Below are 124864 nucleotides of genomic sequence, written 5' to 3' on the forward strand. Positions count from 1 at the left end.
CACAATATCGAACGTCCACAATACGCATTTGAAAGCTTGTTCAGCTGGCATTTCCGCATTATATGACTATAAAATGGCGTCGGTGCGCGTGGTATCATCAACAAAATCAAGTTACCATCTTCTGCATCATGAAATACACACACTGCGATTGTATTTGATGCATAAAAGATGTGCAAGAGGCGCCATTTGACACATATTCAATGCGGAAGAGCCAACTCAACGAGCTTGCGCATGCGTATTTTTGACGTTCGATATTTCGGACCACATTACCGGTTGCGAAAATTAATAAACAGGGCTCACCTTCCATATCGACGGCCATCAATTTGGCAATATAACCTGGTCGCCTAAAATGAAGATAAAAATTTTATTAGTTAATTTAAGATGATTACTCGTCAGTTATTGCCCATATGAGGTACATAATGTCGCCTTGCTGTACAGCCCTGCTCAACAGACTGCCTGAGCGTATCACTGACTGTTTTTAAAATAATAATCGGTAAAGGTTAAAAAATCACCCTGTTGAAATGCTCTAAATTAATAAAAAAGACATAATACAGCACATTACAAGCCTATGCTCGTAATCTTCTTCACTCTGCTCTGTACGTTTGCGAACTGGAAATATTTTCAAAGCCCAATTTTAAAAGTATTATACTTTCTGAAAATTTTACTCTTATTTATTTACAGTAATGGGCATTCCCGTTTAAAACATACTTATATCCTGCCATTTGTCTGGAAAGAAGAGCTGGACGACAAAATGACATTCTCATTGGTATTCATTCAATTTTTTATTATCCCAAAAGTTTGCTATCTTTCTTTTCAGGTTTTCATCACAAATGAAACCATCTCATGTTGTAAATAATATCATTCTAGGCATTCCTCCACTTTCACTTGGACTGTTATTTATACCAATCAGAAACACAAGATTGCTAATATAAACATCAATCTGCCAGTCACTGGCAACTACTATTATAAATGTTTAATATAGTACTATGTAACAAAAAGTTGCCATGCAAAACATCTTGAAGTTAAAATGGCCGATGACTGTATTTTCCAGACCGCCAATCTTTCTTTGATAACATTGTTTTGTACAGTAATAACATGTGTATAGCAGGTGTTTCAGGGAAGGTGATCACTAATTTTTTTTAAATAGGGTTCTTAAGGCAAAGTTTAACTTATTCCGGCATAGTAATACCAGTGCTGGCGAACGTCTAAAAACAGGCGAATCCTATTAACTAGTAAAGTGATTAACTATATTCGAACTTTTTAACTATTACCGATAGACACCTGATTATAATTAGAGAATTGTAGCCGGTCTTTAGTAATAGCCATATCAGTTTTTAAAATTTCGAAAACGCGATTACCCTCGCCTCTGTGGCTCGATGAAATTTGGCGGCATCGTGGCAAAATGCATGCGCATTCGGAAAGCATGCATGCAGATCAACGTCTCGACTGCACGTAACTAGTCAAAATAGGCATATTTTGCGAGCCACAGCGCCGAAGGTATATCGTGTTTTCGAAATTCTAAAAACTGATATGGACATTACTAACAGCCGGCTAGAAATTTTTTAATTCCAATCAGGTGCCTATCGGTAATATTTAAAAACTAACTATTAGAATTTAGTTAACCCCTTTACTAGATAACATGATTCGCCTGTCTTTGACGTCCGCCAACAATGGTATTACTATGCCGCAAAAAGCTTCTCTTTGCCTCAAAAACCTTATTTTTAAAAATTAGTGATCACCTTCCCTGGAACACCTGGGCGGCTCGCACACACTAATCTTTTCGTGGTCTAACATTTTTCGGTTTTCAGAAAAGGAAAGGCGCCTAGCTCGTTCACGTTGACGATGGACGCCTCAAGCGCACCACAAACGACGACTAAAACATTGAGTTAACAAGCGTTTAGCCGGCGTTCGTATTGCGCTTGAGGTGTCCTCCACAGACAAAGTGAACCAGCTATGTGCCTTTCCTTTCCTCAAAACTGGGAGATGTTTTAGACCGTGAGCAAATAAGGTTAGACTGGGAATAAGACTGTTTTATTTGCTTCGTGCAAGCCGGCCCTGGTATGAAGTGTGTGTGTGTGTGTGTGTGTGTGTGTGTGTGTGTGTGTGTGTGTGTGTGTGTGTGTGTGTGTGTGTGTGTGTGTGTGTGTGTGTGTGTGTGTGTGTGTGTGTGTGTGTGTGTGTGTGTGTGTGTGTGTGTGTGTGTGTGTGTGTGTGTGTGTGTGTGTGTGTGTGTGTGTGTGTGTGTGTGTGTGTGTGTGTGTGTGTGTGTGTGTGTGTGTGTGTGTGTGTGTGTGTGTGTGCGTGTGTGTGTGTGTGTGTGTGTGTGTGTGTGTGTGTGTGCGTGTGTGTGTGTGTGTGTGTGTGTGTGCGTGTGTGTGTGTGTGTGTGTGTGTGTGTGTGTGTGTGTGTGTGTGTTTATGGCCAGGAAATTCGCTCACCTTCACCAGCTCTATTAGTAACGAGGTGACGATAGGTCCTCTGCAGGTGGCGGCGCTGATGCAATGGCCGGAGCCAACGTTTTTAGATTAGGTCAGTTGGAAAACTTTCACACAATACTTTCTGCAATTTTTAAAAATAAGCTCTCTCAGTTAGAGGAGCGCTTTTTTCGTCATTGCATTGTCAGCGGTGTAATACATCATAGCACACTAGAACGTGCTAATTAGCCGACAGGGCATCCAATACTGAGTAGTTAACTTTTTAACCATTACTGTTAAGTTCCTTAGTAATTGAGAGGCGTCTAGCCGACCGTAAGTAATATCAATATCAGGTTTAGAATTTCTATAACGCACTTACCCTCGGTGCTATGGCCCAATTGCGACGAGTTACGTGCACTGGAGGGGTTGCTATGCCTACAAGCATCTCGTAAGGTCAAGTGTTTTGGCGCGATGTAGCCAAAATATGTTCTAAATACCTCAAAACAGATATGGATATTGCGATGGTGTGCACGCCTGTCATCAATAAGGAGGCCAACAGAAATTGTTAAGAAGTTAAATACTCACTATTAGTGAACCAGCCTTCTAATTAGCATGTCAACTGCTTTCTGATGCTGCACCACTGACAATGCTATGCCAAAAAAAAAACTGCTCTTCCAACTCAAAAAGCCTCTTTTCAAAAATTCCTGAACATCTTAGGTTAAACGTTCAAACTCTCCTTCTCATGAACGGTGGAAGGCTGTTGTTCATGACCTGAAAATACTTACCGAATTCACTGCACTCCTTTTTTACTCTCGTGGCTACTTCACTCTGATAGTCCACCGGTTCTGTTGTCACTACCGAGCTTAAATAGACGTATTCCCTAACCACTGCCAATACTTCGTTGTGAGCTAGCAGCTGTGTTTTGTTCCCCAAGACTGTCTAATTTTTTTTCAGAATAATTCTAAGTCTCCCCATTTTACTTGTCCTTTCTTGCTTGTCAAACGTGCTCCGCAATTTCCACCCCGCTCCCACCTCGGTTAATTAGCGCGGCAATATCTTCGTCAGATCGGAGTTTACAAAGGTGTTATCCATTAGCTTGTGGCCTACAGCTTTTTCCAATTCAAACCCGCAAAATGCCCTTTCTAAATACGCTGTGAATAGCACGCACGCCACTTACTTTACTTGACTGAACCCTGCTGGAGCCGGGCGTTAAGAATACCGGTAAGGTGGCAGCAGAATCGAAACTGGCTTACGACTTGCCCCACCGCGCCACAGATGCCGCGGCGGCGAGCGATAATCTCGGAGCCCCCGTTTGCGCACTCGCATTCCCTTCCTCAACACTAGGCGCCGCACCGATCGCGGCTAGCTCGTTTCGCTATCGTGTTCACATCGAGCGTCGTTGTTGCGTTTGTTTGACCCGGAATTCACGTTAACTGGTTCAGTTCTCAGCTCCCAGCTCTACGAGGCTGCAGTACAACGCGACCACCTCAATGACGCTGTCACAAGCGTGGCGCACACGATGGGGATGTTTTCGCACCCGCGGCAAATCTTAGAAGCAAGAGAAAGTGATCAAGCCTGCGTCACATCTGTGGTGCGGGCTCAATTTCTGGGGAGCACTAAGCCGCCGGTGACTGGGACTTGAAGCAGCTGCCCGTACTTGGACTCATTTCGTGAGGTTGACACGCCAAAATGAAAGTGCACCCTCTTCCACGGCATCTTGCACTAATATGAACTACTGCGGCCTTCTTCAGTTGCGAAGTAAGCATAGTAAGTTTTTCGCTCCCATTCTTGGCAGATTCAGGCGAAAATCATCCGAGAAACTAGGCGAACCTGAAGCTGAACACGAAGCCGAGCATAGTGGCAAACATGAGGCCGAACTTTCTAAACCTCTCTGTCGGAATGGTATTCGGGTTACCGCCAGCACGTGGGTCACATCGCTCGGCAGCCGCGGCGGAGGTTCACCACGCGTGCCAACAGGAGGATGAGAGAAGTCTGCGCTGTCAACAATAAGTTTATGCCTGCTAGAGTCCTTCAATTCTTCTGGTTCGTTAAACTCCGCCGCATGTTTCATATAGGCACAGAAGCGGCCGCTAAGTGGAGCCACATACCGTCTAAGGGTTTGAGTTACTCTATAGGTACTTACATAGTAACTCTGCTAAGGGCATGGAAGAGGAGTCAGCACTGGCTTTTTGAGGCAAAAGTATAAGCTAAAACTTTAAATACCGTTTTCGAGACTGATTGATATCTACTAGAAAGAACTCGCGAAAAAAAGACGCAGCACCAGAGTAAACACATGCACTCACACATTCACCGGGTAGCAGCAACGCGGCGATGCCCTCGTAGCTTGCATGAAGCCGCCAAGGAATGATCCGACTGGAGGCAAAGCTGGCGCAACCAGCCCTGCAGGTGTCTGACTTGGCGATACAGCTCCTACTTCAAAATCTTGCAGGTGCAGAAATGCACCAATTTCGAGCAGAAATGCAGACCTCACCTTTTAATGACTGACCACATGAAGAATATTAAAGGTTTCGATAAGACAACTTGTTGGGCGAGTTGATTCCTGAAGTCCAACACTACGGCACAATTGACTCGGCCAGTGAAGAGGACACAACACCGTGCTGTGCTGTGTCCGCTTCACTTGTCCCTTCAATTGCGATAAAGTCATGAAATATTAAGAGACAGTTTTTGTTCTCCCTGCTGATGTGTTCTGCAAACATTGCAGTCAATGGTGGCTGTAAAAATCCTAATTACATTTTTTAAGCCACTCGACTGCACTGTCGGTTTTCTTAATTGAAAACCACAAAAAAAAAGGTTTCGTAGCTTAACAAGCTTTCAGCTTGGAGGTCATTTTTTGTATTAAGTCTCCCCCGACCTTCATGGGCATGCTACAAGTATTTTTTTAGTCTTCATGCTGAGGTATGCGCGTGTGCGTACTGTTATAACTCGCTTGTATCCCACCAATGGCACCAGTTGTTATAAGCCAGGATGCAGTATCCCACCGATGGCGCCAGTTGTTACAGGCCAGGTAGAGTGACCAGTTGTTGTGATGCAGGGTAGAGTTGTTGGGCCGGAGAAGGGACTAAGAAGGATGGAAGCTTGACATTTGGGAACAAAAACGCAAACAGGTTTACTGGCACTTTGAAGAAACTTATTTGCATAATTTAGGAAAGAGCAAACAGTCAAATGTTATAAGTTCATAGCGTCGAGCGACTGGATGAGCCTTGTCGTCATGACCCAGAGCGTTCGTTCTCACTTAGGACTTCTGTATAATACTGAGGCTCCGCCCCTTCACAAGGCGGGGGCCAGTTGAACACGAGGCACAGATCGGAAGAGCGACACAGCACATAGCACGCGGAGGCACTCGTTGCAGAGTCCACGCGTGGGAACTGGCGAGGAGGAAATGCTAGTCCGCAGCTCTTTCGCACTGTGGTGCCACATTACCGCAAGCTTCACGTGCCCATCTAAAACACCGGTGCGGTGCCCTGGCTACAACTTCGGCGTGCTCGCTCTGGTCGGGATGGCCGTTGTCAGTCACGGTTAACTACTGGAAGTCACCGTTCCCTTCTTCCCCCGTCGGTCGCGTCTTGCGAGGAACTGCAGACAAAGGGAAGGTCATTTCCCCCACTCCCTCCAGAAGAGCGTGGGAAAGATTCCGCAAGCAGGTTCTCGGCACATCCTTTTTTTTTCGCGGAGTCCTCATGGGGTAAAACGACCTATCAATATTCCGGCTACCTGATCATCCGTATCGATGGAATCTTCGCTTTTTTCGTCTTCGGCTGGTGTGCATCCCGTTCATAACAATACTAAACTGACCTCATTGATTTCTTTTCCTCATAAGAACTTGCTTGTAATGAAACATCCGTGCGAATTCGGTAAGCTTGGAGTTTACACATTTTGATCACTATATAAATGTCCATTTAATTGGAATGCTTTCACTCAAGGTTGCAACAACTTAAATGTGGCAACGAGTTCCCATTGGCTTTGAGCAGAAGTGCAACTTTCCAAACTGCATTCAAGTTTGGCAGTTTGGAATGTGGGAGCGTACGACCGGCAGACCGATGGTACGCATTGAGTTCGTCGCGCTTTAGAAAAATTAGGAGGACACTTTGGAAGTTCTAAAGTGTGTTCGGCGAAAGCCTGTGGCCACTCCACTGCCTATTTCCATGAGTTAGTTTGCGCATGGCGCCCACAGTCGAATGGCCACTGCAATGAAACGTCTGGCGAAGGAGCGCCGACGCAGCGGGTACTCGCTCTGCCTGCCGGTACAGGCGCCGTCACTGTTGCTATGCGCAGCTGCGCATGCGCTTCGGCGCCGCCACCTGTCGCCGAGGGGCGAGGAGGGTGGGCGCTGGTGCGGGGGAGGGTCACAGCTAGCTGGCACACTTCCAGGCTTTGGATGTAACGGACGGACGGACGGACGGACGGACGGATGGATGGATGGATGGATGGATGGACGGACGGACGGACGGACGGACGGACGGACGGACGGACGGACGGACGGATGGTTGGATGGATGGATGGATGGATGGATGGATGGATGGATGGATGGATGGATGGATGGATGGATGGATGGATGGATGGATGGATGGATGGATGGATGGATGGATGGATGGATGGATGGATGAATGGATGGATACGGCTGAACCCTTTAAATCGGACGGTGGCTCAAGTCACCTAGCCATGACATGAAATTTTACTCTTCTCTTGATTTTAGCCACCAATCAGATAACCTTCGCTTGGTTACTTCTACCCGCTTGAAATCTACTTTCCCTTCACAGTCCTTAAACCCCAATGCCTGGGATAAATCAGCCCCGCTGCTTTCCACTGTAGGGTGAAGCCCTTTACAGAAAAGTATCAAGTGTTCAGCCGTTTCCTCCTCCCCTCCGCACACAACGCACAACGTGCCTATCTCGTGGTACCTGACTCTATATGTCTTAGTCTGCAAAACTCCCGTCATTGCCTCAAACAAGAAAGAGATTCCCCTACAATTATCATAGATATTTTCTTTGGCAGTTTCCTGCTACAGAATATTGTATGTTTCCAGTGCTGATTTAGTCAGCATCCCTGTTTTCCACCAAGCTCTCTCTGTTTCTTTAACCTTTTTTTTTACAGATAATTGCTGATTTGCCGCTCTACTGCTGTCCAAATATTTGCTTGTCAATTTTCTAGTTCGCTTTCTCCATTTTGTATCACCATTCCTTATATACAGGTATCTGAAAACTTTCCTAGCCCACTGCTTTTCCCCCACTTTTCTCAATCGCTCCTCAAATCCTATCTTACTGCTAGCTTCTCTGCTCTCGAACGACGCCCATCCCATATCACCCTGTACCCCCTGATTTGGTGTATTGCCATGTGCTCCCAAAGCTAGCCTCCCTACGCCAAGTTAATTTCTAACCTTGCTTGAACATCTGGTCTCATGCACAGGACCGCATTACCGAAAGTCAGGCTAGGAACCATCACCCCTTTCCAGATCCCTCTTACCACTTCATACCTATTTTAATTCCACAGTGCCCTATTTTTCATGGCAGCTGCATTCCTACTAGCTTTATTCATTACATATTTTTCATGCTCTGTCAGATACTCAGCACCGTTATTTATCCACACCCCAAGATATTTGTACTCATCAACTGCTGCTACTGTGAACTCCTGTATTTTATGCTCGCCGACCTCATCATTAAATATCTTGACTGCAGATTTTTCCTTACTAAACGTGAAACCTAATCTATCTCCCTCTGTACCACATATGCCTATCAACTTCTGTAAATCTTCCTTGTTGTCTGCCAATAGCACTATATCATCGGCGTATATTAGTCCTGGTAATGACTGTCTAATCAATTCCCCTTGCTTGAAAAAAGAAAGGTTGAAGCCTAGTCCGCTCCTCTCTAGCTTGGTCTCCAACCATTGCTGGTACAACATGAACAACAAAGGAGACAGAGGACATCCTTGCCTAAGCCCCCGCTGTATCTCTACAGGCTCTGATACATTTTTCCCCATTTTATAAATTATGAACACTCTGGTACCGTTATATATATATATATATATATATATATATATATATATATATATATATATATATATATATATATATATATATATATATATATATATATATATATATATATATATATATATATATATATATATATAGAAAGATAAACGTATTTGGTTGCTAGAGGCAAAAATTCAAAGTTGAAAACGCTTCATTTAGCCATAGATTTATTTTGAGTCGACGTTTCGGACAGAGCCTGTCCTTTCTCAAGACTGCGGTTACAGGGGTCTTCTTCCTCTTCTTAAGGAGTTGGCACTGGCACACATGTACGACACATGAACAAAAGAAACAAACGGAGGCAAAGAATTTTATAGTCGGGTACAACTTTAGAAGACAGGAGAGGCCCCGCCCAGATGAGCGAAGCGCAGCAGCCAATTGCCTCCGCGACTAAAGAAATAGTCCCGCTCAAAAAATTGTGACTGCTTCTAAAACGCGTATTTCTCTGTATAAATAAGATTTGTGTATCTTGATGAAACGTTTAGAAAACTATCATGATGCAAATGCTTCAGCACACGCCGGATCGCGAGAGAAAAATAACTCCGTGCCTTCTACAACGCTGTGCGTCGTCTGCTACGGAGCGAGATCGACGGCACCGGGCGTGTAATTACAAAACAGTCTGACTCAATAGCATAGAATTCATATGTACATTTTGTGTGTTTTCACAAGCCTATTTTTTTAATGTGTGAGGCTTATATTTCAATTGCTACTTGTTTCTTTTTTTTGCGGTTGCGAACCTACAATCTCGTGAGTTCACGCACGTTCGCACACGGCATTCCGTACCTCTTTTCCGCCATGGAGCCCAGCGAGGTGACATCGGAACGCGAGCCTTTGTTGCCGAACGAGCCTTGTGTCGCATCGATGATCACACCACCAAGGAGCCTCGGCAAGAGCAAGAGCGGCCGCATCCTGAACAGCGATTCACGCAACATGATCTTCCACTGCTACACGTTTTGGTGTAACAGGGAGCCTGAACACAGCGTAGAGGAGACGAGCAAGTTTGTCGCTGACATGCTCGGTTTCAGCGAAAGGACTGTGTTCAGGGTGAGGAAGGAAGTTAAAGCTTCGCATTTTTCGGGTGGAAAACTGACGACGCCGTCCCGAAAGCGCCCACGCAATGCGAAGAGAAGACGCAGCGCGAAGTTTGACAGCTTCACGTTGTGCGCGCTGAGGTCATGTGTGCACGATTTCTTTCGCCGCAACGAGATACCGACGGTCGAGAAGATCACTACCGAGTTCTCGGAACGTATGGAACTCCCATCACTAAGGCGGTGGACTGTGCGTCGCCTGCTTGCCGAGATCGGCTTCAAGCACGAAAAGAGAAGCCGCAACTCGCTGCTTATAGACCGGGATGACATCACCGATTGGCAGAATCGCTACCTCCGTGACGTGGAGCGCTACCGAGCGGAAGGCCGAAAGATCTTCTACCTGGACGAGACAAGGGTGACGGCAGGACACACTCGGTCGATCGTGTGGACAGACACCGTGGTGCAGAAGCGCGGACGCCTATTCGCTCGAGCAAATGGCCTAACGACGGGTCTAAAACAACCTTCTGGGAAAGGTCAGCGCCTGATCGTCGCGCACATCGGCAGCGAGGATGGCTTCGTCGACGGCTGCTTGGATATATTCCGAGGCCAAAAGACAGGCGACTACCACGAGGAAATGGACGGCAATCGCTTTGAGGGCTGGTTTAATGGCGTTCTGCAGAAGTTGCCAGCTGGTAGCGTCATTGTTTTAGACAATGCACCTTACCATAGCCGGCGAGAAGAGAAATTGCCAACGACGGCCTGGAAGAAGGAGAAGATACAGGAGTGGCTCACAAGCAAGAAGATCACCTACGCTGAAAGGATGATAAAGAAGCAGCTGCTTGAGCTGGTGGCATCTGTAAAGTCACGCTTTCTGAGCTACATCGTAGACAATGCAGCTGTAAGCGCCGGTTGCATTGTACTCAGGCTCCCGCCGTACCACTGCGAATTTAATCCCATTGAGCTTGTTTGGGCCAAGGTCAAAAATGGCATCGCTGCGGACAACAGAGACTTCAAGCTGTCCACGGTCGACGCCATCTTGAGGGAGAAAATCAAGCACGTAGCGGCGGAAGACTGGGCGAAGAGCGTTCAGCACGTGATGGACTTGGAGGCAAAGTTCAGACTTGACACGTCTGGGAGTGAGCACATTCAACCTATCATCATCCAGCTGGGTGAAGATGACACTGAAGAAAGCGACTCCGACTGCGAGCTGTCTGGCATTGAGCCACTCGACGAAGCATAACGGCTTCTTTTAACGAAAGAACAGCCTTTATTAGGGCTACCAAAATTTTTCCTGTTGGTTCGCAACAGACAACCATCCATTCCGTGACCTCTGAAATAAATAAGCAGTTCCATTTATGGCGTATTCCTTATAATAGAGGCTCAATTCTGGTAAGCAACGTCCAGCACACTTTGTGCTCGATTTAAGAAGTGGCATAGAAACATGTTCAAATGCTGGTATATCTGAATTGAAACACAACTGTTAACTCTGATTATCTTTGGCGGGCTCAAAATGCTCATTCAGGCAGCCACCATCTAGTTTGACGGGCCCATGTTGAAATAACAGTATTCAAGGCACGCTCTGTTAGCAGTCTGCACTGGAAATCGCTGTCATGTCATAGCCAGTGCTGCTGCGATACCAGTAGTCAACACGAAACTGACAGCCACTGTTAGCAGCTTGCACGCCAAAGCACATTCATGTGGTTGCATTGTTTATTTTGGTTATCTGGCTCACACAAGTAATGAGAATAAGAGAATAAATATAAAGCATCATTAGCTGATTGAGGCTCAAAATGCTCATTCAGGCAGCCATCGTCGAGTTTGACGGGCCCCATGTTGAAATAACAGTAGTCAGAGCACGCTTTATGGCTCTGTTAGCAGTATGCACTGGAAATCGCAGTCATGTCATAGCCAGTGCTGCTGCGATACCAGTAGTCAACACGAAACTGACAGCCTGTGTTAGCAGCTTGCACGCCAAAGCACATTCATGTGGTTGCATTGTTTATTTTGGTTATCGGGCTCACACAAGTAATGAGAATAAGAGAATAAATATAAAGCATCATTAGCTTCTAGAGGCCCAAAATGCTCATTCAGGCAGCCATCGTCGAGTTTGACGGGCCCCATGTTGAAATAACAGTAGTCAGAGCACGCTTTATGGCTCTGTTAGCAGTATGCACTGAAAATCGCAGTCATGTCATAGCCAGTGCAGCTGCGATACCAGTAGTCAACACGAAACTGACAGCCACTGTTAGCAGCTTGCACACCAAAGCACATTCATGTGGTTGCATTGTTTATTTTAGTTGTCTGGTTCACACAAGTAATGAGAATAAGAGAATAAATATAAAACATCATTAGCCTATTGTGGCCCAAAATGCTCATTCAGGCAGCCATCGTCGAGTTTCTCGAGCCCCATGTTGAAATAACAGTAGTCAGAGCACGCTTTATGGCTCTGTTAGCAGTATGCACTGAAAAGCGCAGCCTTGTCATAGCCAATTTTTAATTTATTTATCTGACTCTGGCATTAACGCGAATGCAAGCACAATTATTAACGTGAATAACTTTGCTAGCATTTTTTTGTCATATTTACGTACCGGAAAAATGCTCAGCAAGGCTGAACGTGTTTTAGTGAGTCACTTTGTTCATTACAAGCCGTAGGCAAAATGACGGCCAGATTCAGACAGTGATATTGGTGAGGTAATAAATGGTGAAAGCTGAAAAAGCTCTCACAGCACTGCTTTGCTGGACTCCATTCACTAGAAAACTGCATTTGTAATGATGAAAGCGTCAAGACAGGAAATGATAATCCACTGCACAATGTTATGTGTACCCCCACATGTGACGGGCAGCGAAACCATCTATTTATTAAGACTGAATGCAACAACATCGCAAGATGCTGTTGCACAATATGGCACCCTTTCATGTGCACTCCTGGCGAGCTGCCGTATGCACTGATGCATAAACGCATTAACAGGGGTAAGGGACGAAGTTATTGCGCAAGCCACGTGATGCTTTTAACATTTTGTATCGGTCAATGTTTCTGTCGTCACAGCTGATAGAAGTTTCTTTAGTGCAAGTTGGTTAATCACGTTGCGACAACAGCACAAGAAGCAAGGTCAGAATAGTAGGAGAAAACACAGCAAGATGGCAGACTGAGGAGGCAAGGTAGACAACAATGTAAGGATTCAATGACATCGAAGAGGCCAGCCCTGCTATTCACAGGACTTGGTGCTTTGAATGAGACGAGTTAATGAAATTGTAAAGGAAGAGGTGGATGCAGCATGCTTACAAGAACAAACACAAAAATAAAAGGACACAAATAGGAATAATAAACACATACACGCACAGAAGCACTCACATATTCACACACATGCACACAAACGCGAGCGCGAAAACTAAGCTCTAAAATGCAAAAAAAGGTGAAAATAACAAATATAAACAAACACGCAAGAAAACATGCACGCACATTTAATGCAGACGCGAGTAGAGGTATTAGGAGTAAGTTCACAAGCAGCTGGGCATATTTTGGCGTACTTTTATTTGATGTACATAATGCTCTGTTGCCTTCACTGTCTTTGAATTGTTTTAGTAGCAACATATCATAACAATCGAAAAGCAGCGCAAAGCTGTGTTGTGGGAAAGCAAGTCCAGCGTTGGCAGCACAACTAATGTGCGATTGTGTCACAGCAGGCATTCTACAGCTGGCGCGTGCAGTGAGTGAAGAATTCTAAGCCATACAGAGACGCGAATTCATGCCAAGCTCCCTTGTAAAGGCACCAGTGTATCGGTCATAATTTTATATTAGTACTAAGGCTGACATTAAGGAAACAAACACTGCTCCCACACGCCTGGCCGTTAATAATCCAATCACATTCGCTTAAGCATCGCGTGTTAGTCACTGATTGTTAGCACTGGTGGAAAGTGATCAATTGACGGTGCTACACAACACTCGAACGACGCCCTGCTAGACGCTCGGCTATCTTATCATACTGCTGCCAACGATCGATCGTTTGCGCGCTGAGCTGGCAGCAACAAATCTTTGCGTTGGAGGTTGCTTCCGCAAATCTTTTCGGTTGAGGAGCTCGTAGGTTCGTTTCATCCGCGCACGCTTTTCTCATTTATCCTGAGAATGGATTTGCTCCATCACTTCGCCACGTCCGACGTGAAACGCAGGGGCACAGTACACTAACACACCCGCCGCTCACAGTAGGTACCAGACTTTGGCAAATTCTCCTCGTCGTAACTTCACTTAGGAGCAAAACAAAACACCACAGAACAAACACGCACGATGTTTGTTTGCAGCGGTGTGCCATTGCGGGATCCTGTTTCCAGACGAAGCGCAGCGCAGTCGCCGATGTTCGCTGTAACCTTTTTTCGTCGCTTCAAGGCTCAGAACAAACGCACGCGGCACAAGTTGTGCATCGTAAACTTGCAATAATATTTCCGACATGACAGACGCCCACAAACAATTCGAATTCAAGCCTGGACTCCATGTACGCGAAAACTCACGCGAACGCGAAGGCGACGGCGGCAAGCGACGAGCGACGCCGTCGCGCGAAGCAAAATGCATGTGTCGCTTGCCGTGTCGCTCGGACCTGCACCCACAGAAAATTTCGCTCCTCGCCCGGAAGTCCCCCACGCGACTGGCCAACCAGAGCCCCCCAAAGCCGTTTCCGGTTTGTCTACGGTTTCTCACGGGTACATCTCACGAAACCCGCTCGTCGTCTTGGTCATCGCCACCGTAGAGAAAATATTTGGTTTTGTAGCTGAGAGGCAGACCCGCATGATTTAAATAATTAAAACAATCTACTTGTTGGGTGCGGAGGGCTAACAGCATTTGGAGCGGGCTACGCGAGCGGGCGTACTGCAGGGAGAGATGCGTGTCGAGCCGCGGGTACCGGTGCTCGATCCACCGTGCCGCTGCGCTCCAACTGTGCAGAAACACTCGCGGCGCGCATTCTCACTGGTAAATTATAGTTTGCTCACTTACAATCAAACTGCGGTGACAGTTTATGGGAGTGTTTTTACTAAGCCGGAGTGCACAGGCACCGAACGAAAGCACACCTCCCCCGTGAACCCGTGATGTGACTTCGTCTCCGCAAGCACGCCTTTGGCTATCTTCACTGCCGCTACACCGCTGCCGTAGAGGAAATATTCCTTTGGCCCTGACTGTGAGGCACACTCACAAAATTTTAAGAGAGAGAACAGGTTACGGGCGTGTTTCTAAGCTTGAGTGCGCAAAACACGGAGTCCGCTGCGCACGTCGCGGGTTCGCGTCGCCTGCCGCCTTCGCTTGCATGGAGGTTGCCCACAAGCGACGGAGTGAACGCCAGCCGTCGCCGCCGCTGTCGCCTTCGCGTTCGCGTGAGTTCTCGCGTACATGTAGCCCAGGCTTAACTCTGACGAAGGGAGACGCACACAGCTGACGCGACTCGGCCCAGTTCGAAGCGAGGGCGGCCATGTTAGGCATGTTCTCCGTCGGCGGGGTCACCGGCCGTCCGGCTCATGACGTCACCTGAAGTGCGCGCCTATTGGCGGAGGCTCGTGTGCATCCGCCTTTGAGGGGCAAATGCCGCTGCCTTCTTAAGTTGTACCCGACTATAGAAAAGATAATGTTCAACACCCTAGCAAGGGAACAACAGTTCACAATTGGCAGCGAGAGCCTAGAAAGTGTGCCGGAATACGTCTACTTAGGGCAGGTAGTGACAGCTGATCCGGATCATGAGAGGGAGATAACTAGAAGGATAAGAATGGGGTGGAGCGCATATGGCAAATTCTCGCAGATCATAAGTGGCAGTTTACCAATTTCCCTCAAGAGGAAAGTGTACAACAGCATAATCTTACCGGTACTCACCTACGGGGCAGAAACGTGGAGGCTAACGAAAAGAGTTCAGCTTAAGTTAAGGACAACGCAGCGAGCCATGGAAAGAAAAATGATAGGTGTAACGTTAAGAGATCGGAAGCGGGCAGAGTGGGTGAGGGAACAAACACGGGTTAATGACATCCTAGTCGAAATCAAGAGAAAGAAATGGGCTTGGGCTGGGCATGTAATGCGAAGGCAAGATAACCGCTGGTCCTTAAGGGTAACGGAGTGGATTCCAAGAGAAAGTAAGCGTAGCAGGGGGCGGCAGAAGGTTAGGTGGGCGGATGAGATTAAGAAGTTTGCAGGCAAAGGGTGGATGCAGCTGGCAAAGGATAGGGTTAATTGGAGAGACTTGAGAGAGGCCTTTGCCCTGCAGTGGGTGTAGTAAGGCTGATGATGATGATGATGATGATGATGATGATGATGATGATGATGATGATAGAAAAGATACAGATAGAAAGGGAAAAAAGGGGAACAAATAAAAAAGAACAACGTGCTGTCCCCCGCCGCCCACCCCGCAGCCGCGGGGAGCCGACCCCGGACGAGGAAAAAAAAAAGAAAACACGGAGCGGGAGGGGATAATGGCTACCCATCAAGGCAACAGAGCGGCGGCATGTAAGGTGCACAGGAACAGACGGTGGCGGGATCGCCCTACACACAAAAGTTAAAGACGCGTGCACTCGCGTGCCCCGACCATAAAGTGTAAACAAATAAACAGAATAAAATGCAGACAGGGCCGGAGCTTCCGTCATCTGGAACCACTTCGGCAGCCAGAGCCAAGGCCGAATCAGCGGCGCCGTGAGCTTAACTAGACACACGTGCACTGTGCATGAAAACACCCAGACACACAACAGTAAAACATCCGAGCTCATGCCAGTGTCGTGTGGCGGCTAAATGACAATGGCGGGAGCATTTAAGCGAGTAAGGTGTACAGAAACAGACGGTGGCGGAATTGTCCAACATACAAAAATTAGAGATGCGTGCACTCGCGTGCCCTGGCCAGAAAAAGTAAACAAATAAACAGAATAAACTGCAGACAGGACAGGAGACTTCCGTCATCTGGAACCATTTCGGCAGCCCGAGTCAAGGTAGAATCAGCGGCGCCGTGAGCTTAACTACACACACGTGCACTGGGCCTGAAATTACCCACAAAAGAAAAAAAAAGTGGAAAAACAACCGAGTTCGGGCAAGTGTCGTGTGGGAGGTAAATGTGAATGGCGTGAGCACTTCGGCAAGGGTTCTTCAATTGCACCCCGTCGGCAAGGTAATCGAACTGGGAAGATAGGGGCGGGATGGGGTAGGGAATGAAGAAATTTGTGTGAGCTTGAAAAAGATGTCCCTGGCAAGAAACGACCGAGGTATGTCAAGCTGGCTCTCGTAATGTCAGCAACGGCCCTGCAAGGGGCGGATGGAGGACAATACACCTGGACTTTCATTAATGCCGTGAGGAATTGTTTCAAATTGTTTCAACTCGCGTTGTTCTCTTTCCCGGGTGTTGTGGAACCCACCCTGTAAGACTGTTAACTTAATTGCATCAAATGGGTGGTTTCGCTCATTAATGTGTTTTGACAAGGGAAGGTTGGGTAGGGATAAGATTTGCGCGCGGTGGTTATTGAAGCGAATTCGTAGAGGGTTGACGGTCCGTCCAATGTACTGCATACTGCACACACTGCATTCTAGGAGGTATATTACGTTGCAGGAATCACAACCAAAGTTGCCATTAATTTCCCATTTGAAGCCTGAAGCTGTGCTTACTGCACAGCTTGATGTTTGTATGTGTTTGCAGACCTAGCATCTACTTTTTCCACAGGGCCGGCACCCCAAAACCGGCTGGTTATTTGTTTTTGAGTGTACTAGAATATTTTAATGTTTTTTGGTCGTCTGTAGGCCACGTGAGGGGGAGCAGTGAAAATTTTGGTGAGGCGCTCACTTTGTTCGAGGATGTTGAAATGTTTTCTGAGGATTTTGTTTACGTTAGGCGGGTTACTGGTGAAGGTAAGTACGAGATTTGCCCGGTGGTCTGTTTCCTCGTTGTAGCGACATCCCTCCAGTATTTGCTCTCGGTTGAGTTTAAGGCCTTTTCAGTGGTATCGTCGACAATGGCGGGGGGGGGGGGGGGGGGTATCGTTGCTTAATGAGGACTTCTCGCATGCGTTTGGAATTTTTTACGAAGTCCTTGTCTTGGGAACATATTCTTTTAAATCGATGTGCCTGGGAGTATGGGATGCTTGTTTTAGAGTGACGAGGATGGCAGCTTTGGAAGTGTAGGTATTGTTGGCGGTCCGTCGGTTTTCTATATACACCGGTGGTAAGTGAGCCTTTGTTTACGGAAATCTCAACATCTAGAAAGTTAATTGTGGTGTTGGAGTACGTGTAAGTGAAATTTGGATTCAATACTATGCATGAAGATATTGGCGTAGGTGGGTGCCATCCTTGTACCCATGGCTGTGCCATTAATTTGCAAATAGTGTTCATTGTTAAATTCGAAGTTGTTATATGCGAGTACGAGGGGTTTCCTCCTTTCTGTTTTGTTCATACGCTTCGATCAGAGATTTAATGCCATCGGAATGAGGAATGTTTGTGTAGAGAGAGACTACATCTATTGTTGCCAGGAAGGCTCCTTCCGGGAGTTTGAGACCTGCTATTGCGCGAAGGAAATGGTTTGTGTCGCGTATGTATGATGCGTGTGTTGTTGGAATATGTCTAATTAGTGTGTCAATGTAACTGGAAATTGGTTCTGTAATCGTGCCGATGCCGGATACTATAGGGCGGCCAGGATTATTCTTTTTGTGGATTTTCGGTAACATGTAGAATCGGCCCGGCGACGGGTGTGGTGCGGTGAGGGCTTTAGATAACCGTAGGGATATGTCCCCATTCTTCGCAAGTTGACCCAGGGTCTCCGCTACAAAATGTTGGTATTTCGCAGTTGGGTCTGCTTCAAGACGTTGCTAGAAACTAATGTTAGAGAGTTGTCTCAAGCCTTCTTCAGTGTATTTTTCGCTGTCCATGACAACTATACCACCTCCCTTATCCGCTGGCTTTACGATTATATCTGTCCTTCTGCTCAGAGCCTTCAATGCATCCCATTCGTTTTTAGACAAGTTCTGCCTCCCTGGAGTGTGGTCCATGTAGGCGTAAATAATGTCTTTCTGGACGGCGTTAATGTACATGTCCAAGTGTTTGTCCCTTATTATATTAGGAGTCCAGTGGTGGTTAGTAACGACGAGTTCTCTGCTATCCGCGGTAACCCGCGCCCAATCGAAGAAGTATTCCCGGAGTCGCAACATTCGTGCAAAGTTGTCCAAATCTTTTAACACCGAGAATTCACTGTATTTACCGGTGGTAGGGCAGAATGTAAGGCCTCGAGAAAGGATGGATCCGTTAAGGGCCTGGTTGGTAAATATATATATATATATATATATATATATATATATATATATATATATATATATATATATATATATATATATATATATATATATATATATATATATTAAACAGATTAATTACTCCATCTTCCACATCCAATGTGCCCACTATGTCCCACAGATACTCTTGAATAACGTTGTCGTAGGCTGCCTTAACATCCAGAAATGCTAGCCATAAGGGCCTGTGTTCCTTTTCAGCAATCTCTATACACTGCGTCAATGAAAACAGATTGTCCTCCAACCTCCTTTGTTTCCGGAACCCATTTTGTAGCTCCCCTAGCACTCCCTCGTTCTCCACCCAAGCCTGCAATCTGTCCTTTATAATCTGCATCACCACCCTATACACCACAGATGTCACTGTTATGGGACGGTAGTTACTTACGTCAGCTTTGCCCCCCTTTCCCTTATATATCATGTTCATTCTACTTAATCGCCATTCATCGGGGACTTTCCCATCCACTATCATTTTATTCACTACCTGCATTAATGTTTGCTTGGATTTTGGTCCTAGCTTCTTTATAAACATAATCGGAATACCATCTGGTCCTGTTGACGTGCCACTAGGAACCTTCTCTGCCCTTTCCCACTCGCTTTGCTCAAGTGAAGCTATTGCAGTAACCGGACTACCCTCCTTTGATAAATTATGTGCAACATTTCTTTCTTTATATTTTTCTGTCATCCTTGTTCCTATGTGTTTTATCGCTTGATCCCCTTCTAGTCGAATACCCTGATCTGTAACAATAAACCTTTGTTCTAGCCTAGTCTTATTACTTATTGCATTTAGATGCTTCCAGAATTTTTGAGCTGCTTTTCTATCCTTTTCATTTACTTTGACATCCTTTGGGCACCCTTTCTTCTAATTTTCTTATTAATCAAATAGGATGCTTCCCTTCTAGACTTCATGAAGGTATCCCATTTTCTGTCTACTTCAACTTCTGGTTCCCCCCTGTTCTTGGAATGTCTGTGTTCCCTGGACGCTTCCTGACGTTTCTCTATCACCCTCTTGACCTCCTCATCCCACCAACTCTTGAGTTTGCGTCTTTTTCCTTTTAGCTTTACTCCCACCTTAGCTAGCTCTAGCTCCGGTAATCGAGTTAATTTGGTATAAGTCCAAAAGGCGCAGCTTCAAAAGGCGCCGCGTCATCTGGTGTGGGAATTTCATCAAAATCTTCATCTTCTGGCAGCATTTCAAATTATAGGTTGTCTCCTGATGCCCGCTTTTCCTCGCACATGCATTTTTGCTGCGCAGCTTGCATGTTGTCATGGCTCCTGCAAGTAAATCAGATTGTCACACAGCTGTGTACAGAATCTTTGTTCTGGATGTACTGAAATGACTAAAACTGTGACCGAAAGGCAAAAAAAAAGTTGGAAACAATGCTTCGGCTGTCACATGACAGATCCGTTAGCAAAGGGGCAGTACGTAAACGACAGCACACTAGCTGAGCATGTGACGTGAGGTGCACAAATGGAACTGGGTCATCAATGCGGTCCCACTACAACTGTTTAAATTTTTCCCTGCATTTTTCCACCTCAGCTATCTTCACGATTGTTCTACCACACTTATGGGCGCTTACCGGCGCGGTTCCAATATGTCTTGCATAAATTTCATACGTTCGATATATGGCCACCTTGACTGTGCTGCCCCACAGAAGCCGCTCCGCGTAGAATCCTTCAGTTATTTTATATTTAAGGCGGAAGCCTTTCTCGCCGCATCAGTGTGCGCAAGACATGTCCGCAGGAAACGTGTACAAGGAGTCCGTTCCACCTGTCACTCAAAAAAGAGCCCAATGGATTAGCAGTCCATCGCCTTAACCACTCGGTCACCTCGTCCGCCATAAGGAAGGCGTTTTAGAAGGCATAAGTAGTAACTTAAAACGAGATATAGCGAACACATCAGATATAACGAAGGTTTAGTATGTCGTAACTTGAAACCGGATATAAAGAAGGCGTAGCAGGTCGTAACATGAAACCAAAACTAATTCGAGAAGCGTGAGGCAATCGTGTTGAGCTAAGAGCTCAACAGAACGACACAAATGCTTTCGCCTTGATCCACGTGAGGTGATTTAAGCGCTCCCCTGAATTTTTTGTCTGTACGTACTTTCAGGTTCGCCACCTTGTCTGAAATACATTTATTGTGGTTGCCAAATAAAGAAACAAGATACAAAGTTTAGGGCAAAGTAATTTTGGAGCCCGTACGGAGTTTAAATTATGAGGGCTTGAAAATGAAAAAAAAAATGCCTAAAATTTCAAAATTGAAATCAGAAACAACAAATTATAATGCTGATATGAAGCCTTCATGTACGGTGCGCACAGCTTTCTGCATTGGTGATATGTGCACGCTGGCATGTTAAACAATTTTTGCACAGCGTTACCATTTACACCTATTGTGATAGCTGCCGACGGGCGCAGATGCACCCGTGCAGCCAACACACACCTGCACCCTTCCCGGCTGGATAAAGTTAATCGCAGTGATCTGCAGTCTTGGTCAAAAAACCTCAGGCCGCTGTGAATGGGCCAGGACGGCTGCGCTCGTTATCACGGCGCCGCAACCGCCGAAGCGCGCCGGTGGTGGCTGCGGTGGTAGGATAAAGAGGGCGAGGAAAGCGTGCCCCTCTCTCTCTGGCGTCCCTTGATAACGAAACCCGTGAAAAGCTAGTGCAGCGTTCTACCATAGAGAAACATACTTCCGTAAAGAGCGACACTCGGGCCGTTTCGCGGCCGAGCAAACAAGGATCTGACCACCCGCCAGGCGGCCTATGTTTGCTTCCACTCTACTACAAAGGCCGACAGCTTATCACACGTCCACCGGGTTTCATCCAAGCGTTGTATTTCCATATAGAACTTGGTGCTGCGCCGGTAATGTGCCGCCGGTTACGCCCACCTCACCGCGCTTTTCATCTCGTCGCCTCATTTTTCCGGTAAGTTGTTTCCTTTTGCCTGCAGGATTAATTTTGATGTTTCTTGAGCTAAGAACATTGTAGCAAGTGGTTTGTTATGCTGCGTGAACGTATATTGCACGTGTAGAATATAATATGCCATGAGCCATCCGTTTGTTCTTGTACTGTCGTTTTCCGGAAGAGCATGTGAATTACTTTGAAAGCGTAATTTTCCGAAAGTCACTTGCGACACATTAGATTTAAAGCACAGAATTTATCGATGGCTCACCCGTATCGTAAAGCAAACCTTTTAAATGGCGTGGGTCGAACACTGAATGCACATTTGATATCGACCGTGTGAAAATAACTTTGTCACACGGGAAGCGGGCAGTTTTGATCGTGATCGGTCAAATACTAATCGGGCCTCAATATCCGCCGATCGTGTTTGAGCCGCGTTTAGAAATAGTTGACTGCCATCGGAGCATCGAAATCAAGCTGCCTGATTGTGTTTGAGCCGCGATCGGGAGTAGTTGACTGTCATCGGAGCATCGCAGTCGAGCTGCCCGATTGCGTTCAAAACCTACTATGTGGTTTTTAGGTGTCATATAGTGCTAGGAAACGAACAGCAAAAGAGAGAACTCTAAAATATAAACAAGAAAGGTTGTTTTAGACTGCAGTACAACAAATGCTAATACGTTTTATTCAGGCATAATTTCTCGTATCTGTGTCAATACCACCGACATGTGTTTCAGAGAATTTCCGCTGATCGCCATTGATAGGTGTGCTTTTTAGCGATAATACCAAATTGAAATATTTTTTTGTCTAGAATAAGTAATATACAAGGAATTTTTTTCGCCAACTTTGCCCATTTTATTGTGTGTTTCGAACCTACTTAGTGTCATCTGTTGCGCTAGGGCTGTTCTTATTCCCGATCCTTGGACCGCTATATCAGCGATCATTTTCCATCGCGATTGAAAGTCGGATACCGGTCGAATGCTCGATCACAATCGAAAGTGCCCACGGGAAGGGGTATAAGAAAATCGGTGCGGATACTGCTATCTACGCAATCATTACGACAGTGTGCGATCACAGTCAAGTGAAAGTTTATCACTGGTCTGTAGCGCATATAGGTACGGTCTGGAAGAAAATCATTGACAACAGTCACTGCTTTATAGACAAAAAAAAACAGTTTACGTGAGCTCGCTTCCGCGAGGAGTTGAAACTAGTTAGACAGAATTTTTCATGAACAATATGTTAACATGCTTGCCTGCAAACATATTATAACTGTCATCAGGGAGTTTATTTTTCTTTACGATCATGTTTTTCTGCGATATATCTCTTTGCCGTTCGACGAATGCAACAATATTTACAGTCTGTACACAAGCCCACCCTACTATGCCACGGAGCGGATGAAATTACGGGAGCTAATGCTGCGTTTCATGGTGCGGGAACAACTGGCGAAGAAAAAGGAAGCCGGGGACGAAGCTCTTATTCATTCCTCGTGACAGCAGGTGATTGACGCCTTTTCTGTGTACTTTAAGGAAAATATAGAACAGTGCTGCCAATCTCTTTTTAGAACCAGCTACTATGCGCATGTTTTTTTCTAGTCAGCCAGTGAAGGGAATAATCGCAGGTTATACTGCTTCATAATTATTTCAGGTTGAAGGCTTGGATCGAGTGTGCCATGAGGGGCGGCCTGTTAGAAAAGTTGACGACCCAGCTGTACGCCACGTACCACATCTGCGGGGACCATTTCACCACCGATGACTTCATGGACACTGGGATGACTTCGCTGAAGAAGGCAGCTATTCCTGCTGTTCAGCCTACAGGATGCTTGGATTGTCAGCTCGCTAAAGGTGGGTTTTTTTGCATGGTGTCTACACCTTGACCAAAAAAATCGTAATAATCGCCTTTTACGAAGAGTGCAAGCTTACTATTGTGATACTGTGATTCAGTGAATGTGTTGTGCTTGTATTTCTGAACAGCCTATGAACCTACCGCTCAAAGCTGCTGATGTGCAGGAATCGAGCGTGCTATATACGCGCCTTTTTAACCCCTTACTTGTGTCTAGCTGTTCACAACTCCTGGTGTGTTGTTCGCACGGGCGATGTTTTAGATGACAAACCCGCAGAGCGTATGCGCAATACATTTTTTTTCTTCGAGACATTTTGCCATCGGCTTTACCATAACTTCTTTCTTGCTGCTCTTTGCACAATGATGTCTTTTATAAAATGTGTGACATCCAGTATTTTTTCCCTGTACAGTGTGAAGCCACTTCCTTCTATGTATGCAACTGAAAGAGGCGGCTCAATGGCGGCAAAAAAATTAAAGTAAGAACAGCTCTCATTGCATTATTCCAACCCGCATGAACTAATTCAGCTTGCGTAGGTTCTTCCAGAAGCTTGTTGGTAATTCCAGTAAAAGTCTGCGATCCGAGCGCTTATTACGTCCATATGTATGGCATGCTTAGAAATGAAATATTAAAACAAGCTTGTGCTCCACTTAGACGATGTAGTTGAATATTTTAATAGCCAAAGGTAATTCAGAATCGACAGCATTTGAAACCGAAACTGAAAGAGCTGAAGCGCATACCTAAAATCTCGGAGGACGAAATTAGCGGTCTGACCAACCGCCCGGGGCGCTGGCGGCAGTGTAGTATCTCGGCCGCAGGGCCCTACAGGAGTGTCCGCTCTTTAAGTAAGTATGTTTCTCTATGTTCTTACTCTCTACTGCGTGTGTCTTACCGCCGCCTCCCTATAGCGCTTCGTGCAAGCAACTGCGGTGGCCAGGGCGAAGCTGCCTGGTGTCCTTCCAACACGCTGTGGCATATAAAATTACCAAATCTCAGATTCTTGATTATTGTATTTTCGTCCTACACATTCAGAGGCCCAAGCCTTGCCATATTCCTGATATTTTGCGCATTTGGTTGAGTCGACCGATAAGGTTTCATATTTTCAACGTGTTGCGTTTTGTAGTGGAGGCACAAGATTAAAATGTAACCTTGACACGCCTCAGCGCATCAATGTGTGGTACCAAGTCTCAATGCGGTATGTGGGTCATTTACTCACAGTTCTTTGGAAACACGATAAGAAGCCGCAGTTTCGACTACGGGGGTCTCCCTTCGGAAGGGGCACGTAGCAACCGTTCTAATGCACAATGTTTCAAATACATCTTTGAGCACACTTCCCCCACTCTATATTGGCGCTCCCTGCGGTTTCCACATTAAACTGTATAAAACTTTTGGCAATAAGAGGATGTTCGCGCCTTCCCTGTCCATCCGATAAAGTGACGACCACTCTCTCCCACTTTGGGAAGTGCCCACTGTATGGCCTCTTTCAAAGACGTGCAGAATACTGACTGATTCCCGTTAGTGCCCCCTTCCATGCACACATGATCCAGGCGCAACTGGGCCATGCGCTCATTGGCGCCATCGTAACCTTATTACCCGTAATTTGCAATCGAATAAAGCAGACCACAGCTACGAGATGACCTTCTTGTGATAATCGAGGTCACCTTGATGATGACGTGATGATTACGTCAAGGAGATAATAAACGCATCCCTTCCTTTTTCATCCTGATCTTTACAAAACAAGTGTATCAACGTAGACGAGCCGTTGTGAATGAGCTCAGATTTCAAAAAACATGAGAACAAAAAAAATCGCCCCGGTTTTCGGTGGTATAGAGCGTTGCATAAACCTTCACGGCTGCTCAAAAATTGCTCCAGTGCCGGGCAGCTTCGCCCTGGCCACCGCATGTACTTGCGCAAAGCGCTGTAGCGCGGCTGCCGTAAGACAAGCACGCATTACGCAGAACGAAAGCCGCAGTTTTTTTTCACAGGCACTGTTATCAAGGGATGCCCGAGATTGAAGGGCATGTTATCCTCGCTCCCGCAATCCTCAGAGCAAGAGAGCGGCGGTGCGCACCGGCGATGGCAGCGCCGCAATAGCGGAACGCAGCCGCTCGTGGCCCATTCACAGCGGCCTAAGGCTTTTTGACCAAGACTGCACCTATTGGAGCATGCGAAAAGTACCAATGCGTGGCTACCGCCTGGCAGTATCAGTCTAGGGTGACGCTATTTATTTATTTACTTACCCTCAGGGCCGAAGCATTACAAAGAGGAGTGGGTAAAAAATAAAAAAAACATGAACAGAATTAGTACAGTGTCACCACGTTATGTAATCACTAACGACATTCTTAAACAGTTCGGCGTCTGTAATAGAGGCGATGGAAGTGGGAAGGTGGTTACATTCCTTAGGTGTCCTGGAGATGAAAGACGCGAAATGTCGGTTCGTGCGACTGCTGGGCACGTCAACGTTGAACTGGTGGTCGCTGCGTGACGAGATATATGGTGGCGGCACAACTAGCGAATCACTGAGATGAGGGTTAGAATGGTAGCTTTTGTGAAAAAGACATATACGCGCAATTGTACGAGAAATCGAGAGATGCGGCAAATTTAGATCTGACTTCATTTGAGTTACACTTGCAGTTCGATGATAGAAAAAATCAAACGAACCGCCTGATTTTGGATTGGTTCGATCTTCCCGTGTCGCGACTTAAGGTGAGGGTCCCACACTCGTGACGCGCATTCGAGTTTAGGCCTGACCAGCGTTTTGTACAGTAGAAGTTTCAGGTTAGTGGGCGCCACAGAAAAATTACGTTGTAAGTAACCGAGCGTGCGATTAGCGCTGCTTCTTATGTAGCCCACTTGAGTTTGGCAGGAGAGGGTACTGCAGATATGCGCCCCAAGGTATTTTTAAGAACAAACCTGGGTGAATGGAGTATCATTAAGCAAATAGTCAGAAAAGACCTCATTAAAACCATGCCAGGAAATTGTCATGAATTTTCATTTAGTGATTTTAAGCTTCATTAGCCAACTGTCACACCAAGAAGAAATCTGATTAAGGTAGGACTGGAGGGTAAAGCGCTCTTCGGAGCTTGTAGCTTGGCGGTAAATAATTCAGTCATCAGGAAAAAGCTTCATGGAAGAAGATATGCTATAAGGTAAATCGTTAATGTAGATAAGAAAGAGCAACGGGCCTAGCACCGATCCCTGTGGAACGCCAGAGGCTACACCGCAAAGGATGCGAGCTATGGCCGTTAGCGGTTACACATTGTGTGCGTTTAGACAAGAAGCACTCAATCCATTTTAAAACATTCGGGTCAAGCTTAAACTTACTTAGTTTCAAAAGTATTAGTCTGTGACAGATACTGTCGAACGCCTTGGCGAAACCAATGAAAATGCAGTCTGTAATAATTCAAGAATCAAGGGCCGAAAACCAATCGTTTGTGAAGGTTAAGAGCTGAGTTTCACATGAGTAGTGCTTTCGAAAACCGCTTTGTTGGACACTGAGAAAAGAGTTAGCTGCAAGGAAAGTTGTAATATGTTTATAAATAAGGTGCTCTAGTAGTTTGCAAGAGATGCTTGCTAATGAAATTTGTCTATAATAGGTAAGGGAATGAACGTCACCAGGTTTGAAAACAGCAACCGCCTTCCCCCCTTGCCAGTCATCAGGAAGTTCACCACATTCCAAGGACAGCGAAAAAATTTGGATAACAATGTCGAAGAATATGCTTTAGAGTATTTCAAAAACTTTGATCTTATTTCATTAGCGCCCAGTGAAGAAGAGAGTTTAATGCCATGCATTAGTTTCCATATTCCAGTCCAATCTATGATGACAGGATCCATAGATGGGAAGGGTGGAGGAACATTTTTCAAAAGGCGATGGAAATGCCTCGTTTAACGAAGTATAACAGCTTTCTCTGGGGACAACAGTTTTGTCAGAAGCGAGTAATTCCATCTGTTTTCTTTCATCCCCGCGAGCAACATTCCAAAACAACATTCCAAGCATTGACGGCAGCGCTCATTTGAAAAATGTGCGCTTTGCTGTTGAAACTGCGTTAACGTAAGCCGCTGCCGCGCGTGCCGCGCGATGATAGACATCTCGCCTATCTTCGCGCATAGATAACTTGACTATCTAGAAGATAATTTTTTTTGTTCAGTAAACGCTTTAGTGATGACATAAACCAAAGTACATACATTAGAGCCGTTTTTGATGGTGGGGGTGGGTTGTGACATAGGTTACATGGTTGTGACATAGGTTGGTATGACGTCACCTTATATCTTTGTCACGTGACTTGGTATGACAGCATATACATCGTTGTCACGTGACTTGGTATGGCGTCATATTGCATCGTTGTCACGTGACTTGGTATGGCGTCACATTACACCGTTGTCACGTGGCTTGGCATGACATCATATTACATCGCTGTCCCTTGACTTGGTATGACGTGATATCACATCCATCACGTGACATGGTGCCAGCTTCTGCAGACATATTTTGTGGACAAATGACCTTGAACTAAGCTTTCTATAGCTTGCGCATTAATAAATTATGTACTTACCTTCTTGTAAGGGGATTCGTTTAATATATTAAAATGAATAATGGTGTGATCACTCATGCCAGGCAGAAGTAAAAGCGAGTGAAGGTCAGGAACACTAGCGCTAGACTGAGTAATGCGCGTTGGATTGTGGACTAGTTGACAACGGTTGAAGTCGGAGCATGTGTCAAGAAAGAGATGCATTCTGCGGAGCCACCATTTGCAAGTGGAAGTTGCGCGTCTAAAGTAATGTTGGGGAAGTTAAAATCTCCTAGGACGAATATGGGTGATGAGTAAAACCTGGTGTGCAATTTATTTATAACATTGTGCAAGTCTGAAGAAAAACCATTAGATGAATTTGTAGGGCGATAACGTGGGACGAAAATATCATCTTTGTAATTCATGCGAATGTTCACACAAACAGTTTGGCAGCAGTGCGTGCGGTTTTCACAACACTCATCCAAGTTCTTCCTCGTGCAGGTGCGGAGCGCATACTTTCTTCGGCACGATCCGTTGGCTTCTGCGAGGGTACAAGCTGCGCTGGGAAAGGCGTCTGACAAGCTAAAGCGTCGAGTACGACGAGCGTCGTTGCACCGTTATCCTCTGGGATCAGCTGGTGAACGTCGACGCTGCCGCGCCTGCGCCGTGTCCTACCAGGCCACAGACCGCGCCTACATATAGGGGCCGCTTTCGCGCGCTCTCCTCAGTTTGGCAGCAGTGCGTGCGGTTTTCACAACACTCATCCAAGTTCTTCCTCGTGCAGGTGAGGACCGTTTTCCTCATTTTTATTACCTTACCGTTGTTGCGCGCACTGCTGCCAAAGAACCGTCCTAGTGTTTTCAATCAGTTATTTATCATGTCAAACGTGAAGGAGCTTAGTAAGACGCTTGAGGATTTCAAACGGGAAATTCGTGCTGAACTTCGCTCCTTCAAACAGAGTGTAGAATATTGTAGTGAATCTTGTGACAGTGTCAACACACTCTCCGCAGAAATAAAGGCGCTACGTGAGGAACTTGCCAAAACACACAACTGCAACCAAGAACTCGCTGGAGAAAATCAGAAACTGCACATGCGAGTCACAGAATTGTAACAGTACTCACGGGCCAATAACCTTGAAATCAAGGGTGTGCCTGATAGCGGAGACGTGTTTGACACTGTGCAGAACATCTGTGAAAAAGTAGGGGAGCCCGTAACTCAGGAAGATGTTGACATTTGCCACAGAGTACCAACCAACAAGTCTGATGTAAAGAACATTGTCGTACGCTTTGCGCGACGTGACAAGCGAAATGCTGTATTAGCTAAAGCCAGGAAGGCCCGTTATTTCAGTCAAGACATTCGTTTCCAAACCGATGATTCTGTATTTGTCATTGAACATCTGACTACGCAAGTCAAACAGCTTCTGGGAGCAGCAGTAGCACAGAAACGAAAGGCAGGATGGAAATTTGTTTGGACACAGGGCGGAAAAATTTGTGCTAGGAAAACAGAATCATCAGACATGATAAGAATCGCCTGCCAAGAAGAGTTGAACAAAATTCAATAGTAGGACCTGCAATGCTTTTCCAAACTCACTGTCGCACTAACAGCGATATGGCTACCGCACCAGAGTGTAAATACTATGAACTGCACAATTTCAACAAAGCATTTAAAATACCGTCTCACTACTTCAGGGCATTTCACCTAAATGCTCGAAGCATTAAAAATGAAATGCACGATCTACGCATGTTCTTCGATTACTTATCGGATAAATTTGATGCTATATTATTCACAGAATCCTGGTTTTCTGCAACTGATAGCCCACCGACAATACAAGATTATATTTGTCACGGCATCGTGCGGCCCGCAAACCGAGGCGATGGAATTGCTATGTATATCAAAGCCTCAATTACATGTGAAGTTGTGAACAAATTAACATGCATTGCACCCAGTGTTGAATGCCTTGTGGTATGGTTGAAAAATATTCTTATAGCAGCTGTCTATAGGCTCCATTAGGATACAAGTCCCAATTTTTTGAATTCATGGAGACTTTGCTGTCAAGCCTCCATTCAATGCGAGGAGCCTTCTTGGTTATGGGTAATGGGAATATCAATATGCTCGGTGAAGATTCATCTTCTGAGCACCTGGAAACCATTCTGCGAACTTTCACTTGTTCAAATACAATTTCCTTGCCCACCCGTGTCACCGATACCAGTGCCACACTTCTAGATATCTGCATTACAAATGTACCTTGTGACCAGTGCTTATCAGGTGTGCTTTCCCTTGATATCAGTGACCACCTCCCGGTTTTTACATGTCTGCCGACAACGGTTGTCAAACAGAAAGTCACTTATACCTCTACTTATCGTGACATAAGCTCTACTTCACTCGAGAAATTTTACACCGTGATAGAAAATATTCACTGGGAAAGTATCTATGCCGAACGCGATCCTAGTCAAGCGTATCGTCTCTTCCTCAGCAAATTTAAGGCCTGCTATGAGAAACATTTTCCCTTGGTACACAATTCTAACCGAACGAAACAAATACGCAAGCCTTGGATTACGACCACCTTGCATAAGAGAATAAAAGTAAAAAACAAAATGTAAAACGCTTTCCACCAATCACGTGATACTGTTCCACTAAAACAATTCAAGGCATTTCGTATCAAATTAAATGCCGATTTAAGGAAGGCAAAAATGTACTACTATCAGTGTCTGTTTGCTGAAATATACAACAACCCAAGAACGCTATGGCAAGAAATCAATAATTTATCCAATAAACTTAAAGCTAAGTGTCTTCTTCATATTGCAGCTTTTGCTGATGGGAAGACTGATATAGCGGCGTTAGATGCAATGAATGAGTTCATTTCTAACGTCGGTGAATACATTTCTCCCAACAGAGGCTGTGCTAATTCGTTTTCAATACTTCGCCCAAGGCTTGAGAATTCAGTTATATTTTCCCCAGTTACTTCCCAAGAAGTCATCATCTTCATTGACAGAATTCGAAAGAATGTCGCTACTGGACTAGGTGGCCTGAGCAGTGTCCCTATTAAACATGTAGCAACGATTATAGCTATACCACTCGCATTTATAATCAATCAAATTATTGAAACAGGTATCTTTCCTTCTGACCTTAAACAAGCGCGTATAACCCCGGTCCACAAAGGGGGAAGTGTTATTTATATATCAAACTATCACCCAATATCTGTTTTGCCCATATTTTCTAAGGTTTTTGAGAATGTTATTAACGCTCAACTTAAAAATTTCCTCACTAAATATCATGCTATCAGCGATTCGCAGTACGGCTTCCAGAAAGGAAAATCAGTTGAAATTGCCTTATTACAAATCAAAGATGAAATACTTAAGAATATTGATAACAAACAATTAACTGTAGGCTTATTCATTGACCTCAGGAAAGTATTTGACTGTGTAAACCATAATATATTACTCTCAAAGTTGCAAGATTATGGCATACGTGGCGTTGCCCTTTATCTTATAAAAAGTTACCTCTCAGACAGGAAACAGTGTGCAAAAGTTGGTGACCTCACGTCTTCGATTACAACGGTAAAACATAGTGTACCTCAGGGGTCGATCCTGGGACCTTTGTTGTTCATTATGTATATCAATTATATGTGCAATTTGCCTCTTTCTCCGAAACTGGTCATGTACGCTGATGACTCAAATATTTTTTTCTCCGCACAAACCGTAACTCAGTTGAACACTGTCATAAATAGTTATTTGATCAAACTTGAAGAGTGGTTGCATAAAAATAGATTAACCTTGAATGTTAAAAAGACTAAATATATCATTTTCAAGCCACATAACAAAGCCTGTGACACTGAGCTAGTTCTAAATTTTCAAGGTACCGCTTTGCAGCGTGTGACATCAGAAAAATTTTTAGGCGTATGGTTCGAAGAAACCATGTCGTGGAATACGCATGTTAGCAAGATGGCGATAGAATTAAGCAAAACAGTTGGCTGTCTCTATAAGCTGAGAGAACTACTTCCAGTGAGGCTCAAAAAGCCATATATTTTGCTAATTTCTACTCTCGCCTTTCACACTGCATTTTAGTTTGGGGAGTTACAACCATCCATAATTACAATAAACTGGAGCGACTACAAAAAAAAAGGTGTTAAGAAATTCTCGAGAACTTTTATGGAGACCCAAGCCAGCTATCCACTGATCTCTTGTTTACTAAACATAATATGCTTAAAGCAACTAAATTATATGATTACAAACTGTCTGTATATATGCATAAACATAACCTTCCAAATAATGCACACCCTCCCTTGCATGCTTACAGCTTACGTAAGGAACTAAAACCAGTGCCGCGTACACGTACAAATTATGGCAGGTTCACTCTTGACTACCGCATACCATCACTGTATAATAAACTAAAACCCACATTGACTTTACTACCCCGCTTACCAGATTTAGACATGAATTACCAATTTTTTAATGAGGAAATGAGTATTACTGTGATCCAAATTAATGGCACTGACCAATAAGAACTGAAACCACTACTCGACCGACGGGCAACTGGTTGGTTTTTAATCGATTAACTCTTGTTTGCATCATAATGTGCTAGCGTGTATTGGCTTTTTGTTTTAATGTATTGAAATGAAATGCATTATATTGAAATATTACTTTACAACTCTTCACGAAGTGTAAACACTGCATTTGCTATTTGTATAAGCTTCATGTTCATATTCATTTTTGACATCTGCTGTATGTACAATTATTAAGAAGTGTAAACACTGCATTTGCTCTAGGTACGAGCTTCATGTTCATTTATCTTTTTGACTGTGCTGTGAAGTCCACTGCGTGATGCTGCCTGTAGGCCCCCAGGGCCCAGTCAAGCTATCTCTGACAACTTTTTCCCTGGGGGACCCCAAACTTGTAGATTGGAAACAAAGTGGATTTGGAAATTTAGTGGGGGCAAGAACAGAAACATTGAAAGAAACCAAGCCGTCAGCGACTGCTATTGAACGCCCCTTCCACATCGCGTCCCCCATCACATCTGTAGAATTGCTGTTTTCGCACGCAATAAAAATTCAATAAGGAAGGGCGTTAGGCATGGAGACACGATCTCGCCAATGCTATTCACCGCCTGTTTACAGGAGGAATTTCGAGGCCTGAATTGGGAACAGTTGGGAATAAGAGTAAATGAAGAATACCTGAATAATTTGCGATTCGCTGATGACAGTGCTTGCTGGGTCACTCAGAGGAGGAACTGCAAAGCATGATCAATGAGTTAGACGGGCAGAGACGGACGGTGAGTCTGAAATTTTACATGCAGAAAACCAAATTAATTTCAACCGTCTCGCATCGAAATAGCCGTTCACAATTGGTAGCGAGGTGCTGGATGTGGCAAGGGAATACATCTAATAAGGGCAGGTAGTGACCGCTGACCCTGATCATGAGAGCGAAATGACTAGAAAAAGAATGGGGTGGAGTGCATATGGCAGGTTCTCTCAAATCATGAATGGCAGTTTACCAATATCCCTCAAGAGAAAAGTATACAACAGCTGTATCTTACCGGTACTTACCTATGGGGTAGAAACGTGAAGCTTAACGTTAAGGGCAACGCAGCGCGCTATGGAAAGAAAATGTATAGATGTAACGTTAAGAGACCGGCTACTGGCAGAGTGGGTGAGGGAACAAACGCTGGTTAATGACATCCCAGTCGACATCAAGAGGCAGAAATGGGCTTGGGCAGGGCATGTATTGAGAAGGCAAGGTAACCGCTGTTCTTTAAGGGTAATGGAGTGGATTCCAACAGAAGGCAAGCGTGGCAGGGGGCGTTAGAAAGATAGGTGGGTGGATGAGATTACGAAGTTTTCAGGCATAGGGTGGGCGCAGCTGACAAAGGACCGGGTTAATTGGAGAGACATGGAAGAGGCATTTGCCCTGTAGTGGGCGTAGTCAGGCTAATTTTGATGAAAATGTAATATAATACATTTCATTAGAAAACCAGTCTGTAGTCCGGAATGGTCATTCTTCTTAGTATTCTCTGGTTACGCCCAGTATGCCCCTAGGCTAGATTTTTGGTTTGCTTTTGTTTTGTTGCAGCGTTCGCTGTATTAGCCTAGTTCCCCTGGTTCGGCGTTGTCAATGTCGTTATCCTGTCCGCATGCTGCATTTCGAAACAAAAATATCGATAACTATGGTGTTTATAGTTGCTCATACCAGTATAGCATGTCATACATATACTGTGCGATACACTGGTATCCCCTCCTCGTCCCCCGCGCCAGCGGCGACCGTGACTTAAGGCGCGCTCACATTAGCGGGAAAACGCGCAACGCAGGGCGTTTTCCGCGTGCCGCTTCCCGCCCAAGCCGGTTTTTCTCCCGCGGACAGCCTGCTGTGCCGTCCCGCAGAGCGATGGGTTCGGTACCTATTTTTCCCGTGCCGGTGACGAGAACAGAATGGGCGCCGACCGTGAACCGTGACGTCGGTCCCAGTTCAGTGACCCCGTCGGCGGAGGCGGAGGCTGCGCGCGTCCGGCCGGCCGGCCGGCCGGGCACTCGGCGGCTGCTTTGCCAGGGCGACGGGAGGGGAGCTAGCAGACGATCAAGACGACGACGCGAGAAAAGGGTGCGCTTTCCAGTCTTCTCTAGTGTCACGTGACTATCCCCTTCTCTTTCTGCTCGTTCCGGTCCTCCCTCATGCCTCCTCTCTCCACATTCCAAGACAACCGCAGCGAGAAAACGCGCGCAGTGTGAGCGTCATTCTGAGGAGCTGCGAGGCAGCGTCGACGTTGACGCTGTGCCGGTGCGGGAAGCTTCCCGCTAGTGTGAGCGCGCCTTTACACGGGCGCGCTGGCCACCAGGAATGTGGAGAGAAGGCACCCCCGCGACTCTGCTCATTTCCGCCCCAGCACTGACGTGACGTCACGGCAGCGCGCTGCCTTCTGCGGAGAGGGTAGCACGCCTAAGCTTGACGGTAACGATTTGCTGCCAGGGAGGCAATGCCCGAAGGGATAAAAGGGGGGATCGCGCGGCGGGAAGGGACTCTCGCTGCCGGACCTTACCTAAAGGCGCGCTCACACTAGCGGGAAGCTTCCCGCACCGGCACAGCGTCAACGTCGACGCTGCCTCGCAGCTCCTCAGAATGACGCTCACACTGCGCGCGTTTTCTCGCTGCGGTTGTCTTGGAATGTGGAGAGAGGAGGCATGAGGGAGGACCCGAACGAGCAGAAAGAGAAGGGGATAATCACGTGACACTAGAGAAGACTGGAAAGCGCACCCTTTTCTCGCGTCGTCGTCTTGATCGTCTGCTAGCTCCCCTCCCGTCGCCCTGGCAAAGCAGCCGCCGAGTGCCCGGCCGGCCGGCCGGACGCGCGCAGCCTCCGCCTCCGCCGACGGGGTCACTGAACTGGGGCCGACGTCACGGTTCACGGTCGGCGCCCATTGGCTGTTCTCGTCAGCGGCACGGGAAAAATAGGTACCGAACCCATCGCTCTGCGGGACGGCACAGCAGGCTGTCCGCGGGAGAAAAACCGGCTTGTGCGGGAAGCGGCACGCGGAAAACGTCCTGCGTTGCGCCCCACGGACCCCTTCCGCTGCCCGCCGGCCCCCGAACACCAACGCAGACGACGTCAACGACCTGGTGAGCTGCTCAACACCTATTTTACGGATAGAACATTCTTCCGCAGTGTGCTTTACCTCGCGTTAGGATAATAAACTATTTCCTAGCGTGCCCTGCCGTTGCCTATTTCGTCCGAACCTGCCGTGGCTGCGACTCTGCGCCACGGGTTGGGGAAACGTGTTGCGTACTCGAATAACGCCTGCGTGTAGCTTGCATGGAAGCTCGCCTTCCCGGCCGGCTGGACGCAGAATGACCCCATAACTACAAAGATGTACCTAAATGCCAGTCTACTCAGGCACGGCCACGTTATATATACCACCCTACGGCCACTCTACCCTTGACTGTACCCACTGCCGAAGGCCACCTTGGTTAACCGAATTAGAAGCGGACGCACTGAATCAGACCGTGATAAAGAGTACACTTATCCTCTGCTAAGAATGCGGCCAATCATTCATAGGCTGCAGCGTCTATCTGTGACTGATATTGATTCTAAGGAAAGCGCAGAAGAAACAGACAAAGAAGGCTCATGAAAACAGTGGGACCGGCGCCTTCAGCTATGAACATAACCGAATGTTGACTTCTCTCATGATGATTCTGAAAAGCAAGAATATTAAAACTTATACAAGAACTACGTTTCATAACACACTGACTGCAGTATCTTTTTACAAATCTATTGAAGGGTTTTATCCGTCCCCCCATTTCCTCAAAGGAATGCACAAACCTCCACAAAAATTTTAATGAGCTATTTTCAGCTGAGCCAACTTGCCTAAACCAAAGTACTACTTGTGTATATTTGTGTTGGTTCAACAGCAGTTCAGTGGTAGTGGCAAACGAGTTAAGGGCACAAGGTAGGTCCTATGACTGCGATGTAATTTAGATAGTATTTCGGACCAGTCTTCACGTGATATGCTAGATTTAAAGCCGCCACATTGGTGTCATCTTAGTCAGCTCTCTGTTATCTCTTCACTGGACTATAATTATTGTTTAGTAGAAATTTTTTACTTTGTTACTTTTTACTGGATGCTCCAAATTTTCAGGCCATTATGGGCAATGTCCTGGGTAATCAAATTCTCTCTATTTTCATAATTTTAGTTCAGTAGACTCTCCCTTTTGTTTGTTAGGTACTTGGCAAAAATAATGTTTCTAGTACTTGGGGTTCCTCAGCAAACGGGTAGATGGTTGCAAAAAATGATGTTTTAGATAATTGTCTTTGTATTATAAAAAGAGCATTGCAAAATTACGCTCAACAAATTCACGCTTATAAATGATTTCAAGAGCCATCAGCCAAATGGTTATCTCCACAATCATTGTTTCCTTTATTTATTTGCTCCCTTGATTTCCGGGCCTCTTTTGTGATTAGTTGTGTAGTTTTTGCGTGAAGTGAAGTCATTGCCGGTTCGCCTCAGACAACAGTTGCGCCACGTGTTTTCGTGTCATTGCGGATGACACAAAACGTCCGCTCGAACAATGCCGCTATTATTAAAAGTGAGCACAGTGTTGGTGCTGGAAGTTTTCAGCAGCTAAAGACCAATAGGCACATCAATAAAAATTGTTGAAGCACAGTTGCGTTTTGTATCTTCTCGCGGAGGCATTTCTTTTCTTTCACAACTAATGTATAGCCACGGGAAGGAAGTCACCTTTAGTTCGCCTGTGCTTGCTGCCAACAGCGGGAATTTAAAATAAGAACTTATGGAAGACGATAGCTACCATATAGAAGGGGCGCCCTACGTCGGGCAGTGTTGCCAGAATTCAACACAATGATGTTCAGCATAGGTTGATCAGCACAGAATCAGTGCTTTCAGAAGCACTTATTCAGCGTTGGTCATTCCAATGACTGTAACGCGCGAGCCCCAGGGCTGACAAAAAACAATTGTATTCTATAGTGCAACTGTGGTAAAGCCGCGCAACAGTAAACAGCGCGTTTCAGGCACATTGCTCAGACGCTAAAGATGAATTTCACTGAAAACAAAATGCTCTGAAGCTCTTCTCTGTTGCCAGATAAACACCAACAATCCTTCTAGGGCTGGAGAGATTCAATGTACCTGTTTTTTTGTTTTTTTTTTCAGCACAGCAGAGCTACACGTAACACCAAGATGTAAAATCGGGCATGGATGGCCATCACCTAGGTTTTGAAACACGCTGTTTTTCATGTTTGTTTCCACAAAAGTGAGAGATTTAATCTTGTTGATGAACGAGCAAAAATTTCGTTTCGCAAAAAAAGAAACATTTTATATTTTTAAATTCAGCCTTCCTTGCGTCCTTGAGTGGCAGTGGTCTCATGCGTGGGGTCATCACTGTGTTCATCAGTTTGCGAACCAGCGAGCGATGATCACTCATGGTGCCCTAACGGTGAGCAGCTTTAAATTTTATTGTTTCAGTGAGGAAGTTGTAGATTGCACTAAATGTTACCAAATTTGTGCGCGCCACCTTTTCGGGAAAACTGACCAACCGTTCGCACACGTACCAGGTTAATAATGTAGATTTGAGTTTTGTTCCAAAACTTTTCGCGTTTAGGTGTTTTTTCTACCTCATACTAAGCAAATTCTAAGCACGTCGATTTCACTATAAAAGAAAGCCGCGTCTGTTCTGAGTTTATTGGGCCGAAATGTTTGACAAGCGAGTGGACAAAAACATTTTTTACACATCAGTGATCTTTACTCGAACACACTTAGCCTTTGAGCAATCTGTATAGATCTAACTCATAATTAAATTTCAGCGAACACAAAATAGGGCAGCTCAAATTGATCGTGGAAACTGTGATTGAAGATAACCATGGCGGAAAGTGAGCGCACGGCGCAGTGAAAACACTCGGGTAACACAGAGTAAAGATTTAAGACTAAAATTTTATTCCAACATTTGTCAATTCTAAGCCACCATAGATCGTCAATAATACATGCAACCTCAGGATACATATATTAGTGTGGGCAGAGAAAAAATACAAAAAAAATAATATTGCCCAGCCCACACCGCCATGGCACAACGGGCTTAACCTCAGGATACAGGGTGTTTCACCTAAGATTTTCCACATTTATTAAAAATAGGCTTTTTGAGACAGAAGATCACTTTTTTCGGCATATTATTGTCAGCGATGCAATAGATCAAAATACAGCTAAGACGTGCTAACAACCTGCTGGTTAACTAATATTTGATAGTTACCTTTCTGACTATTACTGCTAGGCGCCTTAATTATTGAGAGGCGTGTAGCCCACCGGAGTTAATATCCATACCAGTTTTTAGAATTCGAAAATGCAGTTGCCCTGGGCGCTGTGGCCCAACAAATTTTGGCTAAATCGCGCCAAAATGCACGCGCTTTCGAGAAGCTTGCAGGCAAATCAACCTCTCCATTGCACGTAGCTCGTCGAAATAGCCGAAATTTGTAGGGCCACGGCGCCGAGGGTAACCGCGTTTTCGAAATTCTAAAAAAGGATGTGGATATTGCTTATGGTGGGCTTCACGCCTTTCAGTAATTAGGAAGCCTAACAGTAATAGATAAAAAGTTAACTACTGAATATTAGTTAGCCATCGCGCCAGTTAGCAGTTCTTCGCTGTATTCTGGTCTACTACGCCGCTTTCACTGTTATGCCGAAAAGAGCGCCCTTCTAACTCAAAAAGCCTATTTTTAAAAATTACCTAAATTCTTAGGTGAACCACCCTGTATATACCGGCTGTTTGAGCAAACATTTTGAAAAAATTAGCCACCGCGATGGCTCAGTGGTTATGGCGCTCGACCACAGACCCGAAAGACGCAGATTCGATCCCGGCCGCGGCGGCCGAATTTCGATGGAGACGACATTCTAGAGGCCCGTGTACTGCGCGATGTCCGTGCATGTTAAATGGCCACAGAAAGGGGTGTTTGATCTTGGCTTTAAAATGCTTGCACTATGTAGAGTACAGGCGAACGAGTGTCCATGCCGCGTACGAGACCTCAAAATCGAGCGGGAAATTTACGATGTATTTTTAAAATTCCCGCTTTCGCACTTCGCGACGACGCGCGGTGCCAGGCTTTCGCGCAAAAACCTGGCATTTGACGTCATATCGTGCAAATGTCCTCAGCAGCGGGGGAGCTATCATTGGTTCATGGCGCCAAATTCATTCAGACGTCACGCGCTACCGCAGCCGCGGCCACTCCGCTCGCGCCGCAGCCGGCGGAGGTAGGGGAGAGGCCGAGTGAGTGGGGCAGGTGGATTGATTTATTGATTGACTGTAAAACATTTATTGCGCCGAGAGCAGGTTGCAGGAGACACATCCCAGATGGCCGCTAGCCCATGGCTAGCGGCGACCTCATTGGCCCGCTCGATCGCCCGTACTTGTATCTTGGGGTCCGAGCTGACCAGCACGGCCTCCCACCGCTCGGGAGAAGGGAGCTGTATCAACTCCACCGGAGGCGGATAATTTGCGCAGTTCCAGAAAATTGGTCGTATGTGGCCCTTTCACCACATTTATGGCAGTTTTGGTCCTACTGGTCAGGGTACATGAGGGCAAGCACTGCCGGATGCAGAAGGGAGCGTGCTTGCAGTCGGCGCCAGGTAACTACCTGCGCTTTTGTTAACAATTTGTGGGGAGGGGGATATGCGCGCCTCTCCACCCTAAAGTGGTGGGTGATGTCATGAAATGAGATCAACCCGTCCCTCGTGAATTTCGGGTCAGAGGGCGCGCTCACTGCCCGGTCGACGAAACCTCGGGCTTGCGTGTGAGCCGCCTCGTTCCCCGGATTAGACGAGTGGGCCGAGACCCAGATCAATTTAACTTCTCTAATCGGAAGGGAAGTGTTTTGAAGGATGCGGAGTGAGGTAGATGTGATAAGGCCCCTCGCGAAATTGCGAATGGCTGTTTTGGAGTCGCTGAATATAATGTCAGCACGCGTGTTCACTATAGCTAAGGCTATTCCCGCTTCCTCCGCCGTCTCGGAGGAGGTGGTTTCAGTCGACGCGGCCGCCAACGGGGCGCCGTTCCCGCTCACCGCGACCAGTGCAAACGCTTTTCTCTCGGTTTACCGGTATTCCGCTGCGTCCACGTAGGCCACATTGTCGTTCCGGCCGTATTTGGTCTGTAGGGCACGAGCCCTCACTGTGCGTCGGCCTTCGTGGTGCGCGGGGTGGATGTTCTTGGGTAGGGGTTTAATCAAAAGAGCTTTCCTGATGTGCGTGGGTAATTGCGTTTTCGAGTCCCCCTCTGGGAGCTGTTCGCATATCTTGAGTCTGTATATGATGGCCCTTCCCGCGCTCGTACGAGTGAGTCGGCCGAGCTGGGAAACGAAGTGCGCCTCGCACAGCTCCGAGAGTGTGTTGTGTACCCCAAGGGCCAGCAACCTTTCCGTGGACGTACTGTGCGGGAGCCCAAGGGCCGCCTCGTAGGCCTGCCGGATTGCAGCGTCGATCTTGTTCCTTTCCGCGAGCTGCAGTTGCAGGTAAGGAAGGGAGTAGACGATCCTGCTCAGCACGAAAGCCTGCACAAGTCGACACAAATCTTTCTTTTTCATGCCTCGTCTTTTGTTGGAGATCCGTCTGATTATCCGCACAGTCCGATTGACCGTGGCCGTAAGGCTGTTGATTGTTTCGGTGTTTTGGGGATTGTTCTGTATGTACATGCACAGTATGCGTATGGTTTGGACCTCCTTGATCGGAAGTCCTTGCACATATACATTCAGAGAAGTCGGCGGGGTCAGGTTTGTGTTTCTACCGCGTGGCTTCGTCCTAACAACCAGCAGTTCCGATTTCGAGTGCGAGCATTCAAGGCCCGCTCCCGACGCGTAAGTTTCAATTATGTCAACCGCCTGCTGCCGCGTATCTTCTATTTGGCCGTCATTCCCAGTGGTCACCCGCAGGGTGATGTCGTCCGCGTATAAGGTGGTCTGTAGCCCCGGAAAGGCGGCGAGTTTGGGGGGTAGTGTAATGAGTGCAAGGTTAAAGAGGAAAGGCGAGAGCGCCGAGCCTTGTGGCGTGCCTCGGCTTCCCAGGGGAATGGGCTCCGATTTGAGGCCACCTAATGCAAGCTCTGCGGTCCGCTCGGATAGGAATGATTGGGCGTATTTTAGTCTCCGTTCTCCCGGGCCTATTTTAGAGATGTTCGAGAGGATGGCCTCATGCGAGACGTTGTCGAAGGCCTTGTTCCGGTCTAGCCCGAGCACTGCCTTCGTTCTGGTCCCGCGTGGAAAGTCCAGAACGTCCTTAAGCTGGAGCATCACGTCCTGCGTGGACAGGCTAGCCCTAAAGCCAATCATTGTGGGAGAAAGAAGGTCGCGGTCTTCCGCGTAAATTTGCAATCGGTTAAGGCTAACATGCTCCATGAGTTTTCTGATGCAAGACATGAGGGAGATGGGCCGCAGATTCTCGATCTAGAGTTTCTTTCCCGGTTTGGGGATGAAGGTCACCTGTGCATGCCTCCATTCCTGGGGCTCTCGCCTTCCCTCCAGTAGGTGTTCATGAGGTCTGTCTGAGCCGCGACAGACTTAGGATCTAGGTTTCTGAGCGTCTTGTTCGACACTCCTTCCAGTCCCGCCGCGGAGGTGGTACGGAGCTGACCCAGAGCAAACCAGACCTCGGCATCTACTATGTCAGCGTCCAGGGTCTCATTGGGGAGGCCCTCGTACGCGGGTAGGGGGTCTGTATGCGACGTGTTCAGGTAGCGTTTTTGCAGTTCGGCGAGTAGCTCTGCGTCTGTACCCTGATACTGGTGAATTAGTCTCGTGAGTTGGTCACGTTGTGTGGGTTTTGTGTGTGTTGGGTCAAGCAGGTGGCCGAGCAAGAGCCACATCTTTTTGCATCCCATTTTCCCATTCATATAATCACAAATCTGGCAACATTGTTTTTCTTGCAGTTCTAGCGTGTATGTTTCGATTTGACGCTAGAGTTGCGCTATACGCTTGCGTAAGTTTCTGTTGTGTTTCTCTTTCTTCTGGAGATTAAGCAGGCTGGCGTGCGCTTCCCACATGTGGAGGAGTTTAGAGTCTCTCGTTTGATGCGTCTCCTCTACTAGGCGTCTCGACCGGGGTGGTCTTGACGTCGTCTTTGAGTGCAGCGATCTACTCCGTTAGGTTGCTGATCTGACCGGGGGCAGTCTGCTCTCGTAAGCGTCTGAACCTATACCAGTCGGTAATGCAAGTGCGCAAGGGGTGCAGTTTATGCAATTTCGTGTCAGATGACGTGGCTAGTACGTAATGGTCGCTTCCCAGTGTGTGTTTCGTGTTGGACCAGCGGGCGTCGCGAATGTATTTTGAGAGTGTGAGATCCGGTGAAGTATCCATGCTAACGCTATTTCCGACCCGCGTGTTTTCTTGGGGATCGTTAAGAATTGTGAGGCCCAGGTTTTGGATCGTTTGCCACAGCTTGGTGCCCTCGGGGCTGCTTCTGCGATAACCCTAAGCTGAATGTTGGGCGTTAGTCACTTACCACCAAGAGTTGTGCCCTGGCGGCCAGACGCGTGGCTTTAAGCAGTAGGTCGGGAATTCCTGACCCTCTGTCTTTCGGGGAACTGTATAAGTTCAGAATAAAGAGATTTGCGTCTCCCTTTTTCCTCGGCACAATTTCTAGTAACGTGTATTGTTCGTTAGAACTGTCTGTAGTGTGTTGTATCCCCGTAATGTTGCGTTGCAGAAAGGTAACGGTGAACGGGGTCGTCGCCGTCGTCACTGCGTTCGAGGGGGGAATGAATGCTTTATAGCCTGGTAATTTCGCCAGACCGCTAGCTTCTTGAAGGGCTATCACGTCCGGTTGTCTACCTAGATTTTGGATGTGAAACTGCAGGTTTCCCCGTTTTTTGCGGAACCCCTGCAGTTCCATTGCCATACCTCAATTTGTTGGGGAGGGGCCGTGGTGGGATATGGGAGGGATGATCACGGGCAAGGTCGCGACTGGTGGCATTACGTTACGGCTTGCCTCCAAGGCTGCGAGGCGCTCCACTACTTGATTGAAAAATGTAGCTATCTGTACCCATCTGGGTTACTTCCTTCGTAAGGAGCGCCGCCGTTATGGCGTGCGAGAGAGGGAAAGGCGCGAAGACGCAGAAATTCAAATTTGGTTTGTATATAACTCAGCTTCCACAAAACGTATTAAAATAATTCTTGCTGGGAGATTATTATAAACCGTCGCCTTTTAACATCCCAGAAATATCGCACCTTTATTGAGAAACCCTTTCTGGGTCCCTTTAAACGACCCCAGGGGGTCGAAATTCTCCGAACCCTTCACTACGGCGTCCCGCATAGCCTGAGTCACTTTGGGACGTTAAAACCTCATAAACCAACTTTTAAAAATTTTCAAAAATGGCATTTTGAGGTAAAAGTATGGCTTTTCCGGCATAGTATTACCAGTGTTGGCGGACACCAGAAAAACCGGACAATCGTCTTAAGTAGTAAGTAAGCTGGTTAACCAATTTTAATAATTAACCTTCTAACTATTAGAGTCAGGCACATAGTTGCAATTGGAGATTTGTAGCCGGTCGTTAGTTATAGCCGTATCAGTTTTTAGAATTTCGAAATCGTTGTTTTTCAGAAGCGCAGGGGACAAGGGACGAGACAAGTGCATAGACACGGCGCTGAACTTACAGCTGGTTTTTAGTGAGGCGATTTCCACTACTTAAATAGTGGCAACCAATCTCAAATGAAAAAAGACGGATACACAAAATACAGATTGGCGATAATGACAATTCCTGAGCACAGGGCTACCGTGGCGCAAGACCAGCTGCGCACGTTTTTCTTTTGAGCTATTAAGGCAACGCTTACGCATTCATCTCTCAATCTATGGATTTCATGGACTTCAATGATTTCACGAGTGAATTTGTTAGATTATCTGACAGCACTCGGCACTGACTGAAAATAGGATAACACGGCGCTTTCTTGTTCTTTTTTCTTTCCTCTGTGCAGTCTGTGCAATGAATGCCAAGGTGACGGGATGCGGCGCCGCTCACGTTGCTGTTGTGTACCCGCAGCCGGTCGTTGAGGCAACGACCAGTTTTTCCCGTGTAGTGCTTGCCACATGAAAAAGGAAACCACTACACAACATTGTTTCTGCATGGTACAAAACCTTTTTTGTGTTTCTTATCGCAGCCCACCATCCTTGCATTGCTGCTATTTACAATGTGGTAGTTTGGAGAGCTTATCGAGCGCGGAAAAAACAACGTTTACATCGGCACGCACGCCCACCCTTTTGAGATTATGCGAAATGCGGTGTAGATAAGAAATAGCCACACACTTCCTTTTTTCTTCCTTGTACCTTTAAGTGGAATCTCTGCGGCCTGTATTAATTATTTCTCTGAACAGGTTCTCTGATACAGCAATCAGAAGGTCGGAAGGGTATCCTGCTACTTGTAAGCGCACCACCTGGTTTTGATATCTGTCTGGCATTACATGATGGCATGATTTTTCAAGGGCATTTCTTAAACACAACTTTGCGATGCCGCGCTTTACAAGCTTAGAATGTGCAGAAGCGAAAGGCATGAGAAGCTTCTGACATCGTGGCTCTTATCGCCAGCACACATGGCTATCGCTGAGGCACATGGAAAGATGTAAAAAACGTAACTTTCCTTCAGAAGGCGTTTCATGCGTCAAAACAAGTGCGTCAAGACAGGTGTGAAAAATTGATAAAACTTCCGAGACCGAGGCCTCTGCGTCACTATCTGCACATGTCATCAAAACTGTGTTTAAGAAATTCCCTAGAAAAATTATCTCTACAAATCTTACATTGCAACCAGTTCCCTAGCTGTGATGGTCAAAAAGTTAGTTATCAGAAATTACTTAACCAGCTTATTACTTAAGACAATTCACCGCCTTTCCGGTGTCCGCCCAGACCGGTAATGCTATGCCACAAAGGCCATATTTTTACCCCAAAAGTCTATATTTAAACATTTTGGACAGCCTTCCAAGAAACACCTGGTTAATCTGCAAAGAGTAAACTATCCGTTGCAAAGTTTTTTTCTAAAAGACATAGATGGGGCATTTTGCGGCACTCGTTATTTGGACAGAGGATCCTTAACAGATATCCTCAATTTATAACAATTAATCAAGCGGCCTGTGTTTGTTTTTCTCACTTTTAAATCGCTCGATTGTATGTTTGCTTTGTGAATTTTGCGCTTTCCTGACGTCAATCCCGAAATGACGACACAGGTATGAAATAAATAAAACAAAACTACATCGTTTTCTTCGGCAACCTGATCGACGGTGGGCAGAAAGCAATATAGAATACGTGTTATAGAGGAGAAAGAAAAGGGCATTACAAGAAGACAGCCGAGACCCGAGAAAAGTGATATAACAACTGAATAATTACAAAATAAAAGAAAGCGAATACTATTACGTTATTCTCCTTCCAACTTTTATCAGCATAACACAAATATACACGGATTATAACACAAGCGCACGCAGTCATGCGAGTAAAAATGTACACAGCCTCACGCGTATAAGTGATGTACAGTGCACTAAAAATGCTGGAAACACTCAAAGTCCTCAGGCAAGTTGGTGCTGTGCTCACAAGCTCCTACTACGGATGGCCGCCGTGGCACAGGACGGGGCTGCCATGGCAACGACGTGGAGGGGGGCTGTCGCATCGGAAAGGGCTGAGCGCCGGGTCGCTTGGGGGCTGAACGCTTGTCCGCTTCTCAGTAGCCACTGCCGGTGTGAGTTACCGCAAGGACGCCGATAGTGCCGGCGGTCCCAGCCAGAGGTGCTCTTTCCGGCGTCGAGCAAAGCATCAATCGTCCGCTTACGCTCTTTCCGAAAGCTGTTGTGCATAGGGTCAGCCTTGCAACTGCTGCTCATTTTTAAGCCATAGCTACTTGTGTTACGTTCATCGCAAGTCCGTTATTCGGTGTGATGCAAAACCATCTTTGTGGTGCATGTTGATTCATAGCATAGCTCAAGGCACGAGCGTCCTTGCTCTGCCGAAGCCGCGGAGGGTTCGTCTGCGCGCGTACCGGTTATAAGCAGCCATAAAGGGAAAAAAGGCGCCGTAGTAGCCTCACAATGTGCAGGCAGCTGGAGAGATTAAGTATGGGCTGATATTTAAACAAAATGTCAGTCCGTTTCATGCTACGCCCAGACTAATCCACTCCAATCATGCATTCGTACTGCGGCGTGCTTCGTTGCCGTGCATATAGACACCCAGCATTGTAAGTAAAGAAGCAATTAACCTCCCGTTTCGTTGCGCTTGTGTTTCGTGCCGTCCCAGGTGATGTACTTCAACCGCAAGCGACACGCCGTGCAACGGTAAAGTTTCCTCTGCCGCCCAGTGTTCAAGGCCGCCGTGAAAGCCCGGCTGTACGCGATCCTTGAGACGCTATGCTTTCTCCTATCTCGGCCGCTGCTTGCGGAGGCTACCACACCGTCGATTCGCTGCGTTGAAGTCTTGTCCGCGTTTCTCGATACTGCTTTTCTGCCATGAAAGCGTTGTTGCATAGTTGAGGACCTCGGGGCGCCCTCCCTTTCACTTCGCGCTCGAAGCAGCCGTCGTACTTTCGCCACGCGTCCGCTGCATTCCTGCTCGACACAGCCGCCGTCGGGCACTTCGGCGCGACGCGCGCCTCGTTTTATTTCAACTCCCTTCTATCTGCACGTGGAAGTGATAATGGCCCATTTGGTGCCAGTCTAAAGGCCCGTCCGCATTCTTGTTCTTTGTTCGCACTGACAAGTACTACTGCTTACGTTTGTGTAGCGCGTTGAGTGTTTCGCAAGCTCCTTTCTGTCCGCTATGCCAGCAAAGTAAAAACAACGTAGGAACGCGTGGAAGGCAAACAAAAAACACGAGCGCTTACTAAAAACTTCACTGTAAGACAGCTTCGTATTTTTTATATTGATGATGCGCGTTTTTCTGGCTGTTTTTTTTTTCGTTGCAGTTGTTGCTGACGCTTACTGCGGCACTACTAATAACGAAGACGTATTGGTGAGAGTGTAAGCCATATAGTGGAGTGTGGCGAAGACGTTTTGAAAGAAATGTATCGAACGCCCGCTGAAAATCCGGTTGTATACACAAGTGGCTCCATTATCATCATCATCATTTCATTTGTTGGCCCTTAAAGACCCCTGGGAGGGGCATTACATAAAGGGGGGGGGGGGGGGGGGGGGGCGGAACATCGAACACAACAACGTAGGTCACTGTGAAGCATTGTCACAATCAGTGATCAGCAGGATATATATACAAGACCGTTAAATAAGCGTTAACAAAGTATGAGAACAACAACAGTAAACGGAGGCAAACAGAAGCAGGCAAGAATTTCTCCACATGTTTTCAAATAGGATGTCAGCAGCTGCCGGAGTTTATATGGATCGCGTTCTAGTACAATATGGTCTGGTAAAGAATTCCATTCTTCAATTGCAAGAGGCAGGAATGACTTGTTATACCAAACAAACAAAAAAACTAAGCAAACAATGCACATCAACTTAGCGATGCGACGAGCTTTTTTTCAACACCGAAAGATGCGGTGGAGGACGCATAAACAATGATGAAATATAACAATTTTAAATGAAATGTGCAACGCCCGCCGAACCAAAAGTGATTAAGGTAAGCATAAATCTCAAGCAGAAACATCAACTGGAAGCCTTATGCAGATATCCGAGCGATAAGAGGCAGTGATTGCGACCTATGAAGCGGGTACTGTTCAAATCTCATTCAAAAAGCGCGTGTTTAATTTTCTCTGGTGTTCTTGTGAAGTAGACAGACGAACGGACAAACATTTGCACTCAAGGAGGGGTGAAAATTTACCCGTCTAAGTGCTTTCCTGCGACAAAAACTGAATGGAGGCTATATAATTGGTAACATGGATAATCAACGCCAGCAGACAGGCGATAGTGATTACGCGTACAAAGATGCAGCCCATGCGTGATGGCCGTGCGGCGTCACTGCCCCACCTTCCCCGATGACGCTAGGCTGTGCGGACACGGAATAACTGCGAACACTGACGCCTTCCGATCACGTTTGGTCTCTGCAGATTTGACGAGGAATAGAACGAGAATTTGGAGCCTCGAGCAGCCACTGTTCTCACCTTCAGCTTCAGGAAGGTCAAAACAAAATTTCTTCGCAAATTTCGGCCTTTGACGTTATTTTGTGTTTTTCACTGACAACCAGCCGTTTTCTTGAGAGAATAAGCCTGCCACCGCATGGAGCAATTTTCTCCCCATGCTGCGGTGAGAGAAAATTGAAATCCTCCCCAAGGAATTCTCGCCAGTTCACAGCTTGAAAAACCCGGCTATAAAACGAGTCATGCCTAGCTTTTTTTACTTCGGCAGCCAGTGTGTGCATTCGGCTGCCACACTTGACAAACAACTGTGTTTCCGAATATTTATCTATTTTTTTCTGAACATAAGCGCAAACATCAGGGTGGACGACAAAAAAATAGTTCCATCAGCCGTGAAAAGAACGGCATTCCTATGAAAATTAGTCATAATCCCTACTTTTAGGGGTGCCACACCAAATAATAAAAACTTACTTCTTTCTCATATTGAATAATATATTCCAACAAAACGAGAAGTAGTAAAACTTTTCAGTCGATGCTGCAAACCTGATTTATAATAGTTTTCATTTTGCTTTCTTTCGCCTCCAACCATAGATGCTGAAATGTGCTCAAGTCATCAAAGCGTCAAAGTGTTCAAAAAATAAAATGGCAGCCAAAAAAATATTGTTTCGAACATTTATTCCGCGCACACGAAAGGAGCATGCATTGTTTCAGACTAGTCAGAGATATCTAGTGTGGCACCTGGCACATTTAAGATACTATGATCCAGATATCTTTCCTTTAACCTCGAACGCTCTGATTTCCCTTCGTTCTTTTAAGGTGTGCCGCCCCATGAATAAGCGGAATGGTAACTGTATTAGTTCACAAAGTGAGGATGATTATTAAAGGCGCACTAAGCGCGCCCATCCACCTCAGATTTGAGGTCGCACCTGTGACACTTAAACAGTGGCCGCGATATGTGTATACGCCCTCTCAGGGATTTTCTTGCAACCTACCTCGAGAGATTCCGTGCACTGTAAGCAAAAGGCGATATAAAGTCCCACGGGCTATAGACATGTTGTATAGCACTTACCTTGTGATGCTCAATACGGCCAATTAAAAAGCTTTATTTCAAGGACGTAATTTAAAGCAAGAAAAAAATACGAAACCGATTCCTATTTTGATTCAAGGCAACATTACAGTAAATGGCATACTGAAGATATTACATTAGCGGAGGGCCAATTTTGTGTACTTTTTGTGTTATTGGCCGCATCTCTTTCTGCTCAGTTCGTTTTGCAATGTGTGCTTTCTCTGCCGTCAAGTTTTTTGTTCAGGGCAAAAATATCACTTAGACTCCGCTACATTATAGCAAGTCCATTTATGCAGTCATTTTTGGGCTCCTATTTCTTATTTCACAGTTCTGAGTATTACAATTACGGGATACTTTGTCAAGCCTTGCGCGTCACTAACTCCGGCGCTTTCCTTAAAACCTCTATACAGAGATAAATAAAGCTGCACTCAAGCGAAACGAGTGCACGTAATGGAGCACTGCAGCGCAAGAATTTAGTCTGCCCGAAGTGGTGACCTCCGGCTAAACGCCGCGTAACGCTGGCGCGGCGGCGGCGGCACCCGTTGAATATAAATGTCCTTCTCAGGCACATCCACCGCGTGATGCTACTGGGCCACACAACCGGGCCGTGCAGAGCGGAGGAGAAAAAGTGACAAGCAGGGAAAGGGAGCCATACCGGTCTACGATGGCTCGGTCGGGATTCCAGGGCCCCGGCGTCCTCGATGAATCGAGCATGGTAACCGCCTCACTTGCGCATGATACTCACGAGCCCCGCCGCGGGCGTCACCGCCGGTTTTTCTGCGAAACAAGCCGCCGCAACGGAGCCTCGGGTGCACTTCGCAGCAGTCGGTACCTGGCGCATTTCATCCAGCTTAACGCCATCCGCGCCATGAGCGACACTGTCACAGTGATCAGCCATCGAAGGGACGCACGCGTGAAGGCGGGCTTGAATCTCCGACGGGGTTTGTTCCGCTCCCTTATGTCGCTTCAAGCGTCAACTTTTGCGCCAAAGCTGTATTGCACCTAGTTAAGGCAGAATTCGTTTAACGAAATCGGGTCTACCTTCGCCAGCACGTTTTTACAGGCGGACTTGTGTATCTGGTCCCTGTTCTCGAGGCTCGTTCCTCCTACAATCTACAGCCCATATTCTTTCACCAGCGAGTCCGAGCCACCACCTTATTATACAGGATTCAAATCTGCAGCTTTCTGTCATAAACTGCAACTCACCGGCGACAAGCTTCGAACCTTGTCTCATGCTAATCGCAGTAGCCATCAAACAGCCGATGCCCCTTCTTAAATCCTCACATTCTCGGAATTCCCGATACGAACACCTGTTTTTGCTGCAGTGTGCTGCGGTTTTGCCACTTCTTACTCAGCTGCTGAAGCCACATGATGCGGGGAAGCCTTGCGGAACCGCGTGGCATACGTGAGAAGATAGAAAACAGTGTGAGGGACCCTTTTTAATGGCGTCCAGAGGAATCCTTCCTTGTCTATGCCGTGTGACGTTTCCGCGAAATGAACTTGGGTGGTATTGGCGGAAGGGCTGCAACTGGCGAATGCCGAACAGGAACGCAGAAAGGAAAACCGCTGCACACCAAAAAAAAGAACGGAAATAGAGGATTCCACCTTGGCGTTCCTTGGTAGGACGTAATACCGTCTTGGAGAAGAGTAACAAATCTGCTCCGACCACCACACAGGCTATCTCATTTTCATCATCCGCATAAGAAAAGCAAGGACGCTGGTTCGCGTCGAACAAGCAATCTACGCTGGTGACGAGGCCCGGCAACCAGAGCGCCGACCCTGCGCCGCGAGCCGGCTCCCGCTGGGGTCACGGCAGCCTGGTTATTTTTGGCAGGTATGTGGTGAGCGAGAACAGGTGCTGCGGAGAATTTCACTGAAGCGAATAGCTACGCGACTAATCATCGGAGATTAAAGTCTGGAACCGGCTCGAGTTGTGCAATACGGGGCATTTTCCCAAGTGAGTCATCCATATGCTGGGTACTTTACTTATTACGAACGTATGTTTAAGTATCCTACTTTGATCCAGAGTGCAAATTATGGCACCAGTTTTTTTTTCAAGTGCTTCAGCTACGATAATATACGTTCCAAAACAATATTAAAAAATACTTCGTTGCGTTTCGAATTTTTAGCTACGTGCTTGCGTGTGTCCAATGTAGAAAAAATTGTTTAATTTCGGAAGGGCGAAAGAAAATTCCAGCACCCTCTCGGTTCAGATGTGTCCTTATGTATGCTGGCAGTACTGCTATCAGCGTAATGAGTGCTTAAAACTGCCTAACCGCTAGCTGAATTTTCCATGAGTCAGCTTGCTCATTTTTTTAAACCACCACTGTGTGACGCACTCGCACTGAGTCCCACCATTTTGAGAGTTCTTTAGGAGTAAACGACACGGCCTTGAGCATATTAACTAAACAGTGACACACAGGTTCTGAAAACAGTGCGTAAAAATTTTACAATACACCTATTTCCATAGCGGCCGCGCCTGCGATTCTTTCTTCCCATGTATTAGAAAAAATTTTCATTGCGCAGGGTCTGAGCAGGGCACAAGCTATGCCAACTCGAGGGCACTCAAATGAAGTAGAATTGTTCGTGACCATCCAGTGCACGCCGCTGTGCTCTTTTCACAAGTGACTGCTCATACTGGAGCAGTGATTGCAACTTTCGAATGAAAATTAGTTGAATGTTTGATACCGAGAGCAAGGAGCGTCATAAGAACCATGCTTTAAGGCTGTCAATCCTTTGTGATGAACGCTTTATTTTCTTCTTACTCTTTCTGTGACATTGCCTTCTCTTCTCTTTTGTCGGTTCACAAAAAAAACTATAAGTGAATAAATATAGTCCTATATCTACAATACTGGGACCTTTTCTGGGTTCCCGAGGGAAGCCAATGGCAGTAAGTTCATTATTGTTGACCAGTCGGCAACGTTCCAACAACCGTGCAAGCGTTTTCCCTCTCTCTACATTTATGTAAGACACGCATTCATCACCCACAAGTTACACATGCTGCACTCGTTCCGCAGCTGGTCGCACACGCCACGCTGAGGCTACCTGGTGGAAACACCTGGCTTGGATCTCCCTCGCAGCACTCGAGAACTTTCCGTCTAAGACCCAGTCGTTGAAGGAATATTAATAATGGTGAACTACTGAGAACTAATATTGAAGCAATCACAATGAAAAATACACTATACGCTTTACACTTTATAAATCATGATATTCACTCTGTTTCCTAGCTCTGTAATGGCGAGTTTTATTTTTTTAACTTGGACAATGATGTTGGCTGGGACAGCCTATAGAACAGCCGATGTGTATCCCCTTTTCAAAATCATTTATCTTGAGCAGAAGTGATACTGAGCAACGTGAGCTCCCAGAAGCCATCTTTGTCTGCAAAAAATCCGGTCACTGTATCCGCGACACGTCAGTACGTCTCCGAAGTCAAGACTTCGTCCTCACAACACATGCATAAACGCCTTGTTTGCTTTAAGCTGTCAGACTTTAACAATGTATATATCTACGCGCGTTCCTTTTAAATACATATTTGCTCGTCTCGTCTGCTTCCTTCTGGTGTATGATGTTTTTAGCTTAATAAAAAAATCGGTTCATCAAGCTTGAATCACCATAAAACGTTTAGAAATTAAGTGCGCATTGCGCAAAAACAATTATGTGATAAGCTTTTTCGAATCGTCTGGATTAATTTTTTCAAAAGGGTTTTATGAATTACGCAATTCAGTTTACGTAGTACGCCGCTTTCACGTACGGCTGACCTTGTTTAACTGTCATCATGAAATGCGTTCACACCCTCAACTAGTATGTGTCATACAATACTGAAATGAGGCCTTTGTAACGTGGCTAAGAAGGAATGCACTGAAGGAGGCTACACCATAGCCTCCAAACAAAAATAAAAACGATTGTTTTCGTTGCCGCATGAGCCAAGAATACCGTTTGCCTTCGCCATCCCTGAGCGGACTTCTCGCTTTTTCAACAAACGATTAGAGTATCTTCACTCATGCTATTCAGGAAACGTTGTGATTGACAATACCAGCAAAGACAAATACGCTAGCAAAAGATGCAGCCGTCTGTGTCCAGGAAAATTTAATGACCTATGTCGATGGGTCAATTCGTCTCGAGTCCGCTGAACGAAAATCAGGACGCGCATTGCGCTTATCACCTGCCAAATTTTATACCACTTGGAACACTCAGAGTCTTCTGATGGTTACAAGCGTAGGACGACCAAATTATCAGCTTAACAGGGTACATAACCTAGGGAAAGGCTCAGTTGACCAGTCTACTGGAATGTACTGGCTAGAGGACTGGAATTACAGCTTTAACTATGGTATAAGTTTTTCAGTAGCGTCAGCTCATTGCAGATAAGAAACAACTCTTTCCTGTCATGCGACAACTACAGGAAGATAATGCACCATAAATAAAAAAATAGATAACCCAACAGCTTTGGTCTACAGCCTCTCTATGCCAATAGGCAAAGGAAACAAATATCCCGATGTACTGGCACACATACATGGTTTAACGGCCACAAATAAAAAAGAAATCTTCCTATCCATTTGCGTCTACGGGCAAAGAGAAATAGGTTCCACACTGACTGGCATTCGTACCTACGCGCGCAGCCCGCGTGGCACACGTATCGAGAACGAGTATTCGCTGCTCTTCGCGCGCCTCCAAACGTCCTGTGAGGTCCTCGAGTTCGCCATCGGCTTCTCACCTCTCCTTCGATCGGTCCGCGGCTCTCCAGTCTTCTCCCGCACATAAATGTGACTCATTTATAGAAGGCCTGTACACTATAAATAGAAAAGGCACACGGACTTTCCTATCGACTCGCGTCTACGGGCGGTCTATAGACCTCGAAGAAACAAAAATAAATAGTTAATATCAAATCGCACCTAGAGGCGTTATCTGTATAGACTGAACAGACAGAAGGAAATATATATAAGATGGTGCTACATAGAGTCTAGGTGCGTTCACACGAGGACGGTAACTGAGGTCCCGTAACCATTTTTTCTTTTGTTAAATTTTTATATGTGATGGCCAAATCTGTCGACACATCAGAATGCACCTTAGCTTTGCAAGGAAAATGAAGTTTTCTTCGAGAAAAATCATATATCGCCAGAAGTGGAAAACGTCGCTTTTCAGGTTTCGCAAATTTTTGAGTTTCGGTACGCAAATAACAGAATATAATTTTTTCGGATTTGGTATTACGAAAATTAACGTCCAAAAGTGACTCAGGCTATGAGGGACGCCGTAGGGGATAGTTCCGGATAACTGCGACCACCAGGGATTCCTTAGCGTGCGCTCACATCTCACGGTGCACGCGCCTCTATAGTATTTCGAATCCATTGAAATGCGACCGCCGCGGCCGGAATCGAACCCGCGACTTTCGGGTAAGCACCTGAGCAGCATAATCACTGAGACACCGTGGCGGCTACATGAAATTTTATCCAACTGTAATCTTTTTTCACAGTTTTACGCAGACTTGCGTGAAACAGCGCAAAAGACTATTTCCGCTCCTGCTATTCTCTGGGAAAAAAAATCGTGAACGTCGTTCTAAAAGTCATAGGCTGCAAAATGGCACTTTTCAGGACGATAATAGGACAATACTGATTAACAGTGTGACGCTGGAACTTTTCCTCTCTATTCGGCCGTTCATTTTACTGCCGTTAGAAAGAATTCTTGCTTCTTTTCTTCAGAAACCTTTTCTTCATTGCATCTCGGAATCTTTCAGAATTTAGAATTTGCAAAAAATACCAACTTCCAATCGCATTTACAAGAAACTATCATCATCGATTTTATTTAAGACTTCCCGGCAACACTTTTGCTACGTGGCTTATAAAAAGACGGTAAAGTGTAGCATTATGTTGCGTTAACACCAAAAAAAATTAAGTATATAATGTAAACATCTTGCTACATAATATTTCTTGAAAAGTATAATTTCGAGTTCACAGAGACTTAATGGGCTTGAACTTTAGTCAGCACAATGACAGAATACCACACAATAAGTTGAAGCTCTGGTTTAGCTTAATAGCCGCGTTTTTATTCCGTTGAAATTTCGATTAGCTCCCTATTTCACGCATTCACTCCATGTATAGCTAATGCCAGCAAAAGAAAAATATTCGGCCCTTCCCTAGCATGAATGTCTCAATCTCATTTTGTTATAGTTTTTGATTTTAGTATTGTCTGCACATGTGTTTACTATTTATTGTTATTTAATTGAATTCAATATCGTCGCTTACTGTACACAAAAATTATTGTTTATGCGCTTTAGGACGGCGGTTTCGATCATGAATCTCAATACCTATTCATTCCAGTATGATTTGCAAGCCGTAGCGGTTTCGGTGTAAAAAGAAATTTTCTGCGGTTTCTTTACGCGCTACACTGCTTCGCAGCGCAAGTTGTCCCACTAACACTCTCGTCACTTGTGTATATAGTTTTCTCTGTTTATGATGGTCCTACAAGCAAAAAGTCACTCAACAAAATTTATCCTGCACTGAAGTAATCATTTAGATTTCGAAGATGTCATCGACGAACCGCGAACACCTCCGAATAAAAAGCTCGTACAGGCGCATGACTGCGTTTCAGTAAACTTTGTAACCAAATAAATGGAACCGTTCATGACGCTATTCCCACAAGGAATCGCCCTGCACAAGACCATAAACTATGTCACAACTGCTTCCACTCCGAAACCATGGTGTAGACCAATTCAGAGCTGCCTAAATCAAATTTAGCACATTAACATGCGGATCATCTGATGATCTTGTTGCCTTGCGCTTTTCCACTCTTCCATCCTGTCCTGAAAGTGGGTAAACTGACTGTGTTTTAGGTCCTAGCTTTCCTTCAACCAGGACTGAGAAGCCACTTGCTGTTTCTGTGCACTCATTTGGAAGCGGCAGTAAGCAGTCCAGTGTATGTCAATTAGCCCGTTTTCGTCGTTACTTTTACCGTGCCCTGTGGCAGAAAACAAAGGTTTTTTAACTTGAAATTCTTTGTGTTGGAGGTCGTGAAAAACATGTTTTCTCTCAAAGTGTGCGGGAGCCCTGAAATTGCCACAAGTTGCAATCGCATTAGACGTACACTTTGTCGTGAAGCTGTACCTTTATTTGGACAGAACCAAGCAGTAATATGCCTGCTCATGATATGTGACTTCAGAAAAATGGCGGACCTCCGCGTTGAGTTGTTTGACATGGCAAGGCACGAGGCAAAAATAAAGTTCTATTTTGCCTACGATATGCTCTTAATGCGTTTAGAAACCGAACTTAACAATAATCGACAAGTGAAAATGCAAAGCAATGTTTTGTTTGTTTTTTGTGCGTGTGATAGTGTGATAGTGCGTGTGATAGATTGGCCAGTGGTCACTTATGTCATAGCATATGGTTCCAGCTGTGTGTACGGCAGTGTAGGAGTTTACAATGAAAAGATAAAAGACAGATTCGCCTCTCTCAGTCATCTACGTTGGTGTATTGATAACGGAATAAACCAAGAATCTAGACGTTTGTTACTGAGCTCAATAGAATGCCAGTCATTTCCAGCTAAGTTAATGTTGAAGTCGGCTAATAAAATCAAACGGTATTGAAGAAAGCAAGCATACTCCAACATAATTTCGATGAAAGTCAAAAAATTATGTTAGTTTCCACAAGCAGGACGATATGCCACTGCAAATATATCTTTCCCACTACAAACATATAACGCCTCCAGATCAGCAGTTATACGATTGAAATGGTGCTCCACTTAGCAGTACAAATCCTCTCTAAAAGCGACGACGCCGCCTCGAGCCTCACTTCAGTTTTGACAGTTGTGTTTATAGCCCTTTAATGTCAACACCTGACTTTCATCATGATACCATGTTTCTGTGTTCATGATGACATGCATCCTGAGCCGGAATTCATCGAGAAACAAAGTGAATTGTTCTTGCTTTGATGCCTAGAAACGCGTATTCATATGTACCGCCGATGTTAATGTGTGGGTTGGCGCCTGGAGCGTTATATCAGAAGGTGAGCAGAACTCTCGATATAACGGGATGAGGACGAGAGCAACTAACAACGCATCACCTCAGACAATCTTTGACAAGTCTTTATCGCGTTCGATTCACACCACATCGCTTCCCTCGGCTTTCCACGCAAGAACTTTTTTAATTCCTGGCCCCTATGAACTTCCAAACACGTTTCCTTTTTGTTACCAAAGTAAGAAGTCGCCTCAGCCTAGGGCAGAGATGTTCGTTCACAAACACACTTTCTTTACCTGGGAAGCCAACTTGTTCATTCGTTGTGTAGTTGCTCTGAGCCTTCTTCAGAAGAGCATCTCTGTTTGCGGCTTTTTAATTCCACAGCAATGTTGCTTTTGCTACAACTGACAAACTGCTATGTCATCAGAAGTGATAGGCTCGCCTGTAGCACTGCCTACCTTTGTCGCCAGTTCACTAATATTTTCATTTTCTTTCTGCACCAGGCCTTTTATTTCGACATTAGCTTTTCGGAAGTACTTCTCTGCTTGAACCATTCTTCGCTGAAGCTGTTCAATGGCATGTTCATTAGCCTTGACCCTTTCCCGCAAACTTTCATTCTCTTTCTTAAGATATTTGTTTTCATCTTACTGTTCAGCTAGTTTCATTTTGGTTTCCTCAAATTCTGTGTTGATAAATGTCATGGAATCTTTCAAACTTTTCATGTCCGCGCGAAGCTCGACTACTTCGCTTCTGACATCCTTGTCAGCAGTCGTCGAGTCTTTAGTCATTACTACAGGATTCACTTGGTACACACAAAGAACAAAAACTTCAGCTACAGCAAGAGCTAGACAGCTCCCCCGTTAGATAAAGTTGAATTGATATACCAACCTCCGGTGTAAAGAGGTAATTCAATCAGCGAACAGTAGGCCTGCTGTCGCTGCTGCCGAGTGCCAAACTCAGGATGGGTAGCCCATCATTCCCGCACGACAAGAACTTCGATTCGTCTAATGAAATTACTCTTTTTCAGTTGCGACTTATCCGCACCAGGTGATCATTTACCTACATCATCCTGGAAACGCAATTGTGTTCACAACTGCGCGGGCTTTGAGCTGGGCTCAACTTTAATTAGTTCAGCCCATTGCACATCACTTCTCAGAGTTCATGGAGCTACTATTGAGGCTGATAACAGGGTCAAACCTTCGGAATAGTCGATAACGGTAAGTCTAGAGTTTTTTTACGCTAGCGTGAACATTATCTTTTCAAAAAACTTGGTTTCTTGTTCTGACGCATCTGCCGCGAATGTCGAAAAACTAAACCTTCTCTGAACCTATAAGTCCCAATACTTGTGAAAGCGTGAACTGCGCTACTATGAAATCCAGTGAAAGTTGATGGTGCTTCATCTCATAGTTATGGCCGCGGTTCATTCTCATTTAAGAAGCCTTGATGACGTCATTTAACCTCACACTCTACCAACTGCTTATAAAAATGTGCAGAAATTCATGTAACCGCATAATGTGTCACCTGAAAACGACAGCAAGTAATTAATAATTTAGTACGGGCGGAAAACGAAAGCGATGGGAAGCGCCCGTAAAAGGATAAAAATGAAAAACAAACTGATGGCAAGCAGTTACGCTCTCCGACAACTCCTGATCGTAATATATTCAGAAATAGCAAATAGGTATTTTACATCCCTGATATAATGAATTTATGCGGTAAAAATTGAAAATATATCATCTTTTTGTTCACTACTGTACGTGAGGATTCATAAGCTAGCAATACTTCAAGATGAAAGTTTGGTTGGTGCGCCCACGCACATAGCTTGCTTTTGTCTGAAGTACTTAAGCTAATGGGTCTTGAACAGGTTGAAAAAATTGATATGTTTGTTTTATGGTTTATGTCGGTTTAACGTCCCAAAGCGACTCAGGCTATGAGGAACGCCGTAGTGAAGGACTGCGAAAATTTCGACCACCCGGGATTCTTTAACGTGCACTGACATCGGACAGCACACGGGCCTCTAGAATTTCGCCTCCATCGAAATTCGACCGCCGCGGCCGGGATCGAACCCGCGCCTTTCGGGCCAGAAGCCGAGCGCCGTAACCACTCAGCCACCGCGGCGGCTGAAATGTAATCAAGTGCATAAACAACTTTCATGTAACGCATATTCACTTTGAGATTCCGAAAAGTATTCTCTGAAGGACTCGTTCTTTTTTTTTCTCTCTATCACCAATACGCTCAGCAGTTAGTGAGCATGAATTTGACAAAAACAAAATTCAAAAACGAAGTGCCACAACATTCGCAGATCTAGAGAGGACCATAATATATTTTTTCTTCTTTAGGAAGCAATTTTTTATGTGTCAGTGAGTGTCACTGGATGATGCTTTTTCGCCTTCTGCTTTTGCTTATCACTCCCTTTTCTCCCTCACCTTTATATCCCCTCATTCGTTTCCCCCAGTGCAGGGTAGCAAACTGGTTTCATCTACCGGTTAACCTCCCCGCTTTTCCTCTTACTCTTCCTTCTCCTCCCCCCCCCCCCCCCCCCTAAAACACGAGTGTTAAAATTTCCGCCACTTGTAGCCGCGTTCTCATGCAGAACAGAAGAGAACAACACTCTCCTATAGTCTTGGCGGCTGCCCGGGAAGAACGGGATGCGAAAGGCACAATACGAAAATACAAAAGCCTTCCTGCCGCAGTCATTGAAGTTTCTCCCGTGAATTGACAACTTAGTAAGATGTCATGGCTGAACCCTGAAATATTTTATAAGTGAACTAGAATAAAAATTAAGCGGAATCTTTCGAGCTTTTTTTAAGGGGGGGGGGGGGGGGAGCCCTTCATTACCCTTTCAATGTCGACCGGAATAATTATTAATTAAGTTTGTTAAAGGCCACTAGGACGGGCCCGGTTTTTTTAAACCGTTCTATGCCTTGCGGAAAAAAACAGCAAAAGTAGTTTTTCCAACTTTTCGTTTTTTCCCAGCCCTTCCATTACTAGTTAGAACACGTCGCGCGAGAGGCTGCGGCTATGGAAAAGTGGTGCAAGGCATCGGGAATCGAAGCTTCTCTGTTTGCGGCGCCACTGGTTCTGATGCCACTCTGGAACGTTTTATGCTAAAATTCTTCTTTTTTTATCGCTGAATACCATTCCAACGGAAAGTTTCGCAGTTTTTTGTTTATATTCTGCTTCATCTTCGTCCTTACATTCGCCGCAGTTTCAGGACAATGTTCGCCTTATTTTGCTGAGAATATGATCGAAAACAATTCTATGCTTAAAAACACCATTTTTAGGCACACGAACGCGCTCGCATTCTCGTCTTACGTCTCCTTCTCTCGGACGCATATCAGCCGTCCCTATCTCCCCAGCAACGCAGCGGCGCGTGCGACAGCTCTAGCGCACTTGCTGCCTGAACGCAAGGCGCGACACTAGAGTCGCACGCCGTCCAAGTACTGCAACTAGCGAGCAAAGCGTGCTGAGCAGGACAAGCTATTTAACGTGGTGGCACGGAAACGAAGACGGACCACGGGACGACGCAAAAATGGTGTCAGAAAGCGCCCTTTATGCCTCTACTTCCCGCGTCTGCTTCCGAATGCGTGCAACCGGTACGGGCCCACAGCTTTCTACTATATTGTGGTACGGATTACATCAATTTTAAGGTACTGAAAATGTTTTGAGAGGTGGCGTACTGAACACGCGTGAAATTACCCAAGGCCAAGTATTTATGCAACGTGCAGAAACCGGAGGCGAAGTCTCAACGCGCTGCCAATGCCTAAGCCGGGCGAGTGTCATTCGGAGTGGAGCACTAGAAAATCTTCACATGGGACTAAGTTCTGGGCGTGAACACACGACATCGCAAAAGTAATCGGCAGCGTAGACAACCTGTTTTAGGCGCAAATAGTCGTCGCGCGCCCCAGCTTGACAGTTTGCACAGGCCCTGCTTGGGCTTCGTTCACTGCATTCGCCAAGCCGCTTTGTCAGTCCTGCGCTGGTTTCTGCGTCCTGCATTCCACTCAACTGATTAGTCACGCGCGTAATTTGGGAAATATCAAGTCCACTTGCAAAGCCCTACTTTAGTCTGTAGCAACGTTCGAATAGCGCCGCGGCAAGAGCTCCGAGCTTCTTTGCTAGAATTTAGATTTGAGCGAAAACGCGCTAACCTCGTCATGTGCCGTTAACTTATGTACTTGTAACTCTCGAGCCTGCGCTGTTGCAGTGCGGACTTGGCGTGCAATTCGCCCGTTATTTAGAGCACGCTGGCAGCTCAAACACGCGACAGCTGCCTTTCGTGCTGGCTGGTCGGTATGCTCCCGTGTCAGCTGGTTGCCAATCATGAATATCCTCAAAATTCCGGCTATTGTTCTTTCTGCTTGAAAGTGGCTTGCAATGAGATACCGAAAGGTTTAAGTGAAATGGCATTCGCTGCGTCATGCCCCTCGGTGTAGGTTGCTTGACGTGCAGTTTCTACTTGAATAACTGCGGAATAGAGTAGCCGAATGATCAGTTTCTCTCACGACTACGAGTTAACACGCGTAGGGAGGCGATTGTAGGCCGTACATTTCAGCTTTGAGCCGGCGTACCAACCAGCATAGCGCGGAGGATGTCTCTCTCAACACCGGACTGCCTGTATCTATCCCACCGTAGCCCCGCTATGTGTGGCTTCGAAGGAGAGCGGAAAAGGCGAGCAGCGGCATCATCTCCGTGGCAGCCTACGACGCCAGCAACAGTACCGACGATGACGCTGTTTCGAGACGGAGGGCTGCACGGTGAGATCGATGTCGCATGCTCTCACTATTTCCCCGCGCAGAGCTTTCCAAAAGTTAGGCTACAGCCAGCTCACAGTGAGGTACGCAATACATGCCGAGTTTTTTAGCACTCACGAAGGGACAGAACACGCGAGTCGACACAGGAACCCGGCGTGATACCACCGAGCCAACGTTTCTTTTTTTTTCGCCAAGAGGTGGCGCTACTATACCTTCAAAGCTCCTGGGGCAGGAGGCCACGCACGAGAACCTGCGCATATGCGTAAAACACGGGGTGACCCCGAGATCCTTATTGCGCATGTGTCAAGAAGATGTGAGCTCCGTCACGACCCACGACATTCGGCGTACTGCGCAGATCACAAGGTCGTCCACACCTACTTGTACAACTACAATAAGAAAACAATTTTTCAATACCCGCTTTTATAACAGCACCCGTCATAACCATGTCTGAGCCATCATCTCTCTTATCTTTCCCTGCAAACCACCTCGCAAAAGCGCATCTCGACCACTTCTTTGAACACCATCTCTTCGAACTGTATGCAGCGGTACAATATGTTCCATTCGCAGCTTACTTAGCGTGGTCGTTGCGCGAAACTTTTTCGAGAGGTTCGTATCTTTTGCACTCGCAATTTCTATCACTGCTGCTCGTGCGGGTGCGCGTTTTTTTTTACACACATAGCGCCTTGCATTTTGCACTGCAGAGAAGGCTGGTAAACACGACAAAATTTTAACTCAAGTACACGCCAGTAGTTACACCGTGCGTCGACGTATTAGTTTTTCGAGCATTGCGTTTGTGCGCTACGCCAGACGTGAGTGCATATTTATGCGCAAGGAATGTGACGGCATGTCGGATATATGCTACTTTGCATGGGTTTGAAAATTTAAAGCCGAGCGAGCTGGTACACGTTCATAATGCCCCTGTGTTTTTTTAGGTATCGGTCGTTTCGTGTCCGTATATTTCCCACCTCCGGAAAATTATGTACAACATATCTGAAACTTGATACGATTCTATCTCACAAATTCATATCCAATCGTCGGCCATTTCCCCTCCTGTTTCCGTATCAAGAACATAAATAGAGTGAAATAAAAACGCAGCACACTAACTGCAAGAATACACTCCGCTCTGTTGAGACACATCATCAACTCAGGTAGCTCTGCTACCCTATTCAACGATGACATTGACACTGAATTCTGCAAAGGAACTGATACTCTTACATGTGCCATTGTTAAAAGGAGTTCTGAGCAGCTCGCTGCTGTGCGGCGCCCGTTTTACCCTGGATGATGAAACAAATCATAGTAATCTGCAAGCAAAAGGGCCTCTGGCACCATAATTAAAAAAGACAGGAGAGTGACAGCTACTATTAAGGTCATTATAAAAATATACAGAACAAATGTGTGGCAGCAATGTGTACATGGCAGAAAAAAATGTGCACGTCTAACCGAAGAAGCTGTGGGAAATTGCGAACAGTGCTGTTGGCAGGCCGGGAAAACGATTTTTCCTGGCGCCAATGGTAACAACGTTGCAGGCGCTTTTAATTCATATTTTACTACGGTACCAAGTGTGCCAAAAGGTACGCACCACAGTATTTGGAGCATTCGAGGCAGAAACATGAGTGCAGTTGAGACCTAATACAATGACGGCACTTTTCCCGGCGTTTGTGTACATAGAGATTTACCGTATACACTTGTGCAAGGGCCGCAATTTTTTTGCACATTCTCACAGGGTGCGGCCCTTACACAAAATCGGCATTTTTCCACTCAATTTTCCGAGTACAGTACAGTCCAAATTATGCGCAGCCGGCTAGCGTGCCGGCCCATACATTATGATGAATTAGTGCGGACCTGGCGGACCATTTTACGGCAACCATTGAAAACCTGGAAGATAGGACAACCGGCGGAAGCCGCCCGCAATAAAACGGACTGGTATTTCAGTTTACCGGCAGATGTCCACCCGGCCAATTCTTTAGCAGTACCGCGCGAGCGCCGACCAGGCTGCTTGTCAGCGCCTGATCACAGCGCAGAGCGGCGAAGCCAGCGACATTAATTTCGTGCGTACAAGTTGTTTGCCCACACAACATTTGTCCTCTGCTAGGCTCCTCCCACTGCCACGACACAACCCCGGCTGTATTCTCCTCTCTCTCGGCTGATGACAGCGACTTATGGGGAAGAAAAGGAGAAGCGAACGACGGGGTGAGCAAATCTTGCATGTCGCTAACTATTACTCGGCCGAAAAATTCACTACGAAGGCATCATCGGAGACAACGTAACTACGGTGGTGCATAAATTCTGCTTGCCGCGTCGAGTTCTGTAGCGTAAGCTACACTGGCCGAGGTTGACCAGTTTCGCGTGGCTCCTGGAGACCCGTGCTGCGTATGCGCGAGGAGCAGTGACGTCGCAAAGCGCACAGCTGGCGCGCCGGAGCCGCCACCGCCGCGCGCACCTCGCCTGCAACCTTCTAGAACACTGTACCTCGCCGGTCGGCGCATCCTTTGGAAACCGAACCACATGACGAACCACGTAAGCAGCCATGGCGCCGCGCCGCCGGCAGCTGCTCCGCACCGCGTGACGTACCACGTGGTCACCCCCCCCCCCCCCCGCGCACTAACTAAATAAAAAAACCTGTGTCGTGGTTGCGAATCGAACCATGGACTTTGGCGTTTCAGGCGAAGACGGTGCCACTCCGCCACGACGGCTGTTTTTTTTCTTTATTGCATGGAAATAGTGCCGAAAAGAAAAGTCTAAGCACGCTTACGCCACAAAACACGAGGCCACCTTACCCCTGCATGAACCGTCCTTCCAAAACACCAAAAATCTGGGAGGCACACACATGCATCCAGATAGACGAGCGAGATAGGCGGCTCTTGCAGGGCAGCATATACTCCCCGCACCAAAGCGCATTGTTCACGAAACAAAGATTTCGACGACCGTGGTCATTAGGCGTGGCGGTCCATCATGCGGCTCTTCCAGAGACTAAATAGTCCCAGCAACATAAATAGATCATATGGCACAGCCCTGTTTGTCTCCGCCGGCGAAAAACGAATACTGTAGGGTGTCATGTCGATGTCCTTCTTAATTGTTCGTTGTAAAATGTCCCAGGAGAAGATAGCATCAATGCACAGAACAAAACAATGGTCAATTGTCTCTGGTGTATTGCACAGGCGACATGGCGCAAGCATCTCCTTAGCATGAAACCATGCTTTCACAGGCAGCGTTGACGTGTGCAACTTAAAAAAGAATGTTTTCGCGGCAGAAGAAATGCACATTTGCCTAACACGTTTTAAAAAAGTGGTGTCCACGAACTCCAGAAAAGGTTGCCGATACAACGGTACAGGGAACAAATACTCTGTAAGTGTCTGAGTCATCTGCCTTCTGGAGAGGCTATACAGGTAGCCTAAAGAAAACCGCACAGTGAGGAAATTGAAAGTGTCAGCAACTTCCTTAAGGAATCCCCATAAAGGCCCCTCATGAGTGTTTCCCGTCGGTGCGAATAGGAAAGGCAAATGAGTACTGAGACGCCTATTAAGCACGGCTACTTAAAAGGTGGTTTGAAGATTTGAAAAAGAAAAAACGGGAGACAATCTGATGCACGAATAAGTGAACAAGGCCGATTACACCAGACTCTACAGAAAGAAATAGGTTATCGCGACTCCACCACGACGCCTCAAGATTTAACCGTGGATAAAGGCGCAAAATAAATAAGCGCAAGGTATCCGATATAAAGAAGTTTAATATGGAGAGAATCGGACATGCTCTAAAGAACGGAGGTAGACTAAAAGCGGTGAAGAGGACACTAGGCATAGGAAAAAACCAGACGTATGCGTTAAGAGACAACAAGGGCAATGTCATTAGCAATATGGATAAGATACTTAAAGTAGCCGGAGTTCTACACAAATATATACAGTAACCAATGTAATCAGAACGTTAATGATAGAGATAGTAGCGCACAGCAATGCGTCATCCCGCCAGTAACGAAAGAGGTAATAGAGAAAGCCTTAGGGGCAATGCAAAGGGGAAAAGCAGCTGGTGAGGATCAGGTAACAGCAGATCTGTTGAAAGACGGAGGGGAGATTCTGCTACAAATACTAGCCACGCTGTATACTCAAAGCCTTATGACCTTGACCGTACCATAATCTTGGAAGAACGCTATATATAATCTTAATTCATAAGAAAGGAGACGCCAAGGACTTGAAAAATTACAGACCGATGAGCTTACTATCCGTTGCCTACAAGATATTTACTAAGGTAATTGCTAATAGAGTCAGGGCAACCTTAGACCTTAATCAACCAAATTATCAGGCAGGCTTTCGTTAAGGATGTTCCACCAGAGATCATATTCACACTATCAATCAGATTATAGATAATTGCGCAGAATATAACCAACCCCTATATACAGCCTTCATTGATTATGAGAAAGCATTTGACTCAGAGGAAACCTCAGCAGTCATACAGGCATTGCGGAATCAAGGTGTAGATGAGCCTGATATTAAAATACAGGATACTGGAAGATATACAGAGGAACTGTACAGCTACCATAGTCCCCCGTAAATTCAGCAACAAAATTCCAATAAGGAAGGGCACGAGGCCAGGAGTCACGATCTTGCCAACGCTATTCACCGCCTGTTTACAGGAGGTATTCCGAGGCCTGAATTGGGAACAGTTGGGGATAAGAGTTAATGGAGAATACCCAAATAATCTGCTATTCGCTGATGATATCACCTTCCTGAGCCATTCAGGCGCTGAACTGCAAATCATGATCAATGAGTTAGACAGACAGAGCAGTACGGTGCGTCTAAAAATTAACATGCAGAAGACCAAAGTGATGTTCAACAGTCTAGCAAAGGAACAGCAGTTCACAATTGGCAACGAGGTGCTGGAAGTGGTAAAGGAATACGTCTACTTAGGGCAGGTAGTGACAGCTGATCCGGATCATGAGAGGGAAATAACTAGAAGGATAAGAACGGGGTGGAGCGCATATGGCAGGTTCTCTCAGATCATGAATAGCAGGTTACCAATATCCCTCAAGAGAAAAGTGTACAACAGTTGTACCTTACCAGTACTCACCTACGGGGCAGAAACGTGGAGGCTAACGAAAAGGGTTCAGCTTAAGTTAAGGGCACCACAGCAAGCCATGGAAAGGAAAATGATAGGTGTAACTTTAAAGTGACCGGAAGAGGGCCGACTGGGTGAGGGAACAAACGCATGTTGACGACATCCTAGTCGAAATCAAGAGGCAGGAAGGAATGGGCTTGGGCAGGGCATCTACTGCGAAGGCAAGGCAACCACTGGTCCTTAAGGGTAACCGAGTGGATTCCAAGAGAAGGCAAAAGTAGCAGGGGGCGGCAGAAAATTTGGTGGTCGGATGAAATTAGGAAGTTTGCAGGCATAGGGTGGGCGCAGCCGACAACGGACAGGGTTAATTGGAGAGATATAGGAGAGGCCTTTGCCCTGAAGTGGGTGTAGTCAGGCTGATGATGATGATGAGTGAATGCGCGCCTTTTGTATATTAACTCTTCCGAACCACATGTCGCCGCGATTAGGCTATGTATACCCTGGCCTAGCAGGGATAGGCCATCATAAATTTTTTTTCACTAGCTGTCTGAGAGCAAGAAGAATAACGCCCCCCCCCACCCCCCCCCCCCCCGCCTCCCGGAAGAAACGCGGCTGCGTATTGAGGCGCTGGCGACAGCGGAACAAATCTAAAGGGAGACCGCTAGGGAAGGAGGTGTCAAAAAGGCAACAGTTAATAGGATTATTCAGGCCTTCCGTGATGGAGCAAACGCAAAGCCTTTGCGTTTGCGTTATTCTTTTGCGCCTATCCGTATTCGCACAAGCTCGTCACTTGTGTCGTAGCCCACAATGTCCTTTACATGGCCCGCAGTCATGATGGGATCCGCAGCAGCTACAGCAACAATGGCCATATCTTGCTCTGGTGTTGGCTTGCGCTTTAAACATCTGGGTTCATCTCCATATGCGGCCTTCATCACGGAAGGTACGAATAATCCTATTGAATGATGCCTTTTCCATACCAACTTTACTAGCTATCTCTCTGAGATTTCTCCGCCGTCACCAGTGCCACAATACGCAGCCGAGTTTCTTCCGGGATGCGGGGGGGGGGGGGGGGGGGGGGGCATTCTTCTTGCTCCCAGACAGCTAGTGAAAAAAACTCGACGGGGGCGACCGCAATTTATGCACAACCGTCACTACGTTGTCGCCAATGATGCCTTCGTGGTGAATTTTGCGGCCGTGTAAAAGCTAGCGACATGCCTAAAACTTTATCAAAGATTTGCTCACCCCGTCGCTCGCTTCTCCTTTTCTTCCCCATAAGCCGCTGTCATGAGCCGGGGAACACAGCCGGAGAACACAGCCGGGAACACAGGAGAACACAGCCGGGGTTGTGTCGTGATAGTGGGAGGAGCCTAGCAGAGGACATTCGTTGTGTGGCAAACAACTTGTGCGCACGCAGTTATTCTGGTTGGCTTCGCCACTCCGCGCCGTGATAAGGCGCTGACAAGCAGTTTGGTCGGTGCTCGCGTGGCACTGCTAAAGAATTGGCCGGGTGTACGTCGCATCACCCCTAGTTGTTTCGGATAAAAATTAAAACTTAGAGATGTGTTTATAGCGATTTCAACAATCGCCACCACTTCAGCGCCGCACCATTGTGCTGCCGTAACGGCTGCACACCTGTCGGTGCAAATTTTTCCTCTAGCAACTCCCGTGCACAGTCTTGGCCTTATCTGATGTCACCGCTCAGCTTTGAAAGGCTACGTTTATCGACTAGGGTCGTCATTTTGGAGCAATCCACATAGCCCCCGTAATGAGCAGCGGTTAGCCTCGTATTCCTTCTATGCAGGTGCAGGTGCGAGAGAAGAGAAACGGAACACGCGAGCGGGGGTCAACCTGCTTCCCAGCGGGCTAAGCAGCGGAAACGCATGCAGACAGCGTGGGTCCGGACCACCATCCTGCAGTTTTCATTCTCGGCTTATCGCCGGCTTGGGCGAAAACGCGCTTCTCCCACTAGTTCTCGTCAGAGGCACTTGTAAGGCTTCACTCGGGGATTTATCCTTGGCACGCATCCTGCCGAAAGAGTTGCCCGTGTTTTGCGACCCGTGCTTTCGGCTTCGTCCCGAACGCGGCCACTTGAATTCAGAGTGCGGGCTTGCGTGCACGCTACGGTTCGCACTTCGCTTCGTGGTTATTGTTCAACCACCGCAACGTGCCAGCGATAAATCCTTACATGAAGCATTAAAAGCACCTCTGACAAACACTGATGGAAGTAGCGCAGCCGAGGGTAAAGCAAGCATATAAACTATAGGACTGCATGCGCTTCAGTTGACAGAGCGTGCTTGGAAGCAGTTTTGCACCGCTGGCATGCTTCGTTTTACCTTTGGTGCACCTGTATGTGTTGGGCTGTTTTTGCTGTCCATTGAGGAAAAGAACGTATATCTGGCCGCTGGGTTTTTCCGTATATAATGAAAATCGGTCTGATAAACCACCCTCAACGAATAATTAACTGAGAGAAACACCCACTTAGTTATGTGCTGTTTTTAATGCCAAACATGTATACAACTGTAAATGTCAAAAAACACTGATTGAAAATAAGTTACAATCGCTCAAAGAGTATAAGGGCTTGATTAATGGAAAGTTCGAGGTTTTCAAAGGGAAAACCGTGGTAACGAAGAGGGAACTTGCTGCCACAGAATTAAAGAAAGTATGACTGATTTGGAGCCATACCATCACAGAAATCACTTTTAGGTAAAATGGTGTTCTTATGGTGGTGGGCGAGAACCTCATCTTCAACACGAAAACTGTAGCGGGGTGTCTGAACTCTTGGTGAGATTGGCATTGAAGTCGTTCACCGTGTGCCCACAAAGGTAGATGAACAGAAAACCATTTTTGAATTTTTTCCCGTACACTGCGGGATAAACATCTTAAAGTTGCAAAGACGCAAACATTGAACCTTTCTCACATAGATTTGAGGGCGACACATCGATATGATAGGAAAATCTCAAAACGATAGGGAAAACCACCCAAAATAATAGGGATAACATATCTGTCTTGTACTTTAACACCCACAGCGTCCGCAGAAATTTAGACCATCGTCTTATTTATTTATCACAACACTCCTTCCTTTATGACACTGCAGTTACGGAACATGACTAAAAGAAAATCAAAACGCTGAAGTACCCGGATATGTTTGATACCCTTATCAAGGTGGCGTACATCACGTGGTGGGCGTCTATCGCTTTTCATGAAAAAACGGTTTTGATTACCAGCGCATCACGGATAGTTCCTGTTGTAAGTAGTCTGCCCAACCTCTCTTCGTCCACCTCGGGTGTAGTCTTAATGTTGGTGCAGTATACCGATCTCACAACTCGAGCATAAAGGATTTTGTTTTGGATATGAAAACTATCATCAACTCCCTGATGGCTTCTAATGCTCGACTTGTTATACGCGATGATTTCATCATCGGCCTTTTCAACGATGGATGTTATTATGTATGCGAATAGCGAGCAAAAAATTGAAACATTCCCCTATACTTCGTTTCGGCGGTTTTTGGCTTCCATAATTTATTTATTTATTCAAGTTACTCACAGGCTCCTTTACATTGGCCTATTATGCAGTCGTTTAACCTTAAAGTATTATTTCTTCACCTACTGAATCAACACGGAAAAGCTTCATTCCTTATATTGATAACATAATGCGTAATGACGAAATGACCGTGCCGCAGGCGTTTCTGGCATGACTACGCAGATCACTGACCGACTTTCATGTTTTTGCCACGCAGTTACGTACATCAGTATAGACCGCAGCGGTGGCGAAGTAGTTGAGCATCCGCCTCGCATGCGGGAGGTGCGGGGTTCGATCCCCAGTGCCGCCGGGTACCCACCGGTGATAGAATGGGTACAAGCTTTCCCCTGGTGTGGTGCTCGGCTTATTCAGTGGTGAAATGCTTGGGAAATGGGCATTTGACCCCACCTTGAGAAAAAGAAAATACCCTGTGTCATGGCGCTCTTTGGCCACAGATGCCATAAAAATATATGACTATACCGTACATCAGTATTACAAAATGTACTGCAAACACTTACGAACTTAAGTGAAATAAGGCAGTGCTCGAAGCCTCTTGTAGAGCACTGATTTTCGGCAATAGTACGACAGTGACGTGGATATAGAATCTCAGAATTTCATCCATTCCTTATCAAACGCTATATTGAAATTCACACGTGAATGCACACGTCGCAGCAACGAAGCTGCATGCGAATAGATTACCGATAACATGGTGTACTAAAAAAGATTCCTTTTACCACAAATGAAAGCAGTATAACACAAACAGCTATTATCATGACCATTTCAAGCTTTATAGAAACAAGTCTGTTCGTATGATGAGGAGAGCTAAATAAAGTCAAGCCCGATAATAAAGAAACTGACCGTAATGCGGGTCGCATTCGCTGTATCAGAAGTTTGTAGTACGCGGACTTATCCTATTAAATATGAAAAATACAAAGGTAGACAACAGTAGCATTTACATGTTTAAAAAAGTCTGTTGTGCACGTTTCTTTGTTGCAAGCGCACTCTATCAAGCCGCTTTCTAAGCTGTCCAGCACGTTAATGTCATCCTGGCCGAGACCTTTGCTGCGGATGAGACGCTTTAGGGAAGCGATAATGCCGATTATGATAGAGGCGTTCACGGCAACTGCTGTTAGGTCCGCATCCTCGTCTTCAATCCCAGACAAAGTTGTACAGAAGGAGCGACGAGCCCCCTCAAATGCATGTGCGCGCAGAATGTACAGCATGCGTCATCTTTGTGTAAAGCGCTCCAGGAGCGCATTCATCTCCAAAAAAGCAGCACCTCACCGCAGCTACTAGGTTATTCAAGCAACCTTAGAGAGAGAGAGAGAGAGTTTATTGATGGGAAAGGCAGAGAGGTTGGCCTGAAAAATAAATATCTGGCCTGCTACTCTGCTCTGGGGGACGGGAAGAGGAGATAAAAGAAGGTCACGATGGGGGACGATGATGATGGGAGCCCTATCGGAAAAATACACTCTACTGGGCATGATGGAACCCGGCACCCGACATGATGGTGGATTATGGTGATGGCAATGGTGGGTACCCAACATATTGTTGGGTAATGGGTGCCCGCCATATCGCTGGGTGGTGGGTATCATGGTGGGTGCCCAGTATAGTGGTGGGTACTGCTGGGTGCCGGGTAATACACTGTTGACTGCCCAACATAGTGGCGGGTGCTCGTGTGTGCCGGGTAACATGTCGGGCACTGTTGGGTGGCCAGCATAGTACCAGGTACTGGTAGGTGCAAGGCATTATGGCGGTCATTGCTGAGTGCCTAGCATAGTACAATGTTTAATGCCGTGCATTGCTCAGGTGAAGCTATTGTGGCAGGCAAAAACAGAATATTGAGTGATGGCCATAACGAGCAAGCTGGGTAGCAGCATGACTGGCGTACGCATGGTACTACTGCTTTATACTGTGGCTCGGCATGCTCGACGTCAGAAATTTGATGAAACAGCATGTGGAATGGGACTCAATAAAATATTACAGATACCGGATATAATTATAATGAGACACGCTGTCTAAACTCTATATGATGCATTACACTAAGATTAAGGAGCACATTCACTGCATGATAAACAAAAAACTGATGCACTGCAACCTGCAGAGCATAAATTATGGTGAAGTAAAAGGAAAAATACGGCTGTCTCATTGGCCTGTTTGCAAACAGAGAAAAACAACCTGCTACCATCACAGGTTTATTTGTATGCAGAGCTTGTACGGCACAACCACTGGCTTACATAGAGCTGCTCAATGATACTTGTGCACTCATGCACAGCAACGCTCCTGGGACAGCATGGTGTGGAAAGGTCATCGATGTCTTGCCCAAGTCTGTAAAAAAGGAATGAGGATGATCACCTACAGGAATGGCAGCAGTACAAAAGTATTAATTTCTTGCCACGTTATGAATCCTTCGGGCTGCAATTCAGTAAACTACCACAAGAAGTCATTCCCTCATACAGCCTCCGCAGTTAAGATGGGCATGTACTAATTAAGGACGCACTGAGGCAGATGAAAAACTACTTTAAATAAAAAAAACAAGGCACACTTTCTGACATCACAAACGCGAGACAAGGTCCGTTTCGCTCAAAAAGCGTGAGAGCGCTCGCGTTGCCTTAACAGTTCTTAAACTATCTGGCCAAGCGCCGAGGATCAAATCCTCAGAGAGGGGCGATGTGTCCATAGGCTTCAGAGCAGATGCGAGTATGAGTCTTTCACGTGCATACGCTGGACACGCCACTAAAACATGTTCTATAGTGTCTAGCACGCCACATGTGGTACATTCCGGGGAGTCCGCTTGTCCTATTAAGTGCAAGTATTTGCGCGTGAATGCCACGTTTAAACGTAGTCTACGGATAACGCATGCAATAGGGCGAGGTATTCCGCGAGGAACTGAAAAGGTCATCGTCGGATCTAGCCGTTTAAGGCGGATGTGGCGGGTGTCTGGCAGGGCCCAGTACCTAGCCGTCGCCCTCCTCATCGGTTCCGAAAGGAGACAAGTTGTGTCCACTATAGAGAACGGTACAGCTGTACGCAGGCCACTGCTGAAGGCGCTCCTTGCTTCAGCGTCGGCGGTCTCATTTCCATCGAGTCCGCAGTGTCCGGGGATCCACTGAAACACTATACGGTGGCCATTTCCCTGAGCAAATGATACAAGACTAATGATATCAAGAGCCAGAGCTTGGTAGGCTGTGTGGCGTAGGAAGCATCCTAAAATGTGTAGCGCAGGTTTACAGTCGGTGAAAATGCACCACTCCTGAGGCGGTTCTCCGCAGATGTGGCGAATCGATTCCCGAAGGCCCATAAGCTCTGCAGCGGTTGAAGTAGACTTGTGTCCCAAAATGAATCTGCGGGTCGTCTGTTCTGCAGGAATTGCGAAAGCTGCTGTTGATGCATTTGGAGACGCAGATCCATCAGTGTAGACATGCACACATTTGTGGTATTCTGACCAGATGTAGGCAAGTGCGAGTTGCTTCAGTCCGCTAACCGGCATCGCAGACTTCTTGATTATGCCAGGGACATGCAGGCAGACTGAAGGCTGAGCCACTACCCATGGGGGCTGCAAGGAATGATGTGGCAGGGCATAGTCTGATGGCAATTCGGAGCGATGGAAGCGCAGTGCGCGTGCAAAACTGCTGTCCGGTCGCTCATCAAAAATCTTCGTCAGCGGGTGACAGCGCTGCCGTGTAAGCGCACGTAAATATACACGAAGTGGTTCGTGTGACAGGTAGACCGATATTGGGCACGCACAAGATTCTTCAACCGTGCCTTTGTTCAAGGCACAACGTGGTAATCCGAGGCATATCTTGAGCGCCTGTGCTTGGACACTCTCTAATGTCCGCAAGCAGGAAATGAGTACTCATGTTAGACAGTACAGGAAGGCTGTAACGAATGTAGCCAATAAAGAGGGCCCTATCGGAAAAATACACTCTACTGGGCATGCTGGAACCCGGCACCCGACATGATGGTGGATTATGGTGATGGGCAATGGCGGATGCCCACCTTACTGTTGGGTAGTGGGTGCCCACCCTTATGCTGGGTATTGGGTATCATGGTGGGTGCCCAGCATAGTGCTGGGTACTGGTGGGTGCCCGGCAATGCACTGTTGACTTGCCAGCATAGTGGCGGGTGCTCGTGTGTGCCGGGTAACGTGTCGGGCACTGTTGGGTGGACAGCATAGTACCAGGTACTGGTAGGTGCCAGGTATTATGGTGGTCATTGCTGAGTGCTTGGCATAGTACAATGTATAATGCCGTGCATTGCTCAGGTGCAGCTATTACGCCAGGCATAAACAAAATATTGAGTGATGGCCATAACGAGCCGGCTGGGTAGCAGCATGACAGGCATACGCATGGTACTACTGCTTTATACTGTGGCTCGGCATGCTCGACGTCAGAAATTTGATGAAACAGCATGTGGAATGGGACTCAGTAAAATATTACAGATGCCGGATATAATTATAATGAGAGACGCTGTCAAAACTCTATATGATGCATTAAACTAAGATTAAGGAGCACATTCACTGCATGATAAACAATAAACTGATGCACTGTAACCTGCAGAGCATAAATTATGGTGATGTAAAAGGAAAAATATGGCTTTCTGCTTGGCCTGTTTGCAAACAGAGAAATACAACCTGCTACCATCAGAGGTTTATTTGTCTGCATAGCTTGTACAGCACAGCCGCTGGCTTACATAGAGCTGCTCAACAATACTTGTGCACTGATGCACAGCAACGCTCCTGGGACAGCATGGTGTGGAAAGGTCATCGATGTCTTGCCCAAGTCTGTAAAAAGGAATGAGGATGATCACATACAGGAATGGCAGCAGTACAAAAGTATTCTTACCCTGTTATGAATCCTGGCTGCAATTCAGTAAACTACACCAAGAAGTCATTCCCTCATACAGCCTCCGCAGTTAAGATGGGCATGTACTAATTAAGGACGCACTGCGAACTGCGTCTAATTTTGTTCCATGCAAAAACTGAGTCACGAACTTTGTGGCGCTTTCTGTCTATGTTAATCGCGTTTATTTCATAGACAACTGAATTTAAAGATGGGACATTTTTTCCCACTACTCAGTTTCCAGTTTCCATTTGTGACATCAAGACCAAAAAAGACTCTGTGATCACTGTTTTGAAGTGAATAGTGGTGCAGCGTACCTTCATGCATATGCCCACAATAACTGCCATGAAGCACCACTTTGCTTGTGAAAACGACCACTGGTAGTGGTACCTGCATTTTATTAGACACTGGCTTCAAAACCTCTTTCCAGTGAAAGTAGGTTCTTTCAAATTAGAATGCAGGAATTTATCAATACAGGCCATCATCATCATCAGCCTGACTACACCCACTGCTGGGCAAAGGCCTCCCCATGTCTCTCCAATTAACCCTGTCCTTTGCCAGCTGCACCCACCGTATGCCTGCAAGCTTCTTAATTTCGGCCGCCCCCTGCTACACTTGCCTTCTCTTCGAATCCACTCCGTTGCCCTACGAACCTTTATTTATTGATTTGTTTATGCTACCCCTAAATTCCCTCCACAGGAGCAGCTGGGATACTTTTTATTATTACATTAAACACAGGAAAGATTAATAAACAAAATAAGCATAGCCAAAGGCAAGCAGGCTGCTACTCATAACTATTTGTATCTAGCACAAAAATATGGATACCCTTTTCATCCAACCATTCGTACTTGATCAAAATACAAAAATATGATTTCAAGTCAGTTTTCAAATGGAACACTTGTCACAAAAAAAATTTCCCTGCAAAGAGGTAAATATTCAAACAATAAACAGGAAAGCAAACTGAAAATACGTGGTTAGCTTTAAGAATCTTTTGGCTGCAGCGCATACTTAAGTCTAACTAAGCATAGCTCTGGTACTGTACATAGAATATAAAAAATCTGATCAGGAAATCATTTATTTCTGCTTTAATTACCATGTAAGTATTCTACTTACGCACTATAAAATGCATTCAACCATTAGCTCGTTAGCTTGAGCAAAGGTATACACCAGTTAAGATGGCGAAATGGACTAGTTGGTAAGAATTCATATCAATGTAAAACAGTGCAAAAAGCATTAACACCGAGAGAACGTAAACCCAGTCCTGACTCGCAGTTTAATACACAACAGAAACTTATTTACAGCCTCAAGATATGCAGTGCAGGAAGGCGCGCAATCCAAAAAGGCCGCAACAGGACACACGTTCGCCATTACTGCCGCGCCAAAAATGCAGATTCCTTATAATAGTGAATGGAGAGACCCCTGATGCAATCACCTCCATTTCTTCGGATATGAAAGGCTTCTGACACTTCCCACATTAACTGATCCCAGTGAAGGAATATGAAAGAATAAAAATCTCAGTCCTATGCAACAAAATGTTTCTTTCATCCTTTCAACTGCACCATTCACAGGAGGCACAGTGCGCTGACAGTGCACTGTGAGCCTGTGAGCATGCCAGCGTAACAAGATAAAAAATTTTCTTCCTGCTGACACCATGGTGTCTGACTGATATAATACTGACCACACAACATTAGCACCTATGGCAACAATGGCAGGTAGCCTGTCTTGTCCCTGAGACAAAACTGAAGCGGTATGCAATCTCCCTTGGTGTGAGAAACCACACATACTTTTACCTCAGACTCACATTTCCAAGGCCATGAGATAGCTTATTAAGGTAGTATGACAGCAACCTTGTGCCCTGCTGGCCTATCCTGAGCTGATGTCTTCACTTGGCCTTGTATCAAACCTGCACACACATATACAACCAAATCTTGTGAATAGCTGGCTATTGCTAATATTTTAGACTGAATGGCAATACCATATGCTGGTGGCAAAATCTACTGAGCATTGACTTGAAGTACAAGACATCACTCTTCACCAACTTTGAATATGTCAACAAGAAACTCAGGATAGGAACTTTTGTCCTTGGGTAGTAAGCCTACCAAACATGCCATGCTTTCCCCTCCATAAGAGCGTAAAGGAACTGCAGTCTCTTCGTCTGGCACTTTAACACTAAACTCCAATCCCATGCTTTCCTTTTTGAAGGCCTTACAAACATGAAGTAGTTGTAACTAAACACTTGTAAGGCAAGGCCTTGCAAACTGCGCTAAATGTTTTAGTCCACACACACAAAGAAAATATTACTCAGGATAGGAGCCACACCTGAGCCTGCCCAAACTTTTCTTCCACACATAAAGGCCCTTCTGTTTCCTTACAAACAATGAATCAAGGTGAAATTGCAAAACCTTGGAGACTGCATCAACAAAAATACCACAGTTGTGGACAGACGAGCTTTTGCACGAAGAAAAAGAAAAAAGGAGCTTGCATGTGTTCAAGAGTGGTTCCTATCGCGAGTGATATTTCCCTTGCTTGTGTAGACGAAAACATTGAGCGCAGTTTTAAAGGCTTCGCCTTGCAGGTGGTTAGGTACAGACACTTCGTGTTTGTAAGTTCTGCCAGCTAGCCTAGAGCCATAGTTGCAATGCTGCAGGTTAAAATGAGCAAGGCTGGGGATTAGATTTGAGTGCTGAAGCACCACATGAAGGGATTCTGTAGTTCCTTGATGTACGGCCTTTGTCAAAAATTACAGCCTAAAGAGTTTGCTTCCAAGCTGCATAACGAGGCCCTTGTAACAACCTGGGAAGCCTTAGATTACAGTGGTGTGATGAGAGCTCCTCTTACCTTCATGAGGTCCAGAAGGCCTGGTGATAGGTAGCAAGACACACACCATGGCCTAGAAGCAAACTTCTTGGACTCAAAATTTTTGACAAAAGGTGCATGTATGCAGGTGACACCAAAACACATTTGCTGGGTGTATCACCCAAGGTCAAACAAAAAGCAAACTTGTTTTGAGCTTCGTGGCAGCATATTCAAAGGAGGTAAAGAGGGGTATGGTAGTCTCATGTTTGAAGTCAGTGCCCATGAGGCCTTGCCACTGTCAGACTGCCTCTAGCTTTGGCCTTTAGCATTTTCGGTCTCTTTATGATGAAGCCAGCAAGCTCACACCTGTTACCGCGTTGTGCCACGTGTGGACAGCAGAGGGAAAAGGATGAAAGTAAAAAAAACAGCTTAAGCCTTTGTTCCATAGCACTAAGATTTTAATCTTTCATCTGGACCAGTAACGTGGGAAGTGTGGACAATGCTTCATATATGCAGAGGTGGGGATGACTGCATCAGCTTTGTCTCTGTTTACTTGTATGATAAAGGAATCTGCATGTCTGACTTGTAATGTCAGTGAACACATGTCCAGTTGTGGCCTTTTGGTTTGCGTGCGTTTTTTCCACAGCCTGTTTTTTGGCACAGTGATTTCTACAAAAAAGCACAATTCTGAAATGTTGTAGGGAGCAGAAAACATCAACTTCACATATTTTGCCACCATGTATTCTAGAATCTTGCCAATACTCTCCTAAGGGGCACAAACATGGAGGGTAACGAAAAGTGTTCAGCTTAAGTTTAGGACAATGCAGTGAGCTATGGAAAGAAAAACGATGGGTGTAACATTTAAGAGACCTGAAGCAGGCAGAACGGTGAGGGAACAAATGTGGGTTATTGACATGCTACCAAAATCAAGAGGAAGAAATGGGCTTGGGCAGGGCTTGTAATGTGAAATCAAGATAACTGCTGTTCCTTAATGTTAATGAAGTGGATTCTAAGGGAAGGCAAGAATAGCAGGGGATGCCAGAAAGTTAGGTGGGCAGATGAGAATAAGAAGTTTTCTGGGATACCGTGGCCACAGCTGGCAAAGGAGATATATAGGAGAGGCCTTTACCCTGCAGTGGGCATAGGCTGATGGCGATGATTTAAGTTATGAGAGAATTTGCGTAATTATGGTTGTAGTATGCACTTTGATCCAGTTCTCTGTTCAGTTTTTTTCACACTGTTGGTCACACTGTAAAACTGCTTTTACACTGTTTCTACTATTGCTCGCAAAAGGGGCAAAAGGAAGAATACTGTTTTCTGTCTCGACTTGTATTTTACTCAGCTCTGCCGTTAGAGGGTATGAGCTTACGATACGGTAGTTTAACTAGATAAGACTGCGAAAAATAAATCGCCATGACTTCTTTCAATATTCTAGAAATATGACCTCAACATATGGTCCTGTTTAAAGGAGCACTAAAGAGGATTCTGAGCTCACCTTTTTTTGATAGGAACTCGATCTACACGGTGCAAGCTTTCTTAGAAACTTTGAATTGTCCTGTGGTGCCGATTTCCATATTACATCGGATGAAACGTCCCGTTTCCCACCTTTTGTTTCTTTAATTGACCAAGAGTAGGAGTCAACCAATATGAGGAGAGCCTTACAGTCAGTAACATGGCAGCTTGCCACTTGCCATCGGTGGTGTGATATGTAGTAATACGTGGAATGATTTGTGAAAACAAACAGTCCACGGAGATTTTTATTTCTGTGGGCCTAATTGGCAGCTATGCTGTCTGCAACTAAAGCTATTCGTAGAAACCTGAAAGCAAAGCAAAGGCAAGATCCGCCACATGACTGGCTCACGGCACTCCCCGCACTACTTGACTCCTACTCTCAGAGGTCAGTTAAAAAAATGGTGGGAGCTAGGACATCTAATCCAATTTAACAGAAAAATCGGCTGCACAAGACAATAATTCGAGGCTTCCAAGAATGCTCGGAGCATGTAGACAGAGTTTTCATGGTAAAAATACGAGCTCAGAATCCTCTTTACTACACCTTTAAAGAACTGTGTTGCATCTAAACATTTCAGACACTTTCCTTGCGGCGCTTCCAAGGCACAGTGAACGTGAATAAATACTGAAAGGCTTCAGGAACAATCAAGCGAAGTTGGCATCATTTAATTTAACAAACCATAAAACCAGTAAAAAGATCATTTACATATCTCACCATTGTTAAAATCTGGACATCAACATAAGGCAATTGCTAGCTCTTTTGTGAATGTTGGTATAGTCTGATACATATCAAGAAAGAAGCAGCAGATACGATTCAAAGGAGGCCCTCCAGCCGATGACGTCGAACGATTTTTCTTATGCCATGGTTAATTTGCTTTCGTCTGGCTCCCCCTACGACGCCACCCTAGCAGGACTAAGGGGATTAACCACATTTTGAGAGTAAGTCCTCGCCATTGTCTGGGTGCAATCATTTGAGGGAATCTGCCGTTTTGTTTTTTGAATTTTACCCAACTATATAAAAATTTCACGAAAGTTGTTACACTCGACCAAAAATCAAAACGTCAATCTTGCACAACCACAGGCTTGGAAATCTCATCATTTTTTCACATTCACTATGCACCACTTTGGAAATTCCACAAGACGAGTGTCTCAGGGGTTTAGATTAGTGGTAGAAAGTTCACGACAATGTGAAAGAGGCTGAACACATAACTAGATCAAGTATGTGGCACTACCAAAAATAGTACACAAATCTTCTCTTAGCCCCCAAAAAAGTGGTGGAAAAATATGTCGAGCTAGTGTTTTCTTCAGCACCCTCCTCCACCCATATACTTATTAAAGGTCAATTTAAATGTTTTTAATTCTGTCACTCCCCTTGCATTTTAGTTAAGGTTGTGATTACTTAAGGTGCAGATGCACATTTATGTCATTGCTTGCCAATTGACAGACTTAAGCGTTCAACCATCTTCGAATTCCTCAAAACCATCACAGTTTATTACATTACTCAGGCAAATCTTATGCCAGCTTGTTTTTTACGAAAAAAAATTCCATGCCAAAGGCGCCGTCTCAAGTTCGAAACTCGTGTAACAATAAACAAATAATAAACTCAAAAAAGGTCAAAAAACTGCAATTTTTCAATTTTTGATGTAATTTTATGTTCTCACAGTAATCATTACAACTACTTTCTAAGTTGCCTGGCAGACAAAGAAGCCAAAAAAATGTTTCAGCGAATAGAAACCGTAAGCAGAGTCAGAAAAAAAATTTCTTAATTTCAGTAAAGCAACTTTTTGTACCATATTCTGCTGTGAATTCATTGTGAGGTGATACTAGTAAAAATATGAAAGGTAGTAAGCTGCAAATTACCATTGAATGCAATTTATTCTGGAGAGTGATTGAAGTAATTTTTGTATTATGCAAGAAAACTGTTGAAAGCTGAGCACCGATGCCAAACCTCAATGTTGCTCTGTGCCTGCTCTTTACTGCAGTGCTCACTAGAGCCGGTTGCAAACCATACCTAAGCAGTGCTGCAAGGTGCTCCAAATGGATGTTCCTATGTTTGTGGGTTGAAAAGCCTGGTGGCGTGTTTATCCATGTTTCAACACTTGAAACAATTGGGTCACTGATTACGATGTAATTCTAGCATGCACAGTTGAAGTACCACTGGCTGTTTCACATGTAGAGAGAAACTGGGAGTGCGACATCACCTCGCTTTGACAACCGCTGCTGCCAAGAGCCGGCTAGAATGGGTGCATATTTATTGTTCATGTACCTTTGCCATCAATTCTCCCCAGCTGTCGGCAGCTGTGCTTTGCGAAGCACGGCAGCCATCCACTCCCAGTTTTCCCTTAAGTGTGAAAGAGCCTGCACATGAAGACGACGTTATGAAACACTACTGTTCTTTCCAAGGTGCTCTTTTAAACCACTTAGTGAGTTCAATTTGTTTTTCTTGAATGACTTCAAGGAAGCAGAAGACAGCCATCATTTCATAGCGCTTCTTGCATCCGCGCAATGAGGAGCGTGGCTGCAGTGGTCTTTGGTCCGCATCTCCAGTTACCACGAGGGTTGACTTGATGCTTTTGCTATGTGGCCATTAAATTTTTATTTTTTGTAACCGTGCCCTTGAGTAGACTTCTGTACTCCAGAAGCTGAAAGCATTCACGCCCAGCACACCACCTGCAGCACTGCTTAAACCTACACTTGCAGGTGGCTCCAGCATGCACTGTACTGAGGAGCAGGCAGGGAGCAATACCACAGTAGGGCATTGATGCTGAACTTGCAAAATGATGCTTTTTTAGAACAAAAATTACTCGAAATAAACTTGTGATAATAAATGCAACTGAATGTTATTGTGCAGTTAGTTATATTGATTTTAATGGCGCAAAAGCAACTGAGGCTATGATGCGCCAAACACACGGTTAGAGCTTTTGTTAAAGGTTACGCTTTTTATATCTAAAGCTTGTATAAAACATTGGCGTCTCTGAGAAATTTAAAAATGCTTGAAAAATCACCCAGTGCTTGATCTCCTAAAAGTAACATGGGGTGTAGTGGGATGTATTCATTGTACAATGTTGTGAAATATTTTTTCCTCAGTTGTTCGTTTTTTGCATACAATTAAAATGTGGTTTACCATGAGTTCATCGCCACACATTTTGCAGAAAGGTTTGTCTTTTTTTGTCAGTAAGAAGTTGTGAGTAAGGTGTGTGTGTCCAATGCGTAGTCGACACAAAATAACTTCTATGAAATGCTCCTGATGTGTACATGATCTTCATTCTCCCAAAACAGGTTTTATAGAATGTAGTTTGTTGTTTGTCTGTTCGTCCCATGCAATCTGCCACTTATTCCTGAGTTTACTGTGCAGTAATTTAGAAAAATCCCTCTGTGGTATATTAACTTGTTTTATATGGCCAATTCTAGCTTGTGCTGTGCAAGCATCTGCTCTCTCATTACCTAAAATTCCAACATGACTAGGGACCCAGCAGAATATAATGTTATGTTTTTGCTTTGTAATTTTAACTATGTTATGTATGATTTTTCCTACTATGGGTTCAGCAGCATTTGTAGAATGCAGCGCTTTTAGCATACTCAGTGAATCAGTGTAAATGATGCTATTTTTTGTTTTGTTTTACTATTTGTTCTACAGCTACAAAGATGGCATAACTCTCCGCAGTAAATACCGATGCATACTGTGGCAATCGTATCATTTTTTCATTTGTTCCTTGAATTACTGCACTTCCGACATGACTTTCTGTTTTTGAGCCATCAGTGTAAAATTCAGTGTGTCATATTTTTCTTGTAGTGCAAAGAACTCTTGTAGTATGTGCTCGTGTGGCATTTTCTCTTTGTTTACGTGTGTCAGTGTGAAGTCACACACCGAAGGAAGGCTTTACCATGCTGGTAGATATTCATGTCTTTGTGCAATATTCGGTAGGGCGTCCAGCACTGCTAAATCTTCACATTTATCTTCAAAGCACATTATTAGTGGCCTGATAAAATGTGGTTTATTATTGAATAATCTCCTAGATGGGCACTTGGTAACAATGGGATAGCAGAGATGTTTAGGGAGAGAACGGGTTTTTAGGATGTACGTGCATGTTAGTGTGACTCTTCTATCCTCTAGTGTGGGCTCATTAGCTTCAACATAAAGGCTATTTACCGGGGATGTTCTACATGCTCCAGTTGATAGGCGCAGGCCAAGATTATGAACAGGGTCCAGTCGTTTCAAGTAGGATGCTCTTGCCGAACCATATACTATGCACCCGTAGTCCAGCTTGGAGCGCACTAAAGAGCGATATATTTGTAATAGGCATGCTCTATCCGACCCCCACCGTTTTCGCGAGAGTACCTTTAATACATTGAGGGCTTGGGATGCTTTCTTTTTCAGGTTGTTAATGTGTGGTAGAAATGTAAGTTTCTTGTCAAAAGTGACGCCTAAAAATTTATGTTCCTCTTTGACTGCAGTGTAGTTTGATTCAAGCACAGATTGGGATCGACCTGTAGGCCTCGTCGTAATGAGAACAAAACAGCTACTGTTTTTTGAGGGGAGAACTTGAATCCATTTTTCTCTGCCCAAGCAGCCAGTTTATTTAGTGTGATTTGTATTTGTCTCTCGCAGGACAGTATGTTGGAAGAAGTGTATGCTGTTTGTATGTCATCTACATAAACTGAATACATTATGGACTTAGGTATTACTTTGGCCAAAGAATTCATTTTTACTATAAAGAGTGTTGTACTTAAAATGCATCCCTGGGGTACGCCATTCTCTTGGGTGAATGTCATTGATTGAGTTGCTCCTAGATGGACTCTGAATGTGCGGTTAGTCAGGAAGTCGTTCAAGCAGTTTAGCATCCTGCCGCGGATCCCTAGCTCTGCTAGGTCATGGAGGATGCCGAACTTCCACGCGGTATCATAGGCCTTCTCCAAATCGAAGACCCCGATACAGTGGTTATTGTGCAGTTTACTACCTTTCTTATGCTTACCAGGACCACATGACTATGCAACTGACAGCTGAATATGCCGCAGAAAGCGACTTTTCTCCAATTTAGAATTTTTTCTGGCACGGCTTAGGTTTTCTCATCGCTGAAACGTTTTATAGGCTGCTTTGCCATTCATACAACTTCTGTGAGACCATAAAATTTGGTAAATAATTTCGAAAACGGACAGCTTTCCACTTTTTCAGTTTAAAAGTAAAGAAATATGAAACAAATTAATTTCAAATTTTTGTAACTGAAAGCATAATGTCTAGTCTAAAAAAATTGATAGTTATGCGTTCTTTATTCAGCCAAATGAAAAGTGATAGTGCATGCATGTGGTACTTCAGATATCTTTGGCACATTTTCCTTTCCACTGTGCAGAAAACATAACACCATGCACCTGCATAGTGCTTCACATGTTTATTATGTGCATGAGTGCACGTCTGTGCGAATGCATACTAAAAATAAAAAACACTGCAATTTCATAATGCCCGTTGCCAGCCCAAAGTAGCTGATTCGATGGTTGAATTGAGAAAAAAGCTGCTTCACCAGCCGCATAGCAAGCATACGCACCATGAATGCAGTTCTGATCTTGCTGTGTACAATGGCTACACACAGTCAGAGTGCACAGAATGCCCAGCGCAAGCTGCAGCGCTGATGTTTGCTGCTAACCTTTCTTTCAGTTATCGCTGTTGCGCTCTTTTAACGAGACCCTTCGCACTGTTGGCTATGCTCGCCATGCTGCCTTCTTTGCATTTCGATGGTAATGGCCCCATATGGCGATATAGCGTTCCTCCAGAAAGCTCACGAGTACGCCACTCACTATCTCGGCTCAAATCTACAATGGGCGTTACCACGTGTTTCTCGCTTTTCTTACACGTATATCTATAAGTGTTGTTTTCTGGTTAAAATGACATAAGTGCTTTCATGTGATCCTACCTTACCAGTCTAGCCTGACTTAGTACTTCCCTTTAGTGCCCCTTTAAGATGGGGCCACAGCACAATTATTTTTGGCAAAAACAAGCTGGGATAATGATTCTTATAGTAATAGAATAAACTATATGCATTTTTTAAAGGAAATCGAAGATGCTCAAACAAAATCTGTATCAGATGACTTGGAATGACCCAATTTCACGTTTAAAAACTAAAACACACCATCACAAAGTTATTCAGTCTTGTCACATGTCAGCTGCACAAAAAACATGCACTGACGTCTCATCAACCGGTGTCTGCTGAAATTACTATTTTTGTGTTGTGCACCCAGATATCTCATCTAATCCACTACATACATCATGATACTTATGTGAGCCCACTTATCAGTTGTGTTATAGGCAGCACCTTTCCCACAGAATGATGTATGGAGTCTTCAGCATACTTTTCTGTGAATACATCACAGTGAAGAGATAAGGAAAGGCAGCTGCTCTACTAACACAAGAATACATAAATGATCATGCACCACAGGTCTTTTCTCCTCCAACTGTACCAACAACCCAAAGTCTCATTAAAAACTTTAGGTGCTCTTTGAATGACACGAGAAAGTTTTACTGGCTGAAATGAAACAGTTATGGTATTAGTGAGGCCACACCTGGATGCGCAGGTAAAGCAGTCAGACCCCATGACACGGCACAGCTGTGCAACAAGCAGGCAGTGATATTCTTGCTCTCTGCAGTAAAAAAATGAGATGAGAACATCATCATAAGAATGAGAAGCATTCAAAGCAAATAAAAAAAAAACTATAGACACTATACCACATACAAGATGGTTTTGGGGCGGTTGGTTCAGCATTTTCCCAAACAGCGCTCGAAGAGACAGACAGAAGGATGAGAAACACTACACACATTGCGCTGAATTAACAGAAGAACTTTATTCATTGAGCATTACAATATGCACAGTGCAGAAAAAAGAGCCAACAATCAGTCTCGTCACATGCTCCATCATTATTCTCATCTTTCCCCTTCCAGAAATACCCTTTGTTTCACTAGAAGCGATAGCAATGCACTGCTCATGCATGTGTCTTTATAATCAGATTATATGCAATACAGTGATAGTTGACTGAAACCGAGATGAAAAAGCACAGAAAATTACTGAGCGTAAAACAATGCTTGATTATAAAGACACATGCATAAGTAGCACCTCCCCATCACTACTAGCAGAAGAGGCATTTTTGGAAGAGGGAAGATGAGGGTAACGATGGAACGTGACAGGACTGATTGTTGACTGTTTTATCTGCATTGGATATATAGAAATCCTTCATGAATAAAATTTAGTTGCCAATTCAACAGCGTGTGCGTCTTCATTCTGACCACATCTTCCAGCACTGCTTAGAATAATATATACAAAAGCTGAAGTACATCCAGCACATGAGGTTTTCCTCTTGGGTTGGCCCATACAAAAATTGCAGCTTTTTTTGCTTTTCATCACAACATTCAACACACTGACCATTCTCGCTATGCCAGGTAGCCTGCAGACTGCCTTTAACCTTTTATAAGGTGCAAGCTGCATGCATGTCTCACCATGGCCAGTCTCGAGGGGAACGTGTGCTCTATTTCTTACGGCCCTTGCAAAAGGGTCTGTTTCTGCCTCTTGCCACATCACGGTGGGGTCGCCACTGCTCCACCGTTGCATCCGCCATTCACGCGGGAGGAGAAGGCGCGTTCGCTCCCGGTTTCGTCCACGTCATTGGTAACCATCAGGCCCTTATGTTTCATCCTTTGCACTGTATGCAAATACTGTGAATCAGACCCCTTTCCTTTGTTTTGCCATGTGAGAAATCTGAAACAAATTAATGTTTGTGCATGCTTGCCTACAGTCCGACTGTGCATGATAGCATGTATTCTTCAAGCACAAATGTCAACCGTTCTACCCTTTACATTTCACAAAAAGTCAAGACTCTCAGCCTTTGTAGTTCGTCTTCTGGCAGGTCTGCATCAGAGTGCAGATTGATGTGCCATGTGGAGCATTAGCATGGCAATTTTCAAAGTGTAAAGAATTCTGCAGCATTAATATAGCTCCTGAAATTTCAAGCACAGCTTCTTTAGCTTTGCACGACAGTGGCATTAGCAAGAATTCATGCTGCACCCCAGCAAAGTGCATCATATAATTCGTAAATGGAATGGGCACTGAAAAACCCCAACACTAGCCACAGGAGTGCAGTGCGATGACAGCACGTTGCACACACGTAACGTCCAAGAGGCATAGATCTGCTCCTCTTGGAAAGGCATTTTGAAGTTTGCCAGTGTCTCACAACCGTCCATTCTGCCAGATGACAATGCATAAATTAGTTGTTGAAAATAACTGCCAGCAATTCAAAGTTCGGAACTGCGCTTTGAATAAATCAGCCTTCACTAGCAAACAGACTTATCTCAGAGGCAATGACAGCCAGTGTGACACAGTGTATTCTCTTGCATTTGTACAGCCTCCTCATCGCTTTTCATAAACCTCCCAAGAATATGAACTTTCCTCATATCATTAAGGAAACGAAGATACACCCAAAAAGCTTATTCTTCTCAACCTAGCATAGGTAAATTAAAGCACACTGCAATGTTTTATGTTAGCTGGCTTAGCTTAAGATGTAAGGAGCTGAAATTAAGGTTTGTGATGCTGAAATGTTAATAAGTTCCTGAATTTAAAAAAAAATAGAGGGCAGTGAACATTCAACCGCACGAATGGCTGGCCATAATCTCAGCCCTTCTTTTATAAAAATGTTTAAATGAAATATTTTATTAGTAGCTTCTTCAGGGTATGCTGCAAGTTAAATGTATACCTCGACAGCAAAATAGGGTGCTCTTTATTATAGCTAAAACAATTCATCGGACATAATTTCTGAAATTGCAATACTCAGTACGCATCACTATCTGTGCCAGCACACACAACTTGTACTGTTGCTTTCTGGTGACGTTAGGCAGACAAGAATGCCTACAAGCAAACTTGTGCTCAACCCGAAAACTGCTCATTGGGAAAACTCATGTCCTCAAACATCTAGCAGTTCGGCGGCAGCAATGACACCAACATTACAATTTTTCCTGATACTTGCTAACACATTAGTCATTAGTATTCCTTCGAGGTATCGATACAGGTCTCTCGTTTAAGGAGGTTTGGAAGTATATGGGGGGCAAAATAATTCAGGACATGTGAAAAGTGATATCAGTGTAATTAAGTATTATATTCATTGTACCGCAATATTTATTTGACAGTCAAATGTTAGTGTATGTGAGTCTGACTACACTCTACATGTATCGTCTCAAGCCAGCAGCCAATAATGGCGGTACAGGATTTACCACTCGCACGTAGCGGACACTTTTGCCCCCGATGGTACATTTTTATGAGGTGAGCTCAAAATTTTCACTATCTGAGTTTTCCTTCTCTTCCCCTTAGCATTAAGCATCATTTAATCATGGACCACGAGACATGCAAGAAAATCATCAGAGTACTTCCTTCTGGATGAGGAATGAGAGAGTGATTCCTGCTTTTAAATATCTTCACCAAGCACATTTTGTGATAAATCTGTGCGCATGTGGGCTGCACTGAAGACGTGCACGCTCAGCATTCTTTGTTTTTTTTAATTTCGGTGCTGCACTCACCATGAATTAGCGGCCGACAGCGCGAACCAGGTGAATGCCACCCACCACCGCAGATGCAGGCAGGGAGCAAGCGGTCGGGTCTTCCCGCCTCTAGCAACAGCAGACGGAGTAACTTCTGGAGAAATACTCCCATTGCTTCTGCGGTGATTGTAGAGGCCGCAGGAAAGAGTGAAGCAGTCCCCTTGACACCAGCTTAGCCTGGTATGCATACAAACGGTAAAAGTGCATTCAGAATGGTTCTGGAAATCCAATGACATCATTTTAAAGCCATTTTGACCCCACGCTTTGTAGAAGAATGGTGAACACATTTGCACCAATGACTTCGTTTTTTAAAAAACCTAAAATGCGGTGCCTATGTTTTATCTACCTATAAGAACACTTGTAATATATTTGAAGATTGCTTCGAGGCAGTTTACTGATGGAAAAGGCTGGAAAGGTCAACAATGTTTCCAAATTTATTTTCCCACCAGTGAGGGCCACATCAAACTGAACACCTGTAACCCTTATTGCCGTACTTCATGTCCACTCCTCATGTAATAGTACCCTGTAATGGGGCCTTTGAGTATCAATATATAAATAACTAAGTAAATACCGATGCTTGAAAATACACACAGAACACCAGGGGGACCATTACCAAAAAAGAAAAACATTCTGAGTGGTTTGTTTTCTTGTTAGGTAGTAATGAGCATGTAAAATATGTTATGTAGATGTATCATATTCGTTTGCCGGCACTTGAAGCAAAAGGAACGCGAATCCCCAAATCCTAGAAAGGGTTCAACATTTTTCACATACTGTAATGGCTGAAATGCAATTCGTTTAAACCAGCATGATTATCCAATGTGTACTGAGATCCAAAAGCTAATTTAAATGCTGTCCTGAAACAAGCCATAAAATAACACTATGTCGGAATTCACACGCTCCTTTTCATTCCGTACAACCCACAAAGTTTAGTTTAACGAGGAGGCAAGATCCGTGTTGTAGGCTCCAAATTGGATGCAGACGAGCCACATGCAGACATCCACCTGCGAAAACTCGTTATTAGAGAGCATAGTGATATAAGAAATGAAAGAATGTGCCACAACATTGATTCCCGTCAGTTATGAATAGAGAAAAAGAGAAAACTAGAATATTTAACGCAATCAGCTCCCCTAAAATTGCAGTCTGTCAACACAAGTACTTCTGTTATCATGGCAACTGCCAAAACCTGTTAAAGCACCAAGTAAACCCCGGAATAATAAAGGCAGCACATACAAAATGCGAGTATGTGTGAAAGGATTCAGCAGGCATTAATTACGCATTGTAGCATGCAACAGACATGACGCCCTTTATATTCCAACCATGATGAAAATTTACAGGAGCAAAAAGACGCAGAAACACAAAAAGCTTAACAAACGAGTGTTAAATTTTTAACAGTGATTAGCAAATGGTAGACAGACTTGCGCTGAAGCTTCTCCCCATACTAAAAGCCTGTAAATAGAAGCCCGTTCCTGTATTTTATGGCATTCTCTTGGTGAAAAGAACCACACAGGCGAACTGGATGGACATGCTCCGAATGGTAATGCATCTTTTCAGCTAATGATAAGGACTGAGTTGCACAATCGCAACATTTGAAAGCTGGCCTGCAAGTACTCTCTTACTTTTGCACCAACTGAGAAATTTCACATTGTGCTAAATAGGCGCACTAAATTTTCCGTTCAACGGATTCGCAACATGTACGTAGCATATATTATAATCGGCGACAGCTTTCTGTGGCTGAGCAGAAAATACGAACGCGAAACGTCGGCTCTCACAAGCGCGCTGCACGCACGCGCTCACGAACCAACGACGCAAGCTTGTGAGCCGGCGGTGAGAGCTCGTAGCTTCCGCTGCATAGTCACTCCTTCAGAGGCAACTTCACAGAAAGCTGCGTCCGAGTCTATAGAGAATATTCTTACCTTGAAAACTCCGTTCGTGACGAAGTCACCGGCACCGCACCATTGGCGCAGACATCGGCACAAGACCTGCTACACAATGAGCACATTCTATCACATAAGAAGCACAGTAACAACGTCCATGCACTACGATTTCAAAACTGAGACTGTGCACCGACTTCTTTGCGACGTCCTAGAACAAAAGGGACACTGATTGGAAGAAACTTCGTCGGCTGCCACTGACCCTGTTTGACAAGTACGGTGCGTTTACAGCGGTACGCGAACCTACACTCTTCTGTGGTTACATACGTGCACGAGTCACACTACAATGCAGGACGGTACTGCACAAAACACTGAAAACCCGTCCTCGTTACACATGGGCAAACCGCGGCGCACGCCATAATAGACGGGAAAATAACATCGACGGTATAGTGACGAAGGTGAAGAAGGCCTCTGGCTGGCCTAGCCCCCTGCCGGGCAAAAATGCGATGCTGAGTTTCAGTTTCGGTGTTTTGCGAAACGACTGGTATTTCTTCACGACGGGCACAGGAAAAGTTTGCACGAACTTTTGCTGGTATTCTACCGCTTTGGAGGGCACAGAATTGCCAGCAGCTACTAATATCGCGCGGAAAAGCTAACGATGGAACGATATTTTTATGCTTGAATGGCGGTTCAGAATTAGTGCTTGAGGAAACAGTGTCTTGATAGATCCGCAGCGCGCATTCACGCGGTCGAATTCTGTCCACTATTTAGTTTGCCCTGCTGCTGTCTCCGTCTTCTCTCTCTCTTTTTTGGGGGGAGGGAAGGGGTCTGCGGTGCATCTATTGGGATGTTTAGTGCATTCCACAGTTTCTTAGCTGCAGTCCCTACGTTATAAAGACGAGCCGTCGTTCGAAATTATTTTTTCGTCAGCCGCAAGTAGAGAGAGTGTAGAAGTCAGCGTCGAAGTGGTAGCATAAAGACCGCAATTCCTCGTATGCGGTCAACGCTTGCGTGCTATGCAGATATCCAGCTCGTGCGCAGCATCTTCAGATTTAATGGCGTTGCCAATTACACGATCGCTAGCTGCCCTGGCTCAGTGTGTGCCGGCTTACCTGCCAGTCGGAATTTAACACGACACATCACCGCTATGGGTTCCCGCATGCCCAGTATCGTTTGTTCTGTGCCCACCTAACCTCCCAACATTTTCTGCTCCCAACATCAAATGCTGTGACATGGCCACCATCGTGTCCGACATGCCCAGTTAGCTTCCCAACAAATGTCCGGCATTGCCAGCACGTTCCAGTATGAAAGTCTTTCTTCCCGGCATGCCCGGTACTTTCGCGACCATGTCCATTATGAATGCCAGCATAAATCATGCTGGTTTTTCCGATAGGGGGTATAGTAAAGTCAAAGCAAGGAGCGCTCCGTTGGGCCCCATTTAATGCCTGCCACAAAGCGAAGCACATGGCAAAAAAGAGTGAGTCTTTTCTTTAGCATGTTTGTATGCCTCGACCATGACAGATCGCGGTCAATGATAATGCCCAAAAATCTGTGGTGGGAGACGTATGGTATTGCAACCCCTTGAAGAGTTACCGGATAGTGGCAGACAGACTTGCGCGTGAATGCGACCACAGCACATTTTTCAGCTGCCAAGTGCAAACCCTGACGCCGTAGGTACCTTGAAGTAGATGACACGGCACGTTGTAATCTCGCACGCATTTGCGGACGTGTCGAACCCGACGCCCAGATGCAGATATCATCAGCATAGGCACTGATGTGAATGTTAGTGGGAAGTTCATTCACCAGTCCAATCAATGCCTCGTTAAATAGGCTTGGGCTAAGAACTCCTCCCTGAGGAACTTCACGGCAAACCTGATGTCGGGTAGTCTCCCCATCAGGCGTAGACATGTAAACAGACCGGCCGTTGAGGTAGCTCCCAATCCACGAATACATCCGGCCGCCAACGCCAATGTCGTCAAGGGCATCAAGGATGGCGTCATGAAGTACATTATCGTAGGCCCCTTTGATGTCCCAGAAGACAGCAGCGACGAGTCGGCGACTACGTTTTCCATGTTCCACTGTCGATATGAGGTCGATTACGCTATCAATCGTAGAACGTCCCCTCCGGAACCCGGTCATCATATCCGGATAGAGAGCATTCTGCTCTAAAACCATTCGAGCCGCGCCAGCACCATTCGCTCCATAACTTTGCCGACGCAACTTGCTAGTGGAACTGGCCGGTATGAGGTAATCTCATAAGGAGGTTTGCCAGGCTTCAAAAGTGCAACCAGGCGGCTGATCTTCCAGTGTTCTGGAACGATTCCGGAAGCCCATGTATCATTGTAGTAACTGAGCAGCACAGTTCGGCCTTCCATGCCAAGGTGAGAGAGGGACGCGTACGAAATCCCGTCAGGACCAGGTGCAGATGGACGCCTACACGAGGAAAGAGCAGCTTCTAGTTCAGGCATCGTGAATAGCATGTCGTAGTGGTCATCTGGTGAAGGTGGTACAAAAGCCTCCAAACTGGTTGATGGTACCATAGTTGCGCCCACAACCATTTTGCAGAATTCTTCTGCTACCTCTACATTATTACGGCGTTGGTAAATAAACAGGGCATGGAAATGATAGCGTTCCTGCGGGGGTGAACGCAAGCTCCTGGCTACATGCCAGATCCGCGACAGTGGTTTGCGAGGGTCCAGCGATGAACAGAACTGCCTCCAACGTTGTCTCCCTAGTCTCGCTAGGTGGCGCTTTATTTGTCGTTGAGCTCGGCGACAAAGGGCAAGATCATACGCGGATTTGGTCCTGTATTTCCTTTCGGCGCGCCGACGGACTGCGCGCAGTCTTTCGAATTCCACGTCAATAGTAGACCCTGGCGTAGGCGCACATATATACCGCATGCTCTCACTGAGAAAGGACGTAATCAGGCCTTCTATTTTAGATGATGTTGAGAGGTCCACACAGGAAATCTCCACGGACGACCTAAAGGCAGGCCAGTCTGTATATCGCACGTGAGACAGAGTAGTAGGGGCGTACCACTTGACGCAAACATACCTTGGAATGTGGTCACTCCCACGTGTTTCCACGTCACTGCACCAGCTGACGTAAAACTGGAGACTTGCTGAAACAAACGCCAGATCCAAGCAGCTGCTGTACGACGTGCCACGCAGAAACGTAGGTGAACCATCGTTGATATTGATGAAGTTCTGGGAGTGCATAAAGTCAAACAGGTTCCTGCCTCGGTTATTCATAACAGCACTGCCCCACTGAGGGTGATGAGCATTAAAATCGCCCACTATGATATGAGGAGCTGGACAACTCTGGATGGCTGAATATAGGTACGAAGTATCAACAGCATCTCTAGGTGGAATGTAGGCACCGATTATCAAAAAGACCCGTCCTTTTAGCGTGACTGTCAAACAGATGTAATGGTTTGTGTTGTGTGGCTGTAGAACTTGGCGGACGTGCGCAATGTCTTGGCGTATGCAAACTAACACTTTGCTAGTTTCGTCTTCTGTGCGAGACCAAGGCAGCACGTATCCAGAAAGACGGAAAGGCGACGGCATGTTGGGCTCACATATAACCAGCACAGGGAAGCGGTACTTGTGGACGCGTTGCCGGAAGTCACTCAGGCGACCTCGTAGGCCTCGGGCATTTCATTGCACCACTACACTACGGCGCACGTGCATTGGCACAGATGAGGTGGGTTTTGGTTCTGCCATAATGAATTACTGCAACGCCGCCAAGAGCGGCTCAAGTGCATCCAAAAACTGCACAACAATCTTTGCTGTTGGTGTGTTAATGACTGAAAGCAGCACGCGCATTGAACACACAAGCTTTTTTAACATTATGCTCACATCCTGACCTTCGGGCTTGCCAACAGTGTCAGCTGGAGTGGCAACCGGTCTTGGTCTTGCCATGGCGATCTCCTTGGATGGCAGAGCAGGCCATTCAGCATCAGAGGAAGAAGGTAACACAAACGCATCAGACTGAGCTACTGCGGTAACATGGGACACGGCCGCAGACGTCTTGTTATCGTTGTTGGGCTCATGCTGCTGTGCCGGCTGAGCTGATACTTCCTGCGACTGTGGTGCAGGTGGACTAGAATTGTGTGGAACCGGACGACGCCGCCGGGAACGATGTTTGCGGCGACGAATACGCGCCGCCGCTTCTTGGTGGGTCGAATTGTCCTTCACCATCTTTTTCAGGATTAGTCTTTCGTTTTGCAGCTTAGGGCAGTCCTTAGCTGTGGCTTCATGGGCACCCGAGCAGTTGGCGCACTTTATAGTCTCCGTCGTGCAGGTTTCATGCTGGTGCATCCCGCCGCATTGACGGCAGGATACCTCATTCTTGCAAACAGCACTCACATGACCTATCTTGTTGCACTTGTGGCACTGAAAAGGTTTGGGAACATACAGGCGGACAGGATGCCTCACATAGCCCACCTTGACGTGGGATGGCAGAGCGTCAGTTTCAAAAACTAGTTTGACACACTTGGAGCGCCCGAAACGATGAATGTCAACAATCTGGGCCGTAGATTTAATCAGCGACCAGAGGTCCTTGTCAGCTATCTCCGGGTCAACATCAGTGATAACTCCAGTGGTTGTCCGCTTCCCGTAAGCAACGTAGGAGCGGGCCACCATGCCACCGAGGACGCTAGTTTCTTTCAGCTTGTCTACTGATGCCTGAGATGTAACATCTACTGTCAGGACATTCTTCCATGCATTAATTCTGACTTCACAGACTTGTCCCGGAACAACCCGGTCGAAAAACTGGGTTAGCCGCTGTCTGTTAATGGTGTTCAGATTAGCCGTCTGCGTTGTAGGAACGAAGGCCACTGAAAAGACACCTGGCTGTTCAACATTCCTCGTAGGCAACTCACCCGCTGTCGATGTCCGGCGCAACTTCCTTTTCAGGCGGCGCGACTCAACAAGCGTGAAGCTGCTGCTGTCAGAATCCATCGCTGTCACCGTGAATTCATCAGACGAATCTGGAAGCTCCGCATTAGCACTAGAGTTGCCACCTGGTAGAGCCGCAGTCTTGTCAACGGCGACCACGGGAGGACGCAGGGGTTGTACTCCCGCCATCCCGAAGGATGACGAGGACACAGTTCACGCACAAAAGCAAAACACTGCAGAAAAGTGGAAGAGCTCAAACAAAGAACGTTCTTCTTCTTCTTCTCCTCAAGTAATATGGCACATACCCACGTGGGGGGGATTGGCCAAGGTATAGAGTAGAATGCCAATGAAGCATTTGCGCGGGGAAGGAAACGTCAGAAGACTGAATCAAGATAAAAAAAAAATTGGGAAAAATAAAATGAATTTAAGAGGTATGAGTCATCCGGAATAGAATCAATCTAGCCTTTTTTGGACATGCGAAAGAATTTTGTATATAGCTAACAAGATAATCGATTAGTTGCACTTATGTAATCGTGAAGGTAGCCGCATACACTGCTTAACGGGAATCCCTTGGCACTCGCACCGAACGATAGAAGAACTGTAAGAGACAGAGGCAGTCCTAGTCTCGAAAGAGGAACCTCCAGATATTGCTTTCTCTGAACCGCGAACCGCCGGCAAGAGAGGAGAAAATGATCGATTGATTCAACTTGCCCACATGATACACAAAGGTTTGTCGCAGCGAACCCGCACCTGCATAAGTACAAGTTTAAGTGAGGGATTCTACATCGCAGGAGCGTCATGGATACTTCACAAAGCCTTGACTTACACCACCGGATATTCCATGGGTACTTTAGGTGTTGAAAGTCCACGGTATTGAGCAACGGATCACTCAAAGTGGCTGAAATATGTTGGAACCGCTGGAAACGTGAAGCTGCTAACAGAATGAGGTGAGGGACGGGATATATTACAGGTGCGCTGAGAGCTGACCTTGCCAATAAATCAGCCACCTCGTTAAAATAGACGCCTGAATGCCCAGGTACCCAGACCAAACGGATCTCGCGCACTGTGCTTGGAACAAAAAACCTAAGTGAACGAGTCAAGAAAGATTTTTCCGAATTTTGGAGAGAGACAATAACTGAAAGGCAGTCTGTAAGAATAAGAACCCGTGCGACATGTCTGGGAATTTTGAGAAGAGCCAAACCAATGGCCAAAAACTCTGCGAAGAATATAGGAGTATAATCAGGGATACGAACGGAGTAGCTCCAAGCTAGATCCTGCGAATATATGCCAATCGCCGCCTTCTCACAGCTGCCGGAGGCATCAGTGGAGAGAACAGTATGATGTGGACAATTCTGTAGGTGTTCAGAAAGAATACCATTTAGGGTATGTGCGGGCATATGCTTCGCATGGGACGGGAAAATAAAGTCGTAATAGAAGACGGGATCAGCCTGCGTGTCAGCAACTCGTTGCAAGGAGATCAGATCAACCTGAAGCGGAGCTAACAGATTCTGCGTGAACCTAACTTGCGGAAGCTGATAACGTGGCCAGTGATTAGTCAAAAAAAGGTGTGGTTGGGATACAAAAATTGGAATACTAACGCCTGGGGCCGGGTCAAAAGACTTGAGGAAAGTACGCACTGTTAGAAGTTGGAAGCGGGAATAGAGGTTGGGGATACGGGCTTCCAGATAAAGGACAGCGTTGGAAGCTGATTTTGGGAGCCCGAGGCATAGCCGTAGGGCACGTCTTTCCAGTAAGGCTAATGGCTGCAGCTTGTAGTTCACGCTACCAGAGAACAAGGGGCAACCAAATTCCAGAATCGGTCTCATATAAGCCTTATAGAGCAACAGTAGCGTGTCACGACGCATGCCAAACTTTTTATTGCCAACTCGGGTCAAACGGCCCAGTGCACGTTCCCCTTTAATAACATTATTCTTAATATGGTGTCGCCAGTCCAAATTTTGGTCATAAGTAACACCTAGGTATTTAACCGACTCCACCTGCGGAATTGGAGTGCAGCGGTAGGCTAGCGAGATGTACATAGGAGCGTCGGGTGGAAATACCAGCACGCCACATTTGCTGACATTAAATGATAAATTAATTTGGTCCAACCAGACTTCAAGAGCATTCAGATATGCCTGCAAATACCCGTAGAGCACATGAATATCCTTTGCTGATGCGAAAAAAGCTATATCATCTGCGTATACATAAACTGTAACGTTAGGATGAATGGGGATGTCCCGAACTAATATGTTGAAAAGCAGCGGAGAAAGAACAGAGCCTTGCGGCACACCTCCTGATTGACCATAGGTATTAGAACAAAAAGATCCGTCTGTACAGAAGAAAAATCTATCTTTTAGAAATTCACAAATCCAGGCGTAGAGGTAATGCGGTGGTTGTAGCTGAGCAAGCTTGTTAATGAGGACTGTGTGCTCCACGCTGTCATAGGCCTTCGCAACGTCAAGCGTCACCAAGGCCGAAACTTCTCTCTGGCGCATTGAGAGTCGTATTCGGCTCTCGAGATCCACATGCGCGGACCATATGGAACAACCGCGACGAAAGCCAATCTGTGCGGGGCTGAGGCCGTTAATATGATGAACATGCTTTGTGAGGCGACTGTGTACTACTCTTTCTATTAGCTTTACTAAATTTGAGGTTAAAGCAATCGGCCGAATATTGTCTAATTGAAATCCATTGTCTGCATTTTTTAAAAGTAAAATTATTTTCGCAATTTTCCAACTGTGAGGAATCCAAGAGGTTTCCAATGACGCATTTACAATATCTAGAAGTTGAGTTGGAAAGTCGTGCACTAAAATCTTTAACATGCCCACAGTAATCCCGTCAGATCCCGGAGCAGCAGAGTGCATCGAGGAAACAATTTGCAGGAGCTCCGACACGTCGACCTCAGGATAGTCCGAGCTGGGGGTGAGAGTGTGCAAAGGTTCTGCTTTCTGTACCTGGAAACGTAAGGCCAGCCACTGCGCGATGCGTTCAAGGTTTTGCTTAGCCTCCTGCGGAGACATTACCATTGACCTTATGCGATTGGAGGCCGGAGAGCTGTTATTCTGCGCCATGAATCTATAGAGAGCCTTCTTATTCTGGGGTTTTGAGAGATACGTGTTTAAATTTTGATTATAATCCTCCTTTGCCTTTTTAACAGTTCTTTTGAAACATGCAGAGAACTTATAATTTATCCAATTAGCTGGGCTCTGATTATAGGAAATGCTTTTCCAGGCTGCTTTTCTACGACGATAAGCTTTCTCACACTCCTCCGTCCACCAAGGAGACGGCTGTCTGGCAGGAGCAGTAGTGCACACCGAGAATACAGAGCTCTCAGCAGCATCTTGCAGAAAGGTAATTGTCCGCTGAGCTCTTTGTGCTCGACCTGAGCTAACTATGGAGGGGAGTGAGGCAGATATCAATTTTTTGTACATAATGTGGTTTAGAAATTTCATGGTTGCACCACCTTTTCTGATAGGCGAGGATATAATAGAAAAGGTTATTGGAAAGTGGTCACTAGATGTACCTGAGTCTTCGGTTGACCATGCAGATACGCCAACCCCACGAGATGCTAATGTTAAATCTATGATTGAACGGAATCCTCCTCGCATAAAGGTTACTGCTCCAGAATTACAGCAGCGCACTGCATTCATTGACATCCAGGACCACAGAAGCTGGCCGCAGGAGTCAGAGCGACTATCCCAGGCACTGTGGTGCGAATTAAAATCTCCTGCGATGACTGTGCTGTTTGCGCCGCTCAGTAAGGTATCCAAACAGTCTGTCCTGTGAACACCGATTGGGAAGTAGACGTTAGCAATAGTGACTTTGGCGCACTGTGGGAGATTTCAACCGCCAACAACTCACAGTCAGGGCGCATAACTGTCTGCGAGATTGATGCCCGGTGGCATATTTTCGTAGAGATCATAGTTATTAACCCACCACCCCTGCCATTAACGCGATCTACCCTGAAAACACGAAATTTTTTAAATGTGAATGATTTAAGTGGAGAGAGCCACGTTTCTTGTAAAATCACAATATCTGGATTATGTTTATGAAGAAGTAATTCAAGATCCGGTAAAGAAGAAAGTACGGAGCGACAATTCCACTGCATAACTTTTAGACCCGCCATGATTATCGACTGGTTAAAGAGGCATCAACAGCCTCCTTCAGCACATCAGTCTGGGGAATTAATTTGGGGGGTCCTTTCTTTGCTTTGACTTGCGGAACAGCTGACTTCGAGGGTGAGGAAGAAGCTCGACGCTTCTGGGAAGTGGTGAGCATTTCAACGTCCATGCTACAAGTATCTACGTGAGCGACACTATCAGGAGCGCTGTTGGCAGGCGGTACTTGGGGCACGGTAGCAGGCGACATGGAATGACTCTTTCTAGCAGCACTTGGGAGTGATGCCGGCGTAGCCGCCGAAACATGTGATTCAGTAGGCAGAGATTGGCCAGCAACAAGTTGAGATAGAGCCTCGGTGAAACTGCCCAGCATTCGCTCGACCACCACTTCTTCTTCCAAGCAACCTTAGAGCGGTAGTAGTGCTGCATAGACACACAAAGCAGATGAGAATTAGTCTTTAACCTGTTAACGGCCGCCGGGGTGGCTGAGTGGTTACGGCGCTCAGCTGCTGGCCCGAAAGACGCGGGTTCGATCTCGGCCGCGGCGGTCGAATTTCGATGGAGGCGAAATTCTAGAGACCCATGTACTGTGCGATGTCAGTACACGTTAAAGAACCCCAGGTGGTCGGAATTTTCGGAGCTCTTCACTACGGCGTCCCCATAGCCTGAGTCGCTTTGGGAGTTAAACACCCATAAATCAAATCATTTTACCTGTTAACCATCGATTTTGTCTAATTTCAGATTTGATTGATTGGTGCGCACCGCTCGACTGCTCTACAAAGAGGTGCCGCAAACTGTCAGCTGTATACGCGCTGCCTTACACGCGTGTGCAGAAGGTGGAGACCCAGTTGTGCAGGCGACGCATGTCACGTGACCGGATGGGCGAGCAAGGCATACCTCGTGACTGGTATTCAAACTTCTCACATTGCTGTCATTGGCTAAACACCCGCCGTGTGGTATAGTTCCGCTCTCACCGTTCCCCCGTCTCGCTCTTACCGTGCCTTGGACGCTTTGTCCAGGTGGCATACACGCGTGCACCATTTGACCTTGTAGCTTCTCGGGGCGCGCATGGCCGCGGGTTAACAGCAGTTTCAGGGCCGATGTTTGCGTTTTTTTTGTGTGGTCGTTACTCACTGTAGGGGAATCAAGGGAGCTGGGAGACCCTCTTCATTCTCCGCGCTGGCAGAATCCGCGCGTTTTTCGACTGCGAGGGGGGGGGGGGGGGGGGGGGGGCGTTTATGGCTCCTCCACGCTCGGCATAACCGGGCTGTGCTTCCGCGGTTTTTTTTTTTCTGAGACGCAGTGCCATAGCCCTAATGTATATTTTGACGACAGCTGCACGCTCCACTGTAATAAGCGGGCTTGCGGGCTCGACTTTATAGGAACCTAGACACAAAACAAGTGTGGAAAATTGTTAAAGACGTCACAGGAATTCAACACAAGAAATGAATTACCCCTGATGACCTTTTTCATACAAGTCGTTAATGATTTTAATAGCTACTTTGCTAATATTGGTGATTCCCTTGCTAATCAATTCTCGTCTAATTCCTTTTCTATTAAGCTACCTTTGGCTGTCCACAACAACTTTAATCTAAATGTAATCACTGTAGAGGAAATTGTATCTGTAGTAAACAACCAGTTAATAAAGCAGTTGTACATGACGGCATACTGACTGCAAAATTTAAGTATAACAGTTACATTCAGTCCAAGCCACTACGTCATATATTTAACCATGCGATTGAGATTAGTTGCTGTGCATAAATCCTAAAAGTAGCTAAAATTGTGCATATTTGCAAGCCTGGAGACGGGAAATACCCAAGTTGTTATAGACCAATATCAGTACTAAGTATTAGCAACGCTCTTTTTGAGAAACTAATCGTCATCCAACTATGAATATTTCTTAATCAGAATAATATAATCCGTCATCAGCTACATGGCTTCGTCACAATGTTATCGGCCTCTGCAGCCGTTGTAACGCTTTTCAGGTTAAGGAATTCAGCTCTCTGTGATAACGAAACCGCAGCCGGCTTTTTTTTCTTCAAGGACACAACAAAAATTGTATAAGGGCCCGAACCACTTTAAGCTAGCACGTATCATGTAGAAGACAGCAAAAAATACCGCAACTATTTAGCAGTAAACATACTACAGCAGTAGGCACTGAACACTGGTGAAAACATCAAGTAAGCATGATAGTTCTAAACTAAACACACAAACCAAAGCACTGAAGAATGTAGACTAGGATGAAATGTGCAGAAAAAGTTTTGTTTTTGAAAAGCATGAAGAAGGTAAAATCTGAACATTCTAATCAAAACTATTCCACAAATTAGTGCCCATAAATTCTAGTGTTTTTCAAGCATAATTAGCGTGTATTGCACCCGTACGAAGCAAGAGCCGATGTCTTGTAGTAGACATGTTGGTGCGTAGTGATTGACGAAGACATACCGTTGTTAAATTTAGTGTGTTGTGAATGATCTGATAAATTAAGGAAACGGTGTCGTAAGTTACTGAGTCGTATATATTTAGGGTACACAGAAAGGCAAATGATTCGCCCGGATGTTCATACTGAATACTTTGCGCGAAAATTCGAAGAGCTCTTTTTTGAACAGCATATGAGGGGAACATGTGTGATGAATATGCGCATCCCCAAACTAAAATCACCGCATGCCATAATTAATTTGTAAATAAGCAAAAGTGTAATAAAGGTTAACAAGCATATCAACGGGAAAGAAATTTCAGCATTTAGAAAGTACATATATACTGTATGTGGCTTTTTTTTAATCACTGAACGGACTTGTAAATCAAATTTGATAAGTTTACATCTATCAGAATACACAAAAGCTTTGTGCTTGTAGAAGGCTGAATAAGCGGGTTATTGTAAATTACATCTGTATGCTAAGAAACGATTCTTTTTCCAGAGTGAAAAAGGGTAAGAACAGTTTTACTAGGATTGCGGTTAACTGCATTCGCCATGCACCGTTTATGTATATTTCGCAATTCTTTATTTGCTTTCAAATCAGGGAACTTTCATCGTTGTCTGCTAATATTAGAGCTTATCATCGGCATGTAATACAGTTTGGCCTTAAGTTAATTGAGAAGGCACACCTAAAGAAGGAATGCTATCTCATTCCATATTACTGAACAAATTACCCACCAATGGGATCGTTTTGTGGTACACAACAATTTTTCGCCACTTATCATCTCGACAACAAAAAGCGGTAATTAATAATCTCCACTTTACATAAAGCAATATAAAATGCGGAGCACTCGAAGATTCTGTCCGGCGGTCTATACTGTTTTCCATTTATATAAATGATCCATCATGTGCAGCTTCATTTCCCAGAATCTCATGTGTGCAGATTACACCGCCCTCATGCTCACATGTAATTGGTTTCTGTAACGCAAAATAGCACGACCTCTCGATGACCCCGATGACCCCTCGACTCTTCCCGCTCTTCACCGTGGTACCGCACGTGTGCGGCGCTATGCAAAGCGGCTAAGCAGGCAACGCTGGGCTGTATGGTGTGCCCGCCTGTCCTCTACGCATGACAGCCTACATCTTTGGAGAGTGTTTCACGCCACGAAGCGCCCTTTTCAGGTTGCAGATTGCACAGAGAGCATTCGGTTCGCGCTGAATGTGGATGAGGATACATTTGCACAACAAGCGGCCCGTCAGTTTTTTCCACACCATGACTGCCCCTCTACATCTCCTCCTGGCTTATCGGTTACAGAGCCTTCCCATGAGATTGCTTCTGACCTAACCATCGCAGAGCTGCTAGCCTCCATTGAGCGCCACAAAACTATCATTACTCTCGGGCACTACGGCATACCTAGCTCCTTATTCCGTAACTTGGAAGGGTCTGCTTTGAAAACCCTACTTGATGCTTTCAACGAAGTGTGGCACTCTGGCGTCATGTCGGGAGAGTGGAAGCATTCTATTGTGGTTCCAATACCCAAGTCTGGTCAGCCTCCAGTGTACCTCTCGGCCCTTCGTCCAATTTCCCTCACGCCGACGATCTACAACCTTTACGAAAACATTTTCGCCGCTCACTTGTCGTGGTGGCGGGAATCCCATGATTATTACCCAGATTCCCAAATTGGTTTCCGCCCACAAATTGGAATGGAGGACGGTCTTGCTTCTTTGGCTGCTGGCGTGATTCACTACTCTCCGCAGAGTTCCTTTGTTCAAACTGTGATCGCTACAGACATAACAAAGGCATTTTATTACATCCTTCTCTCGGCCATTCTTGCCTCCCTTCAAACTCTTGGTATCCTTCATCGGTTTCTCCTCTCCATTCACGCCTTTTTAACAAATCAAAACTTGAGTTTACCTGTCCACGGAAAAACATTTGGAAACTTCACTTCCAACAGAGGAGTGCCCCAGGGCTCCGTTCTCACCCCCACATTATTTAATGTGGTCTTTATTCCTCTTGTTCCAGCCCTAGAGTCTATTCCTTCTATCCGCGTGCTTGCGTATGCCGATGATATAACCTTGTGGTGCTGTGACTCAGATGCATCTATCCATCAGACGGTCCTGCCGCACAAGCTAGATGTCTTGACATCTCGCCTCCCACCTCTGGATGTAAGCCTCTCGCCTACTAAATTATGTTTCTTTCGCATTGGTAATAAAGCCGCCCCTTTCAAATTTTACGATGGATAGTTCTCCGATTGCTAAGGTAGAAACTGTTCGTATTCTTGGTCTCCTCCTTCATAAATCTGGGACTGCCACTCAGTGGCTGGCAGCCACCCGTAAATCGGTTCAAGCTACTCTAGGTCTGATTCGTCGCATAACTATGCGCTCTCGTGGCGCTCGTGCTCATACGGCCCGCCAGCTTGTGTGCTCTATCCTTCAGCCATCGATTATATACCAGGCACAATTTCAGCGTCTCACCCGCACACGGTGTAATTCCCTTGAACCTATCAATCGTGAGGCTATTCGTGCTATAACATAACTCCCCCGTTTGACACCCATACCCGTGCTTCAGAAGTACGCCCAACTTTATACACTCAGTGAGCTCATCGACCAACGGGTGGAAAACAAAGCTCGCAAACAGTCTCTACAACTTCATCGTTTAAAGTCATTCCCGCCGTGGTCATACTGCCAGCTAACAGACAAACGCCCCACTGTTTCGTCGTCGATATCAGCCGCGTATCTGCATTAAGGGTGCATATTGTACACCGATGCATCACATACTGCACAGCGGGGAGTTGTTGATGTGTATATAGTCCCTCCCATCCGCATCTTAACTCTCGCGCGACGTATACAGCGGATACGTGCACCCCCCTGACAATGGAACTTCAAGCCATTTACAATGCCATTGCTTCCCTTCCGCTCGTTCCCATATTCAACACACTTCATTTTTACACCCGCTCCCTCGACGCCCTTAAACAGCTTAAGGCTGTTCGACTCACATTCCAGATTACGCAATCAATTCATCTGCTCTGCTCAAAGTACCCATGTTTTGTGCGCATACACTGGATTCGCGGCAATACTCACGATCCACACAACATTCAAGTAGATACTATGAGACACCTTGACACATCAGACGACCCGCCACTTTCCCCTCTTCCCCCAGAACCGTTCCTGTCCCATGTTTCCGATTCCCAAGTTCTGTGCCTGCGAACACGTGCTCTAATTCCTCCGTGTTCGCACCCTCTCCCCCGTAGTCTTACTCGGCAGGAGGAGGTATCCGTGCGCCAGATTCGAGCCGGGGAGGTTCTGACACCATCTGTCCGTCATCGGTGGCGTGAAAAATATCTTCCAGCAACTGCAGATGCCCTCACTGTGGCTCTGCACCGGACATTTGTGATGTGGGGCACTTATTGTGGACGTTCCCAGCGACGGCTCCTGTTAGAAAACGGCTCCTCTGGGAGGTGGGCCGGCGGTGGAACCGCGAATGTGATTATGAGAAGTGGACTACGGACAATCACTTCACCAGCAACCACTGCGACTTTCTCAGCGAAACTGGACTACACTCCTTCTTTGAACTTTCTATCTCCTGAACTCCATTCCCCCTTTCCCAAATTATGCCTCGTGGCACACTTCTCGAATAAAAAAAAACAATTTCTTTAGACAACACTGCTATTGAATATCAAGCTTCATTTCAATACCTTCGTGTTAATTTTGAAAGCATAAACTGCACGCACCAAGTTAACAATGTTTGTAGTTAAGCTTCGTTTGCCTGCTATGCCCTTATTAAGACTCAACAACACTTCCCTCAGAAAACATTACACTGTTTTTGTTTTTCACTCATTTGTTGTCATATAACTTAGAGCGAATCATGGGGGCTCATTTATTCAACTTATCTAACAGCTCTAGAAGGTCTACAAAAAACGAGCTCTGAGGATAATACTTTTTCTTCACTTAATCGTCCACGCAACGGTCGTAGAACTTCGAGTACTAAAATTATCTTTTCTGCGCGACTATAAATTTTCCCTGTAGTAAAGTGTACCTTAAAAACTAATTTTTCACTCCCGTTGAGCTTATTCATTTTGCCTGTTCGTGACACAGAACCTACTGCCAAAGGTAAATTTAACCTTCCAATCCATAACCATGCATGCGGTGAGAGAATAATCGAATTCTTTGGAACGAATATCTGGAATACATTGCCAATAGAATTAAAGCTTTCCAGAAATTTTAAGCGGTCTTCGAAGTTATTTCTCTTGTACAATGAAGTAAGGATGTCACTTGGCTATTTTATTAGGCTGTTTGTACTTTGTTTAAATGTAGGTTTACACCCTCCTTAGGCGATTGCCCAAATGCCTTCTTTTGTATTCGTCAGGATACCGTACGATTTCACTGTATTATATCGCTGTTTGGATTTTGGCGACATGTTAGTTCACACATTTTTATACGGTTTCCGAAATGCCTTGTTTCGAATTGCAGCGCGTACTCGCCATGTAGGCAATTAGTCTGAATATTCTGTGCAAGTCATTCTTGAATGAGAAATAAAGCTTTCGTTGATTGGATTTATTTGAGGTGATTTAGCGCGCTAGACCGTAATGACGGCTTGGCTGACGGTTAGAAAGTGTGCCTAGCGCTGTAGCCTCGTTGGGGAAATCCCTCGTACGTTCATTTTAATTTGAGTTTAGGCTAGTGTGTTCATGGAAGCTTCCCGCGGAACCTGCCACGCGATGAAAATATACGCACTCGAATCACAAGTGCTTTTTGCTGTCTTTTATTTCCACATTTTGGATGGAATTTTGGGGGGAGTAGCCCTTACATGAGCGCGGCCCTTACATGACTATACAGGGTAGTTAAAAGTTACCTGCATAACTGTTATTCGTTAGAGCACACCAACAACTTCACACCTACTTCTGAGCTAATTCCGCGCGGTGTACCTCAAGGATCAATCTCATATGTCCTCTTATTTCTTGTGCATATTAGTGACATTGCTTCTATACCTAGAACGCCCAATATTTTTTACACTCTCACGGCCCCAACGTATCTGTTTCAAGGCTCAGACATGACGAGTGTTTCGAGGGTTTTGAATGAGTGTTTTGAATCCGAAATTTCAGGGCCAAGCCACGGGGCTGGTAGGCCGCTTCCGCCAGGCAGTATGGAGCTCTATGCGCAAAAAAACGTAAATTCTTCAGAAAATCGGTTCAGCTAACGAAAATTCGAAGTGCACGTTATTTACTCGGCTCGCTCTGCGATGGCGGTCGCTTTCCCAGGCAGGTAATAGGTACCGCGAGAAAACTTCCGGTTAGTGACTTTGTTTCTGGAAAACTCCGGAGCGTGCGTCACGCTGTACAGTTCGGTTTCCGCTTTCCAGGCTAGTCAGCAGTGTTGCATGCGTGTGTCATCGTCAGTCAGCTCCATTCGCCTCCCTCCCAACGGCGGGCCTTCCAATTGCGCAGTTACGTGTCTGCTTCTTTGAGGTGCGCTCGCCGAGATGACAGCTAATAACCTTCAAGAGAGCGGCTAGGACTAGCGCGGGAAAACATCGGTTTAGGCTTCTGTACAAATTATGGTTTTTCCATTTTGGGGGACCTGAAAATCGGGTGCGCGTAAGAATCGGGGGCGCGTTAAATAGGTATAGTTAGGGTACTCAAAATGACTTCTAACACTAAATCAGTAAAGAACGACAAGACCCAAGTGTAACAACTTTTCCTTGGTAAGGTATGACATGTGCCTTTTCGTTGTGATAAATACGGAGTTGCCTTGCAATGTATTTTGGCCTTCACCCGAAGTTTTCCTAATGATCCGGAGTAGGATCCTCTTACTGTATATGTTGCATACTGGATGGTCATTTCGAGACTTGGGGCGCAGTTTTTGTGCAGTCTCAGTGTGCTCTAAAAATAGCTTCTTTAGTTAGAAGGGGGGGGGGGGGGGGTTGCTTCGTTACTGCGGAACGGCCGGCAACATCAAATACAGTCGAATGTATAAAAGGCAAGGCAATAAAGATAATAACATGTATTCTCCAGAAATGCCTGCATAAAATAGAAAATATGCTATAAGCAACGCTATCACATAATCACGTAAAATGCAACATCTATTATGAGAAATGATGTGTCCGAATCACAGCAAACGGTATAGAAACCAAAAATACAATACATTAAAAAGAAACTATAAGAAACCACAACCAACTTAAGGATAGAATGTACCAGACCCATGATGCTAATAAATGATACTTATTGTCAGTGAACCCACGGCCATATAACGAGCAAGAAAACAGTGAAGAGCACGGGCCGAGACAAACAAGAACAAAATCTATTCAGGCAACATTATTAGTAACTCCCGAGGATGCCGCTGTTACCGAGAAGAGATTTCAGCGCTATGACTGCCCGTTTCTGTAGTGCACGCGTCGGCCATGGACGTAAGTTGTTTTGGACACTGAGAAGCCTTTTATCAAGGGTAGTCAAGTCCCTCTTCAGTGGTGTCTTAGAATTTTCGTGCTCTGGGCAATCCAATAAGAGATGAGGTACATCCTCGTCCTCGCGACCACGTGCACATCGTAGGTTGACTGCACGCCCAGTTCTATGTAGAAAGCGTTTCGTGTAGCCTGTTCCCAATCTTAAGCTGTGAACGAGAGTTTTTAGAATTCTGTTTAGTGATAGTGAGATTGCAAACTCTGACAGGTGGTCGATTCGATAAACCACTTTTTTTTGCCATGCGAATTCGCTTGCTTCTTAGGAAACGGCGAATTTCACATTCCGGGAATCACAAGCTAGAAGTAGTAATTATTGGCATGAGCTTGCCTGGCTGCTGCATCTGCCTCAGGATTTTTCTTAAATAGGCTATGACTGGGTGCCCGTTAAAAGGCTACTAAATGCTGCTTATTTAATGCCTTGGAAATAATTTAAGCGTTTCGTAAGCCAAACTATTTATGCACGGTACTAATCTGCCGCTGTCAAGAGATTCTAATGTAGCCTGTGAGTCGCTGAAGATCACCCACCTACGCTGACCTCCTGCTAACACTATAAACTCTAGTGTGACATATATAGCGTATATCTCGCCAGCTATCGTTGACGCTCTAGCGTAGGCCAGTTTAATTGTTTTCCGTTAATTCAGCTCTGAAATTACAAATGTAGATGTCTAAGAATTTTGAAGACTTGAGCCAGCATTACAGGCGTGAATATTACCAGGATACCGCATGTATGTTTGGTACACTGCTAAGTGGTGAACAGCAAGCACCACCATGTCGTGTTTTCTAATTCTAACTTCGAAAGACAACTCGACCTTGGGGGTCTACAGGAGCCATGGGAGATACCCTATATCTACCATCCAGTATTCATAATTTGGAACATGTCAGTATTTTATAAACGCTTTATGAATACGGCTTCCATCGTGTTCCTGTGCAGTGGGAACTAACCAGTGTCTCATGTTAGGACATTAGACGGAAAACATGCCAGCAAGTCTCAGTTGCCCGCGAGACTTGAACATACCCAGCAATTCTGGACAAAAGCATTTCCTACCGGGAAATTATTTCTGAACGCAATTTTTTCACCTAATGTAAGATTTCACTCTAACAGTCAGCATATCTGCAGATCACCAGATGACAGACTTGATTTTATTTTCTATTAACGTTTCTGCTATCGTCTAAAGGGTTCCCCATTGGTTTATCTATGGGCGTCTTAACTGTTCGACGCGACTGATGGAAACACTTTAAAAGAAATATTTTGCTACATATCAGAAGAACAGACCATTATTTTTAATATTACCTTAAAGTATATTACAATTTTACAAGTTTCAAAATTTTTGTCCGAAATTGCTGGACATGTGTCGCTGGCAGAACACCCAACACACACGCGAATACCTCTGCTATTAGCCTTTGTAAGCGTCTTCCGCAATTCGCGAGAGTCCGTGCGGTATCAGTGCAGAGTACGAATTTTTTTTTACACATGAGATAATTCTGCACATTTACCACAAAGGACGTCGAACTGCCCAAGGTGAACTCACAAGTTTGCGAAGCGCGTTTACCACTGCGTTGAGTTAATCTTCTACAATTTTGCGTGTGCAGCGCGAGACTTGATGGTCGAGTACTCGGTGCTGCTCGGAGCCAGAAATGGGTTCTGCTTAACTATCATCAACCCTTGTCCTTCTAGACAGAGGCGGCTATCATTTAGCTGCTTTCAGATGAAACGCAGCAGCGCTGTTCTTACAAGCGAAAGCATGATTCTTCTTTGTTTCAAAAAACGGTCTATGACGTCTAGGCCACCTTGAAAGACTGGTTGGACAAAAACATTTTCGCCAGAGACCCAAATGCAGACGCCATCAGCCTAGAGAGAAAACAGGAAAGCAGGCGGAAGCCTTGTAGGTAAATCCGCCAACACGCAGTTAGAAAGGGCTCTGTATGCTGCCCTGTGGAAAATCGGCTATGCTTCGCACTTTTTCCTTCAGTGGACTGAATGAACACCATCCCATCACTCAGAAAGTGTGAAATCCAACGCAGAGGCCTTAAACTAACATCAGTGTCTAGTAAATTTAGCAGTACATGGGCATGACTGATAGGGTGCAAGGCCCGCTTGATATCCAAAAATACTACAATCATGACATTACCGCGGCATCGGTCGGGCTCAACACGTCAGTGTCCATAATCACATCCACTGTGCATCGATGCCGACGGCAGCCAGTCATGAACTCCGACAACACTCCAAACTCGTCATGTCACCAATGAAGCCTGGCGGCAATCATCTTCAGCGTCACTTCGCATAAGCAGCTCACGAGGCTCATGGGCCGAAAAGAGTCGATAAGTAGGGAAGATTTACACTCCTTTTCGACAGGGATGCCACGAGCAGCCTTCCTCTAGGGACATAGCCTCTTTGACCCATAGGTCGTTAAATATCTGTCGCAGTACAGCTATGCCCTCTGGCCCAACGGTTTTACGCATGCTGTACGTAACGCCGGCAGGACCAGCAGTAGCTTTTACGACACGATGCAAGAGTGCTTTTAAGTTGACCGACTACGAATTCATATTTAAAATATGCATGTCGGGCAAGAAAGCAAGCGCTTACTTTTTGTTGTGCATATGCGGCTAATTTCACAAATTCCTCAAACTACTGAAACATTGGGACGAGAAAAAAGCTGATGAAACTCTTCAGCTAGCACTCTTTCCGGAGCCGCCCGTGCTATTGCAAGCGATCGGAAAGGGTTATTCTGCGTGACCGGTTCGCTTAGAGCTGGGTTTGTCTTCCAAATCTTTGGCACCGATGTATGAGGGGTCAATGTGCCTCAGAAATCACGCCAACGCTTTTTGCCCATTTTCTGCAGACGTCTACACACGACAGAGTACACCTTTTAGTCTTCACGATATGATTCTAAAGACCCCATTTGCCGACAAGTTCTTCCCTCTCTTCTTCGAACAGCCCTCATCCGCTCATCCTCCCTGACTGTTCCAGCGAAATCACTAAGTATGGAGACTTCCTTCATACACAAGCTCAGGTTTTCTTGTAGCAGTGACATAAAAGTGTCCATGTCAACGTGCCAACTTGTTCAAATACGTTAAAACGAAAAGCCTTCCAGACAGTAAGTTTTCGACTTGGCGCTGTCCCCTCTCACGGAGTTAGCAAGGGTTTCTACGAGAATGGGATAGTGGTCACTACCACGAGTCTCCATGTCTGTTGTCAACCCAACATTAGATGAAAAGTCTGATGTAAAAGAGCCCAATCTATGCAAGAGGAATCTCGGTAGCCACACCGAAAGGTCGGTGAGCCACCGTTAAGAACACATCAGTTAGATTTCCCAGCAGCACATTCCCAGTCCTACTGCGGGTGTCGTAATGATCACTAGCCCAAGCAGTATTGTGAGGGCTGAAGTCTCGACATATTAGGAAATTTGAGCTGGAGATTTTGACTCTAAATACGAGATCCACCCGCGGTACATTAGTGGAGCGGGAGAGGTTGTTCTCAACAACCTCACACTATATTCTGTATCTGTAAATACGAGAAAATCAATCAATATGCTGCTTGGGGCTTGCAAGTAAAGGCTTATAAAAGTAACACAAACCTTAGCAAAAGACACTTCGCATGGTACGTATTCTAGAACACCTAAACGACGCGACTGAATTGGTAATGACGGCAGGTCCTTCCTCACATACATTATTGCTCTGCTAAGGCCAGACCGGTGGGTTGGCTTGTAAAACATATAGTTCGAGAGACAAAATTGCCACTCACAACAGATTCCTTTACGCACAATACAGGAAAATTATATTCCACAAGGAGACTACAAAAATCTCCACTTTTTGTTGTTAAGCTGTAACCGCGATATTGTGATAACGATTATGCATAGTCTGTTTAAGTGAGAGCCTTGGTAGCTGAGCCCGTAAAGGCTCCACAGACGAGAGAGCCTCCCCTTCCAGGAGGTTACTTGCATGCGAAGAGCCGACAGAATCGCTCGTACTGCTGCAAACAGCCTGGGCAGCACCTGCACAACCGTTGAGACGAAAGAGTTGTCTGCAGGTACTCACGCTACTTCAGGTGCTGCTGTCGAAGACCTGAGAAAAGGACGCTGAAAGTGCACCACTGGAGGGTCCAAGGCCGGAGTTTGGGCTCGGCTAGCATATTTGCTGAGCAGGCCTCTTTAACTCGGACGTGTGCGCAACTGGAGAATCCGGAGCAGGGCCTGGCGCTAGGTTGCCAGATCGTTGACGAGCAGATCGATATAAAGGTGGCGCGTGCGGCACAGTTGAAGCCTGATCCTGCACTTGGCTGCTGGAAGTCTGCCCAGCAGGCTTTTTTAACGCAGACAAGTATGTTTCACAATTGGAAACCTGCAGTGGTTGAGGCTGCTCTGAAGACAGCTGCACGAGATTCACTGAGGCAAGATTAGGAAGCGGAGCATTTCGACGAGGTGGTCTTCCATTAATTGTTTCGTTTCGTCGAAGGGTTGAAGTTGCTATGTTCTGAGGGCATCCAGAGAAGGAAACAGCATGGTTACCTCCACAGCTTGCACAATCAGCAATTTACACTGACTGTGCTCATGGCCCTCCGAACAGATCTAGCACCGGGGCGAACCGCGACAGTTCTTCGCCATGTGGCCCAATCGCTGTCAACTGAAGCAGCGAAGAGCTGGTCCAAGGTGCTCTTGCACGGGATGACTTGTGAAGCCCAACTCCCATTTTTCCGGCACTGGCTAGCCTTTCCTCTGTGTATCGCGGAGAAGAGGGAACGGGACTCCATCGCTCTATTCTGTTCGCGTTAGAACTTTGTCTCACACGAGCTGAGATCACTCCATCGTTTTTCAAAAACTCAAGGAGCTACCCCTGCTGTACTGAAGAGGTAGTACATGACGTTTCTTTTTCCAACGTTCCTTGTGTAGGTCTCAGTTATGGCGGGCGCGACCCTTGGGCCGACCGCATGAAATAGCAATAGCAGACGCTTATCAGCTGCCAAGGAAGCAAACATTACGCAGAAGTAATCGTCAGTTAACTTTCTTGCCCTCCTACTGATGGGATGGCCGGATTGGGCTAGTCGGTTGCTCCTCGCGAGCGGTGAACGATGATGGCACGCTGGCCGGTGATCGAATATACGGCGGTTGGCGGTACGAAGAGCATTTCGGGTCTTCGTCCGCTCGTCCGGCGACACGTTGCCGGTCGGGGCAGCAATTCCAACTTCTTAAGACAAAAATTATTTATTAAAGACGGGATTGATAAAAATGGCATATGAGCAAAAGGCAGTTTAGAAAGGGCAGTTTAAAAAAAGGCTGATAAAAAAGGCTGGTAAAAAAGGCTGTTAAAAACGGCCGAGCTTGAGACTCGGCGCGATCGTCCAAAGTCGTTGTTTCACGTGGGTTTTAATCCCGTCGATAATTGGGCGGAGCTTTACCAAACCCGCTCTTGCCCAATTTGAACCAATAGCCATGCAATGTACAAGTGGGCGGAGCCCAGGGCTCACCGGTCCGAGCCCAGTGGACCCCGCTCCTCCTGGAACGTGCAAGGCGCGTGACTCCGCGTACGCAGCTCGCTGCATGCGTATTCCATCGACTGCCACGCACCGGATTGACAGCCAAGGAATGTCTTCCGCGGGACATGGTTGACTCGGCGCCAGAACAGAAAAGGATTAGTTCCGTAGCTGGCAACGAGGCACCCTAAGCGTGGGCGTCACGGCTCGACGTGAATTCCTCTATTTCCCCCGGGCATGACGGCTCCTCGGAACAGGTGCGTGGGGGGGGGGGGACCCGTCGGCGCCGTGGGCTCCTAACTTAACACCGTCTCTAATATTATTTTTGTTCACTGTTACTCTCTCTGTGTACACACCTGTTCAACTCAAAAGAACTCAACAAATATTGACATTCCACAGCGCACAGGCATTCTTTCATTCCGCCCCCATCAACATCCTATATGCGCTCTTGAAAGATCAGAAATGTTCACTCACAGAACACTTTTCATTGATTAGTTAATTGGCGGATAATTTCATTGAAATAAGATTTTGTCTGCAAGGCTGTCGTCTCTACAGCTCTCAAAATCAGTAGCAAGGTTCCCAATAGCAGCCAAAACTTATTTTACGGCGTTCGGAACAGTATTTGAGTGGCACAGAAGAGAGACTTTATAAACTGCCTTCAGACGGTCAGTCAGTTCAGTAAAAACAAGATGACGGCCTAATATATCGTGTGATCTTGGTGGCCTGGGAACAAAAGAGGCCGGCTGTCTTCGATACTTTTTTCAAGACAGACTCGTGACGTGTGGAAGCACGTTTTATTGTGGATTTTTCACGCACCCCAAATGGTTATGAGGGCTGTAGAACGCCCTCAGACAAAAGCAACTTTTATCGAGCTATACGGAGCGAAACATATTGAATACAAAATGATCCCTGAAAACGTCTCGGGGTCTGCGTTCAATTTTGCGGTAGGCGTTTATTTCCTATGAGCCATTATTCGGGTCTCCTTCATCGGCTGTGCTCTTTCCCGTTTCTGAGCGCGTGCAGCGCCGCTCTTGCAGGCCCTGGCGGAGTACACGAGTGCAGTCTATTCTGCGCATGCAAAAAAAAAAAAAGAAGCTGGACACGCGGTGTCCTCAAGCTGACCTCAGACCCGCTTTGCGCCTTTCCGGTTTCAGGAGAAAGAGCGTTTCCTCGTTTTCCCTGAGCCCATTATTAGTGCTGTCGCTATTTTTGGTTGGCCGCAAGTCATCAGGATCAGCTTTCGTTCGTCTTCATTCCGCCTTGACGCTGGGCCCGTGCGATTTCTAGAGCCGTTAGGAGGTCATTCGCCCCGCGTCGACCGGAAAGCCAAGTGTGCCGAGCGGCTGAATGGCTCAAGCATGTCCTTCCGGATCGCCGAGGAAGGCCTGATGACCCGAGCGGAGGTTCTAAGCTGTTCTGCACATCCACTCTTTCGCCGCGTTTGAAACGCAAATGTGTGTTGGTCCAATGTTTTGTCAGAGGGGAATCCCCCAGTGTGGTACAACACTTGTACTAAGTATTTTGCTCTTGCTGCCAAACCTGTAGTCTACTCTTTCTCCTACTGATTTTAACCAGTGACGATGGATGAAACCCTCTACCAGACAACAATTCATTGCATCCCAAGAACTTGCATCTAAAACTTCATCCAGTCTCATATTATTACAGAGTGCACAACTGAGCGCATTTGCATTAATTCGTGCTGATAAAATTAACGAAGAAAACCTTGGTCAGTTGTCTTTCTTATCGCGTTGATTCCCTTAAAAGCAAAGTGTCGAAAGAATTCAGTCAGCGTTGTGAAACTGAGCGTCTAGCTCAAGCGCCGACGTTGTCAAACTGGCAACTTAAATCAAAAGCCTTTAAGAACAATGTGATGACGCGGAAAACCGTTTGCGATGATCGAGCATGTTATTCGCAAGTATTCTACATGCTCACAACAAAACCAGGGTTCATCTGAATCGCACTTAATTTCCCTTTTATCACAGAAACGGACATCTGAGCATAAACTACTTAAAGGGAGACTGAGGCGGTTTTCAAATCTGCTAACCTTCTAGGCTTTTGAAGTATACTCATTGTTGATCTTGCTTGTGAAGTTATTTTTTCAGTTGTTGCAAAAGCATCGCCACAATCACAGATTGAATGCGTGCCGTTCAAATCTCCCGCGTCCCGAGAGAGAGCAGGAGAGGAGAAAAGCAGAGAGGAAAACCTCCTCCTTGTCGGCCCGTGTGACGTCATTTTGAGGAGCCGGAGACCCTCCGACGCCTCCGAGTCACCCGAACGTGCTTTCAGCGCGCGTTGTTCCTCGTGTTGCCTGCGTTGTGGTCGTAATCCCAAAGTGTTTCAGCCAAGTTTTCAGCATCCGACCACGTGCAGCCGATCTAACATGAGGTACTGCTGTGCGTTCGGGTGTACGAGCACCTACGGCCGCGACGATGTCGTCTTCCACACTTTCCCGAAAGATCAAAAGCTCGCAGCGCAGTGGGTCGATGCTGTGAAGAGGGAGAATTTCAAGCCGACCAAAGCAAGCGTACTCTGCTCGAAGCACTTTCGTGACAGCGACAACGTGCAGAGCTTGTCCCTAATGCGATCGCTAGGGGTTTCTGTCAAAGGGGCACGGCTGAACCATGACGCGGCTCCTTCACTATTTTTGCACAAAAGAAGCATGCCACCACCGCCAAGAAGTGCATTTGCTAAAAGAAGGAAACATGAGGTGAGTCTACTTCCGAATTTAAATTCATTACTCTGCGGCAATTCTGGTCTCATTTGCGTGTGGAGCTTTGCATGAAGCGTTGACCGCGAGTAGCGCACGCGGAGAGCGATCCCGCGATGGTACGGGCACAGCGCCGCGCGGCTGTACTCGGGTTTCCTTTTCTCGCGCAAGGGGATATGCTATAGAGACCCCTGCGCTAAACGGCACTTAACTCATCAATGAAACACTGCTGATGATTCCTCGCGTGCAGACGGGACGGGAAATTATAATGGTAATGGTCTTGCCCATGCGCTCTGGCGCCTCGCTATTCCCCTATGTCCCTAACCGATAGCTTCACACTTTTCAAATCTGTCCAATTCCGATGTGGTTATGCAAATGCGATAAGTCGGCAGGCGTCATAGTATTCTTACAAGGTAAACATACATTTCGATGATCGCCAAACAGCCGAGAACGACTTCACATACGCGGTTTTCTTGCTTTGATAGAAAAATTTTCAGTAAAGAGCAATTCAGTAATTCAGTACACTTTTTATCCTTTCAGGTCCTTGCAGAACTGCTTGGAGAAGGATCAAGCGTGGAAAAACTTGATCCAAAATTGGGCAGTCCCTCTGGTAGCCCAACAGGTAATGACGCTACATTCAGTCTGAACATTTAGTTGTGCATGCCTATACTGTGCATCAAATCATGTCTCAGTCTGTGTTGCAGATGTCACAACAGAAGCTGGAGCAGATCTTTGTGCAATGCGACATGAAAACTTCGGCGTGGAAAATTCACTAAGTATCCTCGCTCTCACTGGTAATGACCAATCTTCAGCAAGCAGAGTAATGCAAGGCATTGACGCCTTACACATTATATGATAACCTGCTGATTATTGCAGATTCAGCACATGATGCAACGCTGGAGGTCAAACTGACAGAGTCTTGTGAGGGAAGACACAAGTCTGTCCAAGCAACGATGCGGCCAGCGACAAAAAGCACAGCTGTACAGGCATGTGTGAAAAGAAGCATGGCATCACACCACTCTCAGACAAAACCACACACTGTATCTATCGGTATGTGCCTCCACAATCAGCGTACATTTTTTTATGCATGCATTTGTACAATAATGACGGGGAAGGGGGCAAAGCGCTATAGAGGTTTTCAGTTGTACTAAAATTTCCGCATATTCTATGTTGCGTGCAGTGGTAACAACTACTAAATGCAGCTGCACATATCACATGATTTTTAGGCATTCAGGTTGGCAGCCCCATGATAAATGTAGCCACTCAAACGACCATGCCAATCCAAAGAGAGGCCATTGAAAATGATGACAGCACAGAAGACGAAGGTGGAGATGAGGACTACGATGATGAGGACTACACTCCATGCGAAGAATTTGAAGAGAAGTATGCGATTTATTAACAGTATGATAAAAACCTGTTTGCCCTACTTTTACTCTGGTGCCATAAACATTCACTCATGTTTTTCATGCAAGGTAGCGTGTTTAGGCTGTCCAGTGCGATTGAAAATTTTCCCATTCTCTTCCAGGCAGGGATGTGTCGGAAACTCCCCAGATGAACCCGGCAACAAAATTTTTTTGGTGCAGGAGAAGTACCTTTGGAAGCTTTTCCAGCTGTGCACAGAGTGCCTAGCACCTCGTACAGTCAGATTCGAGTGTGAAGGCACACTTCTAGAAGTTTATGGGGAGTGTGCATCTGGCCATTTCATTTACTGGTGTAACCAGGACGTAGAAAAACAGCAGCCGATGCTCAACCTGCAGCTTTGCGCAGCAGTTCTCTTCTCTGGATGCAACCCAACAGCTACACTGAGAATGCTGGCTTCAATTGGTGTACCAGTTGTGAGCAACAGGACATTTTTTGCAATCCAGCGTTCATATCTGTGGCCTGCAATTGGCAGGGTAAGGAGTCATTGTGAAGAAGTTTCCAGCTTTCTTTGCATGGTCAAGGTCCAATGCACACTGTTTTGTTTTCAGGTTTGGAAAGAAGAGCAGAAAAGTCTGCTGCAAGAGCTGCAAGGCCAACAGGTGAACCTTGCTGGAGATGGACGGGCTGATTCACCAGGATTTAGTGCTAAATATGGCACGTATACTCTGATGGACGTTGAACGCCACAAAGTCTTGCATTTTGAAGTCGTGCAGGTGCGTTTCCACTTTGCTACAACAACGTTCTGTAAATTTCTATAGCTCACTAATGCCGCCAAATGAACTGTAACGCAACATTTAAATATCATGACTTCTTTCTACAGCACATGCATTATCATTGGCTTAGCCTTGAATCCCCGTGCTGGTAGATGAAGCATCAGCACAGCACTACCATTGTTAGAAATGCAAAGATTTATTTTCTTAAAAATAGTTACAGCTGGGAGGAGAGACCTCAATGCATGCAGTCTTTTTTTTAATTGGTAGACACGCTACACATCACTCAATATCCTTTGCCATTATCATACCACAGTCCAATGATGCTGGCGGCAGCTGTCGCATGGAGTTAGAAGGCCTGAAACAAGGCCTTGCTTTTCTGGAGAGTGAGAGCATCAAGGTAGCAGTGCTGGTGACCGACCGTCATACACAGATCAAGTGCTTTCTCCGCAACAACAAAGCTGCAATCGCCCATGAGTTAGACGTGTGGCACAAGCAAAAGGTATCTAGCAGCTGTGGCTTTATGGTGGCTGATAAAGTGTTATTTTCAGCATATTAATGGAATATATTACATTAGTCCTATTTTTTTAATATGCATTTTAGGTATCACCAAGAAACTGCACACAGCTGCAAAACAAAATAACTGCAAGGAACTTGCACCCTGGATTAAGTCTGTGTGCAACCATCTGTATTGGGCGGCAGCATCTAGCGAAGGCAAAGCAGAACTCATTGTGCCCAAATGGCTGTCACTTCTTAACCACATAAGGGACATCCACACACAGGACCAGGCATCGTTCCCCACGTGCTTGCACGGTGACATCGAACCCAAGCAGTGGCTCAGAGATAGTATGTTACATTTTGTAATGAAAATATGTGAAAGGCCCTAGCGAAGCATAATTAGGCACATCTAGGTATGATATATAAAGTAACAAAATTCCAATAAGAGAGGGTTTCAGGTACGAAGACAATCTCTAGAGTACTATTCACTGCGTGTTTACAGGAGGTATTCACAGACCTCAAATGAGAACTGGCGATAAGAGTTAATGAAATTTGGTGATCACGTTGCCTTGCTAAAGAACTCGGAACTCCAGAACAGTGGAAAATGGGGCTAGTTGGTGCATGTTTGTCATTTTTCGAAAGCGCTGAAACAACACGGACAAAGAAGGGACAGACAGGGATCAGCACTTGTCCATGTCTGTTCCTTCTTTGTCCGTTTTGTTTTAGCGCTTTCGAAAAATGAACTCGGAACAAACTGCAAAGCATTATCGATGACCTCGACAGGCAAAGCAGAACAGTGGGTCTAAAAACTTTATGCATAGAACTTAAGCAACGTCCAACAGTCTCTGAAGCGATCAGTGGTTTATGATAGGCAGCGAAGCATTAAAAGTGGGAAGGGAAGAGGTCTAATTAGTGTAGGTAATGACCGCAGATCCAGACCATGTGAGTGAAAGAAACAGGATAATAAGAATAAGGACCAGTGCATTTAACAATTATGCTGAAAATTGAATGGTAATTTACCAGTATCGCTCAAGAGGAAATTATACAACAGCTGTATCTTACCAGTACTCACTTATGGTGCAGAAACAGAATTAGCAAAAAAGGTTGAACTTAGATTGAGTACAATGTTGCAAGCTGTGAAAGTGAAAAGTGTAACATTATGATATGAAGAGAGCAGAGTGGGTAAGTGAACAAACGAGTTAATGATATCTTAGTAGAAATCAAGAGGAAATGGCAGGCAATGCAATGGAGAGGCTGGACAACCTATGGTTGTTGAGGGTTCCAAGATTTTCCAAGAGGGTTCCTCTGGATTCCAAGATTTCAGCTACCTGTGCAGTGCAGCAGAATTTCAATGAAAAGCTTCATGAGCTAAGCAAATAATGGCTGTTTCAGTTTATTTCATACCATTTATTACAGTGCACCTCAAATACCAATGTTTATTAAAACTATCGAAACTTATAAGATGTGCATTACTGAACACAAGTTTATTTACAGGTGCACTGAAACACTTTTTAACTGGTTGATGCAGAGCATACAGCAAGCCGCACACATAGAGCTTTACAAAGAGATGATAATGGCCGTTTCTTTTTAGAATCAAAGGCTTTCCAGAAGCTTCAAGACAATGCAAATTCTAAGGCCCTTCTGCAAGACATGCCGCGGCTATCTACTAGACATCAAACCTATGGATTAGAGGCTTTTCATAGCCTTCTAGTGCATTTTGCACCAATGACCTACCATTATTAGTATTTGGGAATGAGGGCCAGGTAAGCTGTTGTCTTCTATTCTCTACGTTTACAGTCAGAAGCCATCGATATCACAAAACAATTGTGTTAAACAAAACAAATGTTAGACATGCATCTGTAGAAAAAGTGAAAGGCATGTAGGCACGTGCCGCAACTATATGAACAGGTGCCCATCTTAAATTACACTTACTGAAATTGTCAATACCTGCATCATTTCTTATGTCGTATAAACAGAAATTAAAAACACAGTCGACCAAATCAGAAGGGGTTTTACATGCCGACACTTTGTGGAAATTTAGAGTTTCGGCTGTGTTCACCATGCAAGCACTGCATTTTCATTTTCAATCCGCCCGGCAACTGAGGCGATGCTTTGTTCTCATAGCTCTTCAAAAGTAGTACTTTGATCCTTCAGTATTTTCATCACGCGTGCTCATGGTGCTTTCAAGCACTAATTGCTAACATGGTGTTGTGCTCAACTCCCATCAGTGACCTTCTTTTGTCACATGATCTTTACAGTTGGACTGTTTACATATGTTACAAGGTAACACGTTTTCACACTGTCCTGTGCAACTTTTTCAGGACCCAACTTGCTGTACTTCACTACAACGAGAACAGTGGACGTGGTCAGGCACGCACAAAGGATGGCACACTTCGATGGTGTGTGCGTTACCCAAAGGCAGCAGGTGGTGCCCCAACAGCTTGTCCAGTAAAGGAGTCACCCACTCATGTTGAGCTTGCACCACCTAGTTTATTTGGTCACGAAGAAAGTGAATATTGCACAAGCTACAAGATGAAATGCTCACACAGGCTACGTCAAACGCCTCCTCGACAAGGTTGTGGCCATGGCTGAGAGCATGCAGCCTCAGGAGAGGAAAACTGCTCCAGAATCTCGTCCACCACTCAGCAGCAGTTTTCCAAAGGCCCCAAAAGAGAACCTGGTCGAGAAAAGAAAGTTAAGGTTCAACAGACAATGATCAGTTTCTTACCATCTGCAGAGAAAATACCGGTAAGTAGTATGGGGTTTACTGCATGTCCCAAATCTGAATGTGGCTTGATAGCCATTGTGACAGGTAAAAATGCACAGCAAAGGATGTGATGACATGCACCGTATACTTTAATTAGAGAAAACTAGTTACCAAAATGTTTGGTTCGTCAAAAAAAGAAAAACAGATTTTACTAAACATAAGAAGGCAGAGTAGGAAAAATCATGCAGCCACTAGAAAGTATGTAGACCACTGTGCACTATACGCTGGGGAGGGATTGCGTAGATTATGAAGAAAAAAAATGCAACCTTGATAGCCACTTTAACGCCTCTATCCTTTCCTTTATGGCATTTTTTTTCCTTTAGCTTTTTTTACCTCTTGCTGTTTTATTGCCATCGTTTATTTTGATTCTGTTGCATATTTTTTTGAAAAGGGGGGGTCTGTTTTTGCATTCTTTTCATGTCAGTATGGCTAATAACCTGCTTCTCCCCTACCTGTAGGTGACAGCCTCCATGGCCAGACAACAGCTGTTTGAAGACCAAGTGTGCCATCTTCCAACCCTCCTCACTACAGTCCCCACCATAACCCCAGTCCATCCTCCTTAGAGTGAAGGGCCTATATAACCCCCGCCAATGATGACCGCACTTGACCTGACAAAGACAAGTCCTCTTGTTGGAACGTTGGTCGCTGGACTGAGGCTCTCCCTTCATTTTATTTTTTTAAGATTGAAATCTCCCATACTTGTTATCTGCCATTACGAAAGAACCAATGCACTACTACCACTTATTTAGCAGCCATTGCTGTCTTCTAGAAAATATTACTAGCGACAGACTGTGGTGAACACACCATACGCTATACGACAGTATCTGCGTGATCATAAAAGTGGTATGCTTCAGCATTTCTCGACAATTTGCAGGCTAGCACGAAAGAAGACTTAGTCATTTTGCTTATTGTGCTTCATGGAATAGTAATTTGGTAAGCAGAAAAAAAAAACTTTTTTTCTTCCCACCTTTCTGCTCTGCATTTTTACGGTAAACATGTTGATTGGAAGGGCAATGATGGTGAAGAAATGGACACAAGGCACATTTATAGCTAGGAGTTCAGTGTGTTGGCCCTCGACTACGGCACTTTCCACCAGACTATATGCGTAGCTCAATTTTTCACAAAATTCAGTTGAACGATATTGCATCCATCATTGTATCCAGTGTTGGATGTCTATGTCTAACCATTTAACCATGCATGAACTGCAAACAGACCAACTACCTCAATCCAAAGCCACACTAGGGAGACAGCTAGATGCCAGGGCAGACTACAAAGGAAAGTTTCACCCCAATTACAGATCTTCAGAGGTGATTTTTTGTCCTTGACACAAGTAGGTTTTGCATTGCCAACAGGCTTCCAACATGGTTTTTATTTTTTCTGTGACAGTGTTTAATTTATTTTATAACTCGCAGTAGCAATTCTGACATGACTAGAGTTTTATTGCTTTAGCTTGCCCTTCTAAGCGTTCGATAAGCCAAACAGACCTTCTCTCTTATTTCAGTTCCCTGAACAAGTGTCTACTGTGTATGCATCCATATGCTGCTAGCGTATAATTACTGCACGGAGCCCTCATATTTGCATTTATGCCCAAGATTTAAAAAAATAATTTAACTGACGTAAAATCTTATTTGAAGTGGACTTGCAAACTCACTCAGCTGTAGAAGCTACGATTTTTTTAATCCCTGCAGCTGCATCTTTCAAGTTGGTGTTAGTTCAGCCTAACTGCCTTATTTTTTCTGTCATACTGAAGAGCCTCATATGATCGAGAATTTTAGGGCAGCGTCATCAACTCCCAATAAAGGAATGAAGTTTTGCTAACTCAGACATACTTGCTTGGCAGCGGCGGCAATAAATGCCACAATACAGCTATTCAGTGTAGTAAAATGCAACTTGATATTGGTTCAACATGTGCCTGTTTTGTTGCTGCTGGCGTAGTGGATCATCACAAGCAGTCACTGAAATGCTGGATG

General features: G+C 45.6%; 2 protein-coding genes and 1 long non-coding RNA gene across 6 annotated transcripts; 2 read left to right on the top strand and 1 right to left on the bottom strand.

Moving 5' to 3' along the window:
* Positions 1-21545: 21545 nt before the first annotated feature.
* Positions 21546-106453, top strand: LOC144125279 (uncharacterized). Its single transcript, XM_077658529.1, has 6 exons — positions 21546-21691; positions 23022-23160; positions 23309-23505; positions 99567-99686; positions 101195-101344; positions 106290-106453. Exons 3-6 carry the CDS (start codon positions 23334-23336, stop codon positions 106451-106453), a joined length of 606 nt encoding a protein of 201 aa, XP_077514655.1. The 5' UTR covers positions 21546-21691; positions 23022-23160; positions 23309-23333.
* Positions 73058-91848, bottom strand: LOC144115902 (uncharacterized). 4 transcript variants are annotated; one of them, XR_013311606.1, is made up of 5 exons: positions 91700-91848; positions 91480-91548; positions 89546-89743; positions 86551-86628; positions 73058-75635 (listed from the first exon to the last, which is right to left on the bottom strand). It is a non-coding gene; the product is annotated as an uncharacterized LOC144115902 (long non-coding RNA). The 4 variants fall into 4 exon arrangements; XR_013311605.1 differs by adding an exon at positions 77495-77596 and having other exon boundaries at positions 91480-91848; XR_013311603.1 differs by having other exon boundaries at positions 91480-91848.
* A 10893-nt stretch (positions 106454-117346) lies between the features above and the next one.
* LOC144125286 (uncharacterized) lies at positions 117347-120188 on the top strand. Its single transcript, XM_077658540.1, has 7 exons — positions 117347-117497; positions 118038-118119; positions 118202-118291; positions 118374-118547; positions 118724-118880; positions 119023-119632; positions 119946-120188. Exons 1-7 carry the CDS (start codon positions 117369-117371, stop codon positions 120186-120188), a joined length of 1485 nt encoding a protein of 494 aa, XP_077514666.1. The 5' UTR covers positions 117347-117368.
* The last annotated feature ends 4676 nt before the right edge of the window (positions 120189-124864 follow it).

Source organism: Amblyomma americanum, chromosome 1 (assembly GCF_052857255.1).
Source record: "Amblyomma americanum isolate KBUSLIRL-KWMA chromosome 1, ASM5285725v1, whole genome shotgun sequence".
Taxonomy (NCBI): domain Eukaryota; kingdom Metazoa; phylum Arthropoda; class Arachnida; order Ixodida; family Ixodidae; genus Amblyomma; species Amblyomma americanum.

What these genes read in the sequence shown, in the direction of transcription:
- LOC144125279 (XM_077658529.1), top strand. Translation starts at nt 23,334, where the DNA reads ATGAGGGGCGGCCTGTTAGAAAAGTTGACGACCCAGCTGTACGCCACG. An exon ending in CAGCAGCATCTTGCAGAAAG is followed by an intron (nt 99,687 to 101,194) that starts GTAATTGTCCGC and finishes GTCTAATTTCAG; the next exon opens with ATTTGATTGATTGGTGCGCA. An exon ending in TGACCGGATGGGCGAGCAAG is followed by an intron (nt 101,345 to 106,289) that starts GCATACCTCGTG and finishes GGACGTTCCCAG; the next exon opens with CGACGGCTCCTGTTAGAAAA.
- LOC144125286 (XM_077658540.1), top strand. Translation starts at nt 117,369, where the DNA reads ATGCGATCGCTAGGGGTTTCTGTCAAAGGGGCACGGCTGAACCATGAC. An exon ending in TGCGAAGAATTTGAAGAGAA is followed by an intron (nt 118,881 to 119,022) that starts GTATGCGATTTA and finishes ATTCTCTTCCAG; the next exon opens with GCAGGGATGTGTCGGAAACT. An exon ending in TGCATTTTGAAGTCGTGCAG is followed by an intron (nt 119,633 to 119,945) that starts GTGCGTTTCCAC and finishes ATCATACCACAG; the next exon opens with TCCAATGATGCTGGCGGCAG.